The 123,430-nt window shown below is 37.7% G+C and overlaps 1 protein-coding gene across 1 annotated transcript; it reads right to left on the bottom strand.

Annotated features, from left to right (window-relative positions):
- Nucleotides 1–17,491: 17,491 nt before the first annotated feature.
- On the bottom strand, nt 17,492–108,374 carry AHI1 (Abelson helper integration site 1). The gene is made up of 25 exons (XM_080616319.1): nt 108,246–108,374; nt 103,751–103,815; nt 102,659–102,780; nt 95,350–95,957; nt 94,630–94,787; nt 93,360–93,573; nt 92,470–92,662; nt 91,166–91,261; nt 89,517–89,702; nt 87,312–87,464; nt 85,736–85,868; nt 84,424–84,547; nt 82,064–82,293; nt 81,633–81,736; nt 80,618–80,736; nt 76,849–76,979; nt 75,514–75,654; nt 74,764–74,966; nt 66,616–66,733; nt 41,451–41,509; nt 35,786–35,851; nt 33,354–33,516; nt 31,798–31,898; nt 21,071–21,150; nt 17,492–18,489 (listed from the first exon to the last, which is right to left on the bottom strand). Exons 2-25 carry the CDS (start codon nt 103,758–103,760, stop codon nt 18,261–18,263), a joined length of 3,741 nt encoding a protein of 1,246 aa, XP_080472445.1. The 5' UTR covers nt 103,761–103,815; nt 108,246–108,374; the 3' UTR covers nt 17,492–18,260.
- Between the last annotated feature and the right edge of the window lie 15,056 nt (nt 108,375–123,430).

The raw sequence follows: 123,430 nt of genomic DNA, 5'->3' as shown, positions 1-123,430 counted from the left end.
TATTGAACACAGATCTATAGCAGTGGGTTAACTAGGTATTTCATTATATAAAAGTCTTATATAAATTTGTGCAGGGATTCAGAATTGAATGGATGTTTTAAATTTTTCAACATGACAAGGATGAGATTAGTACCTCTGGGATTTCTGTCTAGAAAAATTCTGAATATTTCCTGGGGAAGACCAAAACGTGTAAAGTGCAAAGAGATGAACTAGGGAATCTATTAATGTGCTCAGCAGGATGAGTACCAAACCGCATCTCATCATCAGACATGTCTGGTACCACCCATCTATGAAGAATATTTCTGCATTCACAGTACTAAATGCATGCCATTAGATGTCATTCTCAGTTCACCCTCACATACAAGCCCTTTCAATACAGGCTAAAAACAAAGCTTTACCAAGTGAAAGGCTAACAGCAAAACAGCATGGCATCTAACTCAGGCCTTCTCCACTAACTTGGCCCATCCAAAGTTTGTACTTATAAAAAGGAAGTTTGCTTCAGGAAATCACACTTCTCTTTCAGACTCAGTCTATCTGAGGTAAAAACTTGCTCATTTGTATAAGCAATCAGCATTCGCTTTCCTCAGTTACCGCTATTTGCTCATAGATTAGAGTATTTCAGGTTTGAGCCACACCATTTTACACAGACTATACTGCTTACACTAAATGCATGCCTTCATTGGAGAACAATTTGAAATTATGTCAAATAGGAGCTCACAGCAGCATAAAATTGCCTGCTTATGAATAGTGCTTCTGGTGAAAAGTACATATTGTAAACATTACATTAAATTAAACCTGTCTATAAGACAATAGTCAGCTATTACTAACACATCTGGATGTAAATTAGGCATAAGAATAGCATTGTAACTGCGTCATGTAACTCTCCAAACCAAAGAAAAACAGTGAAGTCGTTTATCTTAATAATGTCAATATTCTGCCAAACATAAGATAAAATCGTTGAGTGTGGATAGGAAGTTTAGAAACCCATTCAAACACCATGCAATATGCAAGTCCTCATCAGCTATCATAGAATCAATTACAGAATGAATGGTTTGGGTTGGAAGGGCCTTAAAGATAATCTAGTTGTAACCCCTCACCCCCCACTCCTGGCCATGGGCTCTATCATGAGAAGTGACTCATTTACAACAGAGTAAGACAAGGTTTATAGGGAGAGCAATATTTTTATTAGACTACCTGATACAGCTTCTTAGACCAGTGGGTGAACTAATGCAAAGATATTACAGACTTCTTCGTAGCAGAAATCAGAATTTCACTTGCACCCTTAGGCAATCACAGCTACAAGAGCATTCATTAATTACATGACACATGTGGGACAAAGTCCCATGACTACATATCAAACTAGTGGTGCAAAATGAGTATTGGCAAGACCCTCCTACACAAAATTAAGTGTGCCATTAACACCATTCATTAGAAAGTCTAAATAGCACAGATGCTAGGAGCATGCTGTATATATACAAAACTACACAAGATCCTTGGTCCAACTATTGCCCTATTTTGCCTTTCACTGCAGATGGTGATACCTGTTGTAGAGACAGGTGAGATCTACCTGCAAACCAGCTAAGTATTTTCTGCAGTTGTTGTGAAGAGGGCAAGTCATTCTTTTTGGGATAGTGCATGCCTTGACTTGTGAGATTTTGTTAATCTTTCTTAATACCAAATGTTATTTCATAGCCAGCTACCCATATTATGCACATAAAGATACACCGCTTAAAGACAGATTAGCATTGGAAGGTCATAGGTCAAAGTAAAATTTAACACACACTACCCAGCTACCTTCTTCAAATCCCCCATATACTTCATTGCAATATGCATGGGGGTTATTTTCAGCTGCTGTAACTCGCTGATCTCCATTTAGCAACTTCTGTATTTTTTCCTCTTTTTATTGCACTTTGAATGCGTGGGTTTGTAGAGCAGTGATGTAGAACAACCACCTTAGGAAACAACCTAAATTAAGGATCTACTGATATTATTACAAAAAAGGGAAAAAATCAGACGTCTTTTGCTGCTGATAGTATTTCCAAAGCCCACACAAACAGTGCATAGCTCTTTAATTTTTCCATTGGATATTTTCAGTTTTTCCCCCTGCTAAAAGTCCTTTCATACAGACTGTTATCTTACAAGTCTTCTATTCCACTCACATTTAAATATCTCAGCTCTTAAATCTGCTATTAAACTATTGTTTATTTCCATCACAACAGGCAAAAATGTCAAGGAGAGCCTTATTGTACAACACAGTGTAACACAACCCCAGAAAGTTCCCATTGTGTTAAGCAGAATTCGCTGTTACGAGATTTATTTAACAGTATTGTATTGTCGTGAGAATAGATCTTGCCCCTTCAAAGAGTCCATGCATTATCTGCTGCTCTGCGATGGGCAGTGAAGGTACCTTCATGAGCAGGTGGGACTATTTATCTTCATCATACACTAGCACATTATGACATAAACCTATAGGGTCTCTGTCAGAACTTCTTTTGTGAGCATACATCAAGCCTTACGGTTAGAGCTCCTGAGCGATCTTTTGCCTTACATTGGATTATTGGAAGAGCTGCAACAGCTCTTCTGTTGAGGAACTACTCTAATGATATTGATTGGTATGTGTTATAGAGTGACGGCTTGTCTCCTTTGCCTATGGTCACTCAGTTTAGGATTCTTTCCATGCATTCATTGTCTCTTTCAAAAGAGCAAAGAAAAAGAAAGAAGAGAGGTACAGAAAAATCTCAAGCTATTTCTTTCGAGTTGAGACCTCCATGCAGTGACCAGGCACGCATGGCCTCTTTTGTGCTCTGCCATGTTATTGGCAATGCAATAGCTTTGATCCCCAGGAGACCTGAGGCGGAAGCTGGTCTTCACCATTAAATTTTTTTTATAGATAGCAAAGTCCATCCTTCCACCTGCATCCAAAGCACTGAGGCAGCTGGCAGAACAAAGCGCTAGAGAAAAATAGTTGACCAGAATCTATGTGAAATTGCCAGCATACAGGTGCAGTCTTGTTTTTCATCTCAGTTGCAGCAGTCCCTGGTGACTGTCAATGTTTTACTGAGACTAATTAACCCTTTTTTGCCTAGGATGGATCAGAGGGAAAAAAAACCCTACCAAACAAACAAAAACCCCACCGACCTGCCACCCAAGCTTAAATGAGTAGAGAAATGCAATAACCATGCTTAGTCCAGAACTGTACTACAAATAAAAAGGTTGCCACCAGAGCAAAAAAGAAACAGCAAAAGTATGGGAAACTTTGCATCTTGGGATTGTTGAGATTGCTCCAAGGTTAGCATGTTACTTCTAACACCTGAATGAGGTGGTAAAGATAAACAGAGAAATCACCCACTGCTGAAGCACCGCCAACTCCTGAGTGTAAAGGAGCAGTTGTTAAACAAGGAATAGTAAAACTGAACAATAAACTTGGATAAGCACTGTAGACAGGAAGTTAGGAAATATAAACAACTGAAGCTGAAGATAAGAATTTCAGGATAGATAAGAATTCCCAAAGCTACAGTTTGGCTGAGCCGTCAACATTAAACATTCCTTTGGATCCTCAAGGAGAATTGGTGGCCAAGGGGGCTTATGACTTTTAATTTTCTTCCTCAAAGAAGCCAAGGAAATCCAAATGACCCGTGCAAAAGGCAGGACTGTTCCCTGTGATGCAGTGCCTCATGTTCCTCCTCTGTCTGGTTGTTCAAGTCCTAAACTATGGGCTTCCACTACTACCCTGAGGAGATGATCCCACAATCCCAATGTCAGGATTTTTCCATTTACATGTAGCCTGAGTTTTGCTTCTCATTTTCATCTCATTCCTGATATTTATAACTCCTCCATTAAAAAGAAAGCATCCATTGTTATTTGTTCCAAATATTTACCTCATTTTCACATCCTCTCTAGCTAAGTAACTGTCATTAACCAAGGTATATTTAGTTCTCTGACAGCTGTGGAAGCCACCTGTAGGTGATGGCAGAGCTGTTCTGAATCCCTCCTGCTCTCCAGAGCCAGGCTCACCACAGCCATAGAGGTGAAAAGGTCCTTGCCTCTTGCCACGGTCACCTGATATCTCAACATGGCCCTCTCAAAATGCACTGGCCTTTTTTTCTTTCTCCAATCACAGGATGAGCACATGCCTGATTGATTGCACTACCAAAGAAGTCTCTTCCCTTGCACAAAGTATATTTGGGCCAAGTTACATTTTCCCCCAACATCATCATTTCCATAGTAACTTGAATTAGACTTAACCTCATCTCTGATTTCCCACAAATACTGACAGCTTCCTACCCACCACCAAAAGCCAAATGATGGCAGGACAGAAAGGTTAAACAGGCAGACCACATCTAGGCTTGGTTTTACCCTTGTTCCTTAGTGTGACCATGTTAGGAGGAAAGGCAGGAGTATGAATTAAAAATAAGGAAGATGCTCACTGCCTTGCTCTGATTTTCTTCCAGCATTTCTGCTTTCATGATTTCTGCACTTCAGTTTGCAGGGTGGAGAGTTTGGAAGTGGCTGCTCTCCAGCTGTGTCAGAACCCAGACTCAGATCTGCCAAGACTACTCAGTGTCTGTAGCTGCAAGTAAGGTTGTTTTGGTAAACAGAGAATAATGCATAGGTCTGAGATGAAAAGAACAAGATGGGGAAATGCTCAGTCATGCTGGTACTGCAGGAGTTCAGTGCTGGTGTCCGAGCTGCTGAGACCTACCTGATCCACTTCAAACAAGCCATTTCACAACACCTCGCCAGCCGGGAGTTGGGGATTCTTGAGCTGCAGTCACATTCCTGGCCCTCAGCAAAACCGCCCACTCTGCTTCTCAGGAGCAGCGTCTAAGAAAGCGATGCCTCCAGACCCAAGAGGTGGAAGCCTGCCACAGGGCTGGAACTGCTGGAAAGCCAGGCCATGATGCAATGGTTTGACAGTTGTTGGCTGTGCTACAGTCAAGCTTGCACGGTTCTGCCAGTTGTGCCTTCCACATCCTTCGCTTTGAAGAATGCCCTGCACAGACTCAGTGAAAGGGAAACATCTTCCTTGCCAAGAAACTTCAAGAGCAAGTCTTGGACATTCTTTTGGCTATAAAAATAGAAAATACAGTTGGAAGGCATCTCAGGTGGTCATTATATTCCTCCTCATGCTTTTATGCAGCATCAAGACTAAGAAGCACTATTACAATATAAATTTTTTTAGCCTCTTCTTGAATGCCCATAGTGGAGGGATGCTCAGCTTCTTCAGGCCTCTCTATTCTTAATGCAATGCTTTCTGAAGTCTTACCTGAATCTTCCTTGCTGCAGTTCAAGCATATTCCTTCTTTTTCAGTCAGCAAAATCATGAAGAATACTTTGTTATTTTCCTCTTTTCAGCAATTTTAATATTTAGTATTAATAAATAACCATCCTCTTATTAAATTGAATGAGATTTAGAAATATCAGTCATTAGGAACCTTCAGCTGAAAGGCAGTGCAGCTTGGTAAAGTATGGCAAAGGCTGCTCTCTGGCTGTAAAAGACTCTTAAGTCTAACATTTCAGGATTTAACTGGATTCACACTGTTAAATTGAAATTCCACAGCAAATGGAATTCTAGACTTGCAAAACAACTTCCTCCCATCCATAAATCATATCACTTTGCATATATTTGAATGGTCAAACATCTATTTAGCCCTTGGAATGATTTGTTCTTTCATTAATGGAGACTAGATGAAAGCTGCAGATAACAGCTCACAAGTGATTGAACATAAAGTAAAACTCCTTTATTGTACAGGATCTGCAGCCCGAGCACCATGGCAATAATCTAATGATGCCAAAACTTGGATGCCCTTCAAATGCCTCAGAACAATGCATGCTGTCAGCATGACCTACACGAGGTACCAACAACTGAGAAGCCAGAGTCTGAAGTTACACTTTCCCTCTGCCACCATGGGCAGGACCTCAGGGCAACATGTGTCAGGAGCACCCAGGAAGTGCTGTGCATGCAGAAAGCTGGGCAAGAGGCCGTCACCGCTCAGGCCCTGTCTATTTGGGCAGCTTTCTTCTTCCGACCTCTAACATGCAGCTACTATTGAATCTGCCACTGAAACTCAGGCAGAGTTGAATCAGTCCTTGTTGGGATATTCCAGAGCAGTTAAGCCCATCAGCTCCCACTGACTTCAGCGAGACTTACCAAGCAATGAAACCTGTAAATATTTATGCTTGCGGAACTTTCACATTTTAATGTTAACTGGGGCTATGCCTGGGTAAGAAGTGTGGGATGGAAGTAATCCCTAGAGCTGCTCCAGCACTTTGGACCAGAGAGTAGAGGAGCCTTCTCATGGCCAAGTGCACAGCACACTACAGCCAATTAAAGTGCACTCAGCTGTACATCAGCAGCCCCTGTAGAAGAAATGTCCAACTTTCATCGTTTGCCACCAAAACCCAAATTATTTTAATGGCTGTGCTGGGATTATTCAATGTGTATGCCATAAGATCCATATGTACTCTGTGTAGCATAAAACTAAAATACAGCTGGAGAAAATACATTTTACTTGCAAGCAAAAAGTGATTTCTCAGACTAATACTTGGAGTAATTTGGTGCTTTCAGAGGGTTTGTGGGAATGGGAAAGGGTGGGGAAAATAACCCAACCAAAACATGGTGTAGTTAATTTCCTGACTATTATTTCCCTCCTTTCCGCCAAATGGTTGCATTCACTGACTACATTATTTCCTGAACAGAAATAGCATTAATTTTGAGTTGCAGAGAAAGATTCCTCTGTTGAGAAAAAAATGTGGGATCATTACAAGCCATTCACTGACTAAGATCACAAAAGAAGAAAAATGGACATGAAAAAAGGCCAAGTTCTCCAACAGTGAGACATTTCCGATTGAACTGCGGTATTTATTTTAGGTTAAACATATTGCTCAGTGAATTAATGAACTGAAGGTGCATAGGCCAGGACCCACCAGGAGTATCCTCCTCTCCTATCATAGTATCAGGCTAAATATTTTTCAAAAGCCTAAGTGGTTACAGCCTTTATTAGTCCTGTTTCAATCTAAAGATACTTCTACTCCTTAATGAGGGTGTGCTTACAATTGAGATAAACACTGGAATTGCAGCATGACCCCCTAGTCTTTCGATACGGCATTATTATCTCACACGGTGTAAAGTAGGCAGGGTCTCCTCAACTACTTCTTAACACATTTCTGTTTTGTTATCAAATCGGCACACCATCCTATATGCTAGGGCAGGCATTTCTCTTTGTGGGGGACAGCAACTTGGGTCCTTTCCTTGCCAGCTTATCCAGCGTTTATCTTCTCTCTCTGTCTTGATGGTAATTATCACTTATGAATGCAAGAAACCTGAGGGGAAAAGTAACCTCTCTTTCCTTGCCATGGAACATACTTCAAGGCTTTGAATTTTTCTGGCCAGACTCCCATCCCAGATTTTTGGAGCTCCAGTGCGGCTTGCTTTAGAGTCTCTTATAGCTGCCAGGGGAGAGTGTATTGTAATAAGTTATAGTCTCCAACTACAGCTGAATAATCCACTCTTACAAACAAAGGCCTTTTTCAGAGTTTTTTCATCCTGTGTCTGATATTGCCAGCCCCAAATATAGGACAATCAAAATTGCCTATCCAAACCTTAAGACTGAAAAACATGAGTTTACAAATGTACTTTAAAAAATGAACCTCAAAACTTAGTCCTAATATGGAAATGGACTGTTTTCCCACTACTAACTGAGTCATATAGGTACGTGACAGCTAAAGTTTTAAGATTCTGCAAGACAAGGGCTGAAGGACTGCACATTGTCAAGGCAGTCTTACACAGATTAGCTCTCAGGCTGTCCGTAGGAGAAATATTAGTATCTCCAGCTAAAGACAGGAAAATTGAGGTGGAGGTTCAATTTACCCAAGGCCATGCCATAAATCATCAGAACAGCACGATTAAAACTGAATAGCCATGGGCTCCTGAGTTCTGGAGAAAGATTCTGGGTCAGGATTTTTGCTCCTGTTGGAGATTTATGACAGAGGAGATGGAGATAATGAATAAAACATTTCCACTGTCATTTTTTCTCAAAGAACAGTTGTTAAGCACCAACACTGATCTCGTGGGTCTTATAGATGCTAGAGGAAGAAAAGGGTAACTAATAATAGTACACATAACACAGAGAAAGGAAATATATTACCATCTAATTTAAATGGTCCCCAAAATAGTTTTTTGCTCTGTCACACTGCTGTCAGCTAAAACTAAGTTTGTTCACAAGGGAGAGAGAAAAATTAAATGGACATTCTTTGTAATGAAATTGCATGGACATAGATTGTACCACAGAGGGCTGCCTAACTTCTTGCTTTCTGTAAAAACCTACACACAGTTAAGCACTCCTATTGTGCCTCCCATTCCTCATCTCTTTTCTACACTAACAAATCCAGTTCCTTGCACATTCCTCATAGGTTTCTGAATCTCTTGTCATCCCCACTACTGTTCACTGGACCCTCTTCAGTTTGTCTACTGGTTTCGGTATGTGATGCCGAAAACTACAGCCAAGTATTCCTGCTGAAGCTTCACCAGCATAAATTGGAAAGAAATAATCGTCTTCTGAGCTAACATATTTCCACACCTGCCAATATCAGCACCTGTATGACCTTTTTTCAAACAGACATAGTGTGTGGTTGATTCCCTTAGTTTGTGTTTGAACCCATCACCTTCAACATTTTTCAGCAATAAAACTGAAAAGGCTTTATATTTTTGCCTTTGGGTCCCTCTTCCTCTGCCCTGCACAGATCTTACTGACTGCTACTTCTCTCAATTGCACCATTACTTCCATTTTCCAAAATATTTTTAATTCTGATCATGCTCTACAAAGCGCCTGCGAGCTTCTGGTGTCACGCACAGGTTTTATAAATGCTACTACGTAGTCCAGCTCATTAATGGAAGTAGTGAATAGAAGTGACAGAGAACTGACCTCAGGGACCTCGCTTGCAATATCTCCCTGGTATGATGACAAAACTTGGGTAACTCTTTTTTGAATGCTGCTTTTCTTTTTTAATTAGTTATGCATCGATTCATTGAGATGGTTTCATCTATTTCCCCCCTTTGTTTATAAAAAATATCAAATGAGACACTATCAACAATCTTACTGAAATCAAAATTTGTCACACTTATTGTGCAGTTTTATTCACTTAGGCCAGTTATCCAGCCGAAGAGGCAAATTCTTTCCAGTATTCCACATCAGTCATTTTCATACAAAGATTTTTCTTAAAGCATGGTCTGTAAATAAGCACATTTTCACTACGTTGACAGTGAAAAACTGTCAACACCGTCAACATTTCCTGTGACAATGCAATTACTTTCTTTTCCAAAATTATTGTAAAGTCACTACTGGTATTTCTTAGTAAATACTGATAAAACAGAACTTAGGCTAACGAATTAGGTCATTGAGATTTAGACAAGAGTTTCAGATTAAAGTTAATTAATCTGATTTCAGTTAAATGTCACAAAACCAGCTGTAAATAAAACCCAACAAAATGGAAATAAATAATCATTTCAAAATGTTTTGACAAATAGTTTTCTTTGTTTTCAGACAGAACTAAAATTCCAGATCATAACTTTAAATGTAACTTTCCAAAGCATTTTTAAATGCTTTTCGTCCTACAGCAGATGTTCTTTAGGACAGACGCAGCAAAAGCCAGTTCTACTCACACCTTTGTAGTCAAAGAAAGTTACAATGATAGAGCCAAATAACCAGCCAACCAAACTAAACAAAAGAGCCAACCTTCAAAAGGGCCGGTGCAAAACAAGGCAGCTATATCAATATTTGTGCAAATTTGTCCAGGAGTGAACGAGTTCTTTGAGTTACAAGAGGCATGAGTGCGTGAAGAAGTGAGTCACCCCCGGCATGGACAGCAGGGTGTCTGTCAGAGAGAGAAGCGGCATCTGATGCCCGGGCATCTGGCACGCTGCCACCCATCCCATTTCTCCATTTCAGCTGGAGTTTTACAGAGGCAGGAGGCCAGCGGGAAACTGAGGGCAGCTGGGAGGGAGGATGGGAGCAGCATCACAAATTGCGTGTCCTGCCAGGAGCCCTTAATCCCGTGTGACATTTGCCACTGCTTACAAACCCGAGTATAGCAGGGTCTGTTTTCCACACTGCTGCACCGTGCAGCAAAGAGGCAACCAGCGCACTGCTAAAGCACTTCTCCACTGGTTTTGCACAGGTCCAAATGACAAGCAAATTCTGTTTTTCTTTCTCACCAGTCTCTTACTCAGCTCACAGGCTTCAACCTGACCCTGCAAGATGTACTCATGCCAAGAAGCTCCAAGTCACAAAGGAACTCTGCAAATGAGGTTAACCACTGTTCAGCTACGGTTTCAGGCACAAATACATGCATCTCCAAATTCGGAAGCTGTGACAGTGTATTGTTGGGTCCTAAGAAAGCAGGTATCTTCTAGCTGATTCTAGCTCCAGAAAAAGACGTCAGTATTCCAGAAAATACCAACAGTTCATATGAATTAGGAGAATTAGGAGCAGGTTTCTTCAACGATACAGAGATAAGTTTCCAATATGTAGCACCACACGTTCAAAAAAGGAACAAAACCAGAAAAGAAAAAAGATACCCCCAAGCATTCACAGATGTTACAGCACTGCTCTTAGCATGGGAAACTGGCAGAGTTCATGTGACTCAGTGAAGCAACCTCAGCCTACAAAAAGACCAGACCTTGACAGTGTTTGACCAGTGTGCCAACCCCAATGTGCTGAAATAGTCGCTTTCCTCTCCATACACAGCTTGTCCTTAGAATAAGCAACCTGAACTAAACATTTATCGTCTTTGGTGGCACACCCAGTAAGTGCTTTTAGACTAAAAGGGATTTGAGTCTTAAAGCTTTCTCTTCCTAGTTTTTCACGGCTCAGGAGAAAGCTTTGTTTGTGGTGGTATGACCTGACTGTCAGCATTACTAATCCTGTATTGCCTCCTGTTTCACTGGCACGAAAAAATACTGGTGAATGCTAAGTATTGTCAGAAATACTAGTCCTCCTGATGGAGCAAACTGAATCAAGCTCCTGCTGGTGATAGCACAAACCAATCAGTAAATTGTACGTTAGACCTCTCCTTCAACACATAATGTGACCTACCACCAGAACCTGGGAATTACCAGATATCTTTTTTTCCAATGAATTTGGGCTACCCAGGGACCTAACTGGAGGCAGCAAAGCCTGTACTCCTTGGCCTATGAAAGTGATGTCAAAAGCACTGTTGCAAGTGAGTCTCAGCAAGAGTCAGGTGTCCAGGTTTCCAAAGATGACTAGAAAATGTATATTATTTTGCTGCCAGAGAGTCTAAAGTGCAAAATGCCAGAGATGCTGAACTCAAAGAACTAGACGTGGAGCGCTTTTTCTGCTTTCAGAGAGAAGATTAACCCTGAATGAAGGAACAAGAAAAAAGCAGCTGTAGCTACCACTCCAACCAAGCATGAAGCAAAAATCACTGTCTAGAGCTCTCACCCTCTTTCCTTGTGCTGGCTTAGTGACTGCAGCACATCCCAGGGGAACAGGAAGATGGAGCCTCATCCTTGCTCTGTGACATCTTGAAGCCTCCACTGTGAGGAGCGTGCCCTGGGTTGGTCCCCTTATAAGTGTGTGTGCCCAACTGCCTCCTGACCTGCCCTCTGGGCAGCCCACCTGGTTCTCATCCAAACGTTTGGATGCAGACCATAAATTAGAAGCTTTGGGGTCTAAAGTGGGAGTCCTTTGGTGACTAGGTCCTGAGATGGGCAGCAAGCCAGCCAAGGGCCACGTGCTGGTCCAGACCTTCTCTGGGATGGCAGGAGCCCTCAGTCACTCTGCAGAGTGCACTTACTGCCCCTTCAGCCCTTTCCCTGATGTCGCTTTCTCATTATGACATTACACCGAATCACAGTGCGGATTAACCACCCCTGTATAAGCTTATTATAGATTTATGCAGGCTACTAGAGCTTGGCTTTAGATGGCATTTATTCTATTGAGCCTGGGGCTGATGTCACAACTACACCCATGATCGTATATCCCCATTAAACACCAAAATTAATGTGGAACAGAAAAATTAAGTTGCCTTATGCAGTGTCTATACAAAAGTATCAAAACCCTGATGGTTTACACTGAAAAAAAAAAGGCTCATGATTCAATGGCAAAACAAAAATGTCAAATTGGAACTAAGGGAACTATTACAGTCTGTAATAAAAACACTGCCAACTGAGTAATGCTTGGTGATAACAACAATCTGCACAGCTCATCTGCACCAATGGATGTGCAAAGTTTTAATTTGTGCACATTAGAACATGCAATTGTAAGCAAAGAAGCAAAACAACCTGTTCTATTTATCAAAATTTGGGAGGGAAGAGGGAGGTTTTTTTCTTCAAATTATGCAGTCGTGCAGTGCTGAATTGGCTATATTTAGCTGCAGATTAATAGAATCATAGAATCATAGAATAGTTAGGGTTGGAAAGGACCTTAAGATCACTTAGTTCCAACCCCCCTGCCATGGGCAGGGACACCTCACACTAAACCATGTCACCCAAGGCCTCATCCAACCTGGCCTTGAACACCGCCAAGGATGGAGCATTCACAGCTTCTCTGGGCAACCCATTCCAGTGCCTCACCACCCTTACAGTAAAGAACTTCTTCCTTATATCCAATCAGGGTATTCAATAGCAGGGTATTCAATACTGAAGGTATTCCCAGAAAAAGAATTTCGGTACTTCTTCATTGTAACTGAGAGCTGAGACAATGAATAAAGAGTTGAATACAGGGAGGACCTACTCCAGTCACCTCCGTAAGAGCTAGAGCAGTAAGAGATATTAAAAACTTTATTTGTAAGAAATGTGCACTAATCCTCTTTTCAACTCACAGACAATTTCATTGGAACTCTTTCACTGTTACTAAACAAAACTGAGTGTCTTAAACATGGGCAGAGAAAAAAGAAACATGGGCTGATCAAGAAGAAAGTTAAACTGACACTGAGCGTCTCAGCTCCACTAATTTCATCACCAAAACACACAGCTAGGGCCTGTACTGACTCACAAAATGTGTGAAAAGAGGTTCCTCAGCTGACCATGTCTACAGAACTTCATTAGCTCCTTCTGACTCCCAGAAGAGTAGGATCTAAGCCAGTATGTTCTGCAACAATTTCTTTTCCAGCTAGTACCTCTGTCTGCACTGACTTTGCTATGGAAACCTCATGATGTTGGTGAATGTGAGTCTGGGAAGAATTTCTAGATTCGGACAAATAAGGGTAATATTGGGCTGTCTTCTTTCTTTTTTTCCCCCATTCCATCTATCCCTGCATTTTATGTGACTACAGAGTTTTCAAACAGCTATATCATAACAGTCTGTCGCAAGTGTATTGGGTGTTTCAGTTTGCCAGATCTGTCATAATAAATTAATTACAGGATGTTGCAGAAATGGCTGAGTTCCAGCAGCATCTTGCACAGTTTAATATAGCCCTATTTCCCCATTTCGATGTATTTGTGGTTAGATAAATCCTCAGAAAATTTACAGCTGCTACACACTACTTTATTCTACTCCCTGCCTGTGCAGGCGATATAAGTTCAACAAAAACTTGATGTCTGCTCAGAGCTTAGATTTTACAGATATTGCTTTACCGGTGTGGAAACATTTTTCCGCTAAAAGTGGCATCTGTACTTTCTTCCGAGTAGTTGCATTTGAGCATTAGACAGGACTCGTAAACTTGCTTGACACAGCCATAGTGCAAATTCATTTGGCCTGACCAAGTCCTCACATGAAACGAGGTGGATGGAGGTTTAGATGAAATATGGGGCTGTCATTTTAATTTCTAGAAAGTATTTTTCCAGTCTTTAGTGCACACTAACATATAAACTACAGTGACAATGTTGCTGCTCAAACCCTAATCCTTGCTGACTTTGCTGGAGCTTTTGTATAGGGGTCCATCAACTCCAAGCAGCCTGCATGACTGGGACTCTACGTTTGCAGGTCACTGCTAGAAAACTATACCCTTCTGAAGGGGAAGGCAGCAAGCAACTGACATACAACAGACTGAAAAAAGGGCAGAGCCACTCTGAGTAGAATGCATCTACACATAAGAAAAGGATCACATGACATTTAATGTTCAAAACAGCAGCTTGATGCTTGGCGTGAAATTCCCATCTCTGCTCTAGCTGTTTTGCACCGGATGGAGAGACTGGAGTGGATTGAAGCAAGGCAGAGATGCACATTGCAACGGACAATAACTATAAAGGTGCCCTCTGAAGACCTGTGCCTGTGTTACAGAGAAAAAGCTTCATCTACCCTGCTTCATCTACAGCACTGCAAGCCATGGATGATAAGGATTTTTCCGGGCTGTAGCTCACACTTAGGGCAGTACCAAGTTAGATGGTTACTGGAGAGACGCAGTAGAATATTCGACATGGGTTCTGAGTTCATCCAAAAAGCCCTTGTAAACGGCACAAAACTTGAATGTATTAAAAAGTGAAGTGGTTAAATAACTTGATTTCCAAATTCAAAAACCATGACTGAAGCCACGAAAGCTCTGCTATAACATGCCTTCTATCTTCTGTTCCTTCTTCTTAAGTTCCAATTTCTAATTGCCACATATCTTGCAAGTCTTCCCCATAGAGCAGTTTTCTTCTGAAGCTGCTTATTTCCCTCTCTCAAACCTCCTCTTGTTTCTATTCCTCACATGCAGCAGTTTTGTTCCTAAATGCACATATTTTATACTCCAAGCAGTAAAACTCCTTGAACTAACACAGTAGGTTTTTACAAGTGCAGGTGTACATTCAGGAACTGATTTGTCCAGAACATTCTGGATAGTCACTGGACAGAATGCTAAGGGAAAACCTCACAGTACAAACCTGTATGTGAATCTTTCTAGCCTCCCTCCACTATTCAGAAAATACCTCCATCCCCTCCCAATTTCCACATCCATAAAATAGGTTGCACTGCATACATACCAATTTCATACGTGCTAGAAAAGGATTATTAACCTCCACCACCACTCTTTGTGTTTACCAAACAAGTGTTTTTGCTTTAGTCTGTTCCCGCCTTAAATGAAGGATTTCCTATTCACCTTAGCAATTAGAGCAGAAGGATGTAGTGAATGAAGTGCCTCATTATCAAGTTTTTATCCACAGTCTCTGCAGAATGGCTACCATGCCGGCTATTTTTCATAGCTGTCTGCTTTTGCTTGTAATGGGCCATTGTTAACCCTAATGATCCTGACATTCAATTCTCCATCAGACAATCGGGTCCAGCCGGCAGATTTAGTTCACTAGTCAACAGAGACTTTCAGTTGTCATGTTCCTCTGTGTTCTCATTAGCCCTTGTTTGACTGTGATCCATCTTCTACTGCCTTCTGAATTAAGTGATGCTACAAATACACCGATTGTGTTTTATGATGTCTATTCCTCAAATTATTTTAAAAATACCTTAAATGCAACCTGATGGCTATTAGGAAGCACAGGGAAAATGTGCCATCCATTCTTTCCTATTTTGTCGATTTACGCATTGTTCTCGATGTCTCTGCCATATCATAAAAATGTAATAGGAGCAGTATGTTGCAACCATGCATACAAAACCTAAAAACACCAGAACAATGAAAGCCTTACTATGCTGTTATCACCAGGCAGTTACAAATATCTAATATTTACCCTTTCTTAAACAAGGTTTTATCTGCTTTGTTCCAGTAATGAACTTGTATCACCCTCTAAAAACTGCTCAAATAGACTTTTATAACTCTTGTATTTTAATTCATAACTCAGGAAGCAATTTTGCAGAGGAAAGTTTTTGGTAGGCAATCTGAATCCTTGTGGAAATCTTTTTTTTCCACTGGACTTTAAGTCCTTTAAATACTCAGACGATTTTCAGCAAATACACAAATGTTCATTTTAAAGTTATTTTAAGTCATATGTAGGTTACATTAACATAGAAACAGGAAGCATTATATAAAGTTTAATTTAAAAACTTACTTTTTTACCTGTTACCTCACTCCAAACTGTTTAAAAGTTTTATCTGTTCTTGTAAGTTGAAAATCCCAAATAGCAATGTCTGAAGAATAAAGAATCTAGTAACACTGAAAAGCATTTTTCCTTAAAATGAATGTATCAGCCTTTGCCATCATGCCACGTTTGTAATTTGTTAAGAGATTTGAGACTGAAGGTTCTAATTTTAACACTGAAAGATAGCTCAAGACTTTTTATTTTCTTAAATATCAAATCTTTTCGTTCATATTCTGTCAAATGAATGCAGAAAACTCTCGTACCACAGTGACATGGTATAAAGGAACAGAAGAGTCTACCCAACCATGTGGTAGGGAGAGAAAAATCAGAAAAACAAAAACTATTGCAATTACAAGAAAACATTATGAAAAGTTTATTTTCAACTCCCTGCATTTTCATGTTTGGCTCTTATTTGATTCCTTCTGCTTAATTGTCATTTGGAACTGTGCCTTGGAAGACACTACTGCTGCCTCTCCTCTCAATTTGGAAAGTGTGGCAAAGCAGCTCTATTCAGCTTCAGAGCAGTGAACATAATTGGAGCCCTAGTTCGCAAGCATGAAAGGAGGTGCTGTGCCTTTGATTAGAACTACCATCTCTCTGTGGTGTTTATCTGAAGTGTTATTTCTGTCTTCAGTGTCCACAATGCCAAATTAACATTTTACAATGCTTTCCAATGAGCTCCCAGATCTTGGCTGCTGCTCAGCTCTCCCTGACGTGGAGACTGATGTCATGCTCTGCCCTTATTTTAAATGTGACCCAGGACATTTTAAGAAACGTACAATGTTGAGGATTTTTCTCTTTTATAAGATCTTTAAATCCCACATCACACAGAATGATGAACTGGAACACGTTGGAAAAGCAAAGAGACAAAGGGGCTAGAAGCCTTGCTACAATCAGGCAGTCCCAGCACCACGATAATTTTACACCACCTCTGACTGGGGAAAGGGACATTAATAAGTTTCCAGTGCAAATACGCAAACCTCATTTAGGGGAAGACTCTATAGACAGGCTCTAGGCAAAGCAAAGCTAGGACTATTAGTAAAGAAAAATTACAAGCAGGGCCAAAAGAGTATTTGCTGCTGTGCATTATGCAAAAGAAACAAGCTTACAGATTCTTCTGGCTTTAAAACATGTGCAGGGAAGATACAACAATATATAGCAACTAGTCCTCCACATCTGGGTGCATTTCACACATCAGTGCCCAACATTGTTATTCTCACTTCTTTTTTTAATGGAATCAAGAGCCCTGCCTACTAAGTAAGGGCTTTCTAATTTTATGTTATTTATTGCTTCAGAAGGGCAGGAGGAAGAATTTCCTAGCAGAGTAAAAATAAACTGGACATCATTAGCCAGAAAAAATACCAACAGTAACTGATAGAAAGCATTTTGTTTAATATAAAACATAATTATTTAGCACTGTACATAATTAGTGAAGTCATTAGTTAAAGTTTACAACATAATACTCAAGTAAAAAACCCACAGATTAATGACACAAGTGAATAAGGACTACAAGTAAAACAAACAGTACAGTTGGGTATAAAATATTTCATTCAGACAAAAGGAAGTATATTTGGCAAGACTGCTGCCACAGCAGCCAGGAACTCTGACTAAACTGCAATGCATCTTTATTATGTGCAGAAAACCTCATTTGAAAAATATAACTGCCTGGAATTTGCAACACTTATTTACATTGGTAAGCACGAGCAGTCCCACTGAAGACAGGGTAGTTGCATAGGTAGTTACTCAAAATTTGATTTGGAGCTGCAAAATGCAGTCCAGGGAATATCTGATGTCAGGAAAATACCTTTTAAAAGTTTGTTTTCAGGTACACTGCAATGCCAGCATTCCTTTGGAATTTTACCATTATGAACACTCCTCTATTTTATTTACAATGCATTTTAAAGCACTAATTTAATAACTTATGCAGCGGTTGAGCTTGTTTTGCTCTTTATCACACTTTTTCACTTGATTCTCTGCTCCCAAGGGGTTGATCTACAGTCTACAGAAATGCCCAAGTTAAGGTATAACCAGATATTAAACAGGTTAACATTCTATTGGACAGTTTCAGATTTTACCAGTCCAGTGAGGAGCTAACATTCAAATTCTGCTGATTTCAAGGAAGCCAGAACAAAAGTCTTTGAAAACAGTTTTACATCATTAGTCAGTCTTGACTGGTGCCATTTTGCACATTTGAGTATTTCTTTGTTTCTTGCTAATCCTAGAAGTGAGATCGCAGTTGCAGCTTTCAATGTGTATACTGAAGACCACACCAGTATTTGGAATTAAATTATAACTATACATCATAGCATTCAGGCTCAAAGGCAATATTTGTCTTTCCATTTGTGCTTAAGTTTGAGCCTCTCACTGCCTTTTTCTTCTTCTTCAATTCTACCACATGGGCTGTAGGTTCATTTTCAACACCATTATCTGTAACTGATGATACAGAAGTATCGAGACCCATTAAGTTGTGCTGATTTTCTCTCTCATTCCTCTGTATCCTTTTCTTCTTTTTCTTTGCACCTCTAGAGGAAGGTGGATATAAAAAGAGTAAAAGAAACACAAAGTTAGCCCAAATTTAGAGCTTTTTCCACCCACAGCTGATGTATTAGAGCAATTGTCTGCCTGTTCCCCGAGTACAATGCTGAAACAGCTACAAAAACTACCATTCCACAGCAGAACAAAGACAGAAAAAACATGAAGATGAAATATGAGACCACTCCATAAGCCTACTTTTTATCATAGCGCTGCTTTGAAAAGAACAGCTCGTGATCTTAAAAATCAGCTAGCCTTGATCAACAGTCAACAGATGTAATTAAAACAAATTACCAGTCTCCTCCTCTCATTAAAGCCATTGCACTTTTTTTTCTTTCCTAAGCTTAGACACCAAAATACTTGCAATTAAAGAGATTCCTGGTTTATTTACGCAACAAGGAAAAGACAGGCAGGCAAAGTGGGTATGATTAGTTTTTCCATTTTAATTTATGTGAACTATAACAGATTTACAGAATCAGAAATCACTTCAATGTCTATTTATGCTTATCAGACTTCATACAATGCCAAAAGCATCATTTGAGCTCCTGTATCTTTCCCACTTAGTGCCTTTAACAGGAATGTCCTGTACATGGAAGGAATTAGAGAGGTCTTGCAGATAATGCTAGGGATTATGCAGATGTGACACCACTTCTATCATGAATTCCTACTCTTTTTGAAACCTGTAACCTTATTTAACTGTAAATATGCAATAATACTTTGACTGTAACCTTTCAAGGGCAGGTACCATCTTTGTACAAAATTTGTATTGTGCCTAGCACAAAGTGGTCTTGGTTTGTGACCAGAACTGTTCGGTTGAACGTGGCTGAAATGCGTAAGTGCATGGATGAATCAAAACTTAAATTATAATGAGATGTGTGCAGTCTCTCCCAAAAAAGTGCTACAAGAGCATTACTGTTAGAGACACTGTCCTTATGTAATCCTATTTGATAGATGAAAATGTTTACACATCAGCCTTGCGAATGGACTGATGACTATATGCCGACAGTTTGATTTTTGTTTTTTTTTTTAAGCTAAACTGTGTATTCATGAATACATGCAGTGAAAACTGCCCTCTCCACGTCAGACAAAATACAAGCAGTGGAGAAAAAAAGCCGGAAAACCATAAAAAAGCCTAGAAAGTTCTGTACATGGAAGGAAAATACAACACTGTGTAGGACTGACATGTCTATTTTCCTCTCTCTCAAATTAGTTGTCCCCTGACAAGGTAGAGTATCAAATGCTATCGCATGGCATCTCTTTCTCACTAATGATCAGTTATAAGTGGTTCGGCACCCTGAAAACTTGTGAATGAGCCTCTGCAACACTGCTCTTAGGCCCTGATGGGACAGCAATGACATGAAGCATGACTTCAGACTGGCATCTCCAGGATGTGCCTGCTGCTTATAGCTCAGGAAGAGGGAGCACATTCCTGTGACTCAGGCATGTAGGTGTTTTCTCTTACTTTTTTGGAAATGTAACTGAGGTCGTTTTGGGGCTCTGTTTCTTCAGCGTGACACTTCAGTGTGAAACTCTTCTCAGGATAGCCTTAGTTTCCATTAAAATGGATATTTCACATTTGATATAACTCAGAATTCTTGAATCCCACATTCTCCACTGTGTGGCCTGGACAGGTCACTCAAAATAATTGTTTTCTGAAGTCCTATTAATAGTGTTGAGTCATACCGAATTTCTGATAGTTGCTTCTAACAGACTGTATCAACCATCACAGTAGCTGTGCTTTTAAGGTATTTCTTTCCTTGATATACATTCTATCAGAATGGTTATGCCCAAAATTCAATGCTGGATTCTGTCAATGTGTTGTTATACAGACCATTCCTCATCATATATGTGGACTTTTCACTCACAATTTCTTTTCAAATTTAGATATAGATGAAGATAGAAAGTTAAGATTTAAAGACAAGTTAAAATTAGATATGTATCTACATCTACACCGTATACGCACAGACAATTTATTTAGGGAGGGGACCGCTCTGGAAAAGGATCAGTGAAATAACTTTGCTTAGATGACAGACATCCGTAATGGTAAACACAGGAGGTATTTTCAGATGTATTTTTTGAAGTAAAAATGGTTGCAATAGCTAAATATATTATGGAAGATCTTGTTCAAAATGATCTTATCTGTTTACAGCTTTCACACAATGAATACATACAATTTTTAAAAACTGCAAGTGTCCCAACCAAAGATGCTCGTTCGCATTTTCTTAGTACGTGCTAACCTCTAGAAGGTAAAAAAAGTTTTCAGTTGTAGCAATAAAGCTTAATACATAGCTAAGGACACAGCAATCTCATATCCCTGAATTTTGATTCTCATACACGTTATAGTCCTTGCTTTTTGGTGGGGAAAGAGGGTGTGTATGCATACGTGTGTGTGTGTATATATATAGAAACCGTTATTTCCTTCACATTTCAGGTGTGAAGCATTTTTTGAATGATTATCCTAAAGCTAACTTCTTGCTTTGCTTGCTGAAACAAAATAACCCTTCAAACATTTCTCACAGTTTTCTAACAGCAGTTGTAGAAATAACACTGCAGATTGTATTTCTTGCTTACTGAGTTGCAGGTGAGTCTCTCTCTCTGCCATGCTCTGAGTTAGAATTTAGGTCCTCTGACTTACTGATGACTGGTGACATCTGTAAAAGAGAAGAAAAAAAAAAGCAGGAAGGTAAAAAGATGCCAGACAATGGGGCCAACACACGTACATAGAAAACCCACCAGATTCCGGAATAAGGAGAGAATACACCTCATTTGAAAAAGAATGTCTATCAGCCATAAAATGTTAACTCCTATGTGGTTACAAACAAGGAAACAGTATCCTGCTTTATAAAAAACAAGCTACTTGCAAATAAGTTTTCAGGTATGTGCAGAAACCGTAGGTTACGAATCTGCTATAAGCCACTTTAAAATACACATGATCTGTAAAGAATTAAGTTATTTCTGCTACTATGTGAGTAAAGACAGAATGCTAAAAAGCCACCTTACTGCATAGTTTGAAAAGAGAAACCTGTCTATTTTTTAAGCCCGCAAGTTTCAGTTCAGATCGCTCCAGGTTACTTTATAATTCAAGGCTAAAAAGAAAACCAAAACCCCAACAAAAAAAAACCCAGATCTTGAACAGCTGAAGTAAATGCTTTAATTTCCTATGTAATTAATTAGTGGGTCTGTATGCAACTCTCTCCCTCTCTAAACATACCTCTTTCTAACTCTAACAGTTCTCATACTTACTGCAAGAATTCCCATATGGAAATGTGAGTACCCTTCCTGAGTTTACTGTCTTCAGGGACAGATTATTTTCTCTACTTTCTTCCACACAGTCTGTTGTCAAATATCTGGTAACCAACCACGTAGTTTCGTTTACATGCAGGGCAGAAGCCAACACAACTGATAGGCCTTATGTCTTATTCAAAATTTCCTCTTCTGGAAGCAGGCATACAATGCACATCCAGCCATGAACTTCAGGCCTCCAGAGCACCTCAACAAAGCACCACAAAAGCTGTGGAAAGCAGTGCAGCACACTGTAGGTTCAGACCTAGCTTCACAAAACTATCAGTGAAAATCTGTCTCTACTTGGGATTGACAAGACAGCCATATTCTGTAAGCGTCTGTTTGATACGGCATGTATGAAAGAACAAGTTGTATCCAGGCAGGCACTGTAGGAGTGGGGACTGGTTCCTATAAAGACCTTGGAAAGCTGGAGAAAAAGTCTGGAAGCCTGAAGACAGAGAAGGGAGTGAGAGATTAGATCTAGTACTTTCAAAAAAATTAAGATTTTTTTTTCAGGTAGGAAAGAAGAATGAGCTTGAAACTAACTCAATCCTCAACTTAGCCCACATTTCTGCTTTTTTGAAACTGCTAGTTGAGATTCGGAATCATAGCTAGCCTAAAGCAAAGCCTACTACATTGTTTCTGAATTTCTCAAATAGCCTTAGTGTTAAAAAAGATCAGACCATCCAGTTCTGTCAAGCACAAAGGTACTCATCTGCTTCTAAATAAAATGTTTACTGTTCTGCTGTCAGCCTGAATTGCTCCAGGAAACAGCTGGTTACTGACATTACTGTCTCTAAAACCCCAGTTAAATCCAAACAGTATTAGGACGGGAGTATCATTCAGCAGTTCTGGAGTGCCTAACAACAATACAGCATCTAAAAACATAACCACAAAGTCAACAAGAGCTTTCTGGAAGCAACAGAGAAACAACAAATTACAGTTCCTGACCCTTTAGTCTGCCAGTTGTTCCTTTCATTACATGAGATCTCACAGGCAAAGTGTACCATGGTCCCTCTGTATTTAATGTAAACAGAGAGAAAACAGAGGGTTGCTTCACAGCAGTTTTTTCTATCACTTAAGCATTAGTTTTGGTATTTTAAAATGGAATGAAAATACTTTCCTTTCAGACACTAAATTTAACCATCACAGATTTCAAAGCCCTAATGAACAAAACTTAACATTCCCCTGTCAAGTTCTACTGTCCAATTTAATTTGGTGTGAACTGAGACACAGATGAAAACTGTCTTGGCGCACATAGATGAAGACCATACTGGAACCAGAAACAATATCTCCCAGACCTCAGTTTTAGGCTTTGAACTGTTTAATTACTTTCTCGAACTCTAAATAGAATTAATTAAAAACCTCCTTGCACAGCTCTTGTCCCACCCACATGGTGGTGGTCAGCAGGTCCAGGGGCAAGAAAGTTGAGTCCTGAGCCCATGGCGGGCTATGGGACCAGGGTATAAAAGGAGCCCTGCCAGAGATCTATTTGAGTAAGTTCTCCTCAGAACAGCAGTCCTGCAAACAGGGACTTGCGCCTTGGGTTGGGACATTGTCCAAGGCAACTCCTTGAGGTTCAGAGCCCTCCATTCTTAGGTGAGTGAGTGCACATTTTGGATCGCTAGCCATAAAGAATCAGCAATGTAGTAATGAATCCATGTGACACCCTAAATCTGTAGTTGATGTTGGTGGAGCTTTATTTGAGTTTGAACAGAAATTTCATTTAGCCTCAGCTTATTGGTTCTGTGACAAATGGCGGTACTTGAATGAAATTTGTACTTTTCTGTCTTGGCCCTGATCCCTAATATTATTACTTTAATATTACTATTCTGCTGACTTAGAAGAAACAGGCTCAAGCTCCCATTGACTCGTTGAATTCATATAAGCACACTGCCCACAACCACCACATTCCAATATTAGTCATTAGAATTAGTCTGCTGAAAAAGCATAGATTGCTGGATTAGTTTAGACAAAAATCAGCCTATTAGAATATAATAATGCAGCATTGGCAGGTCTAGGAAGGAAAAAAAAAAAAGTCTACTTCACACACAAAATCCTTGTTAATACAATGATAAATTTGAGACTAAGTCAATGGTAAAAGTAAACACAAAAGAAGGAGCTATAATGCCACAGATATTTAAATACAAGGGAGTGCTGTAAAGGGAATGACTCTTAAGTAATTAATACTTCCTTCAGCATTTATAACCTTGCGGTTCCTTGCCATATAAAATCATGAATTCACTTTACTTGCAGTCAAAACGTTTTTCTGAAAATCCTCTGGAAATGATGTTGAACTAGGTTTTTTACCTTCCTTTCTGAGTAACTATTATAGAATCTCTACATTGTAGTAATACTACAATCAAATTCAGATCTTTCAAAAGAACAATCTATACAATTTTGTTGCCATATTCTAATTCTCCATCCTTTGAAAGATACAGACCACCAGAAGGATAAAACATCAGTTCATATTAACTCTCGAAGCTTAAATTTTATGACGTTTCTCTTGTTTTGTTTATTCATAAAAATAAAAATTGTAATAAAACATACATATTCCTTTTCTTGAAGGCTTGTTTGCTTTAGAGCTTATTTTTTGGTACTTTGCTGTCTCACTATTGCCACATACGAAGCAACCAAGGCAAAACAATTAAAGGCTAAATACACAAAAGCGTATCAGTTCCTGACCCCTGCTGTAGAATCCACAGCAGTAAGTCAAGCACTAAACTCTCCCTGGGCAAACTGTGTAAACAACCAGATGTATCAGAACTCAATTCCAAGTAAAACTTGAAGCAGAGGGCATCTAAAGGAAGTACTAGGAACAAAGTCTCATTCCAAGTCTAGTCTTTGTTGTGGTTTTCTCTAGGCTGTGCAGAGCTGTCTCCAAGACTGATGGTCTGTGGAGGTTCTCTAACAGACTAAATAGTGGATGGACAGAATGGAGCAATCTATTCTGGTGATTCAAGCCATTAAAGTAAATGAGCTTGTTCTATAGCCTACTCTGCACAAGGGAACTCTCCCATAGAAGCTGTTTCTACAGAGCTTGATCTAATTAAAGATTCACTGGATCACAGATGGCAAGAATGGACATGTCTCTGTGTTTTTTTTAGATTAGTCTTTAGGATGTTAAGCTCATTATTAAGTTTGTGTTTTGTTTTCTGTTACACAGTCCATGGATATAAGATTTATAGCAAGGTACTTAATTCCTCAGAACCATATTGATGCCTCCCATCTAAACTGTTCTAACAAGTCAAGTTTGGGAGAAATGCTGTGACACCACACTAGACTCACCATTTTCTTTCCTGCTATTCTGTACCCTTTCACACATTTCCACATTAAATGAACAACTGGCAGGGAGATTTGCTAGTGGAATTACATATATTTATTTTGCTTATTTAAAATTCAATTAACTTATAATTGCCTTTTCTCCCCTCTCCTAATATTTTTAAAGAACAAACCTATCTAAATAAGATTAACCATATTGTAACTCTTATGTCTATCACTACTTAGTATTTAGCAGAACTGTGGCTCGCCATGCAACAGAGACATTAGCATGAATTTTATCTTTCCCATAAAAAACCTGCTGAACCACTGAAGTGTTTAGGACTAAGCTGACTTCTCTATGCACGAACGCTAGAGCCACAGTCAGAGAGGACTTTGCCTTGTCTAGTCTTTGCAACTGCAAAATCCCAGGGGTGTTCAGGGCTAGAAGAGACCAGCAGGAAATCTGGTGGGTGAAAACAGTAGTCATGGCTCAACACAGACAAATATTACATCTCAGAAAACAAATCAATTAGATGACTGAGGGTCAACAAAAGAAAGAGGAGGAAGAGTGGAGACAAGATACTTCAGACTGAAGCACTATGATTTAGAACAGCTGTTTTCAGTCTTGAAGTCTTGGCCTCTGGGAATTTATCTGTGGTTACAGCTTTGCATTAAAATTTGCATAAAAATAGTTCAATCTTGTTCAGAGAGAGGCTATGAGGACCCGATGAGAAAACCGGGGGAAGAGAGAAGTTAGCTTGCTCCTGATAGCTATGTTAATAATATAAATGTCCCTGAATAGTATTTTTGGTTTTGCTTGACCAGTTCAGTAGCTCAGCCTGATTCTTCCTTTCGTTAAACAGAACAGTCACTTACAGCAATGACTATGGGTGTCATTTCATCTTCCCTTTTTTCCTCCAACAGATATTTGCTTATAAACCTGAGACCTTTTCTTTCAATGACTCAAGTAAATACTATAGACACAGGCACAAACATTTCATGAGACAGAATGCATTAGGAACCATAGAGGTGGTTCTAGAGCTGAAAAAGAAAGAGCTACCAGCTTACAAATAAAGTAGTACCATACATGAGTAAGAGACAGTAATTCAGCTTCAACAGTACACACTGCATTTTAAAGGGGAAACAGTATCCAAAACTAATACCTAAAAAGCTAAAATATGTTAACATTGGGTAATGTTTAAGGAAAATCGTCCATTCTTCATAGATGGTATCACAATAACATTTCCTTCAGAGGAATGATTTCTTCGAGAAAAATCAAAGTAATTACTATTTCAAAAGTAGATTTGCTGATGTGTCTATTTTATAATGCCTACTCAAGAGTTTACGTGGAAGACCACAGAGCAGATTTGCACACTGATTCTAGAAAAGCAGTTTGTTTCAGCCCAGATATCAATGCTTTTAGGGAGATCTGTAATCATATTAGCAACAAATGAAGACAAGAATTATAAACTTCACTATAATATATTATAATTCAATTGAATGTCACATTTTTTGGGTCTGCAACCTTTCTGAACCTTGAAATTGAACACATTTCACGATACGTTGAAAATCTTCAGCTCTATTCACTGCAAGAGTTCATTTGTATTAATTTTGTAATGTTTCCCTTATTAGCATTATCACATCTTCCTAGTCCTTCCACTTAAGTGTTCCCCCATAACCTGAAGAATGTGACCATTAAAGAAGAACATAGAAGCAGCACAGACTACAAAATTAAAGTTTTTGATGAAACTAATAGAAAAATTTCTAGCTGGTATTTTTCAAAGTATTTTTTTTTTGAGCAAGTTTTCTATGCTTTTTAAAATATTTAGATCTAATAAATAAATTTGGAGCCCATAAAAACACCCACATTGAAACAGCTCAAGCCCAGGGGAAAAGCATCAATTACTTGGCAGGTTAGTTTCAGACATGCTAGGCTAAGTATTCAGAAAGTCTGACAACAACCTACTCTAGGGAAAGAAGAACAGTGAGAACATGAATTATTTACGTGAGCAGTGATAATCCTCAACTTTGTTTAAATATACATGGAATCAAGTTTTGATGATCTCTGGGTAGATTACACAAATTGTGCAATAAAAATGTAGTTTGTTCTTGAAGGTAAATCTTTTCATGCTTATGACCATTATTTTATACCTTAACATCATTTCTCAAAGATAAATATGCTAGAAAAGTAATTTTTATACTTTTAAAATTATTGTTTTGTTTTTGTCTATTACTATTTACCAATAATCTCATTTAATGTAGAATTGAGTACTCCACATCCAGAATCCTATTAGATGTATTTTACATAGTCAGTGGCAGGCTGTCTTGAACCATAAACATATTCACAAGATTTTATAGACAACAGAACATTAAAAAGACACACTATTGACTTTGAAATGTCTCTGATTTGCTAAAATTCTGTAAACCCCAAATTCTGGTTTCTAATAGAACGCTATCTGAATTCTTGTTTTTTCTGCCTTCATCTTACAGAATCTGAAACCAGCACATCTGCTGGAGCAGACAGATGACAGGTCTGTTTCAATTTCTTGGGATTCTTCATCAGTGCAGTGAGAACCTCACTCCATGAAATTTCTATTGGCAGTTTAGACGTATGTTGTAATTAAAGATGATTACGATCTAATTTTGTGGCTCAGAAATTAAGTAACTCACAAGGCAGGAAAACAAGGTTTGCATAAAATTATTATGTTAGGAATACAAAGATGATGGTAGAAGGCATTTTGAAAGCAAGTTCTTTGAACTGCAAATTTTTTTTTTATTATTTCCAAAGATTAATATTGGATCTTGAGTATTATATCCTCTTTTAATGTTAATGATTTCATTTTATTCACTCATCATTCAATTCTGGCAATTAGTCAGACATGCATTTATAATATCTGCACTTGAAAAACTATTTTTAATTCGACTAGCTGGTATTCTCAGTAATTAAAATCATAGTAGTATTAATTTTAAGTGCCCTGTTTAGTCTGGTACGATAGCAAAATCTGATGAGTAAATGCTATATTGATTTTCACAGTAACTGTGTTTTGCAGTCTACAGCTAAATATTAAGGATTCCTCAAATAATCCACAAAGAACAAAAGATACATCCAGCAGAGTTCATGTAACTATTTTGGAAAACCACGCTTGGGTCTGTAAAGTAAACACAACCCAAAAATTCAGTTATATTCTCCTGCTAGTAGTAACAACTTAGGCAACAACTTAATTATTCAATAAATAATTTTGGGTATAACAAAACGAAACAAAACAAAAACCAAACAAAAAAATCAAAAAGTAAAAGAAAAAAGTTTCACTTTCTGCCAAAGCAGAAAAAATTATAACTATAGGTTATTACAAAATAATGATTTTTCTTATTTCCCATGTAAAAGAAATTGGCATTTCCTTTCATCAGCTCTTATATTGAAAAGAAATGAGAGGAATAGGAAGAAAAGTTGCTATGTCACTGCTGCAACACAGGAACTGCCATAACCGACCAGCCCCCTCAGTGGTCCTCTTAGCAGTTTTGTCTCAGAAATATCTGGTATTGCCTAAAGCCAAAGCGCTCTAGAACTTACCTTCATTATAAGCTAAATGATAATTTGTTTCTTCTGTGCAGCACTCCACTGCTTTTGTAAAACCATTACACTTCAAATAATTGCAAATTTTACACAAAGATTTGATTCATCATTTGATTCAATTCACTAGCTTGGTGAGTTATACAGTGCTTGTGCAATTTTAAATTAAAAATATCAGCCAGATTTATGTTTCCCAGTCATATAGATGCTTTTGGGACCTCAGCCATTACCTCAGACTAAACCGTGTTATTAAAAAATTAATCCCTGAGCACATAAATTTAATAGTGTCTTGTAGTAACTAGGTTCACCAGGTCAAGTATGGCATGGACAAAAATTTCCTTCTACCAATATTAGATGTGTTCCATTCCAGCTTAATGTTCCCTGATCTTGCTTATCTTTCTTAACAGCAGATGGGGGGAACAAAAAAAAAAAAAAAAAAAAAGAAAAAGAGAAAAACAAAAGAAAAAAGAGTGCATCCAATTCATCCCTCTACATCACGTATTATTTTAGACACTGTTTTCACTGCTCATTCCTTGCTAATGTAGTCTTCTAATATCCTCTCATACCATTTTTTCCAGGACTTGTACATGTTTTATTACTGTTCTCTGGACCTGTGATTTTGAGGTGCCCTTGGATGCTGTGCAAGATGAAACCCAACATATTTGCTTGGTTTCTGGCTGTTACTGTATGCTTTATTCATTGTGTCTTTTGAATATCTGCATGTACTATACAGACTACTATAAAATTCCAGCTAATTATTAAATACGCAGTCAATTTAATTCAAAGTGCCAATAGAATCAAAGTAAAGAATATTTCAATGAAATACTACTAAAACTGAATGTTACTACAAAATGCTACTAGTAATACAAAAAATTTTGTTAGAAAAATATATCAACTGTAGGCACTTGAGAAAATGTAAGTTATCAAAACTAATCAAATGTTATTTCTCACAAAGCTGAATAATAAATACTGGTTGCAAATGTTGCTAACATTAATTAGTGCACGTAAAAGAATTTTGATCTATTAAATCAACAAGACTCCTACTAGATTAAAACAGAAAAAAGGACATGGATAAAAATGATCAAGTGTTTAATGACAGTAAGTATCTTGGCACTTCTCTCTTGTCTCATCTGGGTCTAAGTGAAACTGGGTGAGTGTGGCCACATATCCCCTGCCTCCAGCAGTGTGGTCAACAGATGAAAGAAATCTTTATGCTTTCCAGTAATGTAGTTTTCCCCATATTTGCTCCAGTCTGCCTTTACAGGACTATCTAGAAGTACTGTACCCTTGTCTTTCTTGGACAATGTTTTGGCTATGAGTTTGTCAGTTATGAAGAGGTGAAAGATACTTTAGATTAATTATTACTACTTGGTGTAGTGACTAATTCTGTTTTTCAAGTATAGTTAAAACCAAAACACTTGATAATTCGACTTACAGCAGTTGGCTTCAACAAGACAGCTGGCTTCAACAAGACTGCCGGCTTCAACAAGACTGCCAAATGAGTAATCTATACTCAATAATTTATTAAACGCTACCTCTCTCTATTCACCTACTAAAACCAAAAAGCTACACAAAAAAGGCTAATAGAAGTAGCTTTGAGTGTTATAACCTTCCTCGAACACTGCAATATACATTATGCAGCAAAGAATACATAAATCATCTGAAAAAAGAAAAAATTGTAATTAAGCAACACACCATATGGTTTGAGTCTCACAAATCAGAAGCAAAATATTAGATTCAATTTTAGAAGAATACATGGAAAAAGTCAAATAATTTGGAAGAAATGTGAAAAAACTTCACTTTTAAAGTAGTTATGTCGGTACCATTTGACTAAATGAATAGCTACGGAGAGCACACGTAAGGAGGATACAAACATTTTGGAATGAAAAAATTCTTAAATTGTAACAGTTATTGAGGTAATGTTTATTACCTTACCTTTTTTTTTTTTTTCTTACAAAGTATCCCATGTTTTAAGACAATCATCAGTCTTACTTTCAAAGAAGGGGAGCATGAGCTAAGCAAGGCTTCTAATCTTTGTCTGGAGAACAGAAAGTCAGGCACCGGAACAGGCTCCCCAGCGAATTGGTGAAATCACCATCCCTGCAAGTGTTCAAAACCCATGTCGATGAGGCCTTTAGAGACATAGTTTATTGATGGACTTGGCAGTCCTGGGGTAGTGGCTGGACTTGGTGACCTTAAATGCCTTTTCCAACCTACATGATTTGGCCTGCTCTGCACATCACAGTTATCTCTAAAGATCCCTACAAATAAAATAAAAACCAAACCCCTATTTTTTTTTTCCTTAACTAAAACTTGGCTGCTGTTTCTTTGCTCTTCTGTACATCCCGGATTCTGACTGCTAACTAAAATCACACAAACACGAATGCTTCTGTGTACAATATAGTATGTGATATGTAAACAACAACATAATGCCATATGCAACTCAGTAAAAGCATATGGTGGGAGTGGAGAGATATCAGATCTAGTCAAGTAAAAAGCCTTTTCCTTCTTTGCTCCTTAAAAATACGAATTCTCTATACTATACCCTCCTGAGCACATACAAGATGGGTGCAGTCATTCACATCTGAGAACCCTCAGCAGCTTTTAAGCAGAAATATCTATTGGCAAGTAAGCATGCTTAGATGCAGCGTATCTCCTGGTCTGGTAATAAGGCTTTTGATCATATTGTATATCTTTAATTAGGATATTACTACATGGACTGAAAAACTCTCAGAGACAAACATCACAGCTTTTTCGTAAGCAACCTGGTAAGGAAATTTCAGGCAGAAAATTTGAAGAACCTGTGGGCAGTGCATATTCCAACAATTACAGTCAAATGCTCAAAAGTACATCAGGTTTTGACAAATCAGTGTTGTTTCTTCAACCATTATTTACATAAGGCAGCTGTATGACATACTACTGTAAACTCTGGAGTCAATGGGAGATTTGCCACTCATCACAATAGTGCAAAATTAGGCAGATTACTTAATTGCTACATGATGGAACAGTTGTTTCCACTCAAGACAAATGTTAGATTTCTGTTGAAAAGCAAACTGCTTACCTGGCATCAGGTCTATGCATAAGAAGCTTTTCCAAAAAGGACTGAAAATTAATACAGTCCACCTTGCGCACAAAAGACATATTCCACCACTACTTAGAGAATCCTTCCTTCTGAAATTGTTACCTTATGTAGTGTTGCAAAATCTTCCTCTGCTTCTGTTGGTCCTTCAGGTAGGAGAGGAGCAGAATCTGGCACTAATCCTGAAGGCTGTTCTTCATATTCTTCTGAAAACAGGATCCATAATCAACCATTATGAGAGCCATAAAGTATTATGCCAATATTTATTTTAAGTGAACAACCATGACATTATGATCTAGCCAAAAACAGGATGTGAAAAATGTTTGAACCTAAACTTTGTATAAGAATTTGTCAGCATTTGCCCATTAACTTTTATTTATATTAGTAAGCTTAGATTTAAATGTGATTTATATATAGGTAATTTATCTACGTAATTATATAGAATAAAAATAATTAAACATTTGCATGACTAAGAACAAAGTCCATACTGACAGCAATGTAGCTGATACTTAACAAACGTATAATATACATTACTTTTGATTCAATAAGATGGTCACCAACTGAAATAATAAATCATATACCAGGGTTCTGGGTTTTTTTTTCACAGTTAGGTAACTGCCTCGAATATTTTGTTTTTAAGAACAACAGGCTATTACTGAAGACTCTTCCTACAGACTGCTCTTTGGCTTATTTTGCAAGGAAAAAGGGAAGGAGAAAATGAACAGGATGTGCAAGGGGATGACAAAGGGGAAGGGCAGTAGTTAAGCTAACCTTAGTTATTATCATCATCAAGTTAGCACAGTGTTATGTACAAGTTTTTTTAGGAAGGAGACATAAATTCTAGACTTTGCTTTAAAGAGAGGAAGGAACTAGAAAATGGAGGAAGACATCTTGAGAAATGTTGGGTTAAAAGATTTCTAAACACCAGTATAACTGATAGTTTGATAATTTAGTATGGCAAATGAATTTCTTGTAGCATGCAACCACACACTATGTACATAAGCTGAATATTAACAACTGTCAGGACACTGAGCATCTTTACATCCGTTGACCCAGTTAGGATGCTTCATTATTTGTTGAGACTCAGTTAGCTCTGTCTGTTTTAGTTTAATCAAAACTGTTTAATGACAAGGACCCGGAGCAAGTTCAATGCTCAGGTATGCGATTTAACCATTACTGTTTTTTTAAAACTGCATACTGAAATCAACTTATTTGGGAACTGAGCATTCTGCATTAAAGGAGGGGAAAATCAAGAGTGTTTACAAAAGTATCTGATTAGATCTAATGGACATTCCCTAAGAAAAACCTAACATGTCTGTGAAATGCTTTGATGTGTCCTAAAAAATTGCAAGGTAAGGCATGTACCAGGTGGCTATACGTAAGAAGAGACAAGGAATCAATCCAGTGGACTGATAATTAAGCCAATACTATATATGCTGGAATGCTTAACTAAGTGCCAATACCCTGCTAAGTCAGGTATGTCAACTTGCTAAGAGGTTAGCTAACTTTATACAATTTCTGCATCACAATAAGTCACCATTATGCCATCTGTGTCCTACGTAAATTCATATCTTCAGAACAATAAGCAGTAGAGCATGGTAAAATCTTGGACCATCAGTTAAACCCACACTGGTATACCAGGAAGACAGCAGTAAACTTACTTTCACCAGCCACATAATTAGCTGGAAAATAGCCTTGCTGTCCATTTGCTAGGCTGCCAAACCACCAGTTATCATTATCTTTGTACAACACTTGGATAATGTCACTGCGATGGATGGTTAGCTCATCTGATCGATGCGCTGTGTAGTCATAAAGAGCCACTACCTAAAAGAGAGATAAGAGCACCACAGCTTTATCACAACCATGCCACAGAGAAGAAAGCGCAACATTCACTTCCTCTTGCAGAAAAGCAGCTGAAACCAAAGCTGCACTTTGGTAAAAGCTGAGGCTGTCTCAAGTTTTGCTAATGGGATCAGGGGTGGTGGGAAAGCAGCAGGAGAGGCAAGATAAAGGACTGTGGGATTGTAGAAATGGTTAAGAACATTCAATTCGCTAAGATTAGGTTCAAAACAGCAGCTGTTAGTTTTATAAGCAATTTACTTGCAAAGCAAAAGGAAAAAAAAAACCACTTCATGCATTCATTTCTCAGAATTGTGACACCACCTTCAGATCCCATTCTGTGTGCTCATGAAGCAAATGTGTTTGAATAAATACTTCAACGGTATGACAGTTTTACTGAAGGAAAAATTTAGTACAAAAACATCATTGCAATCATTCCACTTTTTCTTTTTTTGTTTGTTTAAAAATAAGGATTTACGTATACAGTGTTATAAATAACTGCCAAAAATACATTTATATTCTGCTTCACATACTAAATTCATTTTTCAATTAAATACAGTGCATCTACACTTTTCTGGAAAAAAGTAATAGTACTGGTCAGCATCATGCATCCTGCATAGAACACATTGCCACAAGCTGGATTTCTACCCTGAATATGAAAATACCACGTCATTTCTTACTTATTTCCTATGTCCTATTTACGAAAATCTGTCCTGATGAATTCAGAGCAGAAAAGGCTAAAACCAAATGAACTGAAAAAGAAGGGAATTGATCACTTCCCTCATCATACATGAAGCGCAAAATTATTACCTATTTTACACGAAGACCACTGCTCCCCTACATATAGGCTTAACCTCAGATTCCTCTATAAAAATGTAAGTGAAGAGGTCAGAAATGGGGCTTGCTAGGAGTGACAGGAGGCTATAGGGGCTTGAAGGAGACAGCAAAGCATGCATTTAAATCCTAAGACTGCTGAACTGCACAGTGCTTTTTATATCTGCGTTTCTATTTTGAGAAAGATAGCCTGTGGGTTACGTGTATAAAAGCCAATGTCACTTGTATTTTCATAATTCCACATCACCGATTAAACAGATTAAATCAGTTATGAATGGAAAAAGATGGAAATTATTCTACCATTGTAAATTCTATGTGATAATTTGCGAGCTGGTCAGCATCAAAGAATTACTATCAGCATAGTTCTCAGTAGACAGGAAATTTATCTTAATACACATTCAGTAATCCTGAACTTACATAAAGAAGCCAAACAATGAAATATCCTTTATCATAACTCTCCTCCCTGCATTAGGAATGCTAACACAGTAATTACAGGTGATGCTGACAATACAGAAATATGAACTACAGAACAGAATCAAAGTAAAGCACACTAATGAGCATCATAGAGAAACAGTACAAAACTGGAAGCCTGGATGATCACGTCCAATAAGGGGTGCTCTAACAGTGCTCACTTCAGGTAAGTGACAACAGTTTCCTTATAATTAGTACAATCAAAACCATGAGGTCACTTCAGGTTAAAAACAATACAAAACCAAAAAAAAGTAACACTAATTACTTGGCAACATGAAAAATAATGACAGGCAGAGCAACAAATACTTTCTTTTTTGTCTCGTGTTTTGTAAGATAGCTCTGGTGTAAATGTTTTGTGTTTTTAGCATATATTACAAAAGTTTAGTAACATGGAAACACTGCCAACAATGGTCAAGCCAATCAAGTCCCACTGTGTCTCCCAGAAATAAAAAACCCATAAAACATCCATGCATTCTGTAATACAACTGGTTTAGCAAGCCTGGCAATTTAAGCAAAATGTGGAAACAGACATTATGTTCTCTGGAGACACATGATCAGAAAATGGCCATAATGCAATACCAAAAACACACCTTGGGATCAAAGAACAATGTAAGCCACTCACATTAATGCCCAAAGCAATGGAAATTCTGGTGTGACATTCAGACATTTGTTAAGTTCAGTCTAGGTCAAAGTTCAAGCAAAAAATAAAAATCCGTATTCATCAAATTGTTACAAAACTGTTTTTCAAGAGTGACATAAAACCAGTAACGTGGTTATGCCAGTTATGAACATGCTTCTAAAACCTACAAAAACTAGGGTAGCAAAAATTCCTTGGGATCATGCTGAACAAAAAATCAAAAAACCCAAAAAACACAGAATGTGCTTTCAAAATGCACAGATAGAGTGCAACAGGTATAGAAGATACTGCAAAAAATTACATAATACTTACTGTCTCTTGCCTGAGTGGACAACTGCTTCCTCCTCTCATATCCAGTGCACTCAGGCATTCATCATTCTAGAAGAAATTATTTAGAAACTTTAATATGAAGCATTTTGATTAACTATAATTTTGAGTATTTTCATGTCTACTGTAAACCAATAAGAATTACCACTAATAAAATGTCTTTTTTAAATTAAAAAAGCAGAAGTGATGTTAAGCAACACAGTAATATTGGCTATGTAGATGTTTAGGAAAAGATACTAAATTTTTCAAGTACGTACACTACACTAAAGACAACACAGGGGAAGACACAGGGTTGATGACTCTGCAGTCTAAGCTTGTTTGCACTGCAAACACTGCTGTAGAAGTTTAAGAAGTTGTTGCAGTGAACTTTACCTCTGAACCAGTATGCAAGAGATCACTTTCATATAATGGAGCATTTCAGGTTGGTCTTAATAACCAAGACTTTTAATTTAATTCTAATTGGTCTATCTTTACCACTTACTCTTCAGACTTCCAACAAAGTCAAAGGAACAGCAGGTATATAACACAGTAATTTCAATGTGCTTATACCTACAAAATGCGATTTCTGTCAAACAATAGACTTCTTCAGTTGAAAGAAGTCTTAAACCAGAAAAATTATGAAAATTGTCAGAGGAACAACAAATTAGAACAAAGGAAGAGATGGAAGTCCTTTTCTTGCATTATTTAACTTTTCAGTGGCCTATTTTCACAAAGCAGAAACCAGTTTCCCCTAGATTTTGTGTACATCAGAGGATACAAACTACAGTACAGAATAGAAATATTACACAGCAATTAAAATATTTTAGCAGACCAGAATCAAATGTGAGCTTTGTGAAGTAAACATTTCCACCCATAGCAATCTGCACAACATTATAAACAACATTTAAATATGAGAATTTCTACCCAATATGCTTCACCTTTTCATATTTTACAGTCCCTCCTTTAACTGTCTTTTTGCATATGCTGCCCTTCCCTTGCTTTTTTAAAAACATATATCTAAAGCATATTGCTCCTTCTATTTTTTTTTTTAATTAGGGTGATCCAAGGACCATCATTACTGCAATCCTCAGCAAAATAAATGGCATTCACTAGAAAAGAGATTCTTGCCCCCAGTGCTGTTTTCCTAATTTAGCTAGGCTTATCCCATATGGGAAAGAAATAACTGACTGAACATAGAGGTTCCATCCACTCTCCAGATTGTTTTGGTATTGCCACGGTAGTTACAGACACACAGTACATACAGATGGACACAGTATAAAAGCAAACAGTCACACTGAGTTCTTATCATCTACCAGAACATCCAAGCTTACCACCTAAAGAGTTCTGAGTAATTATATATATACATAGAGGGGTAGGGGGAAAAGTGTAACTGCCTGATTAGCTAAACAAATTTTGAACAAAGACCGGTGGAACTGCAGTTCAGAGTATGTGGCTTGTTCAGTGGTCTACTGGTAGCTAGTACTGCCTTATAGGTTTTAGCTAATTCTCATTTTCAATTCTCAAGGTTAAGAGAACTGTGCAAGCAATGTGCTTAGCCTGTGGGATGGGAGTGCCTCCTGTTGCTCAAAAATGATTCATCAGAATTATTAGCAGTATTATTTAGGTATCTAGTTCAGGTACTCATATTGCTCCATTATTGTGTCTCAATCTGTCTCTCTTTTTAATAAAGTATTTACACACTCTCAAACACCCAACCAAGAAGAGCTTGAAGAACGTGAGCTGTTTGGAAATAACATGCTAAAATCCATGAGTCATCCTGAGACTATGCTAAATGTTCTCAGATACTGTGTTAAACTTTTAAGGCAACAACAATCCAAGGAGTTTGCTCTTAGAGTGATACTCTTGAGTATGTCACAGGCTGCACACACACCCTGCCTCCAGTGGGACAGGGAAACTGCCATAGCTGTCTACCACAAACAAAGCTATTGCAAGGCAGCAGAGTTGCCTCTGGTATTTGAGAAGCCATGCCATTTCTCAAATAGTGCAACTACCAGCTACACTGCAAGTAGCAGCAAACACTAGTGGCCTTTCAGTTTAGAAACATCATTTTTTGATATTGTGAGGGTGGTGAGCCACCGGAACAGATTGCCCAGAGAAGCTGTGGATGTCGCATCCCTGGCAGTGTTCAAGGCCAGGTTGGAAGGAGCTTTGAGCAACCTGGTGGAAGGTGTCCCTGCCCATGGCAGAGGAATTGTAACTAGATGTTCTTTAAATTCCCTTCTAACCCTGTGATTCTAGGATTACGTCACATTTTCAGGATTCCAAAAAAGTGACAGACATACTGAAGTGTATGAATACATTGCCCTTAATACAGTGTTAACAACTCCTTTTTTTTTTTTTTTAATGCAAGATGGAAACTAGTTAATCTTTTTCTCGCATCAGAAAAGATGTGGAGTTACAGTTACATTCTGAGGAGTTGGGCTTTTTGGAAGGCAGACAATCTGTGATAAACAGGAACAAAACATTTGCTGAAAAAGCCCATTGTGTCACTCTGATTTTGGTTGAATAAAGCAACATCCTCAGAAGAAGATAAATAGATCCAACAACTGATGCAGAGTTCTAGAGCATGGAGTGTGATGCTGGTTATCCAACAATCAGCCCACTTACATAGCCTTGACATTTCTAACACAAAACCAAACAAAAAATGTTTTAAGACAGTCATACAAAAGAGAGCACTGCAGGTAAGACAGCATTGCAGGTAAACTCATAAATAAGTTGCTGTAGCAAGTGTCACCGATTTCTGCCAATTAAAATGTTTATGGCTTCTTTTTAATTGGGAAGCTTCAGTGTGGTAATGGAGGTTTTGCTTTTATTCATGCAGATGTATAGCGGCCAACAGGATCTGGTCATTAAGATAGTATTTATTCTCTTACAGAGAAGCAGCACTGAGTAAGAACAAGTGATATGTTATTACTGCCATTCCTGTAAAAAAAATTAAATCAGCATTTAATTTCTACTACTGAACAAATAATATTTGAAACACCACAATATCAAAGTTTAAAGAAAAAAATATGGAAAAATGTAATACTGATGGTTTCATATGCTGCTTCCTTATATGTAAACACACTCTTCATTGTAACAGAATAAACATAGAGACTAAGTCCCACTTCTAATTAGTCATGAACTCTTAATAACTACACTTGGAAAATAACATTTTCTGAGATCAATTTTAGGCAGACATTGGACTACGCGAGTGAACCCCAATGTGTGCACACACAGGGTGAAAGCCACCCTCCCTCGTTTTCCCACTAGAGTGACAGACTCAGGGACATGAAGAACAACAACAGCTATTTCTTGGATGCTGCACAGTATCACTGCTTCTCTCCACTTCACCTCCCTATATCTGCTGTCTGCCAGAATGGAAGAGAAACTGGACGCATTACTTGTGCAAATACTCAAGTGTAAGACAGGGAATGAGTGTTAAAACTTCTTTTGTCTGTTCAGTAAATCTGTGTCTCAGTGTGTAATAGTCTAGGTTCTGTTTCCTTGTTATTTGTTTGTTTTGTAAATGAGACAAAATAAGACTAATTTATACCGCTCAAAAATCCCCCCACAACTGGCTTAAAAGTGAGATAAAACATTTAAAAATTGTATAGAATCAATCTGAGCTTTTACACTTGTTCAATTGTTTTCATTTTTTCTTATGAACCCAAGGGTTAGAAATTTACTTAATCCTCTCCTTTCCTAAGAATGTCATGCAATCTCTTTACCCCAGTAATTGAAGTTATAAATGAAATGCTAAATAAGCTGAGACTTAGCATAATATAATTGAATATTGTTAGCACTGTCATATTTCTGTTCTTGTTCTCTGGTCTAATAAGTTGTCAACACTCTCCTAGCTCAGGACACCTAACTGTACAAATTTAGTCTATGGGAAACAGAAGTACAAGGATCATATAAATAGTTAAATTAGAATTATTCTGAAAGTATTAACTGCTAAGAATAATGTATTCTTCCTGGGCCTTAATTAATCTGTCTGTAGACACTGTAAAGTTACTTCCTTAGGCTTCAGATAATTACAATCCTTATTTGATTACAGCCCTTCAATATTTAATAAGTATGGGAATCTATAATCTGCCTAGAGGAAAAAACCAAAACACAACAAACCCAAAACTGTGCCAGGCTGCATTTTATTGAAACCAGCAATATACAAACAGAAAACAGAACTGCAAACACAGCTGCTGCAGTAAAGCCTACAGGGATAACCTTCTCACCCCACCAACACCCCTCTCCAAAAAAAAAACCAACACCCCTTCCTTCCCCCCCAAAAAACCCCACCGAGAAAGTAAAGAAAAAAGGAAAAAAGATCAATTCGGAAGCATGTGAAATATTCCAGCTCCTGAAATGACTCCAAACCTCTTCAATTAGTTTTGATATTTGTAAATATGCTATTTTCTTGATATAAACTACTCAGTTTACCTGCACTTACATATATTACTGTATTTATAACAGAAAAAGTAACAAAAATATTCAAAACCTTAATTTAACTCTCTCAGGAAAAAAAATAAATATTATAAATTAGCTGCTACTTAGTATTTTCCAAAACAGTTGATCCTGTAAACATCTACTGAGCTTGCTGTGATGGAGAACACAAATACTGATTGGACAATTTATACATTTTCCTAAAAATTAGATACTGATGGCTAAAAAGTTGAAAATATGAAAACAAGAGCCCTTTAGCTCCTAACAAAACAGCAATGTACAACCCTAATTTCAAAGTTTCTTGGGGGATCCTATGTATCTTACCAGCCTTCCAGAACTCTATTAATAAATTCTGTTAAATAAGATAGGTCCAAAAAAACCCCTAAGCCAACCCAACCAAAACCCCAAATCCAAACTGTTAAACACCTATAAATGACCCAAGTTAGTTTACTTTCATTTCTGACATTTCTCTGAAAAATTACCAATAGCAAGCAACTAAGACATAACATTAAAGCGTGACATTCTGTCCATGGGTGCAGGAGGATTAACATCTCCAGTACAAGTCCAGCTTTATAGAGGCACACATATGATCAGTATTCAGAGGTAATAATTGTTCTTCTGTCACTAGTCTCTCCATATGATTTGTGTTTAATCCAGTTTTATGAAGCGTATAGTTGGAATTAATGGCATTTACAAATTTTGTTGGATTTTTATTATAGTGATCAGGAAAACAGAAAATAAAGAAAGGAACAAATATAATTCCTAGAAGTTTTCAATCAGTATTCAACAGATAAGCAATTAAATGTAAGATATCTCTGATTTCACCTGTTATAAAAAGGTGAGGAACCAGTAAACAATGAAAACATGGTGCTTCAAATAGGATTCAACTTCAGGTTACTGTCCCAGCTTTCTCTCCCTACTTACCAATGCTGGTATTCTTACTAATAATCAAAACCACAGTACTGTGGTTTTAGCTTATTTATTTCTAAACAACAAAAACTAAATAATGAAAAAATATAAAGTTTTAAATTTGCAGATATGTGATTTCACTACCAGCTTGCTGCAGCAAAAGCTTATTTGCCCATGTAGACAATTTTCTTTAAGATATCTCTTTTGTGAATAAAGGCAGGATAAAAAACCCCTCCTCTCTACAGTGAGAACTTGCGAATAATGACATTTTATAGTTAAACATCAATTTAAAAAAAAATGCAAAGATAGAATTCCTTACCGTCTGTAGTCTACCCAATAGTGTTCGGCTAAGAGGATTTCCTACTGGGCTGAAACACCCTGTGAAAAGAAAAGGATGTGAATTTTCTGCTTGTTATCCTTTTCCATCGAATAAACCATTTTATTTTAAAATCATTATGTTAGCAGGACATGTTTGACAAAATTCTAATGAAAAGCAGCAGCATCTTTCAGTCACAACTATGCAACCTTCAGTCAGAAACAGTTGGAGGGTTTATTTAACTAACAGACCTGACACAAGGTTAACTAATCCAATATTTCCATTCAAATGATTTGGAGAAATAGCTGAAGCTATGTCCACATGCCACCTCGTGCTCAAAGCTGACACTATTATCTAGGCTGTATTGCTTTTTCTCTTCATTGAATTTCTGAGTAATGCATACAAAGTTTTCCAACAAAAACTCTCAAAGGAATTACTTCCTTATTTTATCTGAAAGAATAACTATGTCTATTCAGTAGCTCTCTTTGATCACTGAGTTCCTATCACAACACATCTTGCTGTTTATTTTATTCACTCTCTACATAGTGCACTTGAACAAGTACTTGTAAATTCTTTTCTTTTCAAACTATTATGTTAACTACTAAGCTCAGGAAAATCCTTTCATCATCTATGGATTTATCTTTTTGTTATTGGTCTCCCCAGCTGTATACTTAAGAAAACATCTCAAAAAGAAAAGATACAAAAATCTGAAAACTGTTGAACATGACAGTGAAAAATGCTACTGCTTTGTTGGAGAATGGTTTCTCAAGTATAGAGATGCCAGACAACACAGAGTTAAGCTCACCGGATTTTCTCTGTGAGACAGTAGATTTGAAACAAGTTTTGTTTTCAAAGAGGAATAAGTTCCGAAAACTCATTTTTATTTGCCACTCAAAAAACCTACTCTTGAGGAGTCCAGTATGTGAATAAAAAGGACTTTTCAGATTCAGACTTCTAATGTCCTGGCACAGCTCCACAAGGAAGCTTGCACAACTCCATCTATAATATACTTTCTAAAACCTAGTGGTTTTAGACTTTCACAGGAGATTTATTCAGAAATGTTTAATCATTGAGATAATTTAGATAATTCTAAATAAAAAAGATGCAAGTTCAAGTAAACATAGTTAAATCATGCTCCTGCAATTCTTCTGCATGCAAATAATTTTGTACTTATGATAAATCCAGTAAGTGTAATAACTGATTCTTCAATTTTGTGTATGAATTAACAATTTTATGATCTTAATTCCAAAAAAGCTTGTATAAATTCTCAAATGCTTAATTCTGAAAGGCTTACTTAGATTTTTATTACTTTTTTCCATCTCTTTTCAGAAGAAAGAGATGAGAATAGAAACAAGTTTTCTGAATGCAACCTCTAGTCAGGTAGACCTGAAGCTAACCTTTATACAAATAAGCTAGTTGCTAAAACATTTATTCCACACTAACACCAAAAACGAGTGGGCATATTACTCCTCTTAATATTGTTATCTACATACTCATACATTTCCAAAGCAAGCTGCTACAGACATAATACTACATATGGATATACTATTGCATACAAGGATTATATTAATTCCTTGATAAATAAATCCCAAACTCAAGACCAATAAGATGTATGTGTAATAAAATATTTTCTTCTTCAGACAGCTTAATATTCTACCATAGGAATTTCAATTTGAGCATTGTAGTGTTGTGCCAGTTCACACAAACCCATTCTAAGACAAAACCTATAAAAAATAAATTATGAAAACAATTGCTTGTATGGAAAATTTTTCAAACTTTCATTAAAATAAGTATTAACTGGCATTTTTATCAGTAATATCATTGATGCTCTTGTTCTAAGGAAAAGATGTATTTCCTCCAAGTACTTCTGGACTGTATGTTTTTGTATGAGTACTTCTGTGCAGTCTCTATATTTAGCTGCTTGCCAGGTGAAAACTTTATGGTTAGACTGATATCCCCAATTAAACCTCAATAAAGGGCAGTGTGGACCTGTTCTGCAGCAAGCATAGGAGAGACAGATGTGTAGTTCAAAGACACAAGGAGTGCTGTACTGAATTCTAGCAGCTGGCACTAGTTCTAACCTAGCACTTTCCATGACTAGAGCCTTCTTCCAAAACAAACACGAAATTCTTATTACTTCATTTGAGGTGTAATAACTAAACAGACCACATTACACATGGGTTCAAATATTCTGTGCTCCACAGAGCCGGTGCTATTTAGTAATATTGAGCATGCCTATTGGTTACCTCAAACTAGTCTTTAGTGTTACGTGTTAGTAGTTTTCAGTTACTAAGCCTTTGTTTAGTAGCTCCTAATTTTAGAGTGGTCATATTAAAACAAAAACAAAACAACAAACCAAAACAAAAAAACAATACAAAACAAAACACAACAAAACCTGCAACTATTCCTCATTCACAAAACAAGGTCCATTCAGCAAGCAAGGGAATATCCATCCCTTCTTTCTCAAATGATGCAGTAGATTTTTAAAGCAATTTTACACACTATTAGTTTGACAGGGTTCCATGCTTGATGAAGCATGTAATTGTTACTGAGCAGGTGTGACTAACAGCCTCAGCAGTGCCTGCTTAGGTTCTCTCTGATTTAGCCTGTGCAAACTTTTAAACTATTACAGTGAGGTAGTGAAACTGAGGTCAGGATTACAGAAGGACATTTCCACTTCATTCAAAAATGCTTGTAGGACACCGTGACCTGTGGGGACTCTCACTTAGCCTGAGCTATATAAAGGTCATTAAATCCATTCTAAGGTCCAACCTGAAAGAAACAACACCCAGGTTTATCTGTCTTATCTTAAAGTTGCTTCAGAATCACTAGTGAAGAAGCATTTTTATTCGTTCAGAAGGTTTACTTCAACTCTCCAACAATCTTCTTTAACAGCATTTGCTGTCTTCACCTTCATAAAACCCTGTACACCTTAAGAAGCTAATATTCCCTATGAAAGGATTAACATTGAATTACTGTATTTCTATTACTCTGCATTGATTCATCAGTGGTCTCCTTTATATGGAATTTCACATGAGAAGGATAATTCCTTTCTACAAGAACCCACTGCTATTGTCTAAATGCAACGTTAAGATGTCTCAAATAGAGATGCTGTTGCTTTTTCTCAAATGATCAGAATGTTCACATGGACGCAATTTGAAAGCAGTACACCTCTTTTTATGGTGCACATAGTTCTCTTGCTACAATTCTCTTGGGAGCCCAAATGTGTGCTGAGTTTAGGTAAATGCCTACTGAAGAACTGGTATCTTTTGAAAAATAGCATAGCTGTCTGCCTTGAGAGGGAGTCTGAAACTATTAGTTTCCTGTACAATTTGAACAGTGAACTGAAAGTCTATCCTTAGTTCCCCTGGGTCACTTCAGGCAATATATCCTCTGTCAGTATGATTACAACTAAAGAGAAGACAGAAATCAAGTAGTTGCCCTCCTGTTCCAAACACGTCTGTACTACCAAGTTCCAAATTTTACTGCCTGCTTTCTCTGCTCTAGGTAAGCACGTTAATCTGAAGTGATCAAATTCTAAGTAGCTGGGCTGAAATACACAGGAAATAGATGAGTTCATTTCCAAACAGATTAAACTTATATAGAAATTTATATGATAACAGCAACAATGCCCCAAAGTAGCACTTGTTATGCATATAACAAAATAATTGTTATATACATACATATGTTATACATAATTATGTATAATAACATAATATATAACACAATATGTATGTAACAACAATATGTATATAAACATAATTAAGAACACTTCCTTTCAAGTAACACCACCTTTAGCTATTACATGTTTTAAATTAATAGCAAAAAAGCTAGAATAGGGAAAAATCAAGTCCTTCTAGGGAGCCACATAATTCCACTATTATCGTATTGGAGTGTCTACAGTCACCTAATATTAAACGTTTATGTGAAAAAGTCCTCTTCTAAATAGAGGCTGAGAGAACATTCATTACAAAATTTATGTTTTAATTAACATTTCAAAAGAAGGCTTTTTCTCCCTTCATGAAATGCTATTGATAAATTAATTCTTTAATTAATAAAGGTATTTGTGCATCATAAATCGCCAAGGATTCCAGTCTCATGGAATCTACAGTTAATGAAATCATTGAAAAGTTCATTCTGGAAAATCCTTGGAAAAGTCACAGAACACCAACAAACAAATACATAGCTAAGAAAACTGGAAAAATATCATATTCAGACATTTCTGTGATTAACCCCTCTAAAGCATGCAAAGAGAAAAAAATAATCTTACCTATTCCAGTTCCAGATTATCCTGTTTTTGAGTTTCAAGTTTATACTAATTATTAACGTCTAAAAAACCCACAAACAAATCCTGAAAGACCTGAAAATAAACTGTCTCCTCTAAGAAACAGTATTTCTTATTGCAGACCTTCTTATAATTTATATTGTGGCAACATGGCATAGTTAAAATACACCCAAATAAACAACAAATACTAGGAAAAAAAAAAGTCAGCTCAGATATCAGATGAATTACATGGATATAAGCTCAGTTCTTGTCCCACTTATCTTCTGTGGCTTTAAAACTGCTCTCAGTAAACAGAATTATGTTCTCAGAACAGTCACCTACTCAAAAGTATGGCCTTTGTGATGAAAGGATTGTAGTATGCAGTATAATCTGTACTTCAGGATTCCAAGCAAAGTTTTGAGGTTTTTTATTAAAGTGAAATTTTTCAGAGAAGTATTACTCAGTTCTTACCATAATTTTTCAAGCTAAGTATAGGAGAAAGAAGCTAATTTTGTAATTATATAAATATATTTATCTTCCCTTAAAGGCCTTATCCTCACAACAATTATGCTTTAACAGATAAAACAGAATTCATTAAATAAAAAGACTGTTTATACACTGGGTAAGAATCTGTTTTCCTTTACTTAAACACAGGATCACAAATACTTTCAAAATGCAGTGCAAATATTTTCAGATGGAGTTCACATAAAATTAAAGGAATGGATGCACCCAGACAAGGTACACAACTGTACCTTTTGTTTTACTAATAGTCAATGCTATAGGTGAAAACCCACTTCAGCTTCTGCTCTACGTAACTTAGCCTAACACCTACTATTTTGAACATACTCCAAATTGAACTGGAGAATGGACAGGACCAAAGTGTATTGAAAACTGTTTAAATGAAGTTTAATCTATATCATAGCTTACAAAACTACACTAGAATACAGTGGGCTGAAGGTAGAGCAAGAAAACTACATTAAAAAGCAGTTCAAAGTGAGACAAGGAACACAGTATTTTAAGCATTATTTCTAAAATAGTTATCCTAATATGATGCCAAAGGAAATGGTTAATTCTCTTAAGAGCCCATATCTTGAAAACCACTTAAAATGTGTATTCTCAAAATAGATGGTTCTCACATACTATGTTTAAGTTTATGTACAAAACCACTGTGATGGCGTCACTGGTGAATGCAAAGGACTTCTACAAACAGCCATTAGATTCTTGCAATGCATTCTGCACTGATATAAGTCTACTCAATGTCAGATGAGCTGCCCATGCTGTTACTAGCCCTTTCCTTGCCTTTTCCCCACCTTTTTCTTTTACCAGAGAATCTGGAAAAGAACTATCTCCTCAATGTCATTCTCATTTTCTAAGTGGAGTTCCAATCTATCCACTTAAAACAAGAACACAAAATCTATAGGACAAAAAAATCCCTCCCTGTTTACTGTATTACTTTCTGTAAGTTCTGTAGAGAAACTTCTGTTAATTTATGTTACCAGTCAGATATGACCATTGTTTTCATGTCATGTACACTTCAAAAAATGTGAAAGAGAAGCCTTAGTTGTACTGCTGCCAGATGTCACTCCTCCAGTTACTGATGAGACTGATTTAGATGGCAATGACAAAACAAGCCCTCCCTCCCCAGTTAAGCCAAAACAGAGCTATGCTGATAGGTGGAAAAGCATAACTTGTTTCCCTTTCCCATCCCCAATAACACAATGAAGACTTGTAAACTCACAAAATACAAGAAATTTGGGAACTTATGTCAATAGATCAGGCCATGACTGCCATTCAAAACACTATGTTATACAGAAAAGTCTGCACAGAAGAATAAGCTTTCAATGAAAAAAGTGCAGTATTTACCCTTTTAGCCAATTATTTTACTAAATCCTGGTATTAAAAACAGTTACCCAGAAAAGTAACTCTAGGAAGTTACGTAATTCAGTACCATGCAGTTTCACAATACTGCTGCAGCTTCTTTTACACCAGCATGTGATTTTTCCAGTAGATGTCCCAACTCCAGATATTCGGAGAACTCTGGCATCTCAAACCATGAGCCAGTCAGAGTCTTCCTAAACTGAGACAGACAACTGGTCTAGTGTGCTTAAAAAGATTATCTTTCTTATCCAAAGACTGGTACAGCTACCTCTAGTTACTGCATCTGGTTGCCTCTGATTCCCCAACCCAAATGACCAAGCACGCCCTTGCAGCAGAGCTAAGTGAACACCAGTGCAATGGAATGGAGCAAGGCTTGAATTCACACCTGTAGATCCACAGACAGATATCTTTGCCGTAACACCAATTCCAATTCTCATATGAGATACCTCAGAATCAGACAGCACTAACATGAAAAAAACACTATGCTGCTGGCAGTGCCATATCCCACAACATAATTGTATCTACCACCAGCCAAAAGAATGCGTAGAGATACTCATTCAAGGTTAGCCATCATTTTCATTCCTGTTTCAAGGTGTACAAAGGCAACAACATATATTTGCTCTGAATCTCAGAATAATCCTCCTGAAGGAACTATGGAGATAGTCTCTCACTAGCTTGGAAAAGAATACTGTTTCATACAAACACATTTATCCTGTACTGAGGCACAGTGAACAGGCAGAATTTGGCCCCTATTTACAGAAGGTATAATGAAGTAAAAACTATTGCATCACAAAAACAATTAAAAAATCCAACTTTTTAATTAGAGATTAAAATCAAATACATTTAGCAGCCTACACACCCACCTAATTATTTCTGAGTAATCTTATCAAATCATCATCTTACATTTTTCTTGCAAATGCTAAGTTTCTACAGTACCATATATAAACAATGCAAGTAGTAGCACGTGTCCCAGGCATTCTTTTGAAGTAAAGAACACTTACTGAATTCATGCTGATCAGGAACATGCTAATTTATGACAATCTCTAACGTTACATCATAATGGCAGCAGATACAACTGAAAATGAGCAGGGGGTATAGTATCCAGTTGTTTCTTTCTACAGTGTAGAGAACAGAAAGTGACTCTACAGCAAACATCAATAAGCCTACACAGATATCATCAGCATTCCAAAATCAGATTGGCAATATTATTTACAAGTTCTAGATAGCAGATAAAAAAGATGTAAGGAAAATGCAGACTATGACGCATACTTTGTATTAATAAGAGTTATTTTTCTTCCAGTGCTGCAGATATCCCGAGAAAGTCATTACTAGTTTTGCTAAGCTTACCAGGACTGTTCAAAAGCAAACAAACTAAAATAAATTTGAGAAGAAACTTATTTTACATTCTATTAAATAAAGCTTGCGGTATTATCCTACTTCATGAAATAGAAAAATTGCAGTCCCTTAGAGTTAGGGCTGCACTGAAGTAGCAACCTTCACTTTTAGGTTTGTTAATATTTTTGCTTCCGCATTAACTTACCCTCCCTGAATCAGAGGAAATGGAGCTCTCAAGCAGGATTTCTGCTTATATATTCCCTAAAAATACGTAGTACAGTTAAATTATATTTATTAATGCAGTTAATTTCTATGTGATACAATTAAATAGAATTTAACTCTACCTGCAACTCTAGAAGTCAGGTGTCTACTGACCTCAGGAGGTTTACTTATGTCTTTAAAAAACATACTTGACTAGGGATAAAAGACAAAGAATAAAAATTACACCAGGAAGGAAAACAAAGCAATTTACTTTGCATCCCACAACTGAAATTCAGCAATGGCTAGTTACTCATGGTTACTTAAACCAAATTAGCCTGTTGCTCTACAAATGGAAAGCTGCAAGAAAACATGCTTAGAATACCACAAATACTTTTCAAAATCAGCCCTTAACATTTTTGCAATGCGTAGCTTTCTCAGCTAAGAAAAAATAACTCATTACTGCATGAACTACTGAGTTTCTGCATGACCCAGCAGCCTCTGAATGTCAAATCAAGTCTTGACTGAAACCAAAAAAAAAATTAAAAAAAATCAAATAAAAAAAATCTTGAAAGTGCTTGAAGAACATATGTCCTATTTCTAGAAAAAAAGTCAGCTTGATATTTCAGGTCTTTGCCATGACCAGAATAACTATTAGTTTGCACCTAGCCTACTTTCTCCATTAAACTAGCACCTTCAGCTAGTACTGAATATTCATTTTGAGAAAATATTACCAAAAAATTCCATGACATTGCCAAACAATTCATACATTATTAATCTGAGAAATGCAGTGTCATCAGCAGACACTAAATCAGGAAACCATTTTATAAGAATTTTAATATAGTCTAAAATCAAGAGAATAAATAAGTCAATAGCAGACACACCTTGTACTTTCAGAAATAGACAGCTATGTCTTTAAAATACATTCCTAAGTTTACTTTTCATTTCGTAGTTCAGAAACTAGATCGGTCAGATATTTCATGAGAACATCAGTATGGTGAAACCAACCTATCACACGTGAGTTTTTGTGCATGCATGCGTTCAAGTTTTCAGACATTTATGAACAAACTACTCTGAGAAACTACTACATTTTTCTACGTATTAGGGATTAGAGCATATATAAATAAGTAAATCCTTTCTAATTAATTTCGAACTCTATGGAAATAAAACAATGGCCTGTAGCAAATTTGGTAACAAAATCTTAATACACATTCTTGTGAATATATGACAAAGCTCTTGAGTATAATATTGGTATCATCCATTGTAAAGAAAAATATACTGAAAAGTTAAGTCCAACATTAAAGCAACACACTGCAGATCCACTTGGGCACTACCTTCCACAGTGCTGATTTTTCAGTTTCCTTCACCTACAAGGTCAACAAAGTTCTCTAGAATGCAATAGCCACCTGCTACTATTTTTACATCAGTGGATTTTTAGAATGCTCTCTAGAAAGTATTACTATCGTTATACTCTCAGCCTTCAGCCATCATGCAAGTACTCCATCAGAAGTTACAACTGGTTATACAAATACGTGGATATCAAATGCTATGATATGTTGGAGAACATAAAAAAGATGACTTGGCCATTAAGGGCCCCCTTCTAGTAGGAGACTCTGCCCCAAGAATTATCACTTCACAAAGAGCTGAAAGTAATCTGTTCTAGACAGATTCTTCTTTGGGTCTTAGATGGAGGATATGCAAAAAATTAAGCATAGAAAGGAAACCATTTGCAAAGAACATCTTAGGAGGCAATACTCCCTTTCATTTACAAAGTGGTACCTGATCTGAGGAGAGGTCAAAGACAGAAATCCAAGACATGAAGGTTCATAAAGACGGACTGTGCCTGGCTTTGGGCCAAGACCACATTTCCACAACTCTGGATATCCTGGAGAGAACAGACACCTCTCCAAGGTTCAAGCTGCAATGCAAATCACTGCAACTGGTATCTAGGTTTCTTTAAAACTGACTTATTTGCCAACTGCTACAAATATTTGTTCCTTCAAAAGGACCAAACAACCGTACAAAACACAGAAAACTGTCTAGCAATATTTTGTAAGTTTGGAACTCTCAAAGTATATGTCTCAATAGCCTTGTTCGCATAAAGCACACAGTTGTTAAATCTTCCTAGATGGTTTTTGCACATTTGCATGTGCCAAATTGTTAAGAACTGGTGAAACAGATGACCCTGGAAACACCTTGTTTTCTGTGTGGGAATTCCTGGAACTAACCCTGGAAATTATTTGGCTTGGTAAGAAAAGCTGATTTGCAGGAAGACTTTTAACTTCAATTGCTGAAGATCCTTTAGACGTATGAGTAGACAAAAAAAGATGCAAGTGTCCTTTGTGCTCCTTTGCACAAGAACAACTTTCCAATAAACTGCCTGTTAAAGGTGCACATAATGTGACATAGATGTGTATTAAGTGGGCACTGCACTACAGTGCTTCTTAACGCTTTACTGGTAGAGAGCGATAATGAGAAATTCGGTGAAAAAATTCTCAGAATATTTTCTGCTACTGAACACTTCATCACATGAAAAGATCCTCAACATATATTAAGTATATTTTATTATTTGGTATATTAGCTGCAGCAGTCTGCTTCCTTTGACTAGCCAGGCTCTGAAAGGATTCCAGAAAGACCAGTATCAACATGTGTCACTGCAACACCCTTCAGCTAATCTGGAAAAAAAACCAAACAACAATCAATCAATGAGGCACCAGATGCTAGCATAGACAGCTGAAGTACAGACAGTGGCCCTTTATTCAAAACAGAGACATTAACAGGACAGTTAAAGGTGACGTGATATCTAGAAGCATATGGGGATACTGCATACTGGAATCCATCTTCAGATGAGATACAGAGTTTCAAATACTACCAGCTACACAGTTGCAGAACAACTGCCCCAGCACAGTATCACAGTATCACAGTATCACAGTATGTTAGAGATTGGAAGGGACCTCAAAAGATCATCTAGTCCAATCCCCCTGCCAGAGCAGGAACACCTAGATAAGGTTACACCAGAGCAAACTCTGGGCTCATATGAGCAGGAAAGTCTCTAAAAGCGGGTTTTTTTTAATTTGCCTGTGTGTCATTTGAATCTTTTTCCTCTGGCCGAGGAGGTAAAAACTGAAGAAACTAAGCCTCAATTGTGAGGAGAAAAGATGAGGAAGGAACCTGTGCAATCTGTTCCTTCACTGGAGCATGCCATAAGGTTGCAGAAAACACCCAAATACAAGTTTTCAGGGGCAGAGTTTTAAGGTAATTCTACCACCCCAAATGAAGCCAGCAAGCAGTATGTCACTGTTCCTTACAACCTCTAGTGAGCAAGACAGCAAGCTAACAGTGAGAAGGCATGCTCCAAAGAAGCTTTCCTTTCATCTGGATCAAAGCATCGTGTTGAGGCCAGTTCTGTAACAATACCAAGACTCTAGGTTGTACGACAATAGCAATGTGTAAACTACACACTCAAGAGAGGCCTTCACTTCTCCGTACATGCCTGCTGCTTTCTCAATGCTTTCCCAAGCCACCATCCTCTAGCATTAGTTTCTATAGAACCAACACAATCGGTATCAAGCTACACTGGTATCGCAGTCTATTGCAGACTATAACATGGACCACAAATACCCAAAGTTAATTTAAAAGGTGTTCTATTAATAGCACGAGTCGCGTGAAGAAAGCCCGCTGTCACTGAACTTGGTGCTTCAGCAACAATGATAACAGTTGCATATGAATCCATGAAAGTTTGGTTATTTCACACAGATAAAGATCTACCTACAGAATTAGCAAGGATTTTTAAAATAGTTGGAAAAGTATGCATGTATACCAAAAACAGGATGGACTGTATATCTTAGAAACATATTTTTGTTAAAATTGTAATTATTTACATTTAATTATTTCAATTGAATAATCTTAATTAATTTAAATAATTTTTAAATTTACTTGGGTTTTGCCCACTTGTCAAAACCAGGAATGAAGACTAAGGACCATGGTCTCCTCCTGAGAGGGGGAGATACCTCCCGCCTGTGCACCATGGCTGCTACTTGGTCTTCTGCGCAGTCCTCCCAGCTCCCCTGGAAAATGATAGTAACAGAAGGATTGGAGCAACACAAGGAGGGAATCAATTTCCTTCCATCTTATTCACTCATGCTTATTGCTGTACAGACAGCATTCTTGCTTAACCTGAACTGCTAGACAGGGAATTGATACTTTACTGCACAGCCCTTGGGCAGAAGGATTGTTTCCACCTTTAAAACCAGGCAGAATTTAAGCATGCATTTAAGCATGCACTCTGTCAACACTTGGTGTCTTGTGGCTCAACAGCTCAGAAATTACAGACCAGCTCTGTGAGGGTGGTGAGGCACTGGAACAGGTTGCCCAAAGAAGTGGTAAATGCTCCATCTCTGGCAGTGCTTAAGGCCAGGCTGGACATGGTCTAGTGTGAGGCATCCCTGCCCATGGCAGGTGGGTTCGAACAAGATGATCCTTTCCAACCCTACCTATTCTATGATTCTATTTGAAAGTACAGACAAGCTCAGACTGAAAATAGTTAACAGGACCTCCCTACTTAGGAATTAATTAGATTTGGTTGGTTTAGGATCCACATAATTGAGAAAGTAAGGGCACACTCAGGCCAAATCACTTTTGGCAGAGTCTTTCCTTAGTACTACGTCACACCCTGATTTTGCAATCTATATCCACTGCTGCCAAACAGAGAGTAATGCTTCATTTAATCCACACCCTTGTATAATTTGGCTGAGAGTACTTCCTTTAGCCTGAAGGCACAGCAGTAATTACCCTAACATACACCAATTTCAAGTAAATATAAATGGTGTTCTTTTGATAAAGATTTTGGAATCTTCAAAGATTGCTGTTATTGTGCTCTGTGTTTAGTGTAATTTTTAGTGAAATATTTTAATTAACCTGCCTAGAAGAAACATGAAAAAGAACATATAATAAAGGAACATGTGTATCTTTGATCTCAGTATAAACAATTCTAGCAAGTTTAACCAGAAAATACAAACTCTTCTGACATTTATAACATCTTATCAATCAGATAGAGGAAAGTGGATAACCAACCTTTTAAAACAGAAGAACTAGATTGTCATTAATGTTAATGGTTTTGCCTCTATGTCTTTACTATTGTGTTTGAACATTTTTGTGGTTAGATGAATCTATTTATACAGCTTTTGTTTTCAAATTAAAAAGTAACTTTTACTATTAATTTTATAAATGTAAACATTCAGCTCTTCTATCTTAAGACAAGGTCCTGTATTTGTGCCTTGAGCCAAAATTCTGACATTGGTGTTGGTAGCACAGTAAGACCACAGAGGTTTGAGGAAGTTTTCTCCTGCAGAATCAATCACATAAGCTGCCTGTAAACTATGGAGAGGGCACACCTGTGTCTTGGTACTCTTAATTTTTATTTACTGCTAAAGTCAGCTGCAAGATGAGGGCAGAGATGGCTCTAGCGATTGAGCTGAAGGAGTAGGATCAGGGAAGTACATACAAGGGTTGGTTGCAGATGTCTTCATATTCCATTTTCATTGAAGAAACTGAGAAACAGTTTCTTTGAAATTTAAATGGTATACCAAAATAGCTTATAAAAGAATCAGAAATGCAAAAAAAATTATCTTGTGATAAATGTTTTTATTCTTTTAAAAGAAAGCTAGCTTTCAGAAAAAATATTTTAAAGCTGATCCTTTTTGTACTTCTGCTATAAGCAAATAATAAAAAAGTTTTCTTTTCTTTCCCCCTTCACTCTTGTATCTTTCCCATAAGTAAAAATGAGAGCTGCAAATGTCTTAAAATGAATGATCATTTTCCCCAGGGGAGTTCCCATTAAAATTAGCACACAGACATATATATACACATGTATACATATACATATAAATTAGACCTAATGTTCTTCTGGTTTTGGTAAAAATATTTTTACCTAATTTCAGTGTAGTTATGTGAGTTTACACCTGCTGAAGATCTGATCTGTGGTATAGCTGGTAGTCTATCTCTACTCAGTTCTCTTACTCTCTTTTGAAAACTAAAGAGAAAATCTGTTAACTGGATCTAAAACTTAACTCATTATCATAATTTCTGTGACTATGCAGTGTTTCATAGTTAAAATAAAGCCTTGTAATGAATGTAAAAGTATTATCTTTAGTCAATACGAAAAAATTAAAACCCAGAATAATAGACCAAAAAAAAAATAGAGACTACAATAAACCAAGTTTATTTACTTAAAACATGTTAGTTTTCTGCACTTTCTCCTAACAGTTTGCAAATGCTATTGCTATCCAAATGGGGGTTGGTGAGAGCGTTTAGGTAATTCAGTTTCCAAAAGGAGAAAAACATACCTACTTCAGCTAATCAGACATAAAAACAATTGAGTTCTACAAATTACAGCAAAATGTGATTTTGATTCTTTTTGATTCTGCAAAGTCGCAATTTGATACTTGTCATAATAACAAAACTCAACTCATATTTCTATATTTAGAAGTGCAAAAGAAAACTGTCTGCAACATTTTTAATTTTTTAGAGCCAATGTCCCATTAGAATAATTAAATGAAAAGGCCACATTTTAAAAAAATTCCATCCCCATAAAAATGTTAGAAGAATTTTCTTGAAAAATTTTAAAAGGTTCAATTTCTGAAAAATATGTCAGGCAGGATCAGTTCTTCAAATATATGAAGGAGCTGGAAAACAGCAAACTGCATAAAAATATGTACACATAACCGAGAAGTGAGAGACAATTATTGGGCATGTATTTCTTTCATCTTAATGCACATTCACTCTTTTCAAACACATGAAAAGCTACTATAAGCAGACTGTAGCTTGGAGGAAGCTAAACATTCTGCAAGCACTTCTTATATATTCTTAGACCACTTTCTATTTTGGCAGCACCTCTACAGGACACACTAATAGTGTTCTGTATTTCTATACAGTTTGACTTTAAGAAAACTGGTAGTGGAGTACTAATCAAAGATACTTCCACCCCAGACTGCCTGATCACATTGAGGCCATTATAACTAACCCATAGTGAAGAGGAAACTCTGATTTCTTCCTCTATAGTAATAGGGATAAATAGGAAAACACAAACATATCAGGCCTCCAGGAGAAAAAATTCAAACTACAAATGCCCTACTAAACAGGCCTCAAGATGTCACTTCATTACTTTCTTAATATCAGAAAAAAAAAGCCTAGCAGACTCATGGATACTAATGAAACTGAGAGCCTGCTTTTGTGAGATCATTCCACATCTACATCCTTTTTGTAAGCATTCTTATATATAAAATTAAGGAAAACTAGTTTCCATCATCACCTAATCCTCCTAGAGGCTAGTATTACATTCAAACCACTTTTAAGTAATAGTTTGGTTACTGAACCACCATTAGGTATGTATTTGGTACTCTTCACCACAATATGCTCCTGCCCCAATTTTAAGAAGGTGTGGAGCTAAAAAGAAATATCTCGGAGTGACTTAGACATTATAGCAAATTGCTGCACCATTTCCACAGCTCTGATCTGTGCAGCCCTGCAGGCTTAATTGCTTTCCCCATCACAGCAAATCTAAATGAAGCTGTTGGGTGAGCTAATGAGGCAACACACTTTACAGTTTAACAGGGAACTGATATACCCAAATTGAGAGTTCTTATGTTTATATTCTCCACAAGAAGTCATATACACACATTCAAGCATTTTCTGTTAAAAAAAAAAAAATAGGAAGAGATTTAAATCCTACGTTAAAATTTTACAGAATACAGTATTTACAGTAATACGTTGGCATAAAAAAAGTATTCAGTGATGTGTGTGCCATTCAGTTTGCCTGCACGGACTGGATCCCAATTAACAGATTTCTCCAACTGGTGCTCCTACTGGCACTCCCACTAAACAAAACTGGTCCCCAAGGTCAGCATTATCTAACTTCAGCACAATAGTGTGAGAAAGCTGATGATGTTGCTGGCTCTACTACATGCTTTCTCTTAGTCGTCATCTTTGAAAATGCCAGTAACCTGTATCCAAACATAGCCAGAGATATACTACAAATACTGTATTTTATGTTATACTTGGACTACATAGTACACATACATGCCACCTTCAATTAATACATACTCAGTAATCTTTTTTAATATATCTCCAAGATATTTTATTACTATTTATTTTCAAATTAGAAAACTAAGCTACTCCAATAGTTAAAATTAATTAAATGGTTCATTTAATATGTTTTCAATGATAGTTTGCGTAAGTCCTTTTTCCCTTATCAGTTTCTTAATAAGATATGAAAAGAATATGGCCATATTGATCTAGCTTTCTACACACATTCTTCCTTCAGTGACAGATAATTATGTCAAAAGCAAGACAAATACTCCCAAACCAAATAAACATTAAAGTCTTCCAGGATTATAGTAGTACTGAAGACAGATACGATGTTGGATATGAGCTGTAAGAAGCATGAAATATTGGAAAAACATAATTAATGATGCCAAAATACATTTAGGTTGTAACTTTTGCCAGTGCTTCTGCAGTATTTGTTAAAAAAAATGAAAATTTTGCTACTTGATATACCTCCTTTTCTGCTTCTAAAGAAAGAATCAAAATAGTACTTTAAGAGCATTTAGTTGCTCCATAAATTTTTTTGTTATCTTTGCTATAGAAACCTATTTCACTGTTTGCTTGAGATTGAAAAAAGAAGTTTTAAATAGTCTATCAAATATAGCACAGAACTTAAATGCAAAGTCAGTTCTGTTAATCTCTTGAGAGAGTGAGAAGAGTGCTTTTGAAGCTTTCACTTTATATAGGTGGAAAACACCTTTGACTGTCAGTTGTGTTAATGGAGAGAAAATTTCTAATTGTTCTCAACCCTGCCAAAGAGATGTGTTTTTTGGTTTTGAGATTTTTTTTAAGATACAAGAACCATCACGTTTCTAGCACATACGTAATTAATTTTTAAGAGCAAATTTAATTAACTGGTTTTATTGAAGTTAAAATTTAGTGAAAAGATCTGTGCGGTATTTATACTCAAACTTCAATCTCCCACATAGTTAACAATTAGGGTCACTGCTAATTACAACTACTTGAAACCTAAAACTTATTTTAGAAAACATGTCCTGAACACAGTGGGAGTTACTGAAGAGTCATTGTTGAATAAAGCCTAAAAATGCATGCCATTTCTTTGATAGCATGCCATGGATCTGCAAAACAGTGTCTGAGAGTATAGGAAGGTGATTTCACTGTCCAAAGACGCTCAGAATCTTAAGGAGGGAAGGCAAACAAAACCAGAGGAGATTGTAATGTCTCTCAGAAAATGGGTAATTGAAAGCTAGAGTTTTTGCTACTTCTTATTGGTTTAAAAATTATCAACTAGGAAATCGATTATCCTGGAAGAAGGTACAAAGATGAGAACATGGTAAGGAAAATATAGGAATATCTAATATAAAGTCCTGGATAATTCCACAATGCAATGCTGCAAAATAGACTACAGGATGGGCATGATAAAATCAGCACTGAAGCATGAGCATAAATGGAACTATACAGAACAAGGAAGATAAAACCCCAACTCTGATTATCAAAGACGGGTCTGAGACAAATTTTCTTATTACCAAAAAGAGGGGGGGAAAAAAAAAAGAAAAAGAAAAGAAAAAAAGAAGAAAAGAAGTTCAGCAAGTTTAAACATACACAATAATCAAGTAAGAATAAAATAACCTGCTATATATATAACACAGAGAAATCTGAGTGAAAAATAGGACTCCCCATAGGACTTCAGGAATCCAAATTACAAAGGTAAAACTCAAAGGAGATGATTTTGTCCAAAGACACACATCTAGCAAACTTTTCAAATGACTGAAACAGCTATCAACACAGCTGCAGCTTTACTGAGGCAGACACAGAAAACTGATCTAGCAAAATGAGTTACACACTTGAAAAATTCCAACTGACAAGCTATCAGGATGGAGAGGAAGAAAACCTAAGTTCCATGACTTCCTCTCAAATTTAAATTAATTTTGTTAAATTTTAAGAAATCTGTCTAGTGAAATGTTTTATACATAACACATAAGAAACAATATGTATATCTACTTTTGTTAATCACTATTTGTCAAAATTCATTACTTTTTCTTAGTAATTCTAACAATACTCTTGACAAAACTTTACATCTCTTGCACAGTACTCTATAGCACTGATTGGAAAACAACAGATGTTAACCTTGATTTAACAAGACTTTCAACAGTGTCTTCCACAGCATTCTCACAGACAAACTGCTACAGTATGGACTGTGTAAACAGACAGTGCAGAGGACTGCACTGAAAATTGGCTGAGCTGCAGGGATCACAGGTTTGTAACCACTCACATGAAATCTAACTGGAGATCAGTCACTGGTAGCGCACTCCAGGGGTTGATACTGTTTAACAATTCCATTAATGACCTGGATGATGGGACTGAGCGCACACTCAGTGAGTTTGCAGACAATAAAAAACTAGGAGGAGTGGCTGATACACCAGATGGACATGCTGCCATTCAGAAGACACTGACAGGCTGCAAAAATGGGCCAACAAGAACCTTATGGATTTCAACAAAGGGAAATGCAAAGTCCTGCATTTGAGGAGCAATAATCCCATGCACCAGTGCAGGATGAAATACACAAAATACCATTTAAGCTGAATGCAGAGATTCAGCACCTTTCCCAAGCACAGACTGCTCTTTGTGTGAGATTAGTAAAGAACACAGTATCATCAAAGTGGAAAGGCTCCTGTGGAAACTATGTAGCACAACCCGTATGCTTAGAGCTGGTTTATCTAGAGCAGAGTGTTCAGGACCATACCTAGTTCGGTTTGAATACCTCTAAGAACGCTACAGCTCAGGTGACAGGTTTGTCAAGAGCGTATGTATCAGAAGTCTCACAGTCAAGGCCACAACTCTTATGGAGGTTTTTAACCACCTCAGTACCTGCTCATGAGACAAAAACACAGGCTAAAAGCAATTCAGACTTCTGGAATGCACCAAGGACTTTTTGATGCAGGTGCTGGACAAGCAGACTAAGGGGCTGCACCCCTGAGCATGTTAATAATGAATAAGACAGAACTAGTTGGAGACAAAAAGCAGTCCTGCCTTAGTGACTATGTGATAACTGATCTCGAGAGAAGTCAGGAAGATAAACAGCAGAACAATGACTGAGCTATCATGAAAGCCTACATACATCTGAAGGTATGCACTTGAAGAAAAGCCAAGACATACTGTATGTTTGAGAGGATATAGAACCCAACTGTTAGAATGGACAGGCATGTTTAAAAAAGCATAGTAGTGAATATTACTTTTATTTGAAATATTATGAAATTACAGCAATTTCTGCAAATATATCTGGATACAAAAAGATTTATGTCATGAAAGATCTGCCATATTATTGCTACTGCCCATAAATTACAAAGGTCAATACCCCACTTTTCCACTATTTCCTACCTAATACAAGACCTAAATCCTCAAATTGTCTTTTTAAAAGACAGTGATGCATGTAGCCACACTACTACACTATCCATATAAAACATCAGCTAAAGGCTTGTCAAGTTAATACAGCATGCACATACACCAGTTACATGCTTAAAAAAATTGCTAACAGCGCTTTACACATGCTACCTGTAGGGACTTCACTCTAATGGGAATTCCGCATTTTGCTTTAAAGCAGCACTGAATACACAGCAAAAGGTGACAGGAAAGTGTGAGAATGAGAAGACTGAAAAACTGCCAACATAACCCTCATGAATATGTAACCATCTGATTGACAAAAATGAAGGATCTCTGTATTACAGGCAGTTAACAACGCAACATCCCAATAATGTAGGCACAGAAAAGCATATATATAGTATATAAGAAACCAACACAGAAAAGAAAGGTTTTGTGCTTCAAACACAGTCCATAAATGAATAGATTTGCTTAAGTACAGATTTTCTATCATTCAAAAGTGAAATTAAACTGGCAGTTAGGAGCTATGAACACCAGCACCTATCTTTATAACTTTTATAACCAACAAGGAAAGATGAAATAGATGAGTAAATCTTACTCATACGTTTCATTGAAAACAACTTTATCACTCTAGAACAACTTGGAAGGCCACAACATGATAGAGAAGCAATTTGGAATTTTAAAAGATCCTCCTGCAGCAGGTGGCTGAGCTGCGGGACGCTGTCAATAGGCTGCAAGATATCAGGGAAGCTGAGAGCAAGCAGGACTGCCTCCTCCAGGCCCAAACTGTGCAGGGGCCTCAGGCGTCCCCTGAAGCTCATGGAGGAGCGGAGGAGGCTGTCAACCCAGGAAGCTGGGAAATAGTAACAACGAAAAACAACACAAAAAAAAGAGGAAGAGCACAATTAAAAGCAAGGGACTTCCTCCTAAAGCTGTTGTCCCCACCTAGAACCGCTTTGCTGTCCTGCAGGATGCTAAGAAGGAAGGGCACTTGCACCAGAAACAACCGGCAGTTGCGCCGCTAAAGAAGATCACTACTGGTGCTGCCAGGAAAAAGAGGCAGGTCATAGTGGTAGGGGACTGTACTTTGAAAGGGACAGAAGCACTCATCTGTCAGCCTGAACAGGTCTCGAGGGAGGTGTGTTGCCTACCTGGGGCACGATCAGGGATGTTGCAGACAGGCTGCCTGCTCTAGTGAGACCCACGGACTATTACCCACTTCTGGTGATCCATGTGGGTGCTAGTGATGTTGATAGCAGTAGGCTGGAGAACATAAAGAAGGACTACAGAGCCTTGGAAGAGGTGGTTAGGGGCTCTGGAGCTCAGATTGTCTTTTCATCAATTCTCCAGGATACAGGGGAGGACCTTAAAAAAACTAGGAGGATCGGCCAGGTTAATAAATGGTTAAAAGGGTGGTGCCATAGTCAGGGGTTTGGGTGTCTTGAACATGGGGCCCAAGTTAGTAGGCCAGGTCTACTGGGGGCTGGTGGAGCTGATCTGACAAAGAAGGGGAAGAGTGGTTTTGGTAGGAGGCTTGCCAGGCTGGTCAAGGTTGCTTTAAACTAGATGTGTTGGGGGAGGGGGGCATCATTCAATCCCAACACACCCAGTCAGTTGCCAGCACCTATAATAAATGCTTGGAGCGATGCAGAGATATTCCAGCTGCTCCAGCCAATGAGCCAGCTTCATTTGGAGCTCGGCTGAGATGCCTCTACACAAACGCCCGTAGCATGGGGAACAAACAAGAGGAATTAGAGATGTGTGCATGTCTACAGGGGTATGATACAACAGGCATCACAGAAACATGGTGGGATGGCTCCTACGACTGGAGTGTTGGAATGGAAGGTTACAGGCTCTTTGGAAAAGACAGGCCTGGCAGGCGGGGAGGGGGAGTTGCCATTTATGTTAGGGATAGGCTGGAGAGTATGGAACTCTGTTTGGGGACGGGTGAGCAGTAGACAGAGAGTTCGCGGGTCAAGGTTAAAGGGAGAGCAGCGATGGGGGACATTACTGCGGGGATCTGTTACAGACCGCCTGATCAAGAGGAATCTGTGGATGAAGGACTCTACAGACAGATAGGAACAGCCTCACGCTCACAGGCCCTTGTTCTCATGGGAGACTTCAACCACCCTGACATCTGTTGGAGTGAAGGTACAGCCCGGCACAAGCAATCCAGGAGGTTCCTTGATTGTGTGGAAGACAACTTCCTTCTGCAAGTAACAGAGGAGCCGACAAGGAGAGGTGCCATGCTTGACCTCGTGCTCACCAACAGGGAAGGGCTCGTTGGAAATGTGATGCTCCAGGGCAGCCTTGGTTGCAGTGACCACGAGATGGTCGAATTCGAGATCCTCAGGACAGTGAGAAGAGCGTGCAGCAAGGTCACTGCCCTGGACTTCAAGAGAGCAGACTTTGGTCTCTTCAGGAGCCTGCTTAGTAAGGTTCCATGGGATACAGCCCTAGAGGGCAGGGGGGCGCAAGACTCTTGGTTGTTATTCAAGGATCACCTGCTCCAAGCTCAGGAGTGTTGCATCCCAACTAGAAGGAAGTGCAGCAGGAGGGCCAGGAGACCTCCTTGGATGGATAAGGAGTGGCTCAGGAAAATTCAAAGGAAAAAAGAGGCTTATAGAAGGTGGAAGCAGGGACAGGCGGCCTGGGAAGAATACAGGGATGTTGTCCGGGAAGCTAGAAACCAGGTGAGAATTGAACTTGGCTAGGGATGTTAAGGATAATAGCAAGCGATTCTATAGGTACGTAGCGAGTAAAAGATAGATTAGGGACAACGTAGGCCCCCTTCGGAAGATATCTGGAGAACTGGCTACCCTGGATTTGGAGAAGGCTGAGGTTCTTAATGACTTCTTTGCCTCAGTCTTCACTGGCAAAGTCTCTGACCGCACCACCCAAGTCTTGGAAGGCAGATGCAGGGACCATGAGAATGAAGACCCTAGGCCCACTGTAGGAGAGGATCTGGTTCGAGACCATCTTAAAAACCTAAACGTACACAAGTCCATGGGACCTGACAAAATCCATCTGCGGGTCCTGAAGGAGCTGGCGAATGAAGTTGCTAAGCCCCTGGCCATCATATTTGAAAAATCATGGCAGTCAGGTGAAGTTCCCGATGACTGGAAAAAGGGAAATATAACCCCCATTTTCAAAAAGGGGAAAATGGATGATCCAGGGAATTACAGACCAGTCAGTCTCACCTCTGTGCCTGGCAAACTCTTGGAGCAGATTCTCCTGGAAGGCACGCTAAGGCACGTGAAAAACAAGGAGGTGGTTGGTGACAGCCAGCATGGCTTCACTAAGGGGAAATCCTGCCTCACCAATTTGGTGGCCTTCTATGATGGCGCTACAAAACTGATGGACAGGGGCAGAGCAGTTGACATCATCTACCTGGACTTGTGCAAAGCATTCGACACTGTCCCACACAACATCCTGATCTCTAAATTGGAGAGACATCAATTTGATAGGTGGACCACTCGGTGGATAAAGAACTGGCTGGATGGCCGCACGCAAAGAGCTGTGGTCAATGGCTCGATGTCCAGCTGGAGACCAGTAACGAGTGGTGCCCCTCAGGGATCGGTGTTGGGACCAGTCTTGTTCAACATCTTTGTCGGTGACATGGACAGTGGGATTGAGTGCGCTCTCAGCAAGTTTGCCGATGACACCAAGCTGTGTGGTTTGGTTGATACGCCGGAGGGAAGGGATGCCATCCAGAGGGACCTCGACATGCTTGTGAGGTGGGCTGATGCCAACCTTATGAACTTTAACCATGACAAGTGCAAGGTCCTACATCTGGGTCGGAGCAATCCCAGGCACAGCTACAGGTCGGGCAGAGAAGAGATTCAGAGCAGCCCTGCGGAGAAGGACTTGAGGGTGTTGGTCGATGAAAAAATGAACATGAGCCAGCAGTGTGCGCTCGCAGCCCAGAAAGACAACCGTATCCTGGGCTGCATCAAAAGGAGCGTGACCAGCAGGTCGAAGGAGGTGATCCTGCCCCTCTACTCTGCTCTCGTCAGACCTCACTTGGAGTATTGTGTGCAGTTCTGGTGTCCTCAACATAAAAAGGACATGGAACTGTTGGAACAAGTCCAGAGGAGGGCCACGAGGACGATCAGGGGACTGGAGCACCTCCCGTATGAAGATAGGCTGAGAAAGTTGGGGCTGTCGAGCCTGGAGAAGAGAAGGCTGCGTGGAGACCTCATAGCAGCCTTCCAGTATCTGAAGGGGGCCTATAAGAATGCTGGGGAGGGACTATTCATCAGGGACTGTAGTGACAGGACAAGGGGTAACAGGTTCAAACTTAAACAGGGGAAGTTTAGATTGGATATAAGGAAGAAATTCTTTATTGTGAGGGTGGTGAGGCACTGGAATGGGTTGCCCAGGGAGGTTGTGAATGCTCCATCCTTGGCGGTGTTCAAGGCCAGGTTGGATGAGGCCTTGGGTGACATGGTTTAGTGTGGGGTGTCCCTGCCCACGGCAGGGGGGTTGGAACTAGATGATCTTAAGGTCCTTTCCAACCCTAACTATTCTATGATTCTATGATTCTTACAGAAAAATATATTTCAGTTATGGCCCACCAGCATTTTTTGGTCTTTTTTCCCCCCTAAAAATCTTTTCTCATTGCTTTCATTGACTGTTGAAAGACCATTAAAACTACTTCCCTTGCGTACGTAATATCCTGTACTCGTGGATCATCTAAAACTATTAGTCAGTTTTGGAAATGACTACATTGGGAGTGCATATGAATAGCTGTAAAATATTTCTACATTTGTTCATGCTGTCTAAGAAAGGCTCCATCAACACACTTTTCCGTGCTTCTGCATAAAGTAAAATTCAAGACAATAAAACGCACTGGTTTGAGCAATATTAGGTATAGCTATTTAAACCACCTTAAAATATTTGTTAATGTTCTTCGAAGGGTTAGTCCACTTACTTTACATATTCACAGCATGTAGGACAGCATATGTATTCTACTGTTTCTGTAAGATTTATACACTTTGGAAATGATAAGCATCTGTTGTGTGACAGATGATTACTATGGTTCTAAGCTTTTATATTTAGGTAGAAAATGGAAAACCAGAAGTTAATTGGTGTATGACCATTTGCATTGTGAATTAGTGACTAAGAGCAATTCTGAGAGTAGTGGTCAATTCCTTTCCCCTGATCCTCAGAAAAAGTAATCATAACTCGATTTGTGAAGAAAATTATCTGCCTTTAGGAGATAATTCTATATAATTATAGAGACTATTTCTATCTTTACTATCTGCATGTTAAATCTCAGACTATTCCTATCTTTACTATCTACATTTCAAATCTCTATTACCTGGTTTTTAGTTTATTATATATTCCACCATCTCCCTGGACTTCTTTTCACTCCTCTCAAGGATACAAAACAAAAACTACTTCAAAACCAAGGTTTTCATTTTCTGTCTTATTTTACAGATATCCCCCGAAAAGAGAAAAAGGCATGAAATTATCAATTTTATTAACAAATATTGTGACTAGCAATGCATCAAGTATTATTAGAAAAGTAAGTATCACAAAAACGCATAATTTTATTGTTTGCCCTTTTTCTCAAAATCTTTGAATACAAAACGTCTTTAGAAACAACCCTCTACAAATAGATTAAACACAACTGCAAATAGGCTACTGAGCATTATGGTTCTTATGTAAACAGCTTTTCTTAGTACTGCTTTCTTATATCAGTACATATGATTTTAAAAATATGATTTTATTGTCTTTCTGTGTCTGCATTTAGGATACTTTAGAGAGTATTAAAATATCAAAATATTAAATTAAAAAAAGCTGGCAATCTCATACTTTTCTAGGAACTTACAGTGCTAATAAATAACGTTACAGCTTAGAGGAAAAACCCAAGCCATTACAAGGGAACATGTATCAGTATTGGACCTTATCACACTACACTATAAACAGTATCACATATAAAAACCAGGACACTTCCTGAAAGACAGCAAAATTTACAAAGGCAGAAAAAAATCCTCAAGGAAGTTATTACCCATTCTCTACAAAGAGTGAAGAAATAAATAAACTTACCGCTTTTAGTAGTGAAAGAATACAGAGGATTCAGTGGAGTGCTCAGAGTGCCAGGCAGTCTTAGCTTGGAGTGTGGTGACAGTGATGATGGCGCAGGAAGCGAGAGATTTGTGCTTGCCTGTAATAGGAAAGACAAATCAGAAAGTGAAGTGTAATTTCCTGGGTTACTTACTGATGCAACAGCTAGAAGAGAAATATTTGCTTACTGTAAGTAACTATTAAATTCCAATTTCAATTATGGAGTTTTTTGTTTGTTTGTATGTTTAGTTTTTTATTTTTAGAATATTTGGAGGCACCACTTGGTAAAATTACTGATATAGCTACAAACTGAATTAGATATTTACATATGGACACACTCTCAAGCAGTGCAAACAATGGAACAGAACTGTCTGAGCTCCATCTCATTGCATCCTTCTGCATAAAAATAAAATAATACTTATGTATGGTTATAAACAAATAAATGTAAAGTAACTTTTCATTTTTGAGTACTGAAAGTACACTACATCTACAAAGAGATTACCCAAAATCAGAATGAGAGGGAAAAAACATAAACCAGTCCTAACACAACGCTGATTTCTGCAAAATCAATAAAGCATATTTAGACCAAAACACCAGACACTTCCTTTATGCAACCTACAGAAAAAACATCTGCTATCCTAATTTCCATAGCAAAAAATATAATGTAGTTAAAATGTGGTTTGATAAGGAGTTTCTTGATATATATGGAGCTATCATAAATCAGAAACCTTTCCGAAACTTTACTCTTGACATATTATTATCCACTACACCCTATGTAAACCCCAGTAATATTAGGGTTTTTTCTTCATCCAATTGAGAATTTTACTATTTGTTAAACTATTTTCACTGCTTCAGTAATGCAGCCAAAGGGGAGGGAAAATAGGCCTTAGATAAAATATTTAAGCAAATATTCAAGCAAAATAGATTCAGATGCTCAAATTTTTGAGAGTTATTTACATAAAACAACATAATTCTTGACAATTTCAGGAGTCAAGCCTAGAATTCAACCTAGAATAGATGCATATGATCACTAAATACAACTAAAAGCCCACAATCAGTGGAGCACTTCCTTCGGCCTCAGTAAACTCTAGATCAGGCCCTTCAACTTTAGTTGTGGGCTGAAACAGAACACTGACGTTTTGCAAATTTTCAATCTATTGGCTTGTAACTTCTATTTAAAGAAACAAGACAGCTAAACCAAAGTGAATCCATGGATTATTTCCAGAAGTTATATAATTTCTATATACTACCATTTCTGTCATTTAATAAATATTATGCAATTCAACAGGCTTCAATAACGCATAATATTTGGCCATTGGCAGGTGTATTGAGACGCTGGTAATACAGCACTAAAACTGTGTTGGGTAACTTGACTGGGCCATAGAGGGTATCTGCTATCTTGTCTGTATTACTACATCAGCCCTTCATCTTAATGTATCTGTTCTTTGTGCAGCAAAATAGATTTAATTTTACTGAAGTAAAAAAAAAAAAAGTAAAAGCTGTCTTTTGTTAGTTAAGTATTCCCTCAGCAACTGTATGCAATTGTAACAACTGTACTCCAAAACTGACCAGAGATAAAAGCAAGACAGAAAATGAGACCACTGAACATGATAAAAAAAAAAAAAAAAAAAATTAAACCAGCTAGATTTTACTGAAGTGTGCAGATTTAACTGAATGTTAGTAAACAGTAGTTGTGAAATGTAAGCAGAAGAGGCCTGTTTTTCTGAACAGCAAAATAAATCTGGTTTTCTTAGACTTACATATGCAAGCGACTAAGTTGTGATAATATATGTTTTCTCTGATCCATAAAAATACAGCATAAAGTCTGTACGTTTAATAAAGTGTAAAAAATAAAGTTTTAAAAAAAATACAGTGTAAAGCTTATACGTTTACTCAAAGACAAAACTAATATGTTCTGCAAACTTGTCAACCTCAGCTTTCCAGTCTCATCTTCTTTTATATACTGCTAGTTCTAGGGAGAGCCCTTCTGCAGTAAGACAGATGAGAAGATCTCCTCCCTGCATGAATTTCTTACTGAATGCACACTATACCGTCAATGGTACAAACGTATGTTTTCCAGTGAAGTATACTCATGGAATTATCTTTCAAATTTGCTATTAAAAAGTTGGTTTCAGACCCTACCAGGGAATGAGGACAGGTTGAATATATCAGACGTTGGGAATCAAACCAAACCCAACAGAGCAAACTATTCAGAACTAGCACTTTCACAGCCACTTCTCCACTTCAACCTGAAGGGAAAAAAAATTACAGGAGAAATTTCTTGATTGTGGTGCTTGAATGAATAAGAGATGTGGAATTCTGTATATAAATTATTCCTGTACAGTATTTAATTCACTTCTCTTTATTTATCTGCTGTATTACCCAAATACTCTCATTATAAATTCCAAATAGCATGCTTTGAAATGAAATGAAATAGACATGTACATTAGAAGACTGAAAGCATGGTCCTGAACATTTAAGAAAATCAGCCTTTTTAAAATGCAAAATAATTTCTATCTCACAGCCCTTCTTCTCCAATTCCTTAAAACAAGATTAAAAAAACATTTTAATATCCCTTTTTGATAAAAATTGAAGTTTTAAACTTAAGCAGTCTAATAGGAGTGATTAATTCCTGCACTTAATGGCAATGAAGGTTAGCGCAGATGAGCTACACAAGGCTGCCCATCCAAAGTAAACATGAAATCAGAGTTTTAATGACCTTTCTGCCACCAGCTCTTAAGTATTAGTTAAATTTCTAAAAAGTCCAAAGTGGAAAAGAACCCGCAGCATTATAACACAAGAAGGAACAGCTCAGCTAATAAGTAAGGACTAATGATTCAGCAGAACTGTTTCCACTTGAAGTACACTGTCCTATGAAGAATAATTAATTCTCCTGCAACAGACGGACATAAGACTACCTACAGAACACAATGAAGCAATCATTTCTTTTTGAAATGCATGCTGTGGAAAGGCATTGCTAAATACCTTTACAACGAGTGAAGTTGGCTAAGACAGCCAACCATTAATCTACTTATTTTTCACAACAGGCTCTGCTTGCTTCATACACAAACCACAGCTTTATCAAAGATACAGTTTACTACTATCCTGAATTGAGTAAAACTCAGTTATAACATTCGTGTAGCTTTTGTAGAGAAAAAAAGAATACCTACATAATGTTTGCCAAGTTTAAACAAAGCTGATTTGCATTTTCTTTTTTGTTAGGGCAGCTCTATGCAAATTATGTAAATCTACATTTTCTGTGGAACTAGTTTTCACATTAAAAGTGAATTGCTTGAAACAAAAACAATACTGAAAGACTAGACAAGCTGACAATAACAATTTCTCTCTTTCCAGAGAATGCAATTTTATAATCTTTGCAATCAATATAATCAGCATTTCCATATATACTTGCAAGCCAAGTCAAGTTGGCCAGCTCTATACTACCTCTTTTAGCTCTATACTACCTGCTTTTAGTTTTAGGCTTCCCTTTTGAAACTTTAGACATCTAGGACACGGTTTTTAAAGACAGTTTAAAAATATTATTAAACCATGATTCTGCAGAATTTAAAAGTTGAAAATTGAATTTGAAATAAAATGAAATCAGACATCACAAAATGCTTATACTTTATTGATACAACCCAAGGTATAAGCTTCTGGATTCTCTCACAGTACCTACTCTTGTAATCAATTCTGGTACAGTATTAAATACACTCGAAGAACAACAAAAAAAAATTTAAACATGTGTAAGCATTTCCATATATAGGAAAGAATACTTTCACATTCTACTTGTCTAATATCATACTTAGAACCCTGTGAGTATCAGGATTTTGGTAAGCACTTTGATAACCTTTTAATAACAATTTCCAGAAATACATCATGAAGAATGGAAAAGACAATCAGACTTTTAATAATTTGCAAGTATTTAGATATTAAGAGAGGAGGCAGCCAACATATAATTAATTCTAGGACTATTACTACAGAGAATGTACATATGCTTAAGTGCCACAAAGGTTTTTTTTCCCCTTCAAATTATAGCATGAATATCTTGATACCTAAAAACCACAATTCAGTGCATATTATACCTGCAAAGGAAGACCTTCTCCCTATACCTAAATACATCACCTCCTTGTTATACAAAGTTAGAAACAGGTATTTTGATTACTAGATGGAAGAGACAGTTTAAATACATAAATAGGAACACTGAATGAAAAGCACTTATGAGTTCTTTCAATGACTAGAGATGGGTTAAGTGTTTTCCTATCAAAAACTTCTGTGAATAGAAACATACACTAGCATTACTTCCCTGAGACAGAAACAAGTAATAATTGCTGCCAAGATTCACTATACCCTATTTTTTCTGTGTGGTAAAGAAGCTGATTATGCATTCTGGTTTGTGAATTGCTAAAGCTTTAACCCAATATTCAACTTTTGGCTCTAATTACACATTTTCTGGGCTAACAAGAATGGTAATGTTGCAAAGGAGAAATAAGAAAACTTCCTCTATGATTCATTAAGGTTCCTGTTTAGGTAGTAAAGAAGAAAAAGAAAAAAGGAAGAAAAACATTGGTTCTAAAGGGACCTGGAAAGGAGGCACTGGTCACAACAAAACCCCCTGCACTTATACAGGATCAGAATATTCTCTATTTCTAAGTAGCTTAAACCAAGTTTTAATGTAGTCACATTACATTTTCAAATTACGTATCTAAGTTGTAGACCTCCAAACTTTGCACTTACAAGTTAATTTTATATCCATTAGTTACTGCTGGTAAGTTTATACACACTGAACCCTGTCCTGGGTTCAGCAGCAGCAGTCAGTTTTTCTCCTTTTTAGTAGCTGGTGCAGTGCTGTGGTTTTGACTTTCGGCCTGGGAATAATACTGATAAAGCCGATGTTTTCAGTTGCTGGTCAGAATGTTTACCCTGACCAAGGACTTTGTGAGTCTCATGCTCTGCCAGGGAGAAGGGGAAGCCGGGAGGAAGCAGGGACAGGACACCTGACCCAAACTAGCCAAAGAGGTAGTCCATACCACAGCACGTCATGCCGGGATGTAACTGGGAGTTACCCGGAAGGGCACGTCCTCTTCTCTGTCGGGGACATTTCCGGCAGGCAGTATCGTATTCTCTTCCCTTGTTATTTCCTTTATCGTTATTATTATTGGTGGTAGCAGTAGTGATTTGTGTTATACCTTAGTTACTGGACTGTTTTTATCTCAACCCATGGGAGTTACATTCTTTCGATTCTCCTCCCCATCCCTCCGGGGCGGGGGGGGAGTAGAAACTGCATGGCTGACTTGCCGACTGGCTTAAACCACGACAAACCCAGAAACCCCTATGTTAGTAGATCTGCTGTTGGGAGACTCCAGCACCTCTGTCTCATAAGACATGACCCCAAGTGTAACCTCAGGCCAGGTTTACTGTCTACAAGGTATGCTGCTGACACAGCTGTCCCAAAATGGTAACCCCTACATGTCTGTGACAAAGCACTCACATGCAAACATGACCCAAAGACCAGTACAATGCCTATATAGTTTCCAGTTCTCTTATTTTCCACATCAGACAAATATGTACAAGATAACACTTGCGTTCTGATTTGGCTTTTCATATTCCAACTTGCTACTCTACATGTGGCTTTATTAAAGGCTCCTTTCTCTGTTTTCGCTTGTCTGTACCCAGATGTATTAACACATTCTCATGTACATCGCTGAGTGGCAACTTGTTCAATTCCTACTTCAACAAACAGTTTTGTAAATCATTTATGTGAGTATGCATTCTAACAAGCCTTCCAGTAAAGCCTACACTTACATATATGCATAATTTTTCACATGAAAGAGTTGCACACATGTAAATGCACACACATACAAATCTGCAATTCCCAATGACAAATTAATACAAATTTTTAGTGTTGATGTAACACTAAACACTCTGGGGATGTCCAGAATCTGATAATGGAGGCAGGCAATACTGCACCCACATGCAGAAATTATTCGATCTCTGCTTGGAAAGGAGGTATCAGTATCCCCAAGTTTCATGTTGGATCACTGAAAAGATGAGTATCAAGAGCCTTTCAAAGAAAAGAAATCTCTCAATTTCTCAGTGATTCACAAAGCCCTGAAAGCAAGTACTCATCACTCCTATGTTACAGACATCAGACTGAATGTGGACTCTTTTAACCACCATCCCGTACTGTCTGGAAACCCACACGGTGAGAAGACTCAGATGATCTTTCTGACATCTCCCATATATGTATTAATCCATAGGTAGAGAATTTGGAGGATGTGCTACCCAAACCCTTGATTGTAAGAAAATTCCAGTGGCTGAAAGTTATTCTCTCAAACAGAGTTTGTTAGGCTTACCACAAGCCTAACAGTTGTAACCTTATCTATTTCATCTAGCTACATGGTTCCATGGAACCATGTTAAATCTGAAGTGCTGGCTAACCAGGGACTGAATAGTTGCAATGATAAATACACCCATAAATTCATTATCTCTGACTTCTTCCTCAGACAACAAGACATCCAGAAGATGTCCATTTCTTCTGGAATGTCTTCCTAGAGTACTTGTCCCAGACACAAGGTTATATGCTCCAGTCTCTCCATATTGTGCCTCTGACTAAATAAAAGCTTAAATCCCTAAAGCATGATGACAGTAGCCACAGCATCCTCAGCAATAACTGCTTTCATCTACTCATCTGCTTCTTTTGTGCTTCCCTACTTATTAATGCAGACAAAGCCTAAAACTACATTAAAAAAATAATCCATATGCATTCAAAAGTACTTAAAAATGAAACATAAGCCCAAACCCAAATACAGTTATTGTGAACAGGAATATTATTCACGTTATTGTGAACAGGAATATAACTGCACAGCACTATTCAGGAATATTCTGCATTGTTGTTGCACGCAAAATTGTGTCAAGTTGGGGAATTTCACTTAATTAAATTTATTGCCAATTCCAAAAGTTTTTATTACCAATTCAGGTATTAAGAAACAACATGAATACCCTTCCCAAACACTTTTCCACCCTCTCTGTCAGTCTCAACTTTGCTTCAGCCACTTTTTTCCTCTCCTTTCTAGTCCCTAGCCTCCTTGCTTTTGCCATCATGTTACACTCAATCCCTTTAGTAAGGCAAAGGGTGGTGCAGGTTAGTGCATAGTGGCTTGCTCTTTTTGCTTCTCCTTGTTTCTTACTCCTTTCAACTGCTTTAGTGCATGTCCTCTGAAATCCCCTCAGGGATGGATTCCTCCATGGGTTGCAGTAACTTCAGTACCCAGGAGTAGCCCAATAGGAGGTTGCAGTATTTTCTCCTGTGATTTCTTTTGTGTGTCCATACACGTCCTGTCTTTCCCTTCATGCCTGCTTTGTTACCTTCCTGTAACTCCATCTGTGCACCACTTTATGTCTCCTGCACTTCCTTCATACCTCCTTCTGTGTCTTTTGTGCCTCCTCACATCCCTCCTCCTGTGTCTCCACTTGTGCCTTCTGGCATGTTTTCCTTTGCGTTTCCTCCTCTGCTTTGGTGTCTCCTATCCCTAACAGCTACTGACCTTTCTTAAATGCATTTTCAGAGGTGTCATATGCTTTCCTGTTTGGTTTCAATTTCGTTTTGTGCAGTGGGTCCACACTGTCCTTCCTGGAGCTGGCTGGAAACATCTGTGCTCAGCACAGGGCAGTCCATGATGTCCTCCCTTACAGGTCAGCCTTGAACCCCTACACACACACCCACCACCACCCCCTGCTGTGAAACCCCTGCCATTTATGCCACATACAATTGTAAATGTGAAGAGTGGCCAAAAAAAAAAAAAAAAGGGGAAAAAAGAAAAATAATTTTCTAAAGCTCAGCCACAATGACCTATGGAGTAAATCCTAAATTGTAATTGTATGTCTGGCAGTAAGCATTGACAAAAAGAATCCTTTGTCATCAAATATTTAATAAACAAAAATAACTTTTATATGATTAATTTCTTCTAAAAAGCTACTTACAGGTGCATTAATATTAGTGAGCGATATATCCATTTCTGAAGAACAGACAGCAAGACAACATATATAGGTTTTGCTACATATACCAGTCCAGAATATGAATTTTGGCTGAGAAGACCATATACTTCTGGAAATAAATTAAATTTTACTTACTGTAACAGAATCAAGTTTTTGTTTCACCTTCTGCATTCTCATTGATGCTCTTGCAACACTGACAAAGTGATCTGCTGGAGACATCACCAAACTTTTTTCTACAGGAATTTCAGAAAAACTGTTTAAGAACTGCGGCCCTCTTGGTGCAGCTGTGGTAAGTGATGAACTGAGATCTTTTATGAGTTCAGCTTCCTGTTGTGCAACTGTAGAAACAACCAATATCTCTGTGTCAGGTGAAACTTTAAGTTGCCATGGGACAAAAATCCCATACTGAATGATGGTTGTCATTTTGCCAGCCATGTCTTCAGTTGAACACCATCAGAATCTGTACTAATAGTGCTATATGGAAAATCTGAAACAGAAATTTTCCCCATACTACCCTATTTTTCCCCTGGCTCTTCCTGATCACAATATCTCTTAAAAGAGGCTTTTAAATATTTATGACACTGCCTATATACGATAAAGTGCTGTAAAAATCACACGGGATGACATACAATAACAAGTTTAAACTTGAGATTGCAAGGGACCTCTGGTGATTGGCGAGGCCAAAGCCCCTGCTCAAAGCAGGGTCACCCAGAGCAGGTTGTTCAGGGTCACGGTCCAGTCTGGTTTTGTTATCTCCCAGGATAAAGATATCCATTATCATCACCTGACTGTTTGCTTTTTCCTCTAAAAGCAGTACAAATACTAGCAAATCACTTCTAAAAATAAAATACTTACAGGTGTATATAAAGAAAATTTGTACTGTACCTTTATAATCATGGATGTATACAAGTATTGGCTGGTTTTGACCAAATGCACAAAATGATACCATGTGCTCATGTGGATGAAAAGCAACATCACGAAGTGGAGATGTGAAGGAGAGTTCAGAATATATGGCCACCTGATCTCCTACAGAAGTAAAATGTTTTTTAATGGAAGCATATTTGATGCAGCAAAATAGCAGTTGGTTAAGGCTTGTATTACTACAGTGCAGTGACTGCCACTGTAAATAAATACTCCTAAGTAAACTTCCTTATTGAAAAGTAGTGTTTGGTATAAAAGCAAAAAATATCACATATTTTTAAGTTACTGAATAAGTCAGAAAAGTTAGTGATGTAGCAACAGATGCAGCAAACCCCAGAGGATGCACCAGGTTAACTGAGTTCTCTTGTTCTGATAAGCAAGTTCTGGAAAGGTGGCATTCCACAGTATTTGTTTGTGCTTGCATTTTGCCAGAGATAGCTATCTTGGTTGTGGATTTTGACTATATAATGCTGACAATAGGAATGGAAGTTCAGTACAAAATTATTAGAAAAATAAAGTTAGCCCTTCAGTTGATGGCATTATGAATGCAAACACAGTGCATAAGCAAGAGTCAAAGCCCAGTAAAAACATACTAATAACGAAGTTTGTCCCTCCCACTTTTATTCTTTAAGTTTTCAGGCATATGTAGCTTCACAGATGTAAGCCAATATTGTTGCAAATGTAGAAAGAAATTAAAAACAGAAACGTTGGTTAACTGCCAGTTAGAAAATATTTATTTTTTCCTTTTTAAAAATTATTTAGATCATAACGGAAGACAGAATATCATGTCATCAAAAAGTGTATTCTGCTGCCTTTTACTATTTGTCCCTTCCACCTCACTGCACAACAAAGACGACAAACTCTTAATCTTACATTTGCTTAATGTTTTCCAGAAAGATCTTGATACCTATTTTGAAACTACTTAACTGGGGAATAATAGACAAAGAAAACTTATATTCCAAAGGCCAAAAATATTCATAGTCTCTGACCACTCTTGGGAAACAGATGAAGTGGTTCTCAACAAAAGCCTAATTCCCAAATCCAGCAGAAAGACTGATTTGACATTTTTGTGCATTCTGTTTTAAGATCCTCATCCACATGTAAAGAATTGCAGTATTTTAGTTCCCTCTAGAGAATTAAAACTTAGAGATAAATAATATTTCCTCACAAGGTGGAGCTAAGGCTCTAGGATTCAAGAACATACTAGGGAAGTTTTATTCCGTATCAAAAGTGTTTCAATGAAGCTTACAAACCCTTTGTCCCCTGACAACCTGACTTTAGACCATAAAATAATGTTACCTGTTTCTGGATTCCAAACATAAGCCTTTCCATCTTCACTTCCAGAAAATAGGAATGTACCACATGGTGTTAAGGTGCTGCGAATCTTTTCTCTGCAATTTGTGGCACCTACGAATTTCTTTGCAGCCAAGCTATAAGATGAAAAACAGTTTGCAAATGTAGCAGATACTTTCAGAATAGACAATGTAACTTCTTACATGTCAATCTGCCCATCTATTCCTCAGAAAAATGAATACACCTTACATCCCAAATAGATGCACAAGCACCCACATTTGCGGACAGCAGTGTTTACCTTTTCTTTTCCTGGTTTTCATAATGCATCTGAAATTATAGATGAAAGTGTACATCCTTGCCTTTCAGTAGAAAACAGATCTGGAGAATCTAGAGATCTAGATCTACAGAAAACAGATCTAGAGAATGGATATAGATGCAGTAATGAGCATTTTCTTGTTCCTGGGGGCTTTGCAAAAAACGTGAAATTGCCACTATTACCCTAAGTTCTGCCAAAAAAAAAGTTTTCATCATGCTTCCTGAGCTTGATTTTATCCCAGTAGTGCTTAAATTCATACAGCAGCTCTCTTTAACTCTTTGTGCTAATGCCTCCTTTGTTAGAAAACCAGCAGCAGAATCAATAAATTTCAGAGATCGATCACAGAATGCTTTGGGTTGGAAAGGACCTTAAAGATCATCTGGTTCCAACCCTCCTACCACAGGCAGGAACACTTGCCACTAGACCAGGTTGCTCAAAGCCCCATCCAACCTGGCCTTGAACACTGCCAGGGATGGGGCAGCCACAACTTCTTTAGGCAACCTGTTCCAGTGCCTCACCACCCTCATTGTGAAGAATTTTGTTCCTGATATCTAATCTAAATCTACCCTCTTTCACTTTAAAACCATTATCAATTACATGTTGATTTACTATTAATACTAGTTTGCAACTTAGGTATCCTAATCTTTTTTCAGTGAAACACTACTGGTCAGCATAGTAATAATGACCTACTAATGAACAGTTTGTAGGCATCCAGTAGGAGAGAGTCTACAAAAGGATTTAGAGAAGCAAAGCCAGCTTGCAAGACACTGTTACCTCCCAAACATGAGGTACAGCTTGGGAAGAGATACGACAGTTCAAAATAGAGGCTAACACAGCAAATATACTACAATGCAAAATTTGAGGCAAGAAGAACGGTAACAGTCCACCATAGCCCTCAAATACTAATTTTTAAAATGTGTTACTGCAGAACCAATGGAGGTATGCTGGGAAAAGTGCAATGCAGTTAATGACAGAAAAACTATTTTAAACAATATTCTGAATACAATTATATCTGTAAGCAACAGGAAAGGATGCTTTAATGATTACAGTGGAAGACCATATTATCTCAAATAAGAGTTTTAGCTGTGTGAATAAGAAAGATAGGATCTCTAAGACGTCACGTAGAACAGCTCTGCAAGATGTAAAGCTAACCTGCATCTGAAACCCTAAGGAGAGGTATGAACCAAAATTAAATCCCTGATCACATACCTGAGTGACAGGACAGCAGCATTATCCAAAAAGATCAAAAAAAAGCAAGTTGAAAGAGCAAAGTTAAGAACAGCTAGCTGTCAATCAAAGTGAATTGTGTTGATCTGTGACCTCCACCCCCTCTTTTCTCATGCAGCAAATGAACAGTTAATGCTGACGTGTAAAATTATCACTGCTGGGTATCTGACCCTGTGGTTTATTGGTAGACTTAAGCCAAAGTAACTGTGGGCTGCAGCGAAAGCGGCAGTCCTGCTGCTGTCCTCTCCACCCTTATTTTCCCAGGCTCTCCCTCATTTCTTCTCTTGTGCTTGGGCAGCTATCTGATGGGTTTGATCAGATAGCTGATAAAAATGAAAATTAATCATTTGTATTTGTAGGCTGATTTTTAGTTGGATCAGTTTACTGATCTGACTTACCCTGCATCAAAAGATCTCTACAGAAATGATGAAAAGGAAACACTAGGAATACATGGCCAAAGGTATGGGAGATAGGAGATGGTGTGTTCTATGGATAAACTGGCTTAAAATAATTGTGAAATTGCTCCCCATATTAACCCTTTCCTAGAGATTAATAGGAATTTCCATTTTTCTGTCTCAAACAAAACCTCTCTGCACTTTTTAGGAATGCAAGTGATAGAAGAACACTATCAGCTTCAAAAGCTAAAGGTTCCCTCTGTTAATCCACTGATTTCATGCTTCAACTGAGCAGGTATTTGAGACCCCTAGGATGGTCATGGTAATTTATCATTTACAGGAAAAGATGAGTGCACTGTAAGACTGGAAAGTCTTCTGCTAGTTCATATATCCAACCCAACAGAGCCCTAGAATTGTTTAGGTTGGAAAAGACCTTTAAGATCATTAAGTCCAACCATTAACTGAGCAGTGCCAAGTCCACCACTAAACCATATTTCTAAGCACCACATCCACACATCTTAAATACCTCCAGGGATGGTGACTCAACCACTTCCCTGGGCAGCCTGTTCCAGTGCTTAACAACCCTATTACCAGTGATGAAATTTTTCACAATATCCAGTCTAAACCTCCCCTGTACAATTTGAAGCCATTTGCTCTTGTCCTATTGCTTATGACTTGGGAGAAGAGACCAACACCTCCCTCCCTACATTTCTTGAGAGTATAAATGGTTTACCATTGTGCTACAATAGTAAATGTATTTCCCCCAAGGTAATTTCATGTAGGACACCACGAAACTTTGATTTTCTGTGTGGTGAGGAGAGGAAGGGAACCCATGAAATTAAGGATGAATCACTCAGAAACAGCATTCATATCTTTAGTGTGACTTTTGGAAGGAGAATATTAATATAAAGATAATTAATAAGATAAATATATATATTATAATATATTATATATATATAATAAAAGATAATAAAATATTAATATTAAGAACATCAATGTGTGTTAACTGATAGGAACGAGACTCTTCTCAAAGTCATTCACTGAAAGGACAAGAGGGAATGGATGCAAATTGAAACACAGGAAATCTCATTTAAAATTAAAAGCATTTTTACTTTTGAGGGTGAATGAACACTAAGACATCTTGCTCAGAAGCTGCACGTTCTCCATCCCTCAAAACCCAACCAGGCAAAGCTGTGAATAACATGCTGTCATGCTTTGGTTACTGGGATTGGACTGGACACTCTCCAGCCTCAATGACTCAAGTTATTCTGTGGTCCCCTTTTTAATTGTAGCTTATTATTAAAAAATCATGTTTATAGCTATTACAAATTAGAAAATCATCATAAAATAAGTTAAAAATACCTCACAGACTACTTAATATACCATAATACATACATCACTGCATTTTTCAGTATTTATGATGTCATAATCTTCATTCTATTTTATCATCAAAATACTCTTCCCAAAGTCTTATGAATGAGAAACTAATGCACAACTAAATGTTATAATTTCACAGTATTTTCATGTCCAAATTGCATTTTTAAAAGTTAATTCAATCTTGTGGAGTCTAATGTCTTCTCCTTCAGGCCACCTTAAACTCTCAAGTAATCTAGTAATTTTTGGATATTCTATTCTAAAAGATTTACCCAGTATCACACAAAAGGTCTGCAATACAGCAGTGTTTTGAAACCATTTCCAAGCCCTCATATTGCTGTATTTATTAGGACATCTTTCTTCTCTACAATTTTATGTTTAATATGTTTTAATACACTTTATTTTCTCAAGCAAATTTCAAAACAAAAAGGAAATATGCACTTGTCATCAAAAATCTACTCACATTCTGAGATCCATGATTCTGAGGGTACTGTCTTTGGCATGGATTAATAAACGCCTTCCATTTGGATGCACCTCCAAATGATTTATTGGTGTTCCTTTAATATCATTTTCTTTGATTTCCTACAGAAACAAGGAAAATAAAGTAAAAAAAAATAGTCTAACTTTGTGGTTTAAACCACATGTTTTTACACATTGTTCTTAATTTTTCCATTGCATTAGTCTTTTTCTGCCCACTTTGTTCTATTTGTTTAAGGAAAAACTTTGTTCCTATATTAAGGCATTACATCCTAGGCAATCGACTTTTCACAACCTCAAGGCAGATTGTGCTGTGAATCTAAACTTCTGAAACACAGCTGATGACAGAAATGTTGACTGAGCCTTAGTTCTACAATGTATGAACAAAGGTGATTTGTAAAGCCTGTGGTCTGTTCCATTGCTGTTTGTAGGGAACAAGCCTAATGTATTAGCATTTATCTGGTAGTACAATGCTATTAAACCTCACAGGTTTTCACGTTTTATATACACAATATGGAAGTTGCAAAACAATTTAAAAAATTTAAGTCCGTGAATCACAGCATTATCAGGTCTTTTGTGCTGTCATTTAAAGAAAATATGCCTGCAGAAGAGAAGGCTGCATGGAGACCTCACAGCAGCCTTCTAATATCTGAAGGGGGCCTACAGGGATGCTGAAGAGTGACTCTTCACTAGGAACTGTAGTGGCAGGATAAGGGGCAGTGGGTTTAAACTGAAACAGGGGAAGTTTAGGTTAGGATTTCTTCCTTATATCTATGCGAGATGCCCGTGCCCATGGCAGGGGCATTGGAACAAGATGATCTTAAGGTCCTTTCCAATCCTAACTATTCTATCATTCTATAACTCAGTTTAAAAAAAAAAAAAAAGAAAAGAAAAGAAAAAGATAATGTATAAAGTATAAACCAAATTGAATTAAAATCAGAAAACTAAATTTGGAACAGTTCCCATTAAAATCACACAGCTAGTTTAAGGAACTTGTATACCTTATTAATCTTCCACTGTTGAAACAGGTGTTGAGAACTTTCTTTGACAAATGTATCCCAAACTATTATCAGTCCTGAGCCATCTCCAGAGAACATGTGGAGCCCTTTGAAGTAACAACATCTTATAAGTAGAAGAGTACCACACAAAAGAAGTAATAAAAGTACCACATATTTTTTTGCTTGTCCTTACTATGCTTACCTCTCAGTTTATATAGGGTCTATATATCCCTTTGTGTTTGTTCAAATAAGGTATACCATTAATGTATTAATTGCAAATGTATTAATTATTAATGTATTAATTGCAAACACATCTAAAACTATTCTATCCTACTAAAGCATTTCAAGAGACGTCTATGAAATAAAGCAAACTAGTAATATTCAAGCTGGTCTTCAATTGAAGACTATTTGAAAGAGTAATACTAAGTACGTACCTTCTGCATCAAAACAAAGTGTGTTGATGAAACTTTTGTGACCATCAAGCTCCTGTAGCAGTTGCCCATGGATTTCTTTCACATTTGCATTCCAGATTCTAATCACTGAGTCATAACATCCTGTCACGACCAAGGAGTCAGCAATAGGGTGGTACTTAGCAGTGTAAACAAATGAAGGATGAGCAAAAACTCTCACTGCAGATGCTGCCTGCAATTCTATCTTCCACATTCTAAAAGGAAAGGACGTTAGGACATCTACTATATAAAGCAATCACATACACAGGTATAACTGATACCATATTTTGAGCTACTGGTTCTAGAAGCAGATGTTTGCAAACACTTGACACCACCTGCCTATCCTACCAACTTGTTCCATGTATGTTTAAGCCTTTAATACAGTACTTCCTAACAAGAATTAAGACACATTTACTACTTTACATAGTACTCTGTTTTCAAAGTAAATTCATGACTACTTACCCATTTAATGGATATTTTGCACATTTTAAAATACATATACAAAAATCCATTAAATGGAACAGTTTGTTTCTTTGTCATCAGTGATTGTGATCTCAAGGATGTTTTTTTCACATAAATGCAGTTCTTATTATTCATTTATTTTCTATCCTTCAACATACCTCCAAGATCAGATTTTTCTTAAGAGATTATTTTTTGTTTGCTGTATATTTTATTACTGAGCCTTCCCCAAAAGCGAGTCCATTAATAGAATGGTACCTGGATCATGAAATACAGATGGATAGCACATTTCAGAGTGCGCTCAATTACAATATAGAATTTAATTATTTGAGTGCCACACTTCCAGGTGGGGTGACTAATTCTGATGGCTACTGAAGAATTACAAGCTTACTCAGAGATGAGTTCATTACAAAATTGCAATCTTACAGAGCATGGCAATTAACTTGCAACTTACTGTGCAAAGGTCATAAGGATTCTACCTATTTTTTTAGAATGGTTTTGCTTTAACAGCATAAAAGTCAATTTATTGCTTACAAATATTGTGGAAAGGCTCAAGGGTAACATGGAACACTAAATAAAGAGGAATTACCATTAATTCCCATATTTCCCTTCAAGCTGCCTTAAAACTCAATCTGAGATGATCCAATTAACAAACTGAAAGCAATGGGGGTGCGTTTTGGCCCTTGTGCTTTAATTCTAGCATATTTAAAAAGCAAAATGCTCCCAATATGGAAGGGGAAAAGAAGAAACTCCTTGCCTAAACTGAGACTTCTTAAGGAGCTCAAGGCAACAGACAATAAATACAGGAACTAGTAACTCGTACAGTGACTGTGCATAGTACACAGAAAAGGAGGCAGACCACTACAGTTTCAACTTGCTGCCACAATTCAAGAATTGAGGAACTGCTGGGCCACGTTATAGCTAGCATAAATGACTGAAATTGGTATTTACTTCAATATAAAAAATTCTTATTTGCTTCCAAATAAAAACCTCTCAAAATACTCTTTTTATGTCTATATACAAGCAGCAAAAAAATCAACAGTTCCACACATAAATATAAAATTTAACAATTCTTCTGGCATTTCAATTATGCAACTGCCTGTAGCATTACTGAGTTGCATAACAAAAACAACAGATAGGCATCTGAAGAGCAAAAAAAAAAAAATAAATAAATAAAAAACCCCCCAACCAAACCAGCCCTATGAAAACATATGAAGTTGCCTGTAATAAAATTGGACAGTCACAGCCATATTTTCATGCATTTACACAGTTTTGAAGGTTTTGCTTTTAATCCTTGGTTAGTATTTTAACATTAACACTGAACTGCAGTACTCTTTTTAATTGTAGAGGAAAATGTGTACACATTCAGTCTTGGAAATAATACTATCACATTTCATTTACAGCAATTTAAGTTTAATTATTTAACTAAGTATCCAAAACCACCAACAAAAAACCTACATACCTAAGTGTAGCGTGACCAATTTATACACATACTGTAATTTTAAATATTCAATTTCCTGCCTAATGTTCAAATCTTCAAACTTAATACTGCATTCATAATATGGCAGTTTCTCCAAGGAGAGAGTATTGCAGCTGTCTCAGTGACTTCTTGAAATATAGTCTTTTGGTTTTTTGCTACGCTGGTAGACTTAGACACTGCAGTTTGTGGAAAAGCTTTGGTCTCAAATACATATATACTAGAAAAAAATATAGGTAAATACAGTGTGATTAACCCCATCACAATTTTTATATTATTACAGAGTGAGTCAAGCTATAATAAAATCTTTAATTAATACATTATAGCACAGTTTGTAGCAAGGCATGAAATTGGACCACTTTTTTCTGAATGCTTCTGATGCTATCTGCCAGAACATCTTTATACTGACCTGACCATGCCATCAGAGGATGCAGTAAGAAGGTACTGATTGTCTTTCGACCAACAAAGATCATATACTATATTAAGATGACCATAAAATTCTCTCAGGAGCTCTCCAGAAGGGATTTCATACACTAGTGAAGTTTAAACAGCAAAAATAAGAAAAAAAAAATAACATTAGTTATTACAAACAATTATATACAATTATTGCAACATTTAGTCTAATCTTAGGCTAAGTTTCTGCTATCATAATTCAACTAATTGTCTTCTCATTTTCAGAGAACAAGATCAAATAGTTGCTAAATATGCATGGACAGCAAGCATATACTTCCATCTAGTGGTTCATGAATGTCACAAATGTTTTAACCCTTAGGAACAGCCTATTTGTTTTAAATTATTAACAAAGATTAGGTTTATGTTTTTTGACAGCTACTCGACCAATCTTTGAAATGGATTGAAATTCAGATAATTTTCTGGGGCTGTGTAATGAAGTAACCTAGAGTTACTGTTTCCTGCATTTAAACATTTCCTTTGTGTACATTTAAAATACTGTTCTTAAAGTTCTTACGCAGGTCTTAAGAACTAAGCAGTTGAGGCTATTATGCAGCAGCAGCCCCAAGTGTGAGTAACAAGGAAAATTTGTAGTTCTAAACTGAACTGGATCATGAAAGACAGCAGCCTCTAGTAGTGTCTCTGCAGATGACAATGTTCACAAAACTTACACAAAAAGCATATGGGGTGGAGGCTGAAAAGTTATTTCACTTAAAACATTGTTATCAGAAAATATGTCTCTTAGGCAAACTGATTTCTTATTTCCATTATCATAGAATCAGCAAGGTTGGAAAAGACCCTTAAGATCATTGAGTCCAACCATTACCCTAAGACTGCCAAGACCACCACTAAAGCATATCACTGAGGGCCTCATCTACATGAGTTTTTGAACACTTCCAGGGACAGTGATTCCACCACTTTCCTGGGCAGCTGCTTCCACTACTTGATTACCCTTTCTGTGAAGAAATTTTTCCTAATATTCAATCAAAACTTCTCCTAGTGCAGCTTGAGGCTTCTGGACAGAAATAGCATGATTTCATACCATTAAGCCATACATACATTATCATGCATGAAAAGCCAGTTCCAGCCCTATGAACATAGAAAGTGCACTTTTCTCAATGCTCTTTAATGCATTAGAACAATTTGAAAAACACAATAATAAAACAAAACCGCAAAAACACCCACAAATTAAAAATACATCTTTTGCCTTTTAATTTGCAACTACATGAGTAGTAAGAAAAAAAAAACAACCAACCAAATTTAAAACTTACAAATAATGGGATAACCATTCCTTCCTGCACATGCTGCTGCCAGCATTTTCCCATCATGAGAGAAACGAATACAGAAACAGCCCAGCTCTCCACCTCGCAGTGAAAACAGAAGCTTGTTCGGTATGCGGCAAGCCTAGCTTTTCAGGTAAGAAATGGGATTACACAGTTATGAATATTAACTACCTAATGCTTAAAACACATGCTTAGTTACTGTCATGCATAAGTTCTAAAAAGCAACTAACATCGTAGGGGAATTTAAAAGAAAAAAAAATAAAAAAAATCAAGTTTATAAACAGAGGCAGTTCTGCTGCATTACTTGGGCCACATCTAGTTTGTATATTTCTGCCTCATTAATACAGACAACTGGCAAGTTTGAAAAACCCTAAAAAAATCTAAAATAGAATAATTTCCTTAATCTTAAGAAATGCTTAATGATGACTATCAGCAGTAATATAAGCTAGAGTTTGAATGTAAGTCATGCTTGTTTCAGCACAACTTTTAGTAACTTAATGACTGCAGTCTGAACTCAGGAGACTAACTTCAGGCACTCAAAACTCTGGTTTACCAAATCACCTTTAGCAGTCCTAATCTGTATGTCCATTCCTGATTTTTTAAAACATAACTGGACATGAAACATTTTAATAAAACACACAGGTGTATAGTCACCCTTCCCCTTTCCCCAGACACTTCCTCTCTTTAAACCATGGGCTTTTTCTCCATAACTCAATTAAAAGTTCAAGGGGAATTAAAATATCCTGAGTAGTTATGTGATTATTTAACCTAAACCTGATTTATCTTTATGAACGAAAAAGTAATATGAAGAGATTCATATGCATTTAAAGTACACAAATAGGTCTACTTATGAAATAATTGAATATACGCTGCTCATTTCAGAATAATTAGGAACTAAACAAACGGCCAAAGTCCATTTTTATGATCTCAGACAAATGCTCTTAGGATTGTATTTCCCTTGGTTTTGATTACACATTTTCAGAATGGCAACTTTCTGAAAACTAACGAACATTAGCTTAAATACAACTTTTATGTAGCCCGCCATTTTTGGTAATAAAATTGCTATTGTAAAAATGGACACATCTATTCTTTACTATTTTATTATTATTAGCAATCATTACTGGGAAATAAAATTAAGTCCACATATATTTAAGTGTTCTTTTCGAAAGGATCTGTACAAGGACCACAGTACAGAATCCAAATAAAAAGTCAACCTTCTTTGTTAATAAATCTTCATACTATTTGAACTTTGACAGAACCATGAACTCTCTTAACCTTCTTAATATGGTTCTTCAGTGAAAGTTCCTTCTTGAACGAATGGAAGTTATAGTGCAAAAATAACTTCAAATGAGGGAATAAGAAAAAACAACCAACCAACCAACCAAAATCCCAAAACAATCAAACAAGGAAATACATTTCCAATAAAGCTGAATCCTGGGAACTGTTTTTCTGTCTTACTTCTACTACCTGAATAGGCCTACTCTTTGAAACTCCAGGAGAATTCTGGAGATGATAGTAGATCTTTAAGTTATATTCCTTTGAAAAGCAAATACAACCACTTCACCTGTCCAGGTAATCTTGTCCATTTAAATGGCTCCTTCTTCTCCTCTGGAAAAGATTCACATGAGTTTTTAGATCCTTCTCTCTGGTGCTCACACACTGCTGCACTACTTTGTTCCTGCTGAACAGCGATCATAGAGCGGAAAGAAGGCGGAACCTTAAGGCAAACAAGACTAAGTATCAGGAAAAAAATATTTTTAAATGAACAGTTTAATATCTGAAAAGATTAAAACACACTTTTAACTTCAAATGCATTGCATTTTAACATCTGAAAAACAGAGATTGGAAAAAGCTTAATAATCAAAAACTGCATATCAAAAATTCATTTAAAATAACCAGCAAGTCAGAAAGCAATCTGAGTTTCCAAAGTTGTGTCAATCTGATGTATCAAAGGTTTTCCAAATAATCAGTACTTTTCTATTTTTGTTAACTTTCTATGTCAGTGAAAATTAGTAATACTGTGCTACCTGGTGAAGCTACTGTATGAAAAAAAGAGCATTTCAGTATGCAAATAGTTCCAGTGACATTAACCTACCACCTTTAAATCAGAATACTGCCTTGGCAACAAAATCCGTTGATACCAAAAGGTATTACCAGCACTGTGTATTGAACAAACTATGTTCAAGTGTTGCAAAGAAAAGAGAACTAACCACATTGGTGGTTTTAATTATAGGTAAAGCACCTACACTTTCCAAACTTCTACAAGAACACTCACTGAACCTTATCTAAAAGTTAGATTATACCAAGCTTGAACACACAGGAAGCATTAATGCTGTGAAGCAGCCTAGAAGACCCATGGCTGAGGGGCACAGAGGTCATTAAGCATCAGCTGCAGTTCTGATTGGTTTCACTAAGATAAGTGTCTCTTCAGAAACACATCTGAAGATGTTTTCTGAATAACAAGCAAAATTAGTTTTCTTCCAGGCTGAGTTGCCTGATACCCACTTCAGGATGAATAACTGCCTAGGTTTCTGTGACTAAAAAGGGAGGTTTGACACCTACTAGGCAAGTAGAAACTAATTTAGGAGCTTAAATCAGCTGTCCACATAGGTATCTACTTTCACGAAAGATGCCTTGTTTTATCTATGTTTTTTTCATATCTACTATCCCCCAGAGGAGATATGGGAGATCTGAGCCCTTCTGGACAAGCAGCAGACTAGGCAGGATCTGTAATAGACCTTAAATGGAAGTCAAATATGTGCATACAAAACTGTACTATGCCATGGCTGTTATGTGGAGCTCAATCCCAGCCTTGACAAATCTGGCATTTATCAGAACAAGAATGAAATAACATCAGTAGCAAATTGATCCAAGTCAAGCACAGCTCAGAAAGCCCATGCAAATTCATCAGGTAACTTGAATTTTACAGAGGACTGTAAAGTAGGAACAACTGTTATCCAGTGATAGCATCTAAATGTATCAGGAAAACATTCAGACCACGGAGAAGAAAGGCTCAGAACGCTTCCAGAAAGATGAAGCACAGCTGCTCAAGCAAAATGCACAGAATTCCTAACAACCTCAGCAGCTGACTGAGCAAGAGATCTGTGGATGTCAGTCCAGTACACAGATTAGAAGTGTCCCAAAACCATGAGAACTAAACCCATATATTAGCTTGGTTTTGGACCACATCTCACCAGGCTTCCACAGATCACCACTGACTGTATGAACAGCAAGAAGAAAGACTTATGAAAACAAAAAAAAAAATATGGAAAGTTATGTAATAGAACAATATTCTACTTGTAGAATGCTAAATGCTGTATTTATGTTGAATGCACATCTCAGCACATATGAATGTAAGCTTGTCTTTAAAGGAGTTTTCATTTAAAAAAACCAAAACTCATTATAGCTTGAGGGTGCAGGCAATCAGAGCTAAGCATCTTACACCTCTTCTGTCTTACAGAAGTCCAATGACTTAAAATAGCATTTCACCAGCAAGAAAGTACCTTGAAAGTTTTTTCACTGTCAACAGCAAAATACAGAAAGTATGCCTATTTTTCAAAGACAGCTATGAAGGACTGAGTTTGGAACATGTATCTTAAGATGCGAAGTTATTTATAGCTAGTTATATACTAGCTATTTTATATACTGCATATAAGTACAGCTGTTATATACATGCGTACAAGCACACACATGCTCTAGCTAGTTACTAGTTCCTACAGAAAACTCTGTATATTTGTAAATATATTTATATATCATATATTTAACTTACATGATCTGGTAGTTTTATGCCTCTTACAGTTACATATAAAGTTGATGGGTAACGATTTCTAGGACATTTTGCCCACCAGCTGTAAACCTCAACCACATCAGAATGTGATTTGGTCTTTGGAGGCGGGTAATATAATTGCAGACGGAGTTTTCCATCAATGTTCAGAGCTCCATTTGCACCTACAAGCTGGAAGGGTGATTAAAAAGAAGGAAAAAAGGTTGTGGTAATATAAAAGTAGTATGAGTCATTGATTATTTCTAGTATCTTAAACAATTACGGTATAAACTCTTGAAATCCACTTCCCATTGGGGAAATATACTACCCTTAAAAGTGGTCATGGAATAAGCATGTATTAAATGCCCCCAGAATCAAATCACTAAGATTAAAGCTTAGATAGCAGCCTAGTTTTGAGACATGCTTCATATGCACAACAGTAATATCTTGTATATGGTAAGATCTCTGCAGTACCACTTTTTTTTTTTTTAATTACTAGTTGCCTGAAATCACCCAAATCTCAAAGGACTGTCAACCCAAACAGCCCCCTTTGAATGCTGCAGCAAAAGGCATTGGTAAAGCTTTGACTCAGAGCAGAAGATACAGCAAAGCAGTAAACTTTCTAACCTCAAAGGAAATGGCAGTTCTCTCTATTGAACTAAAGAACAAGCGTACCTACTGCCATTAACACTGACCACTGTTTATCAGGACATTTCTACTTTGACTGATACAGATGAAAGCACAATGCAAACAGATGCAGTAGGAATGAAGAACAGGAAACGATTTGTATTTATGAGCTGAAAATTCATTCTTTCCTTTGTCCAGGAGTAGGTTACACTGCATGTCTGGATGCAGAGTTTCCACCAGGTATACATTCAAGACACTGGATACCAGATCGCTGATTCCAGCAGTTCATATGTGGCAGAGCTGAGAAGAGTCATAGTATCGAAAAATGAAGGGAGGCCTGTCTCCCTTTCCCTAAACTTGCACACCATTATCTTCTCCTGTATTTCTGACGTTGTGGACTGCTCAATGGATGTGAAGATGTACCATCCACAAGAGCAGATGTAAATTAACAATCCTCAAGCAAACTAAAGCTTGTCAGCTCTGAGAGGCCAAACTAGCACATTCAAGTCTCCCTAAAGGGGTAAAAAGGTACACGATATGCTGGCTAAATTACCTGTATCTCATTGCCACAGCATTTCAAACTCTTCAACTACAAATGGCAGGCATCTTATAGTCAGGCCAGGAGTCTTACCAAAGTCTGGCCAACTGCAAATGACACTTAGAATAGCTGAGGTACAGAAATTAGTGGATTTGTCATTTTCTTTGCAGAAACGATCTCACAAAAACAGAAAACCCTGAAAGAAAGTCTTCTTCTGGACTTTATGAACTACAAAAAAATTCTTACACACTCTACACTTTCTTGGAAAATACATACTCCTTACTGTCAAGCTTGTTATCGTGATTTTTCTGTGGTGAAAGAAGAGGGAAAAGAGAGAACAATCAAGCAAGCACTTGTTTTTCCACCTCTGTTGCCTGGAAACACATTAAAAAAAAAAAATCATTCCCCCACTTAGCATGGTTAGTGTCTTTCAGACAATTAAATAAAAATACATACAAATTTTGCTTCTTCATTTAAATGGCTACAATACCTTTAGAAATGCCCAACAAATTTTTCGGAAACCAGATTCCTGAATTTGTACATCAGAGTTGGCTCTCAATTCATCCATACTTAGTAAATCAAGCACCTGAAAGTATTGGTAGGAATATAAATGCATTTCTAATGAGTATATGCTTTTTGGTAATTAAAAAAATCTGCTGAAAATATACTAGATGTGATTCACTAAATTAAACACATTTCAATTCTAAGCAATTACAAAAACAGTACTTCTTCCACACAAGTTTGCAATTAGAAATAACAGATCCTTATGCATTTACCTGATGACTATTTATGGCCTGCTTAAAAAAAAGGACAGAAATCTGGTCTTAGAAAACTACTTTTGCTTCCCTTCTGTCTCAATAAAAGAGGAAAATATTAATGTGTAATTTTAATAAACCATATATGGTTCACAAATCATATAGATCATAAATCAAATAGCCAAAACCAGCTGTATGCTAACCTAAGGGCTCTTAGTTCTGTAAATGAGGTTTAGTGGTGAACTTTGCAGTTTTAGGTTTATGGTCAGACTCTGGAATCTTAAAGGTGTTTTCCAACCTAAATGATAATATCACAGAACATAAAGAAACATATGCTGATATTGTGTATACAATCTATTTGAAATATAAAAAGTGAGGGATGAAGTAATATTAATTGTATTAAGTTCATTTTCAGGTTAATACTACAGAATCTCTCCTTATAAATACTGAAATACTTACAGCTGAAAATCATGTTGAATATATACCTTATAATTTTTTCTTTAAACCTAATTTTATTGGAGGACAAATTAATAATTACTTTGTGAAGAATGGGAGAGGAAATGTAGATTTCTAAAATGTCTAATAGCTTGTTCATTGGTACAAGGGAAAAAAGGTGTCGCTACCAGTAGGTGAACTCCAATTTTCAGATTCTGGTACCTAAGATTCTTTTCAAGATTTCAAGAATGTGAAAAAGGAAGAAGTGGTATTTTTTAGACATGGTGCCACCTCTCCCAATCTGGAATCAGCCTTTCCTAGAAATTTGACAGTTGATTCATTAAAAAAGTTTTGTCCTCCTTACTGCTATCAAAACAGTGTTGTGGGGTTTGGTCTTTTTCCTCCCCTGTAAGAAATGTTTATTAGTATTAGCAATCACAATACCATTTTTTGATATCTCCACTTAATTCTGTATCTTCAGGCTATGCTATTAATCCACTATATCAGAAATAAAAAAACCCCAAATAAATGAAATATATACTGTTGAAGAAACAAACAGAAAATCGTAACGTGCATAAATTGGATGCAAAATAGTTAACCTTACCTCAAAAAATAGGATTACTAGAGGACTTTCTTCAGTGTTTTGGATAAAATAACTAAAACGCTCATTAAATATGACTTGCTCCTCCCACTCCGGAACTGTTGATTTAGACTGTCTGAAGTTATATGGTTGTGTCATAATAGGAAGAATGTGATCTATTTGTTCTTGTTCATAATAAGATGAAACTTTCCTCTGGCTGTTTGAAAATTTCCAAACAGTTATAATTGTTATAGTGCCTTAATCCACACCCCAATTTAAAAAACACAGTATTTTCAATTACTGAAGGAAACATACAAGATACCATTTGTTTGATTTTAGAAAAAGAATTTCTCCAAATCTATGCATAATGATCACAGTAGAGTACTACTGAAACACTATTAAAATTTTGTTTTCAGGAAAATTATGCATATTACACTGGAAACAAGTAACTGAAGGAATCAGAATTACAAAGAACTAAACTTCAGGATTTTAGAAGGCTTTTTATAAAAGAACAGACAGGCACTATTTATGCCACACAAGTTTTGCTTACTTATTCTAATCTTGGCTTCTACATATTTTTGAGATTTAGGAAATTTTCTCTCTGTAAGAAATGCAGATAAACTGTGCTGTAAATATGGGGACCTCAACCGCAATACACTAGTGTAGAGCATTTAAAAGTGCCAAAAAGAAAATACCACCCTAATTTACCGCAGGTATATATGCATCATATATATATATGATATATATGAGATACATACATATCTCATAGATATATCTCATAGATGTAGAAACTAATGAATTACCTCACAGGCTTAAAATTCAGTATTATTTTCATTTTAATATTTAATTTTCTAGGGAAGAATCTATGTATTCATAGTAATCCTTGATAATAGAAACAGTTTATTAAAAGTCACCTATGATCCTTCTTGACATATAAGCCACTTCTCTGATCAACAACATGGATTTTAACCATGGGATGAGATACCCGGAGATCAGTTTTAAGTCGATCAGATCGATGGATGTAAACTCCCAACACAAGATCATCACCAAAACCAAATTTAGTCTGAGTTGAAATTTCTGAATTTTTAATTTCCTCATCATTTTCTGCAGCAACTTCTGTATTTTCCCCTAGAAATACGAACAAAGTAAATAGAGGTTAATATGTTCCACTAGTGACAGTTTAAAGGAGTAAACATGCTCTGTATTGTCTCAACAATCAACAGTAATAACCTATTACATAAAGAGCATGTTGAATGTTAAAATAAAATTATCAGATTTGCAGCATTTTAAACATGTATGAACATATACATGAATTGTATTAATTAATATAATCTATTCCTACTAACAAATATTTTTAATCAGAGGTCTTCCTCTTGACTGACATAGTTTCTTTCTTGCTACAATGACTTAAAGTCCACACAGTTCAATATCCTGCTCTGCACTATAACCTGTAGTAGGTTTTGTTTTAGGAAAATATAAAAAGAAAGATAAGCCTAATCTGATGCTTTCTCCATGTGCATTTTCCCTGAATTTACCGCTGTTTTGAAAACTTCCTCCTTTACAAGTTACAGTGAGACCACCATACTTAATAGATACCAAAAGACCTACTCCTCATCAGCTTCTGTAATCTGCATTTTTAAGCCTATTATGTGGTCTCATCAATGTTCAAGGAAATTAATTATCCAATTTGACTGTGTTGCATGAAAAAGTACTCCTTATGTCTGAATTGAGCATCAGGTTAAAACAGTGGTGATACAGCATTTATAGCATAAAGTAAATGAAAATGAGAAAGTAGAATCATAGAATCATAAAAAAGGAATTAGAATATGCATCTAAGTAATACAATATAAAGATGGTATATATATTTAAACATTATATTATGCTTAAAATCCCCGAACGTTTAAACTACTTACCAATTTAAAAATCATTTACAATAAATGAATTATCAAGATTTCAGACTGATGCACCAAATCAACTTCCTTATTAACTCTCCTTAGAATTGGAAGAGCAAAAATAAAGTAACTAAAGAAACATAAGTAACTTCAACAGCTCAAATCACTTCTGTGTTACTATTACTATGGACAAATACTTTTGCAGAAGCGCAAAGAGGGGAAAAAAAAAAAAAGAAAAGAAAGACTTGGATAAAGCAGCAAAGCAGCACAACATTCTAACATTTTGCCAGACCTTTTCTGGTTTTCTTTTTAACCTTCTTTGCTTTAGGTTTCTGTTTTTCTACGTTTTTCTCCAGTTTCTGCCCTTCTGATGTAAATAGTCTTTCCAACGAATGATTTTCATTGCCATCTTGTGCTGGATGATGCTGTAGCTCAGAAAGGGACATCGCACTGCAATGTAATGGATTACTGTCACCAATTGCATTCTAGCATGCATGTGGATACAATTGCTCATTACCATTATTAATATGATAGAAATTTCCTCTTTAGTTCTGCAACTCATCATCTGTGCATCTTCGAACTGCAACACAACCCCTAATATCAGTTTCTTTTCTTTACCATTTCTCTCTTCATTTCCCCATAATTTCCAACAGTTGCAGAACCATTCATGTTAACACAGCTAAGCTAATACTCTTCTGCTTGATTAAGGCCATCACTCATCACTAAAAGACCATGCACAAAATTATCTTTAGTTGAGAATGAGTTCTACAGAAAATAAGCATCATATAGTAATGGAGAACATTTTTTTTATAAGTTAAAAGAATCTGAGAGCTAAATATTAATCTTGACAGCATTTTGAATGAGTATTTGGCAATATTTTTTCACAAATGAATCGTTCAATTCATCATTTAGGCAGAAGCTTTCTGATAAACTACGTATTTTCTGTCTAAAACCAAAATGCTACATTTTGTTTAAGATTCACAGGGATATGGTATACAGTTTATCATGGTACCTTGTTTCAGCTTCACTTAAAATTGCTTTTTCTTTCTTTTTCTTCTTTTTGCCTACTTCATTGTTCGATACAACTTCATGGCTTTGAACAGTAGAGGTAAATTCAGACATCTGCTCTTTAAGTTTTGTTCTCATTTTCTTTTTAATTTCATTTGCCTCATCTTCAGCCACATGCAGCTGATAGGCTCGGATTAGCTCTTCTTCCTCTTCTAATTCAGTTACATTTCTCACTTCAGTCAAGAAATTTTTAATCTTTCCATCACCTCCTTGATGAGGTACATCTGTTTGTGATTTACTTTTTGTTTTCTTCTTTGAAAAATCATTAATCTTTTTCTCAAAACTCTCCAATTCAGCTTCATGTAAATTTTCCTCCTCATTAAATTGTTCTTGTAACAGTGATTTCTTTTTCTTCTTGTTAGACTTTGGTTGCTTGTTCTCCTCTCTACTAACAATATCATTGTTTATTTTCTTTGCAATTGAGGCTTTCTCTCTCAGTTTATTTTTTGTAAATCGTGGACTCTCTTCTTCAGGATTGTATGTGTTGTTCAGAATTGCTTCATCATTCACACTTTCCTTAGCTAAATCAATATTACTTTTAAAGGTGTCAAGCTATAAATGAAAAGAACATAGAAAATACTTGTACTACAATTATGTTTTAAGGATAAACGCAGTACTCAATGTTATTTCTTCAGCAACACTATACATAATAAAATGAAATCAGATCTAATTAGTTTATTTAAAATTAACAAGTGACAGATTTAAGGCAACAGAAAATTCACACTGGAAAAAAAAACCCAAAACATTTGGCACTTCATCCTAAATTCTATTTCATTATGTTTTTAAATTACTTTAATGTATATCCAGTCAAAACAAAAAATCAACAAGTCTACTCCATAAACAGATGCTAATGTTTAGACTATGGAAGACTTGAAGATAACATGCAGCACAAAATCAAGTATTTTAATCCATTTAAAATGCAAGTTAGAGAGAGGCTTCAAGCTCAGCTGTTTGTAGTCTCTTTAATTGAAAGCTGCTTGCCAAAGTTAGATAATGCAATTATATTTAGAAGTGCTAAGACTGAAAAATAGATTTCCATTAAGACTTTTTCTAAGTATAAAGTTGAAAGAAAATCATCACATTACTCTTAGCAGAATTGCAGAGTTGATCTAAAGACCAGTCTATTAAAAACAGCTAAGATTAATTTCAGCTAATGCATATCTCCATACAATACTTTCTTTGCGAAGACCATATTCCTCCCTCAATAAACACAGACATCTTCCCCTTCTAGCTGGGATACTTCTCCCAGTTACAAAACTGTGTTTGCCTCAAACATTACACATATTGTCCCGTTTTTTAAAAACAGGAGATCGCCAAAATTTACAAGCTTATAAGAAGAAAAAGCTTATGAGAATGAAGTTGCAATGGCAATTATACTTTGCAGGATGGATCCTGACTTAAAACACCTGCGAGAATAATATTCCATGACTGAAAGAACACACAATGTGCAGGTCATCTGCCTCTATGTTCTATGCCCTCAATTATGTGAGCCTGCAAACCTTCATCACTGTCTTGCTTGAGTCACATAGAATCATAGATCTGAGATTCAAAGAGAGAACATGGACAGCAAGGAAAGTACAAGTACTGAAGAAAGAAAAGGGAGGATAAAGAAAGGAAAGTTTGAAGCATGAGAGAAAAAAAAAAAAAATCAAGGAATTTTGTTAGTTGTACAGAAAATAGTCAAATAAAAGCAGTGTGGCAAGAAAAATACACCAAGACAAAGTTTAACACAGAAATAAAAGCTGAAGTCTGAAACTAGAGACAGCTTAAAAATATACTAACTAGACTAATGCTACATATCAAAAAACAGTCCTAATAAAGTTAAAAAAGAAAGCATCTAGAATTTCATGCAAGTATGCTTATCTAATACATCAGAAAAAATCCAAAGTCATTCAACTATCTTTTCAGTAGTTATCTTTATTTTTAGCATCCTACTTCTAAAAATAGTTTAAATTATCTCGATATCAAATTATGAAAAAAAGTCTTTGTACCTTCATCTTTTACTTGCTTAAATAGACCAGTGACAACCTATTTATAAGTCAGTGATTCAAGAGGATGTGGAAAAATTCATATAAATAACTTGAAATACAGAACAGAGTAAGGGGGAAAAAAGGCAAAAAAGTAGAATACTTTGAGAAATCCTCAACAAAAAGCCCTTGTCTTGACCTGTTCAAGAGTTCCTAAAACAACTGATACTCGAGAATCCGTCCCTCAAAGATACATAGGTGTCGCAAAAACTTGCTTGAAATATTTACTAGAACTTGTTATTTATTATGCCTACAAACAAAAACTAATGTCCACAAATATGTGCCATGAATAGCAGCACACAGTCATTTAACTATAGTTAATTTACTCATAGGGGAAAAAGAAAAAAGTACAGAATATCCTTATAATGAAATAAAACACAATCTCAAGTGAAAACAAATTCCAAAAACATTAACAGGTAGCACACAGCTGCTTCAGCAGTTCAAACACAAATTCCTCAGATACACAGCCTGTATGTATCTTAATTCATAGAACAGAATCATAGAATAGTTAGGGTTGGAAAGGACCTTAAGATCATCTAGTTCCAACCCCCCTGACATGGGCAGGGACACCTCACACTAAACCATGGCACCCAAGGCCTCATCCAACCTGGCCTTGAACACCGCCAGAGATGGAGCATTCATAACTTCCTTGGGCAACCCATTCCAGTGCCTCACCACCCTCACAGTAAAGAACTTCCTCCTTATATCCAGTCTAAACTTCCCCTGTTTAAGTTTGAACCCGTTACCCCTTGTCCTGTCACTACAGTCCCTGATGAACAGTCCCTCCCCAGCATCCTTGTAGGCCCCTGATACTGGAAGGCTGCTATGAGGTCTCCACACAGCCTTCTCTTCTCCAGCCTGAACAGCCCCAACTTTCTCAGCATGTTTCATACGGGAGGTGCTCTAGTCCCCTGATCGTCCTTGTGGCCCTACTCTATGTTCCAACAGTTCCATGTCCTTTTTATGTTGAGGACACCAGAACTGCACACAATACTCCAAGTGAGGTCTCACAAGAGCAGAGTAGAGGGGCAGGATCACCTCCTTTGACCTGCTGGTCACGCTCCTTTTGATGCAGCCCAGGATACGGTTGGCTTTCTGGGCTGCGAGCGCACACTGAAGCCGGCTCATGTTAAGTTTCTCACTGACCAACACCCCCAGGTCCTTCTCCACATGGCTGCTCTGAATCTCTTCTCCACCCAACCTGTAGCTGTGCCTGGGATTGCTCCGACCCAGATGTAGGACCTTGCACTTGTCATGGTTAAAGTTCATAAGGCTGGCATCAGCCCACCTCACAAGCGTGTCAAGGTCCCTCTGGATGGCATCCCTTCCCTCCAGCTTATCAACCGAACCACACAGCTTGGTGTCATCAGCAAACTTGCTGAGGGCGCACTCGATCCCACTGTCCATGTCACCGACAAAGATGTTGAACAAGGCTGGTCCTAACACCGATCCCTGAGGCACACCACTCATTACTGGTCTCCAGCTGGACATTGAGCTGTTGACCACAACTCTTTGCATGCAGTCATCCAGCCAGTTCTTTATCCACCGAGTGGTCCATCTATCAAGTTGATGTCTCTCCAATTTAGAGACAAGGATGTTGTGCGGGACAGTGTTGAACGCTTTGCACAAGTCCAGGTAGATGACGTCAACAAATTCAGGACACTTTCCACATGTAATTGCATGATGTAATTAAACAGAGAAGAAAGATGAGGAAGAGTCACAAAATAATAAAGTAACAGCCAAGAGGTTTTATAAAATCCATCAGATCAGGTCTCAGGAAGAGGCAGGGATACTGATATAGATTCTCTGTCTGAAATGCAGGACTGAGAAAGATCAACTAAGAGCAACTGTCCACATATAAACATACGTGAACCAAGTTAGCAAAAGCAGTTAGGCTGGAAAAGCAGCTCATAGGATAGGCCTGTCTCTGGCTTAAGTCCAGAGGGTTGCTGACCTGAGCCTGACCTCCTCAGTTTAAAGCATGGATCAAATGAGAAGGCTTTTTTCAAAACAGCTCCATGACCACATGACAACACCAGGGCTGAGGAAATACTCTTCCCTGAGAACAGACCTACTTGCACTACTGGCTTGATAGCAGCAAGAGATGGGCACCAGCCAAGATGCACACAGGTGGACTAATACCATAGCGAGGTAACCCCAAGTCATGTCACTTGCTATTCAGGTTCCAGAGCTGACAGCAGGGACTACGCCTAATAATCTTACTTCTTTTTGAAAAAGGCTTCTCAAGTATGCATGAGTAGAACCTGGAAACACATCAGGTGATTTTGCCCAGGGTAACTGGAAACTTGGATAACCAGACTTAGTACCTGAAGTTCTTCCCATAGTACAGGCACACCTTGAAAAATAGGAACAGATGCTGCCAGCCCACTGAAGGGCTGATGTGTACAGGTTGTAAAAGGCCATCTACTTCCAACTGAGTTGGTAATGAACATACTTGTTAAGGAAAATTTTAATGTACTAGGGAACCAATTTTACTACCATTGCTCATGTATGACTACAAAACGTAGACACTCAAAGCTAGAAGAACTTCAATTTACAGACAGGATGGGCTTGGAGAAGTTTCACCAAATTTTAACAGAAAACACTGAGAAAATGTGTAGGTCAAGTATATAGTGAACTATTAGCAGTTTTCCTATTTTAAGTGTAAGAAACAATAGGCTAAATCCAGTGGGAATATTGGCAGCTTTTCAGTGCATATGGCTATTGAAGAATAAAGCAGACCTTTCACTGGCCACAGCTGATGTTCATCTCTATTATAAGCCCCTCGTTCCTATGTGTTGTGACCAAACTCATCCTGACTGACATCAGCCTTTCCTCTTTCAATCAGGCTGCTTCCCTTCTCTCCAGGCAATGGGCACACAGAGCACAGCAGACACTTGTGCAGGCAATCTCCTTACCCTCACTTCTGTCATTTAAAAATCACAGAAAGCTCCTGCAGCTCCAAAACTCAAGTTTCAAGGAAACAGTGGACAGTGAGGCCAAAGGTTTTATTAATCTAAGAAATGCTAAGTTCAGTAAAGACAAAAAAAAGAAGCAGACTGGAATATTTCCAGTCGAAATACGCTCTCAACCATAACCTGTTTATGGTCAAACTTGGGACACCATTTATGGCAAGTGCGTGACACAAAGCCATCACTGATAAATTTCACATTATTTCAAGATATGTGAAAGTCTATACAATTAAATTACATATGGTGAAGAAAACTGTAAAAAAAACCAAACCACCCAACCTCCTCCACCTATCTCCCTTTCCCTCCCACATACATTTATTTCTTACAATGAAATGACTGGTTATTTGCTGAAGCTTTTACAGAAATTTCTACTGGAATGCAACCAGCATGGAAACACCAGCCTGAGCTCTTGCAAAGTTGCCACAATTGAAGGAAATATTCAAAATAACCAGTATAATGTTTTAATACACTTTCTCAAGTTCTCCATTTTCAGTGCTTACACTGATAAAAATCTATGGCTTTAACAAAACCATAAAGCCAGGTGTCCACACTGATCCTAAAAGCACTTCTTAATCAGTGTATATACCACTAACTTTTCATTCAGTTCACTGTGATTTTAAGTGTTTCTAGGTAACTCCAGAACACTAGCGTTTTACATCAGAGATTTCTGGAATAGAATCCAATTTTAAAACCAAAGTAAGCTCAAAATATTTATGAGTAATATGTAGCTGCATATGAAGATATAATTATGTGCTCAAAAATATTTGTTTCATAAAGTACAGATTTAAAAACTCACATTTCATCAAAAAAGTAAACCTAACCAAGGAAGAATTTAGTCTTGTATTTACATGTATGCCAGCAAAATTTCTATGCTATGTTTTAGACATCACGTTGGTTCTTTTTATAGACTATTGACTAAATTCCATATACTTCAAGAAATGCAAAATAAAAAATCTGCACAAATAACTTCCAACTGACAATCTAAAGACAAAATTATATTTCAGCATAACAATACTAACCTTACTATAGCTATTTACATACAGTAAATACATGCAAAGTTCTAATATTATATAAAATACCACTCCTTTGTCTGAAATGAGTATTACAGAATGAAAATTAACTTCCAGCATCTGGTATGGATAGAACTGTAAGATAAAAAAAAATACACAACAAAAAAACCCCAGAAACTATAAAACATAACAGGAGAAAAATAAAAAAACCCAGAACATTTGTCTTTGAAGACAAGGCTTTCTTTTTGAAATTGTAATCATTGTAAGTCAATAATCAATATATACAGGATGCATATTAAACATTTATTCTTCTGTTCAGCAAAAAGCTACAATATGAACCACAACTCAGAGGAATGTCTGAGGGTCTTTTAATGAGAGATAAGATACACAGAATAATGTCATCTAACCATAAGGGTAGGGTAATAGAACCATTTATAATCTGCAAGTCACAAGCTAAGGCCAAAATCTTGAAAACAAATCTTTCTGCCTAAGTAAACATGCAAACACAAGACTACTCAGACACAAAGCTCAGCATATGCAGAAGTATGCTGATTACTGAGGTCAAATTGGAAAAAAAAAGTTTCAAATGTTTATTTAGTATTGTTTGTAAATTGTTATTCTTGTATCAGTGATTTTTAGAAAATCGATTAAAGTTAATTACTATCTCTAATATTATTATAAATTCTCATCAGTTCTGAATTCACAGATGTATTACACAGATGTACCCGTATCATGCAGATGTAGTGCTCTCAAAATTAAATATTTTTACACCCATAATTCTACTAGCCCATCTCTCAAATTCCCACTAAAGTTAATAGAATCATAGAATCATAGAATAGTTAGGGTTGGAAAGGACCTTAAGATCATCTAGTTCCAACCCCCCTGCCATGGGCAGGGACACCCCACACTGATACTGAATTTGAAAATCTTAAAACTTTTCTGAAAACTATGAATGGAAAAAAAAAGTACTGGCAGACTTTATATGAGTGCATACCTGAACGTGCCACTTTCTTTTTACTTGCATTATAGTCTATATAAATTTTGGCATACCTCCAAATTACAAGGAAGCATAGCTGGTATACAGACAACATATAAAAGACATTTCAAAAACAAAGGATATGTGCAGAAATATGCTTTGTAATTTTTTTTTTAAATGCCTACATCTCTTTTCTACAACACACTGTCTTGATCTTTTTCCCATTAAGGAAGGCAACCAACCAAAGCCTGCATGTGTTCAAACTCACCACAATATTCTCTTCAGATCGAAACATCTTTTTCTTTGATTTCTTTGTGTCTGCAAGGCCAGCATGATGTCTGAAGATCTCCTCAAAGCAGGCTCTGGTTTTTGCCTTTGCCTCACTTTCAACTGCAGAAAGAAATCTAGAGTATGATTTGCTGCCTCAATAATCACCATTGCTAAAAAAGTGTGTAATCATGCTTTAAAATTGAAAAGAACAAGAATTATTTTATCAGGGAAAGTTTACTAAGAAATTTGTGTAGCATTCAGTTAAGAACTTCAACTGACAAAGTAAACCACACAAGGATAACTCAGCAACATTGTACAAACACACCAGGCTATTACTTGTTGCTGAAGCTGGCACCATAAACTCCTTTTCCTGAAGAAAAACATTTTGAAGAGCAAAAACATCAGGATCAGCATAAAATGGGCTAGCTTAAGCAGAGGGCAGATTATTGTCCTCGCTGTTTATGAATGGTACCACACTGATAACAGATGACACTGTCTGCAGGATAAGCAGCAGCTCTAGGTTCTTACTGAATCTGGATCCCAGAGAAGCACCACCCTGAGACAGATCTGCAACAGGCAGCAGCATGCAGGGATCCAAAATCAGCTGGAGCCGAATCCCTATTTTCTGTGAATCATGATACTGCTATTAGCAGCATTTCAACCCTTGAAGCAGCAGTAGGTGTTCTAGCCCCCCTGAGGTAATGCTTAATTTGTGGCTACAGAATTGAAAACGCAATCTGGCACACTTCTGAAAGAGACTGTTGAATCCTCAGCTAGGGCATATTTACCATTTGTCATTCCAAATTTTTGCAAAGGCCCTCAAATTTAAAGAATAATAAAAATAAAGAATTAAAACAAAAAAACAAAACAAAACAAAAAAAAAAAAAACCAAAACAAAAAAAAAACCAAAAAAACCCCCAAAACAACACAAAAAACCCCACCACCACAACTCTTAGGAAATCAGCTATAAACACAGATTCAAAACACAGCAAATGCAACATTAAAAAATTACAGACAGAAGTAAATTCTGTCATTTGCATCTAGCTCTGACTACAAGATATGTATTAAAAATCAAACATAGTCTTCTTACCTACTGGCATTTTCAATCCTCAGAAGTGGCTCAACACACCAGCTGCTTCCTCAGAATTCACCATTCTATTAAAAGTAATTAACAACTTTCATTACCATAACTGGTCCATAGACTTGAAGGTAACAACTGAATGCATGCTAATTAAAACCAAGGATGATTACATAGCTTTTATGGAAATATTTATTTCTAAACTATTTGTTTGAGTTAGTAGAAGTTCTCTGCTATCAAATCTCAGCTCAGGAGTCTCTGCATCTATCTGATACTTGTTATTTGAGAGTAAATGAAAAGCAACACTGCAGCCGTTTAATTAGCTGTATGTTTCTGGGCAACAGTCAAATACGTTAGTACTGTAGGCCTCCAGCCTTCTAAAAAACCCTACAGTTTATTTAAATAATAATGACCCATGAAGCCATCTATATTGAAGCCTTTCTGATCAGGTTCCTATCCTGACAGCATCATCAAAAAGTCACATTGTAGCCAGCTGATAGCTTTCAATGCAAATATTAATATCTACCAGCAAATCTAACTTTATCACAACTCTCTAAATATTTATGTTTACACAAGGCATTTGTGTTTTACATAAAGCAGACAAGCAATTACATGAAACTCATTTCTCTAAAGAAAAAATGTTAGGCTTTCCTGACTGTAGAAAAGCCTGCAAATTTTAACCCAAACAAAGCTTGAAGGCACATAAAAATACTACACAGCTTTATCTTTTCATCATGAAAATTCAGAATGTTTTACAAAAGCCTTTAATAGGAAAAGCTGTTTTGTAAACAATGGAACTAATGAAACCTAGCTTTCTATCAATGTGTTATGTTCTCCTTAGCCTTCGATGCAATAAACTATCATATCTGTTTCTCTCAAAGCCCACTGAGCAATAGATTCAAGTTCTTCCTAGGTAACGCCTTCTTACAGATACCATTAACTCACATTCACTGGACACCCAGACTACACTTCCCCTAATAAATTAAGACATACCATTAAATACTGCCAGGCTATATAATTGCATTGTCCTCAGCACTAGTTTGGTCCAAGCAATTCTGGGTACAGTTTAAGAGTTCACAGAGATGATTATTAATAAGCAGTTTTCATGCAGCCACTCTGATCTGGGTCTAAAAGAGTTTACCAGTATTAAAGTGGGCCCGAGATACCACTTGGCTTAAACACTGAAAATCAATCCTAGGCACACACCTCCTACCTCTCTATATAAGAACGAGCCCAGGCTACCCCAAGCATCTGCACTACCGTACTCTCACATGGTATGATATCTCTTTCATCGTGTTACTTGCTCTTCCTTGTCCCCCACAACCTACATAGTTTCAGTTAATTTCATATTTGTTACTTACAGTAGTTTGGCCTGCTGGCTAGCCAAACCAAACTAAGAAAAAAAAGGAAAGTGTTAGGGTTGATTTGGGATTAAAGAAGGGCTGATTAGTCAGTTGCCATGTGTCACTAGTTTATTTCATGTCTTAAGCAAAGCATTTATGCTAAGTATCCAACAATCTAAGGATGTTTGAAACAAGCAAGGATGACCAGAAGTGACTTCATAGGAGGAAATAAAAAAAGGTTTGCTCTGGAATATGCTTCATCATGGCACTGACAGGGTAACAGTATTTTCAGTAATTAAAATATCTTTTGACTGGCAAAGTAAAGCTTTACTGCCACAACTAAAACAGTAATAGTTAGAAAGTTCCTAAAAAAATGAAAACAGAAAATATTATTGAAAAGTATGGGTTGCAATTTATACTTGTTATACCAAAAGGCTGTTTTAAAAGAATGACAGTTATTAAATGCTTCTTTTCAAGTAGTCATTTCACAATTGGCTGGAAAATACTTTTAATATGAAAGAGTAGAAAACTAAATATAGTTATAAAAACCAGCTGATTCTATAACTTTAATCATTCCCTGAGGATTGCAGGAGCATAGTAAAGTCTTTTATAATTAGTTGAGTGATTTCAACCACCTCTTAGAAAAAATAATTACAAACAAGAAAATAAATGTTCAAGTGCTCTTAAATTTAAAACAAAAAATATGAGAGGCAATGTAGAACACAACAGCAACATAAAGTACACACCTCTTTCAAGTATGGAAAGAATTTTATGGTCAATAGTTAAATAAATCACACTACAAAAAACTATACGTAAATTTATTTTGCAGATAGTTTTGTTTATAATGGAATAAACACCTTTTCAAAGGCTAGGCTCACCTCATGTCTACCAGCATTCTTTGTAAAATGAACAGCCTTGCCAAATTCACCAGAGAGCATAGTTTTCTGTTTACCTATATTTATTCTGTAAAAGTCGATCCTTTTGCAGCAATAAAATTAGACATAAAGTCCTCTAATGACAGCGCTATTATTTTATACACATTTCCAAATTAAAATTACATGCCCTTTAACATGGTGCATTAAAGCAACTATTACTCTTGCGTAAATATAGATCATTAATTAACAAGGATAAGAACAAGCCTGTTTACCCAGTGTAATCTCACCTTAAATTGGTGAGGATTTAATCTTCTTTCAAAGGTCAGCAACCACAGTGCCCCAATCTGAATAAATTCAGTTATCATTAAGATTAATCTTGTAAAACGCATTTTTACCTGATCAGATTTGATCTCTTTCACGTTAGCTAATATGAGGCAATCCAGGAACGACAAAAATACATACTTGGAACACTGGCATATTCCAGCCATCAAGAATAACCAGGAAAACAAGATACTGAAGCCCAAACTTCCAAGAATAACTGTATACCTTCCTGACAATCATCTAACTTGCTCTTCAATAATACTCCACCTGTATTCATAACTGTGATTCTACATTAAATTCTTGCTATTTTCACAGTATTTTACAATACTGAGTTGCTACATGCTGCATGCGTAACACAGGAATTCTCTATGCAAAACATGCAACAAATCCCACTATTCACAAAAAAACCCACCTTTACTAATAATATAGGTAGAGGTTTTTCATAAAAATCAAATCTATACTACAATGAAGCAGAATATACAGAATCTGTATTACACAATGGGAAGTGACAAATTTCCTACCTAATTAGGACTGTTTAATAAACTGAGTAGACAAAATGAAATTGCACACTTTAGGATTTTCATGAACTAAATCCCTCCTTTTGTTGCAAAAAGTTAATGTAATCCTCAGTGCCTAAAACCAAGTAGAACATCAGGCCATCTTCTAGATGAGATTAGTAATCACAGTGGGAAATCTTGGGTTTAACTAGATTTCCAATACAGCTATCTGTAGGTATCACTACTTTGAGATCAGAAAAAGATTTATTTTTACATTTTACTGTAATTATACAGTAAAATGGCACTGAGTTGAATCTGTCCCTCTTCACTGATGGTAAGTGTGACATCAAAAAAAGTCTGGTTTTATTCATGAAAATTCAGCATTTAAGTCCAGAAAATTAACAGCTTTATTATTATTACCATGTAAATACCTATGTACTTGCACATCAAATAAACACCACCACAAAAGCAGTAGCTTTCTACAGGTTTAGATGCACCTATAAAAGCCTATGCTAACTTAGAAGGATGTTTAAAAAAGCTGGTGCTACCCTTTTGATTTTTATAACAGTAACTGAGAAAGGTTTAGCTTCAGAAGACTGGGCACAGAAGACTGGGCACCTTTCGTTAGTTAGGAAAAGGCTGCAAAGTGTCTGTCTACCCTGATGGCAAAACTACGGACTTCAGCTCTGTATAAGGAACCAGACCTGGCTTCTATAGTTTATTACATTTTAAGTCTCTGCCTTAGATCCTAATTACAAAAATGGGTTCACATCAATGGACTGACCTAAGGATTTAATTGCCGAACTGGTTTGCGCAGAACCATGGTAAACGATAAAAATACAATGGCACATTCGCAGCACACACTGCTGGACTAATGGCATTAATGGCATTTATTGTGCAGATGCACATTCCTCACGCCTGGGAGGCATCGCTGCTTTGAGCTTTAATATGTCAGGCACGGAGAAGCCCTGTACTTCCACGTGCGGCGGGGTATGCAATCTCGCCGAGTAAACCAGCAAGATTGTACCGAGAGAGGGGAGGCAACACCCATCGGCCAAGGGGCCCCGTTGCACCGACACCTGGGGGCCGGCAGACCCGCTGGCCTTCCAAGGCCGCCGGCCCCGCCGTCACTCGGAGTAACCACGCCGGGTGGGGGGCCCAACTCCCGCTAATCGCCGGAGGGTGCCGCTGCAGCCCGCGCGTCCCCGCGCGCCGCACGCCGTAACGGCTTGCTGAGCCCGCGGCTGAACCCCCCGCCCCGTGCGCGGGAAGGGAGAGGAAAGCAGGGAGAAGAGGGTCAGCCAACGCGGGAGCCGAGGGAGGGAAGAGCGGCGCGGAGGCGTGCCCCAGCCTACCCGCCTCTGGTGCCGCGCACCAGGACGAGCAGCAGCGGCGGCAGGGCCCGGCGGGATGTCCGCCCTACGCAGGCCCCCCTTTCCTACCCAAGGCGCGGCGCAAGAGCATCACTCACATCGGGCCCATCCGCTGCCGTAGCGGCGCCGCTGCCAGCCCTCTGCTACGGCGACCTCGCCCCCTTTCTTTCCCCGCCAGTGGTCTCGCCCTGCGCGTCTCTTCCCCCCCGCGGCTCCGCGCAGGTGGTTTTGCCGAAAACAACCGCAGCTGCCAAGGAAACAGCACAAGGGGCGCATGCGCGCAGGGGAGCGGGGCGAGGAAAGGCAGGAACGAAGGCGCAGCGAGCCTGCTGGAACGGTTTCGGCGGCGCACCCTGCCGTATTTTCCCGCTGGAAACTGGCTGCAGCGGGCATGCGTGATCGAGCCGTGCGGCGTGGCGGGGAGGTGCCCGCCCAGTGCGGGCAGTGCCGTGGAGATGAGGCAGCGCCCTGAGGCAGCCACAAGTCCGTCCTTATGCACATACGCGACACGGGCTCGCCTTACGGCGCTTCTCTGCCTTGGTGGGGCTGGGAGGCGGCTGTGTTCGGTCTTGGTGCCTTGAGGTGTCGGCGGCGGGTCTGGGCCTAAGCCTGGTGTTGGGAGGAGAGCCGTCTGCGCGGGCGGTGCTGCCTAGCGTTTGCTGGTCGGTGTCGCCCTCCCCTGGCGGCGGCTTGTGAGGACAACCCGGCTGTGCTGCCCGCCGCCAGGCCCGCCACCCAGTGCGGTTGGCGGTGTCTGGCGGAGCTGTCGGGACGGGAGCCAAGAAGCAGTAAGCAGCATGTGGCAGTAGCCATCCCCGCTGAGGGTTGGCGTCCGCCTGTTCCCGCTGCGGCTACTCGGCTGCAGCGGGAAACGAGAGATCTACTGATACGAAAGCGGTGTGCGTTACACGACAGGTAGCTAGGACACTGTTCCGTAAAACACACGAATCTCGGTGCTTAGGTCAGCAAACAGAAAACATGGGGTTGGAGCTTAGTAAAAAAGACACTGAAAAGCTTTGGAAATTGGGAAGCCCTTCAGGGATACTGTATCATTCATTTAGGAAAAAAAAAAATGTCGTAAGTACAAAAAAGTGCTTGCGGAAGTGTAAAGCTTCTGCGTAATAGTCTTTTATTGGAGTGAGGAAGGTGTCTTACCAAATGTTTGAAATGGACATCAGCTTTTTGCAATTGGCAGCACAAATGCATGTTCTGAAGTTATGCAAATACTGCAGAAACTGCTATTTCCTGTCTGATTTAGTAGCCAGACAGTGTGGGGAGTTGTTTTGTTTGTTGTGTTTTGTTTTGTGTTTTTCCCCTAGAGATAGTAACTCCTCATTACTGTCATGCAAGTACTGTTAGTTCATGTGAGTAATAAATAAAAATTGTAGATGTCAAAAGTTCCTTCAAACACTAGAAGGCTCAAGAAGTTAATGCAGGTTTTGGATAAATGTGGCCATATTTTTTCAGCAGTGAAGTTGGGTAAAATTCATTTGACCGTGTGCTGTTTGTACAACCTAAAGGTGGGCTAATGCTTGTAATGCTGTGATCATGACATGGTTCTTAAGTGTAGTGTCCCTCAAATTCTGTCAAAGAGTTGTACCAGCTGCCAGAAGGATACACATTTGAAACCTTGCTTCTCAAGTATTACCAGTGACAGATGCTGTTATCTGTTTCTGGTACTTACGTGTCCTTCTCTTTCTCAAATACTTATATGCACTCAAGTGAGATGTAGGGATATTTCTTTTCATACACAGGTGTCCTGGATTGCCTTGACATAACACAATTTTAAAAAGGTAGCTCTCCAGCATTTCTGTTGCTGCTTTCTGTCCTTAGTGTGTCTTTATTCTCTGTCGTAGTATACAAGGAGATTGTATATCTCTGTCCTTGGTAGTAGAATCACAGAATTATAGAATAGTTAGGGTTGGAAAGGACCTTAAGATCATCTAGTTCCAACCCCCCTGCTATGGGCAGAGACACCTCACACTAAACCATGCCACCCAAGGCCTCATCCAACCTGGCCTTGAACACTGCCAGCAATGGAACCTTCACAACCTCCCTGGGCAACCCATTCCAGTGCCTCACCACCCTCACAGTAAATAATTTCTTCCTTATATCCAATCTAAACTTCCCCTGTTTAAGTTTGAACCCGTTACCCCTTGTCCTGTCACTACAGTCCCTAGTGAATAGTCCATCCCCAGCACCCCTATAGCCCCCCTTCAGATACTGGAAGGCTGCTATGAGGTCTCTGCGCAGCCTTCTCTTCTCCAGGCTGAACAGCCCCAACTTTCTCAGCCTGTCTTCATATGGGAGGTGCTCCAGTCCCCTGATCATCCTCGTGGCCCTCCTCTGGACTTGTTCCAACAGTTCCATGTCGTTTTTATGTTGAGGACACCAGAACTGCACACAATACTCCAAGTGAGGTCTCACAAGAGCAGAGTAGAGGGGCAGGACCTGAAACTCGATTAAGTAACAGCCTTGAACAGCCTGATCTCACTTTGAAGTTGGCCTTGCATTGAACAAGAGGTTGTTCCAGATAACCAGAAATCCAGATGTCCATTCCTAGCTAAGTTGCATGAATATGACATTTGTTATGTTTATAATTGACATACAATTATATGGCAGTTCTAGTGCTGGCTTTTACAGTAGTCAAGACATATAAAATAGTCTCAGGTCATAAAGTAGACATCCTAGTCAAAGGCCACCTTTATTTTAGTGTTTAGTGTTGTGGTTCCGGTAAGTTGCAGCAAAGGATTGAAACTATGCAAATTTTCAGTATAGGTAGGATGACTGCAAAGGATTCTTATGCAATCATTAATAGGAACCCATTCCTGATTATAGCACACTCTATGTAGCGAAGCAGGGTAAAAAACCAAACAAAGAAACCAACATAGATATTTTGTACACTGTAATTCAAATTCTAGCCCCGACTTTCAATGTAGAGAAAATGACAGCATGGTTCCCCAAGAGAATACTGGTGTGTGATTACTGTGATTGTTTGATTAGCCTTATGTTATCTTCACAAGTTGTTTAGGATGTAGCAGAAAAGCTACCTCTTCCACACCTTCTTTTATAAATGTCAGTATCAGTCCTAACAAGTCCAGTGCAGTCAGGAAACAAACAGGTCCATACCTAGCTTGTCATCCATGATCTCACAAATTGTGCTGAAAACTAGATGTTTTAATGAAAATCCATTATGGGACAATGACTGGTGAAGACAGGCTCCCAAAAGCTTCCATATGCCATCTCAGACAGTAACCTGAGAGCTTCCTTGCAGAGTTTTGCAGTTATCTAGTATAACGCTGCATAAGCACTGTTCTCCCCAGAAAACACAAGCCTACATACTGTGCACATACACAGGTACTCTAGCACAGCCTGAAGTGCCATCTCAATGAAGTCTTCATCCTAGTTATTTGGGGTACCTTCCTGTATGTTTTTTTTTTTTCTTTTATAGCTCAGCATGTTTAGTCCTTTAAGAGAGTCACTGTCACATTAGGAAGAAAAATAATAACACTGCTAGATGCTCCCACAGCCACACTGCTAGGGAGAGGGCTGTAGTAACAGGGCTTGAGAGTGTGTAGTGGTACGTTTACCATACAGTAGAGTCACTTGCTTACAAATGAGAGAAGAGCCTAGAATTAGATAAAGGCTTCCGGAGAGTAAAGGCTGAAGAGGTTGTCCTGTATCCTCTGAGGCTAGTGCAGAGAACGACTGAAGCAAGGGGAATTTGAGGCAGGACTTCTGGAAGCTGAGGGTCGCTTGGGGTTTTTTTGATGTTGTGGTTCGTGTATGGTTGAGATAGAAGGAACTGTAAAGCTAATGGTATTGCTGGGCCCTTTATGCCAGTAATTTAGGAAGAAGGCTTTCTGGGGCAGGCTCATAGCTAATTAAATGGACAACTGAGTTCTCTTCACTGTAGTGAAGCTTTTAGGTTATAATTAAAGTTCTTCTAATAGCTGGGACAACAGGAGTGGTAGAATATATTGCTGGATATGACCACCCAACAGGCTTGCAGAAAATGAGGCAGGTTGAAATGAAAAGTGATTGGTATTTTGTGGTAAATCATCAAGAGTGCTGGCAGTTTTGAAATTATGCTTTCTGTGAGGATTAGGATTGGGGTTAAATGAGAATATTCTGTGGTTCATGGGACTAAAATACAGGTTGGTGTTGACCATATAAAATCCCACAGTACGTAGGACTGTAATTCTTAGAAGAATGAGTGTTGAGGCTATTGCCAGATAGCTTTTCTGACAGCAAGGCTGAAGAAAGACCTTACTTTTCAAATCTGTTAAAAGGCAAATTCATGCAAGACCCACAGGGCTTGGGTGAGAGCGGAGCCTGGCAGAGTGGATGCCATATGGCAGATGGGAGGCTCAGTTATGGTTAATTCAAAACCACTCATTTTTAATCATTTACATAGAAAACAGATTTGATATTGTCTAAGATTTGACCTGTCAGCAGCAGTAATGGGCTACAAGGCCTCTAAATAAGCCTGGCAGTAAAACATCAACAAGATTCCTTATTGCTGGTGCAAACTTGTGTCAGGTTCCTGGGAATACTTGTTTCACAAGCACATCGTAAAAAGTTCTGTGGCCATTACAACTATGAAAGACCTGAGGTGTTCTTTGAGGGGACAAGCAGAAGGAAACGCTGCAGGTCTTAGTCGTAAAGAATAGATTCTCTGATAAAACCAAAAATATAAGTCTGTGTTAGATTTGGTACCCTCAGCCTGGGATAGTTAAGTACTGCTATTCTGCAGTTAAGAATATTCCAGATAGAAAGCTCCTGTAAGCCAAGGTTTGTAGTGCTGATCGAAAGAATTTTTTCCCCCATGTTTCTTCCTATGTACTTTGCATAGTGCAGACATTATCTGCTGATACTAAGCAATTCTTAAGGTTTCTAATCACACTTCCACTACAGCCAAAATTGTTGCAATGTGTATTCCAATATCAGTGTCATGAATATCCGCTGTTCCATTTCCTGGTAGTGAATTTAAGAAGATTTAGACTTCAGTCATTATTGCAAGGGCAGTGGAAATCAGAAGCAGCTTCTAAGAAACCCACACTGGGAACTTTGACAGTCCCCATAATAATAGGATGAGTTTTGTCTGTACTTAGGTGGCCTGCAGAACAGACCAAAGAAAAGAAAACATATTCCAAACAGAACACATCCTGCCCAAAAGCATGGACAAGTGTGCAAGTCCTGTTGTGCTGAAAGGAGAAAAAACAGACTTGTGAAAAGATAGAACAGTTATTGTGGATGCATGGAGTTTTTCAATGGATTGAAAAGCATGTGTTCACGATGTCACCTGACTTTTCAGTTGCAGGGGCTTGTATATGGAAGGCTTCCTATTACTTACATCTGCTGTGTGTGGGAAGTGGACAGGGATGTGAACAGCAGTGAAAATAGTGTATTGTAGAAGTATTGTAGTGTACAGGTAGAAAGTGTATAGATAACAGGTGTATTCTGAAAATCGGGCATTCCAGAATGATAGAGAATACATCAAGATTCTTGTCAGAGCCTAACTTTCTACAAAAAGGCAAAATCTATTACATGCAAGGGACAACCTCTAGATTGTCACTTGAGTGTACAAAATAGAAACAGTATTTGGGGTTGAGTGTCTCAGCTGTATAGATGCAGTGATATTCTGGCAAAAGTTAGATGTTACTTTCTCTTGATAGTCAAATATAATTCCTTTCCTGGTTTTGGATTTTCTGACCAAATAAGCTGATTGTTTGGCATGAATTAAAGCTTAAGTAATTTATGAGGCAACTCATAAGAAGAATTTTAATGACATTGCTAAAAGAAAGATACATCACAAAAATTAAAGTCAATCGATAGCTTTTTAAAATAGAGACCAATTGTGCAAGATGTTCTACATCCTGAGATTATTGTATCGTGCATGCCAATTTGCATTGCTTTGAAAGCAAGTCATAAGGTCTAACTGTTTTGAAAAGCTGGTGCTTCCTAAATATGCAGATATTGGAAGTATAAATGCCTTTATATGATTATCTGGTAGTGTACATTTTTGTGGCTTTCTCTCAGAGAACTTGAGCAATTTCAGCTGAAAAGATAGCCATGTTAGTTCAATCCTTGACTCGCCTCCTGTTCTTAAAGTGCCCTTATTTCAGGGGAATACATAAGCATGTAATGTACTCAGTCCTTTCTCAGAAGAGAGCTTTTGCATATGTTTAAGAATGTCCTTTCACAGTATCACAGTATGCTAGAGATTGGAAGGGACCTCAAAAGATCATCTAGTCTAATCCCCCTGCCGGAGCAGGAATACCTAGATAAGGTTACATAGGAATGTGTCCAGGCAGGTTTTGAATGTCTCCAGAGAAGGAGACTCCACAACCCCCCTGGGCAGCCTGTTCCAGTGTTCCGTCACCCTCACTGAGAAGAAGTTTCTTCTCAAGTTTAAGTGGAACCTCTTGTGTTCCAGTTTGTACCCATTACCCCTTGTCCTATCATTGTTTGCCACTGAGAAGAGCCTGGCTCCATCCTTGTGACACTCCCCCTTTATATATTTATATACACTAATAAGGTCACCCCGCAGTCTCCTCTTCTCCAAACTATAGAGACCCAGCTCCCTCAGCCTTTCCTCATAAGGGAGATGCTCCACTCCCTTAATCATCTTAGTTGCACTGCGCTGGACTCTCTCCAGCAGGTCCCTGTCCTTCTTGAACTGAGGGGCCCAGAACTGGACACAATATTCCAGATGCGGTCTCACCAGGGCAGAGTAGAGGGGAAGGAGGACCTCTCTCGACCTACTGACCACCCCCCTTCTAATACACCCTAGGATGCCATTGGCCTTCTTGGCCACAAGGGCACAGTGTTGGCTCATGGTCATCCTGCCGTCCACTAGGACCCCCAGGTCCCTCTCCCCTACACTGCTCTCTAACAGGTCGTTCCCCAGCCTATACTGGAACCTGGGGTTGTTCCTGCCCAGATGCAGGACTCTACACTTTCCCTTGTTGTATTTCATCAAGTTATTCCCTGCCCAACTCTCCAGCCTGTCCAGGTCTCGCTGGATGGCAGCACAGCCTTCTGACGTGTCAGCCACTCCTCCCAGCTTAGCGTCATCAGCAAACTTGCTGATAGTACACTCAATTCCCTCATCTAAATCATTGATGAATATATTAAATAATACTGGTCCCAATACTGACCCTTGAGGCACTCCACTAGATACAGGCCTCCAACTAGACTCTGCCCCATAGACTACAACTCTCTGGCTTCTCTCCTTCAGCCAGTTTGCAGTCCACCTCACTACCTGATCATCCAGGCCACACTTCCTCAGTTTAGCTATGAGGATGCTGTGGGAGACTGTGTCAAATGCTTTGCTGAAGTCAAGGTAGACCACATCCACCGCTCTGCCATCATCCATCCACCGTGTTATTTCCTCATAAAAGGCTATGAGGTTGGTCAAGCATGACTTCCCCTTGGTAAAGCCATGTTGACTGCCCCTCATAACCCTCTTATCCTTGATATGCCTTAAGATAGAACCAAGGATAAGGTGTTCCATCACTTTCCCAGGGATGGAGGTGAGGCTGACTGGTCTATAGTTACCCGGGTCCTCCTTCTTGCCCTTTTTGAAGACTGGAGTGACATTTGCTTTCCTCCAGTCCTCAGGCACCTCTCCCGTTTCCCAAGACTTGGTAAAGATGATGGAGAGTGGTCTAGCAATGACTTCCGCCAGTTCCCTCAGCACCCGCGGGTGCATCCCATCTGGACCCATGGATTTATGGATGTCCAGATTGATCAACTGATCTCTAACCCATTCCTCATCGACTAAGGCAAACTGCTCCACTGACCTTTATCCTCATTCCCTTTGTTGAGCCACAGTTACCATTTTAAAGCTTTTTTCCTGTGTGGGGACAAAAAACAATTATTGCCATGGATTTTCTTTTTCCTTCTGTTTTATCACCTTGTTGTGGGTGACAGTTCTCCCAAAGTTGAAATTCTGTAATGCAGAAGACATTTCACCGTTTGCTACAGTTTTTACGTGTAAAATAGAAAATTATTTTATTAAAATACTGAAAAACATGTAAAAAAAACCCCAAAACCAAACAACTTTTTTCTATTTGAAGATATTTCCAGTTTAGGACTTTGAAGTATTTTAAGAAACTCAAGCCTTCATTTGAATCACGTTAGTCAGAGACTTGGAGCAAAGCCAGAACTAGGAAGTAGCACAATCTTAGGATCTGGTATTAATAGGAAATGTAAGATTCCTACATTTTTAATGAGTAATCTTATTTTTCAGTTTAAATGGGATGAAGTTAGTAGGAGAGTCACATCAACACTCTCTCATATCTTAGATTGTATGTCAGTATGTTCAACATACTAAATGACCTATTTATAATAATGTGTTAAAACTTTACAACATGAGGAAAAAAGATAAACTCATCCTGTTTAACAACCAGAAAAATGGCTTTCAAAAGCCATAGGTTCAGTTGTCTTTCCAGACAATGAGCCTTCCAAAGTAAAATTTTGATTGCAGTACCAGTGTAGTTAGTGTTTCTTCAGCAGTATGCCCTGAGGTATAGCTAAATCTCTACTGGTGTTTTCATGTCTTCAGAACAAGAATGCTAAATCTTGCTTTTTTGAAAGCAGATTATCATCTGCAAAACTGCATTATGTTCACAGAAAGCTGCAGGTACCTTGCCACAGGATGGCAGTGTAACAGCACACATTAAATCTGATTTTTCTGACATGTTCTGGAAACACTGGATACTTGAGTAAGAATTTGCTTGTAACCAAATGCAGCATTACCACTTTTTAATTTCTTGGAATACCATTGTTCCCCTTGTATGGTTAGTGCATCTTTGTATTCATTTTAAATTAGACTGTTTTCCTTCTGTGCTGTTTATTAGCTGTACAGTAAGATTTAATAAAGAATAATAAATCTCCAGAATTTCCTGTTGTGTCCTGTGATTAATATTCTTTTATTTGTAGGCTACTTGCAACAATCTTTTTTTTTTTAAAAGCCATTTATCCTGTACAACTTAATTTTTAATGTGTTCCATCTGGTGTCCTTTCTTTTAAAGGGTTTTATTTTTTTTTAGCAGGTTGGTTTGGAGATTTTAGGCCTTGGGTAGCTTCTCCTAATTCTATTTTCAAAGCCTTCAAGCCTATCTTTTTAATCATTGCTTATCTCACTGGAGTATTTTATCCTTAAGTATGTTACTAAGGTTTTAATCTCTTTCCATGTTTCCAGTGGTTTCTTGATAAGAATCATTAATTACTCTTGTCAGGAAGACAGTTATAATTTTTTAACTTAGAAAATGCATCAGTAGTTTCATTGCAAATACGTTGTTGCACATGCTTGTTGGTATTTGTTTCTAATCAATCTGTTGTGGAATCTTGCTAGAGCTTCTCTGAAAGTATCTGAGAGTTAAATGAAACAATGTGAAGTCGCTTGTCTTCACAGCAATTTTTCAAACTACTTATTATAAACATTACTGATTTTTTTATTTTTATATCAAAGTCTTTTTTTTTTTTTTTTTCTTCCCCTCATTCTTTTGTGATTAGCAAAGGGATAACACAATTTTGGACTTGTACTGAAGTACAAGAGCCTGCCTATTTAGGAAGGATCTGTGTGATCCAGTTGTATGTGTTGCACTTGGCCAGTGCATATGAAGAGTTGTTTTTTGTAGAGAGCTGCTTGGGCTTGAGCATGTCTTAATAGCAGTCAAAAGCAAGATATCTTGCAGCAAGTTTTAAACTTTATTCAAGAAAGATGGGCTAAGTTATGGCTGGGCTTCATTTTGCTGTGAAACAATCTGAGACCAAATAACATGCAAAGTCTCAATTTTGTACTGGAATTCTGCGTTCAACATAACGTGCAGTTTATTTCTGCAGTGATGGGCACAGGGTTATTGGTAATTCTGCCTTTATTACGGTAATCTGTTTGTACTGTGGTATAAGCAGATTCTTATATCTGCCCAACAAAAATAAAACTTCAGATTTAATTTGTCTCAGACACACTATTTTGTCAAAGAGGCATATAAGGTTTGTAAAGATGCTTTAGAAGTCAATGTAAGTTGGCATTTCAGATTCATTTCTCAGTAAAATGAACTCAGAATGAAACTTAGTGAAGAAAATGACTAATTAATCACCCAAATGGTTTGATGATTGAAAGCATAATGATTTGAACACATTTTTTCATAAACATTCTTCCTTAAGTAATGTGCAAAGCAAGAACACAGATTACTTGTAAAAATTCTTGTAGTTAAAAAATCCCTGCAATTTAAGTACCCAGCATAGACAAGATCTAAGTGTTCTCTCATTTCTGCCTGTTCTGTTGGGCAAGAAACCAGGACTTGACTGAGCATACTTTTCTACCTGTCTTCTGATCTCCAAGACATCTTTAAGAATCACATTTTGGCAGGTTTTTTATATATCTTTACCCTCTCATAATGCATATGTATCTATTTTAGCCATTGTTTCTATGTACATTTTATCAATGCTACATTTTCTAACTCCTACTTACATGCCTCTCAATTCTGAGTACGGGCATGACTTCATTTAGAAAGAAGTTTTGGCAAAAAGTTTTTCTTTTAATAGCTTCTGATTTCATTATACATTTCTTAATTCAGTTCTTAGCTTGTTTCAGAGACCAGAAATCTAGGAATTGTCCTTGATCCTCCCTTTTTCCTTCTATACTCTGTTTTTCTCTCAGGCTTTCTCACTGTACTTTTGGAATACTGTCAGAATTTGTACTTAATGTGGTAGTGCCTTCTCTTTCTGGTTTTGTACCATTTTTTTCTTGCCTGATACAGCTGCTTATTTTGGTCTTTCTGTATCCCCTTTCTGTTAAAATAGGTAATCTAAAGGCAGCAGCTATTACTTACTGCTGCAAGAGAATATAGATGTCTTTTGCTGCAGGACGTAGAACTTAATACCCAAGTGTTTCACCAGTGGTTTCCTGTCACTGCAAAAAAGCCATGTAAAACAAGGACGTAGCAACCTGACCACATCAAGGCAAAGACAGCAGATGCAGGTACATAAATCAGTCAGATGGAAAGCCTACTTTACATAATATCAATGTATTGGAAAATAACAGGATGAATGTTAATTGATTTACTCCTGATATATTTACTAGATAATTTTACTACTCTTATCTCTTTGGTATTTTGATGGATAAGGTTACTTGCTAGGTGGTTTTATGATTTTGCAAACTTTTTCTTGCATATGGTCATTGTATTATTGTCAGTCTTCTAAGATCATTGGTAGTCAGGTTCTACCTATCAGATACAGTAATTTTCCATCATTCTCCATTTCAGCATTATACCTCCCAGTTCAGTTATTCTACTTTTACATGTGCCTGGTCACTTATCATTTCTTTGACTTCGGCCTGCAGATTCTCACAAGACTGAAAGATTTATCTATTTTTTTTTTTTTATTACCCCAACTCTGAAGCTTTCTTCTACTGCTTATTTAATCACCTTCTGTTGGTTTTGGTTTTCCATTTCCACACTGCAGCCCACTTCTCTGTGCTATTGGATAAAGCTGTACAACACTTTAATCTGCGCTCCTGTGTAACATATATGAGTCCAGTTACTAGTGAATGGATTTGAAATTTCTCTCATTTTTCATTATGCTTTTTAATGTACTTTGCATAGTGTACTTTGCATCACTATGTTATTTTGATGTTTCATAGCTCTCATCTTTTGTTTACATTGCCCAAACTTACTTATATGACCTGGTAGAGCCTTCCTGTCTCAGCCTAGCTCATAGAATTAATTCTACATATCACTTTTAGTAGTTGCAGCAATATGAACTCTTGAGGGAAAAGTCTATTTGATATACTTACCTTAGAATCATACGACACAGGACTACAAATTGACCTGCAGTCTATTTGCCCCTTTTTAAGGCAAAGTAAACTATACCCATACCATCACAGACTGTTCTTAAAATCTTCCAGAGCTGGAATTTTCGCAGCCTTTTCATCTACAGTGCTCTGCCATGTATTGACTGTTTCTCTTAGAAAGTTTATAGAATCATAGAACAACCCATGTTGGAAAAGACTTCAAAAAGATCATTTGGTCCAACTCTTCAAAAGAAAGAGAGCCTGCCTAGATGGGCTTACCTAAAACCTTGTCCAGTCACATCTTAAAAACCTCTTTTAATTGGTACTATACCACAACCCTAGGGAGATTGTACCAGTGATTGATTGTTTTCACAATTTTTCTTATATCAAGATGAAACCTCTCCCAGTACAACCCATCTTCTTTCTAACGCAACTTGCCCCTTGTCCTCTCCATTTGATTTTTTGTGAGGAGATCCTCTGTCCTTGTAGCCATCTTTTCAGTACTGGAATACTGTGATGAGGCTTTCCCCCAAGCCTTCTTTTCTCTGGGAGAAAAGACCTAACTCCTTCTGTCCTTCCACATGGGGCAGGCTCTCTTGCTCTTAGGTCATCTTCATGGCCCTTCTTAAGACCCTCTGCAGGCTATCCACGTCTTTCTTGAATTGTGGGGACCAGAACTGTACACAGCACTGCAGGTGTGGCCTGGCAACGCTGAGTGGGACCATCACATCTGTATCTCTGCTAATAATGACCTTTTCACTGCCACTGTTACTCCTGTTCCCTGCAAAGAGAGTAGATTGCCTTCTTTGCATCAGTCAAGAGGAGCATTCTTCAGAATTTGAACAGTAAATTTCCTACACCACCCCCCCCCCCCCCATTAGTCTTCTCTCCAGGCTGAACAATCTCAGTGCTCACCATCACAGACTCTATTTTAAGAGACCTTCAGCCATGCCTGTTGCTCTTTGTTAGACTCTGGATTTGGCCCAGATCACTTTTAAAATGTGCCTGAGTTAAACACAGTATTGCAGGTAGATCTTAGTGTTGAAAAAGGTAAAATAATGGCTTTACCAGTCTTCTGGATGATAGTCATGTGTGCTTTTGTCCAATGGCATTGATGTTGACTCACATACAGCTTGTCAGCCTTGTAGTTTCAGATCCTTCTCAGCAGAGCTGCCAGCTAAGCATTCCCTAACTTGTATGCATGCTTATTGCTGTGCATCCAAGTCTTGAACATGTCCTTACTTAATTAGTCTTTTATTTTTTCAAATTGATTTCCTGTTTGTCAAGATCACTTTGAATTATAGCCCTCCTGTCTGAAACACTTGCAGTTCCTCACAGACTTTTGTAACTGCCAGTTTAAAAAGCTTCCTCGTTATTATATGACCCAATTCATTAACTAATGCACCAAATAATATCAGACTCAGTGCAAACTGCAAATGTCACACTGGTACAGCTTTCCTTATTGCTACTGAATTAGTGATAGCTACTTCTTAATAGGTTTTCCACCAGTTATATAATATCTGTCTGCTTATTACCCCTAGGGTAGGTAGTATTTGCATAAGCAAGAGGCATACAAGACAGTGTCAAAAATCTGCACAAGATGGATATATGGAGTCTGTTGTCTCTTCTTTATGCACACACAAAGCATGTTACTCTCTCACAGAATGAAATTATGATCTGACACAATTCAATTTCAGCACAACTATCATGAGTGTTACTTCAGTCATGCAATGGTTTGCTCATTCATTCCATGATTTTTTTTCTTTTTTTAGCAGGAGCTACTGCTAAACCAATTGTTATGTAATGTCCAAGCAGTACTTTTAATCTTTCCCCTATCATTTTATATTTGCCCTTGCCCAACCTTGCCTAGACATGATCCAAAGAAGGATTGCAAAAACAAAACAGCAGAAGAGTTACAATGTAGGCCTAACTCCATTTATTAGAAAGTTGAGGTGACGTAAGTGCCTGTGCTGAGGTACTTTCAAGGCTGAGGTGATTACTGGGCTCATATTTATCCTTCCTTTTTAAACTGGGAAGGCATTTTTCATCTGACTTTGGTTGACAAGAACTTTTGCTTCCTTCAGCAATTACTGGTATGGTTTGCTTGCTGATGTAATTTGTCTTGGCTTAGCCAGCATCTGTCACTACCGAGAGCCAAACATTTGTCTTTGCTTGGGATCTACACCTTAATTTTCTGACAATAGAAATATTTTAATAAAGTCTTTGAGATTTACATACAGGTACCTAGATAAAATCTAATGGCCTCTTACCTTCGTAGGTTGATTAGTTAATTAGTTAATTTAATCACCCTTTCAGCTCTTAATTATGAAATTTAAGAGTAGTCTATCAAAGAAAAAATCTTCAGTTTTTCTGTTTTGTTTCATTTTCTGGCTCTAACAAGCATGCTTTCAACTCTTTTGATTCTTTTACTCAAAGTTTAAATCAATGTGCAGTTCTGTGTTTGGTGGGGGAAGCCCATATTTCACAGAATAAAAACCAAACACTTCACTGCAGCTTCTGATATGAAGCCACATATTGGCAAATGATAATTGTGGGATGTAAATTTAGAAATTCTTTTCATACATGTCAGCAACACAAGATCCGTGTTAGAGGCAAATAATAATTTAGATTGATTTCTCTGGTTCAAGTCAACTGAGAGACCTTTTTTGCTTGTTTTACAAAGTAAACCTTTTAGATGGTCACTTCTTAAACAAAAATAATTTTTTTACATATAGCTAAATCAAAGTTACAGACTTAGTTTAATTGTAATATTAAACTCAGAAAATACTTGTTTCTCTTACGCACAAAAAAAGTCTGAGTGCTGCAATATTTTAAAGGTAGCTAAATAATATTCTCAGAGAGAATCTCAATGCATACAAATATCTCAAAGGCAGGTGCCAGGAGGATGGTGCCAGGCTCTTTACAGTGGTGCCCAGCAACATGACAAGGAGCAATGGCCATAAACTGAAACACAAGAAGTTTCATCTCAACTTGAGGAAGAACTGCTTTACATTGAACATGGCAGGGCACAAGGAGCTTGTAGAGTGTCCCTTTCTGGAGACATTCCAAACCAGTCTCAACACGTTCCTGTGTAACCTGCTGTAGGTGACCCTGACTTGGCAGGGGGGTTGGACTAGATGATCTCCAGAGGTCCCTTCCGACCCTAATGATTCTGTGATTTTTGCTGTTTGATAGACAGTCTAATAATAATCACTGGAAAAAGAACTCCAAAGGCATACTTTGCCTTCCTGTAACCACTGCACTGTGACTACACAAAGCCCTGCTTGTGGAGTAAAAGAGTTGGCCTCATTTCTTTCAGAAGCATCCAGAAAATTTGTCAGATCACTTACATAAAAATAGAAAAATGTATGGAATTTTGTATCTTTTTTAGTGAATTAGCTGTCAACCCTAAATGGCTAAACATTAGACACTTCGATTTCACAGTCCTCTTTGCACTTTAAAGAAAATGAGCATTGC

The sequence above is a fragment of the Psittacula echo genome (genome assembly GCF_963264785.1).
Source record: "Psittacula echo genome assembly, chromosome: 4".
In the NCBI taxonomy this organism is placed as follows: domain Eukaryota; kingdom Metazoa; phylum Chordata; class Aves; order Psittaciformes; family Psittacidae; genus Psittacula; species Psittacula echo.
The sequence above is the reverse complement of the archived record's forward strand: the minus strand, read 5'-3'. Positions and strand labels throughout refer to the sequence as shown.

Coding starts and splice junctions, on each gene's coding strand:
- AHI1 (XM_080616319.1), bottom strand. Junction 74,967..75,513: donor ATACATCCATGATTATAAAG/GTACAGTACAAA, acceptor TTGTTTCTACAG/TTGCACAACAGGAAGCTGAA. Junction 66,734..74,763: donor AAAAACTTGATTCTGTTACA/GTAAGTAAAATT, acceptor TTCCTATTACAG/GCAAGCACAAATCTCTCGCT.